The sequence below is a fragment of the Elephas maximus genome, chromosome 12 (genome assembly GCF_024166365.1).
Source record: "Elephas maximus indicus isolate mEleMax1 chromosome 12, mEleMax1 primary haplotype, whole genome shotgun sequence".
In the NCBI taxonomy this organism is placed as follows: Eukaryota; Metazoa; Chordata; class Mammalia; order Proboscidea; family Elephantidae; genus Elephas; species Elephas maximus.
The window spans coordinates 99,159,897-99,272,415 of NC_064830.1; the positions used below are offsets into that span (position 1 = coordinate 99,159,897).

Genomic DNA, 112,519 nt, shown 5'->3' on the forward strand with positions numbered 1-112,519 from the left:
TTTTGTTGTGCTTTAAGTGAAAGTTTATAAATCAAGGCAGTCTTTCATACAAAAATTTATATACACCTTGCTATATATTCTTAGTTGCTCTCCCTCTGATAAGACAGCATACTCCTTCCCTCCACTCTCTATTTTCGTGTCCATTTGGTCAGTTTCTGACCCCCTCTGCCCTCTCATCTCCTCTCCAGACAGGAGCTGCCCACAAAGTCTCATGTGTCTACTTGATCCAAGCTCACTCTTCACCAGTATCATTTTGTATCCCATCCTGGTTATAACTTTTTATAAGCAAATTCCTAGGCATTTCTAAGACAACCTGAGTGGGTTTCACCCACCAACCTTTCAGTTAGTATTCAAGAACTTAACTGTTTACACCACCCAGGGACTGAGTGAATGTTAATTATAGGTATACTGTACCAGGTCATGGGTTGGAAGCCATACCATCCCCTTTCAGGGGAGCAGCCAGTGCAGTGGAGGTAGAGAGTCCCATAGACATGCTCAGATGGAAGCTTAAACATGGTATCTCTTTGCAATCTCTGTAGCAGAGCCCTCCTGAGAGGTAATTAAGAAAGTAGCAGCAGCAAGCTTAAACGCCTACAAAGACAAGATATGGAAGGCTGGGAGTCAATCACCAGGAAAAGTAGGATAGAGAGTGCAGAGAATGCAATATGTTTCTGCCCAATTCATGTGACTTCACTGGGCACTGTTAAATATGGTCAGCTACTATTATTCCCAGTTTACAGATGTGGAAACTAAGGCCCAATGACTACTAAGTACAACAAAATATTATCTATATGAAGAGAGACTTAAAAGCCCTCTCCTGTTTAGGGATGCCAATATCCAATGCTTGCACTCCCTCACAAGGACAACTATGCAAAATGTGAGATCTCAGACTGAAACAGCAAGTTTGTTAAATTTCTGCTTCCTATCTCCATGGCGATTCCCACAGCACCCACCCACAAGTCTTCCAAAAAAGGAACTCCATCTCCTCTCAGCAGAGATAAAGAAAGGTGCAAGTTATGACAGATACTAATGGTATTGTGTGTGATTTCCCTCTCTGTGTTCTCAAAGTGAGTAGTTCACAGAACACATTTAAACAAGGAGAGATTAGATTTTCATCTGAAAATTATTGAAAATTTGATTAGCTCCTCTCATCCCAAAGCCTTTCTAATTCATTTTGGAAACAAAATCCCTGTGGAAACTAAAATGCTTTCCTTTTCCACCATAATACACACTCAGCTAAGATGATTTTATAACTGAGACTCATACCACCCTACTCATCTGCTTTAACTGGTTGGAACCTATACCTATACCAACAGCAAAATGTTAGCCTTTGCTTGGGATGAAATGTAGCCAGTAACACGAGCTAAGCAATGAAAATGGTCTCACTCTGCCCAGACAAATAGTAGAAGGCAGTTCTTTCTGCCACGTAATTCCATAGAAGCTAACACCTAACAAGAATCACGTAACAAGAGAAGTACTGAATGTGAGAAGAAAGACAATACGTGTGGGAAGAACACCCCATATACCATGTATCTCACTTGCTCATTGGTGTATAAGACACTCAACAGGTACTTTTAAAGCTCTGCTCAGGGAGTACAAAACAGTATAGTTCCTTTGAAAGATAGCCTGGCAGTCTCTTACAAAGAAAGCCTTTGTTTATAGGTTTACCACATGATACAGAAATAGTGCTCCTGGATATTTACCCAAATGAGTTGAAAACAAATATCCACACAAAGACATGTATACAAACATTTATAGAGCTTTTATTCATAATTCCAAGGTGTGGGCAGTTTGAAGCCACCAGCCGCTCCTTGGAAACCCTATAGGGCAGTTCTACTCTGTCCAATTTGGTCAATATGAGTTTGTTTGGCTGCACGTCAACAAGTTTTCTTTAAATTTTATTTTTGTTGTTTGTTTGTTTTGTTTCATTTTATTCATAATTGCCAAAAAATGGGAGCAACCAAGAAGTCCTTCGTTAGGTAACTGGGCAAATTGTGGTACATCTATACAATGAATGTGGTGAAATGAGTTCCTTTAGGAGGCCTTTTGCCTTGGTTCTTTGGAAAAAAACAACTTAGGAGATTTTTCTCCTAAGCAATTGATGGCATCTTAGTTGTTACCTTTGTCCTAGTTCTTGAGAAAATCAACTTAGGGAACTTCCCATTTGTTTCCTATCCCAGAGTGTTTATTACTTTGCCCATGAAAGAAGCCTGTCTTAGCCAGTAGAGAATGTTACTTTTGTTAGTTTTGTACAAGACCTGAGTTGACTGACATCTGTACAGTCTTCAGAGTTCTCTGGAACAGCCATTGAAAATAATTTCTCTGCTTCTCTGCCTCTGTATTAGTTATCTATTTCTCTATAACAAAGTAAGCTAAAAGTGAATGGCATCAAACAATTTTATTATTGACATTTCTGTGGGTCAGTAGTTTAGAAGTGGCCTAGCTAAGGGGTTTTGGCTTGAGGTCTCTTGGGAGGTTGAGGTCAAGATGACGGCTGGGGCAGCAATCAACTGAAGGCTTGACTGGGGTATACATAATCCACTTCAGAGGGTGCTAACTCATATACCTGCAAGAAAAGAATGATTATTGCCAAACAGCCCCACTTTTTTGCAATGTGGATATATGAGTATCCTTATAACATGGTGACTGGCTTCCCCAGAATGAGCGATTCAAGAAGGAGCAAGGTGCAAGTCAAATTTTTTTCATGACTCAACCTCAGAAGTCACACGTCATCATTTCCATAACATAATAGTGGCTTCATAGGTCATCCCCATTCTTTTGGGAAGAGACTACACAAGGACATGAATACCAGTAGAAGAAAATCCCTGAGGGCTCTCTTGAAAGCTGGCAATCACAGCCTACAAAAGAAAAGAAATGCTGGGGAGCACGAAGGTTTGGTGCCAAGAGGATCCAGCACATAATACATGCTTAACAGTGTCAGCCCCCTCCTCTTTCTCATTTGTCTCTTTGTACCTAACCACATAAACAAAAGTCACTGCTGCTCAGGCCTCAGCTGTTCAGAATCTAGTGATTCACAGTAACTTAGTACTTCTTCCAGTTTCCCCCAGTTCTCATTTATCTTCTGGATTCTATACATCTTACTGACTTGAAGTGAAGAAGGGTTGTTCCAGTTATCTATTGTGGCATAAAACACCATCCAAAAGCAGTAGATAATAATATTCCTTCGTTTTGCTCATGATTCTGGTGTTGACTGGTCCTAGGTGGGCAGTTCTTGGTTAGGGTCTCTCATGTGGTTGCAACGAGACTGGGGTTGGTGTTATCTGAAAGCTCTCTTACATGTCTGTGCATGAGCTGGAAAGATTCAAATATCGGGGGCTGGAATGCCTGGGGTCCCTCAGGCATTCCTGTCTCTCTAAATAAATAAATAGATGATACATAGATAATATACATAGCTATAAATGATAGAAAAGTGGGTAGGTAGTTAAGTAGATAGGCAGACAGACAGAAAGACAAACAGATAGATATTATATAAGAGCACCAAGTAAGCTGAATTTATACATCTGGTACTCATTTAATGAAGATCTTAATATTACAAAATACTCTATGTGGACACCAAGAAAAAGCTAAATGAGTGGACAGAATACATAATCATTCAGAAAGGGCTATAGGTTGTACCCTTCTTGAATTCAGGGTTTTATTCAGAGAATCAATGGAGATCTCTAGTTATTTGGAAAACAGCTTCCTTGAAAAACAAAGCAAAAATCCTTAGGGAAAGTCAGCCTCCAGTTATGGTTTCATCTCTTGACTCAAACATTATAACAACAGGTAATTCTGGTACAATAAGTGGTTCTTTGTCTAATTTTAAAGGGATTTCCAACAGTGAAACAGGCATCTTGAGAACCAATAAATGAAGTATCAGCATCAACATAGACAAAATAAGAAAAATACTACTTTCCAACATTAAACACTACTTTTGCCATCATATATATTTTTTGTTACACCTATTCTATAAGCTATTCCAGGACTAGACAGTGAAATTATTCATCCATCCATTCATTCAGCAAAATATTAACGAACAAAACCATGTTCATTTGTGTTCTTTTTAACTTAAATTACAAGTAAAACTAAGTTTTTAAAATTTACTCTACATTCTTAGGCATTATTTCAAACTATTCTTGCAAAGCCATAAAAAGTTAATTTTGTGTATGCTGAAACTTGCAAGATAACCCTAAGTAAGTATTACACACTTTAATTGTATGGGCAGGCCCTGACTTCCAGTGAGTTCAGTCACACCTCCTTACTGAACCTAGTTTTATGATGAGAAAGAAGAGGGCTTCAGTAACTTTACACCTTTGTTTTCCAACATCTGCTTGAGTTCCCAAGTGTAGCATAAATGATGAACTTCTGATGATGTACGGTCTTCCACTAAGAGTTGGAGCTACTGGTGCACCATCAGTCCAGAGCTGGCACCACCAACACTGTAAAATTCTGATCATACTTGTGTGAAGGTCAAGCAAATTGTGGTGGAGTGTGAGTAAAACTAATCTTTCACTAGGAGATTTCTAGGGAGGGTACTCCCCCATCCCAGGTGTGCCACAGGCCTATTTTCTCTCAGGTCTGTTTGCACACAGCTATAGGACTGCTAAACAGCTGCCCTAAAGCCACAAATAAGATGGAAACATCTCAAACTCCCCCTACAAGTTATTATTTTAATAGTTATTTTAAAAGCCCAGCTTCTTCAGAACAGAGATGCTGGAAAAGGAGGTCAAGTATCCAGGATGGCCCTGGATTGTGGGAATAAACCACATACGACAGAAAAGCTTTGTTTGAATCAGTGGTTCGCAAACTTGGCCACACAGGAGCATCAATGGGTGAGCTTTTAAAGCCACAGTGAGCTAATGATATTAGAATTTCTGAGATGGCACAGGCATCAGGAATTTTTAAGCTCCCTAGTGATTTTAATGTAAACACGGTGGTTGAGACCACTGTCATGAGGGAGATTCTATAAGTTCTGCTGTAGCCGAGCATCGTTCAAATGCCATGACAGGGCCATCGCTATGCTACATGAATATGCACAACATTTCTTCATGTTTCAAATTGAAATTGACTCTAAAGAGAATTTAAAGCTTTGCTCTAGTTTAAATAGACTGCATGTAATCCTATCACACTTATCTGCATTGGCTCTAAATGAACTTTATAGATTGGTCTTTATGAAGCCACACTTATAGAACTTCAGAACTGACAGGCTATGAAAGTTAATTAAAAAAAAAAAAAAGATGGCTTCAAAAAGATTTTATGGCCAATGGAACGACTTATTAAAACATGAATGAGCACACTTTTTTGATAAAGATCTGTCTTAGTTACCCAGTGCTGCTATAACAGAAATACCATAAGTGGATGGCTTTAACAAAGGGAAGTTTATTTTCTCACAGTACAGTAAGCTAAAAGTCCAAATTCAGGGTGTCAGCTCCAGGGGATGGCTTTCTCTCTCTGTCAGCCTTCTCATCAATCTTCCCCCAGACTAGGAGCCTTTCTGTGCAGGGATCCCGGATCCAAGGGACATGCTCTACTCCCAGCACTGCTTTCTTCATGGTATGAATTTCCCCCTCTCTGCTAGCTTCCCTTTTCTTTTATCTCTTGAGAGATAAAAGGTGGTGCAGGCCACGCCCCAGAAAAACTCCCTTTACATTGGATCAGGGTGGTGACCTGGTAAGGGTGTTACAATCTCACCCTAAACCTCTTTAATATAAAATTACAGTCACAAAATGGAGGACAATCACAAAATACTGGGAATCATGGCCTAACCAAGTTGATACACAAATCTTTGGGAGAACATAATTCAATCCATGACAAGATCATTCAGTTTAAAACATTATTTATGCTGAGAATTTACTGTTTGACTTGTGTTTCTTTAAAAGGTTTGATGGAGAACTCCTGCAGAATTCTGATGACAGCAAGCTTTATGTTCATGACAGCAAGCCTCATGTCGATGCAATTTTGGGCTTCTGTTCCAAAGGGCAGACAAAAGTAAGGATATATGTTGTCCTTGTTCTCCTTACTGAGCCTGGTTCCACAATAGTAGATGAAAACTAGTTAATGAAGCATAAAAACAACAAAAGCTACATTTTGGTGTTCTCAGAACCCTGCCAATAATACACAGAACACTTTTGCACTAGTCATTGAAAACCTACTATGTTTTTTGGTTTTTTGCTATGAGAATTGTAAGTTACACATCCTTCCCATTCCCTTTATGCTATATAAGCTTTCAGTCATATTGCGGAGATGAGAAGAATGCTGTTTAAAAGAAAATGTATCTTTAAACACTACAATTGCACTCAATTTGGTGAGATTTTAACACTATGAAAGAGGCACTTGGGAAATAAGACTCACTAGGTTCCTGACTCAACTCACATTTGTGTTGGTCATATCCTCATTTAAGAAGGAAGCAAGAGAAAATGCCTCCTATTATTTATTGTTTGGAAAACCTGATGGTTAAGAGCTGCAATTGCTAACCAAAAGGTCAGCAGGTCAATTCCACCAGGCAGTTCTTGGAAACCCTATGGAGCCATTCTACTCTATCCTATAGGGTTGCTATGAGCCAAAATTGACTCAACAGCAATGGCAAAATTTGTTATTTTTCCCTTCTCTTCATTTTTTCTCTCCTCTTGTCTTACCTTCTCTCTTCTCTTCTTCTTTATCTATTCTCTTTATTCCTCTTCTTCTTCTCCTCCTCCTGCTCCTTTTCTACTTTTTCTTCCACTCCTCCTCATACTTTTCCCTTTCTTCCTCTTTCTCCTTTTCCTCCTCCTCTGGCTCTTTTTTATCCTTCTTTTTTCTCTCTCTGTCTCTTGCTAATAAAAAAAATTTTTTTTTTCTTGCTAATAGAAAAGTTAAAGTCACATAATTTACACAGGTGTATGATGTCACTCTACTACAGTGTAATCACTAATTTCCTTCTATACCTGCACCACCAGGCTATAAATTCTTTGAAGGTTAGACCGAATTTAATTCAAATTTTATTCCTAAATATTTAATTATATTAAGGAAAATAATATTAATTGGGGAAAATGAAAACGTTATAGTAGTTATAAGTTTTTTCTAGAGACCTTATATTTTAGAAAACATTCTAAAATAGTTACAACTTAAATAAGTAATGCACTTCAAAATAATTCTAGAATAAGGAAGAGGGTAATTGTGGCAAGTGTATAGGGGTAGCATCCATGGATTGATGGTTTGGGGAGCTGCTGATAGGCACATGGATACACATTAATAGAATCTATAGGCTTGGACATATATTAAAAATTCTTCATAATGAACAGGTTTTTTTTTTTTTAATTTGGAGTTCTCACTTTCTGGTCTAGACCATACTGTAATGCATATTGAGCACTTGATATCTGTTTGATTATTGAATGAATCAGAGAGAAGTACACTGAGTGGTCTCTGGTTTTGAGGTCATGAAGCTATAGGAGGATGAACAGTGGAGCTTGGAGGAATCATAGAAGTTCCCTGGTTCAGTAAACAGAGGACTTATTCAAATTAGATTTAATCTTTCTTCTAGTACTTTAGTGATGAGAACTTCTACACTGTCAAAAAAATGGAATGAGTAAATGCTTCCTAAAGTTGAAGGTAAATTCAGAGAGCTAAAGAGAGCATCACAGAAAAAACTAGAAAGAAAGAAAAAAGACTACATAAATAAAATAAGCAAATGGTTAAATGAATTGTGGTATATGTATACAATTGTCTTAGTTATCTAGCACTGCTATAACAGAAATACTACAAGTGGATGGCTTTAACAAAGAGAGATTTATTCTCTCACAGTCTAGGAGGCTAGAAGTCCAAATTCAGGGTGGCAGCTTCAGGAAAAGTCTTTCTTTCTCTGTTGGCACTGAAGAAAGGTCCTTGTCATCAATCTCCCCCTGGGCTGGAAGCTTCTTAGCACAGGTACCCTGTGTCCGAAGAATGCACTCTGCTTCCAGCATTGCTTTCTTGGTGGCAAGAGGTTCCTCTGTCTTTCTGCTCATTTCTCTCTTTTATATCTCAAAAGAGATTGCCACAAGATACAACCTAATCTTGTAGATCGAGTACTGCCACATTAACATAACTGCCACTATTCCTGCTTCATTAACATCATGCAGGCAGGATTTACGGTACGTAAGAAAATCATATCAGATGGCAAAATGGTGGACAGTCACACAATACTGGGGATCATGAGCTAGCCAAGTTGACACATATTTTGGAGGGGACACAATTCAATCCATTAAATTCCACCCTTTGGCCCCCAAGTTTCACGCCCTTGCCACAAGTAAAATACATTTACTCCATCATATCATAACAAAAGTCTTAATTCTACTCCAAGTCCAAATACCAAAAATTCCTCTTCATCTGTGAAATCTACAATACAAGCTATCCACTTCCAAAGTACAGTGGTGTAACAGTCACAGACTAGACATTTCCACTACAAATGGGAATAAATTGAGGGAAAGAAGGGATAGGAGGCACCAAGCAAGTCAGCAGAACACATCCTTTAGCCCTCAAGGCTTGAAAATAATCCTCTGGTCTCCTGAGACCATTTAGGCAATGATCCTACTCTCCAGACTCTGGGTAGCGACCACACTCTCTGGATTCTGGGTGGAGGCCCCTCAGCCTTGGGCTTCAGCTTTACCTTCCAGGTGTACTGGAATGGCAATGCTGCTCCCGTGCAGTTGTGTGGCCCAATTATCCTAGTTCACCTGAGTGGTGACCCTACCCCCCAGCCCTGGCAGTTCCCATTCTTTTACCCCTTGGGCATGGCAGCCCTACCCCCTCAGCTTTGGGCAGGGGATCTGACCCCATCCAGCTGGCACTTGTGAACTGGCCTATACTCCGGAACTGAGTTGGTAAAGGCCTGATCCTTTGAAAGTTAGGAGGCTGTGGTTCAAACCTTGGAACCCTAGAGGCCATGGTTCCACACTTTGAAACCCCAGAGGTTATGACCCTACCGTTTGAGACTGAGACAGCTCTGCTTCCTGTGTTCCTTGTCTCTTCAACTTCTGCTTCCTGATTCCTTGGCCTCTCAGCCCCTCAGGCCTTGCTGCCCATGTCTGCCCAGCTGGGGCAAGTGTTCCAAAGCTCTTTAGTTCCACCAATAAGTGCCAAAATGCACCCCACTCCACCAGGAAGCCTCTTGCCAAAGGCACTCAACTCTTTAGCTCTGTGGGCTGGCTCCAGCACTGTTTCACACTGGTCTTCTCATTCTGTTGCTGCAGTTTCTCTGCTCCTTCTTCTTGACGTCTGTACCATCTCCAGTGTAACAGCTCTTTTCACTTCCTCCTGAGTCCTTACCACAATTGTCTTTGATGTCCATAATTTCACCAAAAGTCTCTTCAAGGCAATCTAGGCTTTTACTATTAGGCACTTTAAAACTCCTCCAGTCTCTATGTGTTCACACTTCCAAAATTTCTTCCACATTTTAGGTACCTGTTAGAGCAGCATCCCACTCTTCTGACGCCAAGCTCTCTCACAGTCTAGGAGGCTAGAAGTCCAAATTCAGGGTGTCAGCTCAGGAAGAGGCTTTCTCTGTCAGCTCTGGGGGAAGGTCTTTGCCATCAATCTTCCCCTGGTGTAAGAACTTCTCAGCTCAGGAACACTGGGTCCAAAGGACACACTCTGCTCCCAGCACTGCTTTCTCAGTGGCATGAGGTTCCTCTGTCAATCCGTAACAGCAATCATCAAAAATATGATATGCTTACGTCTATTTTTTTATAGTAACATAGGATACTTTTTAAAGTTGTTATGGGTTGAATAATGCTCCCTCCAAAAAAAATGTGTGTCAGCTTAGCTAGGCCATGATTCCTGGTATTGTGTGATTGCCTACCATTTCATCATCTGATGTGATTTTTCTATGTGTTATAAATCCTGCCTCTATGATGTTAATGAGGCAGGGTTAGAAGCAGTTATGTTAATGTGGCAGAACTACATCTACAAGATTAGGATGTATCTTGCGGCAATCTCCTTTGAGATATAGAAAAGAGATGCAAACAGAGAGACAGGGGACCTCCTACTATGAAGAATAAAGAACCAGGAGGGGATTCTGTCCTTTGGACCCAGGGTCTCTGTGCTGAGAAGCTCCTAGACCAGGGGAAGATTGATGACAAGGACCTTTCTCCCCAGAGCCAACAAAGAAAGCCTTCCCCTGGAGCTGGCACCCTGAATTCAGACTTTTAGCTTCCTAAACTGTGAGACAACAAATCTCCGTTAAAGCCAACCACTTGTGGTATCTCTGTTATAGCAAGAGTAGATAACTAAAATGATAGTCTTCTGTTAAATAAAGAAAACAACTCAAAACCAAATAAAATAGACTATTCTAATTTTTTTAAATCTATATATGCAGAGAAAAATATCCATAGCACTTACAACTCAATATTAAAAAGAATTATCTTAACATGCTGTGACTATGAATGTGCACAGTTTTCTTTTTTCTAGTATACAGTTTGTAAAATTTCCAAAAAAGGACGATTTTTATAACAAGAACAAATCTACTAGAAATAGAAAAGATACATAAGCAAATGATTGTGCAGTCACAGGTTTATCATCTACACTAAGAGATGTCAGAATGTGCTCGAACAAGCCTGGATCAGAGAAAGTTCCCTTTCCCAGGAGTCCTGTACTTTTCAGGAAGGAACTTCTCAGGCTCTGGCCAGTGTTCTGGGTCTCAGTGAAGACCAAAGTTTGGCACCATCACCACTCTCTCTTTGGGAATGATCACTTCATTGGTTTCAATATCTTTCTTACAGACTTTCTAAAGCTTGACAACAATTGGGAGTAATCTGAGTGTTTCATTCACCATAATGTCAAGAAACTCCATCTGTAACATGACATCATATGTGGGAGGTATCTGGGAAGAAATAAACAGAGTTCAAAAAGTTGAAACTCAACACAGCCTAGGCAGTACTATAGAAGAATTAGAATCTCCAAAGAATATCTGACATTGGTAATGGACCTTAACATCTATAAATCATTTTTACATCTACTACGTTCCTTTGACCTACTTAATGGTCCATTAAGATTGGTGGAGCAGTTATGATATGGGAGACCCTTGGGAAAAACCTCTAAATGGGGCCTGAAATCCCTAGCATTCCATGCGCTACTTTCTTTCTCTTGTCAACAAATGTGACTAACAGACTATGACCATTACTTTTAAGTAATATATGTGCAAGTTACAGTACACATTTAAAACAAAGGTGATGGCTGAGATTGTGTGTCAACTTGCCTGGGGTATGATTCTCAGTGTTTTGACAGTCACGTAATGTTATGATCACTTTCCTGTTGAGATTTGATATGAGATCACCCCCATGATGGGATCTTCTGTGAGTAGGCAATCAGCCAAAAGGGAGTTTCCTTGGGAGTATGGACTGTATCGAATATATTTTTGCTTGTGCTGGATCCTGCAGCTGGCTCCTGTTCTTCTGACCTTCAGTTTTGGGACTTGAGCTAGCAGCTTACCTGCTGTCTTGCCTGCCAATCTTGGGGTTCATTAATCGTCACAGTCTGTGAGCAAAGTCCTGCTCTATGATCTGCTAATCTTGGGTTCCCCAGCCCCTGTGGCTATGTGAATCAGGAGAAGCCTCTATCCTGACCCATGTAATTGGTACCTTCCAGCCTCTACAACCACGTGAAAAATTCCCTTGGTGTAAATCTCTCTCTCTCCATCTGTTATATGTATATATATATACATACATACATACATACGCATATACATATATATTACACTTTACTGATTTTGCTTCTCTAGACAGCCCAAGCTAAGACATGTACCAAGACAAGAGAAAATTTAAACTACCAAATCCCTAATATCGCACAAGCCTTTGTGGTTCAGAAATACTGCTAACTGTTCTGATATATAACAGATAGATAGATAGATAGATAAATAGATGGATAGACAGACAGATAGATAGATGATTGATAGATAAACAGACACATGATAGATAGGCAGAGAAAAAGACAGAGAGAGAAAGAGAGAATATAAAGAGGAACTCAAAATTATACAGGAACAATATAAATAATTTGGGTAGAAACTGGACCTAAGTATCACAAATATGAGAAAAGAAGGCTAGGATTGGGTGGAACCAGGGCACACAATTTCAGCTCTGGGGAAAGTTATAAAGAAAATCAGAACTCTATCCAAGAGACATCCTCTGTTGCTGGGACACTCTCCTAGTTGTTGCTTCAGGATTTAGGTGTGGTCACTCACTGCCAAACAAGTCACTCCAGCCCCACAGACAAGATCTATTCACACCATAAAGAATTCCAACTTTGCAGAGATCTAAAAACAGTGTAGGCTATTTCAGAGGAAAAACACTATAGACTTTAAGACTTTAGCTCAGGCACACCAGAACATATCTTGGCTTCTTCATAACTCACCATATGACCTTGGGAAAGTTATTCTATCTCTCTGCAACTTAATTTCTGATATGGTATGTAGAGATAATTATAGCCACTGTCTCATAGGGTTGCGTGGTAGACATTCACTGCTCACTAAATACCCATTGAGTCTCCCACATTTTCCAGTCATTTGCATTCAGAAGAAGCTGTGAGCTTAAGTGGGGTATGTCAATTTTGGGCCAAACAATTTTGAGAGCCAGTGTGCCACACTATATCTCTTTATTCCAAGCCTTGTTTACCATGAAGTCTTCATGTTCCAGACAGTGCAGCTGCAAGATGACGGTAAAAGAATCAATATGTATGCTTTTTGCAAAATCCCTCCTTAAAAATGTGGGAAGGCATTCTTGCAAAGGCTCATGCATCATTCACTCACCTTACTGGACAAAGCTGCATCAATCTCGTTCTGCAGTTTCTGCTGAATATCAGGGTGGGTGGAGAATAAATACATAAGGAAAGACTAGTGCTAGTGGTCTCGTAGCCAGCAAAAAGATAACTGATTGGGCTACAAGCTCCATATCAGTCAATGCTGAAAGGAGAGGGCATACACTTTAGGTAAAGCTTGTCATTATGAAAATGGTGACAGCTTATGTGAACAGAAACCCAAGTGAAATTACTAAATCCCCAGAGGAACAAATAGAAAAAATATTCCAAGTACACTGGGAGTAGTTTGCATTCTGGCATCCATCTTACAGAGCTGGAAAAAGAAAAAAAAATGTTTTAATCTGATTTTCCCAGAGTTTATGCCACTCTTGACCTTCCGCCCTTGGTTATGCCAGCTTCACTACTAACACAGCTGGGTAACTGCAGGAAATGCACTTAAATGTAATATACAAAGTGTTATCGGTATCACACTTGGAGAATCCTAAAGGTACTTAGTTACAAGTGAAATATTGGGGAGCATTTTACCCTGAGAAAAATTTTAATTATTTAAAGTACGGCATAAATTTTTTAATAGAATTTGCCATACTATACCTCCTTTCTAGGGAAAATTAAAGGGATTTTCATGTGAACAAGTTTTGTGAAAATTAATGGACTAGTACTGTACTACAGATAAATTATTTCTACTCAAATTGTGGTCCATAGACCAGTAGCACCAGCATCATGTGGAAGGTCTTACTAATGCACCATCTCACCACACCTAAAAGCAACTGAATCTAAATCTGCATTTTAACATGCTCCCCAGGTAATTTGTGTGCACAGTGTATCTTAAGAAGCATGGATTAGACCACTGAGAGGCACCAAGTAACAGAAGACCTGAGGTACAAGTCTTCATATTGGATGTTCACAGATATATACAGGAGCTACAGAGATAGACAGGAAGCTAGAAGAGGAAATGAATGGGGAATGACCAGAGCAAGAGGAAATACCCAGGGACCTGAGGTTGACTAGCCTCAGGAGCCATGATCTAATATATCACGGACACATGGGGAGGCCAATAAAATCCTTGAAATGGCCAAGAGGCAACATCATCCTAAATGCAGAGTCTGAAAGCATCCCCCTTGAGAACGGGAATCAGACAAGGATCCCCTTTATCTCCACTCTTATTCAACATTGTGCTGCAGGTCCTAGCCAGAGCAATTTGGCTAGATAAAGAAATAAAGGCATCCAAATTGGAAAAGAAGTAAAAGTATCTCTATTTGCAAATGGCGTGAAGTTATACACAGAAAACCCTAAAAAATCCTCAAGAAAACTACTGAAACTAATAGAAGAGTTCAGCAGAGTATCAAGATACAAGATAAACATACAAAAATCAGTTGGATTCCGGTTGAAAAGTGGAGGAGGAGCCAAGATGGCAGAATAGACAGACGCTTCCATCTAGCCCTCTTTATAACAAAGACCCAAAAAAACAAGTGAAACGAGTATACTTGTGACAAGCTGGGAGCCCTCAGCATCAAAGGCAAGCTTAGACAACGAACTGAGGGGCAGGAGACGGAAGAGAACGTTCAGAAGCAGAGAGGAGTTACCGGACCTGAATCGCGGGGAGACGTCAGGCACCATTCCCGGAGCTGTGGCGGTGGCGGTGGCGGGCTGGTACCAGCGTTCAGCCACAGTTTCCTCAGGGAGAAGCAAACAGCCACGCAGCCCACTCACACCTCTGGAACCTGAGGAGAAGGGCGCTCTCGGCAAAAGCTAAGTACTTGCGTACTTTTTACCAAGCCCCCCCCCCCACCCCCAAGCCAGCTTCAGCGGCTGAATCCCTAGGCCTGAGATAGATCCTGGTGAGCACCTGGAGCCGTCCACTGGCCTTGGGGAAGGAAAAAAATTGCAACTGGAGGGAAAAGATAATTTGCTAGCTCCATTAACCAGGGGAGCTCAGGACGGAAGCTGCTCCTGTCCAGCCATAAACGGTCCATAGACCTTGAGCACCTTTCCCTTCTGCATGGACCTGTGTGGGCCTATTTCAGGAGAATAGGCCTTTGTTGGTAAACTCCAACCATTTCAGCGGTGCAGTGGAGAGGTGGGTGTTTGATGTTTGGCATTGCTTTGCCTATTAAACAAGGTCCTCACCTACACACAACAGGGACCAAAGGACTGGTGGCTCCACTTGGGTCACCCAGCCACCTGTGACAGGGGTCCAGGGATAACTGGTACCTCCCAGTCCTTACAACAAAAAGTTTAGGTGCCCATGGTACCTCTGAAGAGCTCATCCACCAGCACGTTCTAGGGAACAGAGACGTGTTTTCCTCAGAGACACATAGGGGTCAGTTCTCAGCCCCCTGCCTTGTTCAGAGCATGACCCCCTGCTGCAATCAGATACCGGTATATACTCCAATCACTCCTGGCCCTCTAAGACTGTAGGACAGAGCCTGTACCACACACTTGATATCAGCTACCTGGAAACCTGAGCTGAATTCATACAAGAAAACTGAATGGACTCCTAGACTGATATACCTGATAACAGCTCTAGCCAGCTGTGGACAGGACATCAGAGCTCCAAAGGCGAAAATAATCAAGCTAGCTCACTCAAGCAACCCACAGGGGTATGCCAAAATGAAACAAAGCAAGCAGCTATGACACAGTAAGCAAACGTAAAGTAATACAGTAACTTATAGATGGCTCAGAGACAACAGTCAATATCAAGTCACATAAAGAAACAGGCCATGATCACCTCAACAGGCTCTCAAAACAAAGAATCCAGGGATCTTTTAGATGAAAGTGCATTCCTGGAATTACCAGAGGCAGAATACAAAAATTTAATATACAGAACCCTTCAAGACATCAGGAAGAAAATAAGGCAATATGTAGAACAAGCCGGGGAAGACATAGATAAAGCAACTAAAGAAATCAGAAAGATTATTCAGGGACATAATGAAAAGTTTAATAAGCTAGAAAAATCCATAGACAGACAGAAATCAGAAATTCAGAAGATTAACAATAAAATTACAGAATTAGATAACTCATTATAGAAAGTCAGAGTAGCAGAATTGAGCAAGTAGAAGCTAGAATTTCTGAACTCGAAGAGAAATCACTTGGCACTAATATATTTGAAGAAAAATCAGATAAAAGAATTTTTAAAAAATGAAGAAACCTTAAAAATCATGTGGGGCTCTATCAAGAGAAATAACCTACGAGTGATTGGAGTACCAGAACAGAGAGGGATAACAGAAAATACAGAGAAAATCGTTGAAGGTTTGATGGCAGAAAACTTCCCTGATATTGTGAAAGATGAGAAGATATCTATCCAAGATGCTCATCAAACTCCACATAAAGCAGATCTTAAAAGAAAGTCACCAAGACATATTATAATCAAGCTGCCCAAACCAAAGATGAACAGAGAATTATAAGAGCAGTGAGGGATAAATGAAAAGTCACCTACAAAGGAGAGCCAATAAGAATAAGCTCAGACTACTCGGCAGAAACCATGCAGGCAAGAAGGCAATGGGATGACATATTTAAAAAATTGAAGGAAAAAAATTGCCAACCAAGAATCATATATCCATCAAAACTGTCTCTTAAATATGAAGGTGAAATTAAGACATTTCCAGATAAACACGAGTTTAGGAAATTCATAAAAACCAAACCAAAACTACAAGAAATATGAAAGGGAGTTCTTTGGTTAGAAAATCAATAATATCAGGTATCGACCCAAGACAAGAACACTGGGCAGAGCAACCAGAAGTCAACCCAGACAGGGAAATAAAAAAAAGGCCTAACACAGGGTAACAGTGAAGTTATTATATATAAGAAGACAACATTAAAATAATAAAGAGGGACTGACTAAGAAATGTAATCATACACCTTCCATATGGAGAGGAAGATACAGCAATACAAAGAAATAAAAGTTAGTTATAAATTTAGAAAAATAGGGGTAAATAATAAGGTAACCACAAAGGAGACAAACTATCCTACTCATCAAAATAAAATACAAGGGAAAAACACAGACTCAGCAGAAACAAAGCCAACAACAACAAATATGAGGAAAGGACAATATATAAAGATAATCTACTCAGCACATAAAATCAAGTGGGAAAAAGAAGCTGTCAACACACAAAAGAAGACATCAAAACGATAGCACTAAATTCATACCTATACATAGTTACCCTGAATGTAAATGGACTAAATGCACCAATAAAGAGACAGAGAGTGGCAGAATGCATTAAAAAACAAGATCCATCTATATGCTGCCTGCAAGGGACATGCCTTAGATTTAGAGACACAAACAAACTAAAACTCAAAGGATGGAAAGAAATATATCAAGCAAACAACAATCGAAAAAGAGCAGGAGTGGCAATATTAATTTCTGACGAAATAGACTTTAAAGTTAAATCCGTCAGAAAGGATAAGGAAGGACACTATGTAATGATTAAATGGACAATACACCAAGAAGATATAACCATATTAAATATTTATGCACCCATGACAAGGCTGCAAGATACATAAAACAAACTCTATCAGCATTTAAAAATGAGATAGATAGCTCCACAATAATAGTAACAGACTTCAACACACCACTTTTGGTGAAGGACAGGACATCCAGAAAGAAGCTCAGTAAAGACAAGGAAGATCTAAATGCCACAATCAACCAGCTTGACCTCGTAGACATTTACAGAACACTCCACCCAACAGCAGCCAAGTGTACTTTCTTTTCTAGTGCACATGGAACATTCTCTAGAATAGACCACATATTAGGTCATAAAGCAAGCCTTAGCAGAATCCAAAACATTGAAATATTACAAAGCATCTTCTCTGACCATAAAGCTATAAAAGTGGAAATCAATAACAGGAAAAGCAGGGGAAAGAAATCAAACAGCTGGAAACTGGACAATACCTTGCTCAAAAAAGACTTGATTATAGAAGACATTAAGGATGGAATAAAGAAATTCATAGAAGCCAATAAGAACAAAAACACTTCCGATCAGAAGCTTTGGGACACAGCAAAAGCGGTGCTCAGAGGCCAATTTTATCAATAAATGCACACATCCAAAAAGAAGAAAGGGCCAAAATCAAAGAACTATCACTACGACTTGAACAAATAGAAAGAAAGCAACAAAAGAAACACAACAGGCACCAGAAGAAAACAAATAATAAAAATTAGAGCTGAACTAAATGAATTAGAGAACAGAAAACAGTTGAAAGAATTAACAAAGCCAAAAGCTGGTTTTTTGAAAAAATCAACAAAATTGATAAACCATTGGACAAACTGACAAAAGAAAAACTAGGAGAGGAAGCAAATAACCCGAATAAGAAATGAGATGGGCGATATTACAACAGACCCAACTGAAATTAAAAGAATCATATCAGATTACTATGAAAAACTATACTCAAACAAATTCGAAAACCTAGAAGTAATGGATGAATTCCTAGAAACACACTACCTACCTAAACTAACACAAACAGAGGGAGAACAACTAAATAGACCCATAAAAAAAGAAGAGATTGATAAGGTAATCAAAAAACTCCCAACAAAAAAAAGCCCTGGTCTGGACGGCTTCACTGCAGAGTTCTACCAAACTTTCAGAGAAGAGTTAACACCACTACTACTAAAGGTATTTCAGAGCATAGAAAAGGATGGAATACAACCAAACTCATTTTATGAAGCCACCATATCCCTGATACCAAAACCAGGTAAGGACACTACAAGACAAGAAAATTATAGACCTATATCCCTCATGAAGGTAGATGCAAAAATCCTCAACAAAATTCTAGCCAATAGAATTGAACAACATATCAAAAAAATAATCCACCATGACTAAGTGGGATTCATACTAGGTATGCAGGGATGGTTCAACATTAGAAAAACAATTAATGTAATCCACCACATAAATAAAACAAAAGACAAGAATCACATGATTTTATGAATTGATGCAGAAAAGGCATTAGACAAAGTTCAACACCCATTCATGATAAAAACTCTCAGCAAAATAGGAATAGAAGGAAAATTCCTCAACATAATAAAGGGCATTTATACAAAGCCAATGGCCAACATTACACTAAATGGAGAGAGCCTGAAAACATTCCCACTGAGATTGGGAACCAGACAATGATGCCCTTTATCACCACTCTTTTTCAACATTGTGCCGGAAGTCCTAGCCAGAGCAATTAGGCTAGATAAAGAAATAAAGGGCATCCGGACTGGCAAGGAAGAAGTCAAAGTATCTCTATTTGCAGATGACATGATCTTATACACAGAAAACCCTAAGGAATCCTCCAGAAAACTACTGAAAGTAATAGAAGAGTTCAGCAGAGCATCGGGATACAAGATAAACATACAAAAATCAGTTGGATTCCTCTACACCAACAAAAAGAGCATCAAAGAGGAGATCACCAAATCAATGCCATTTACAGTAGCCCCCAAGAAGATAAAATACTTAGGAATAAATCCTACCAGAAATGTAAAAGACTTATACAAAGAAAACTACAGTACACTTCTGCAAGAAACCAAAAGAGACTTACATAAGTGGAAGAACATACCTTGTTCATGGATGGGAAGATTTAACATTATAAAAATGTCTATTCTACCAAAAGTGATCTATACATTTAATGCAATTCCGATCCAGATCCCAAGGACATTCTTTAATGAAATGGAGAAACAAATCACCAATTTCATATGGAAGGGAAAGAGGCCCCAGATAAACAAGGCATTCCTGAAAAAGAAGAACAAAGTGGGAGGCCTTACTTTACCTGATTTTAGAACCCATTATACCGCCACAGTAGTCAAAACAGCCTGGTACTGGTACCGGTACAACAACAGATACATGGACCAATGGAACAGAATTGAGAATCCAGACATAAATCCATCCCCATATGAGCAGTGGATATTTGACAAAGGCCCCAAAACAGTTAAAAGGGGAAAAGACAGTCTTTTTAACAAATGGTGCTAGCATAACTGGACATCCATCAGCAAAAAAAGGAAACAAGACCCATACCTCACTGCATGCGCAAAAACTAACTCAAAATGGATCAAAGGCCTAAATATAAAATCTAAAATGATAAAGTCATGGAAGAAAAAATAGGGACAATGTTAGGAGCCCTAATACATGGTATAAACAGTATAGAAAACATTATAATGTAGAAGAAAAACTAGATAACTGGGAGCTTCTAAAAATCAAACGCTTATGCTCATCTAAAGACTTCACCAAAAGAGTAAAAAGACCACCAACAGACTGGGAAAAAGTTTTTAGCTATGACATTTCTGATAAGCACCTGATCTCTAAAATCTACATGATACGGCAAAAACTCAACTGCAAAAAGACAAATAACCCAATTAAAAAATGGGCAAAAGATATGAATAGACATTTCACTAAAGAAGACATTCAGGTAGCGAATAGATATATCAGGAAATGTTCACGATCATTAGCCATTAGAGAAATGCAGATCAAAACTACAGTGAGATTTCATCTCACTCCAACAAGGATGGCATTAATCCAAAAAACACAAAATAATAAATGTTCGAGAGGCTGTGGGGAGATTGGAACAATTCTACACTGCTGGTGGGAATGTCAAATGGTACAACCACTTTGGAAATCGATTTGGCGCTTCCTTAAAAAGTTAGAAATAGAACTACAATAAGAACTACAATACGATCCAGAAATCCCACCCCTTGGAATATATCCTAGAGAAATAAGAGCCTTTACGCGAACAGATATATGCACACCCATGTTTATTGCTGCACTGTTTACAATAGCAAAAACATGGAAGCAACCAAGCTTCCCATCAACGGATGAATGGATAAATAAATTATGGTATATTCACACAATGGAATACTACGCATTGATAAAGAACAGTGAAGAATCTGTGAAACATTTCATAACATGGAGGAAACTTGAAGGCATTATGCTGAGTGAAATTAGTTGCAAAAGGACAAATATTGTATAAGACCACTATTATAAGAACTTGAGAAATAGTTTAAACTGAGAAGAAAACATTCTTTTGTGGTTACGAGAGGGGGGAGGGAGGGAGGGTGGGAGAGGGGTACTCACTAATTAGATAGTAGATAAGAACTACTTTAGGTGAAGGGAAAGACAGCACACAATACAGGGGAGGTCAGCACAATTGGACTAAACCAAAAGCAAAGAAGTTTCCTGAATAAACTGAATGCTTCAAAGGCCAGCGTAGCAGGGGCAGGGGTCTGGCGACCATGGTTTCAGGGGGCATCTAAGCCAACTGGCATAATAAAATCTATTAAGAAAACATTCTGCATCCCACTTTGAAGAGTGGCGTCTGGGGTCTTAAACACTAGCAAGCAGCCATCTAAGATGCATCATTTGGTCTCAACCCACCTGGACCAAAGAAGAATAAAGAGCACCAAGGACACAAGGTGATTACGAGCCCAAGAGGCAGAAAGGGCCACACGAACCAGTGACTACATCATTCTGAGGCCAGAAGAACTAGATGGTGCCCGGCTACAACCGATGACTGCCCTGAAAGGGATCACAACAGAGAACCCCTGAGGGAGCAGGAGAACAGTGGGATGCAGACCCCAAATTCTCATAAGACCAGACTTAATGGTCTGACTGAGACTAGAAGGACCCCGGTGGTCATGGCCCCCAGACCTTCTGTTGGCCCAGGACAGGAAACATTCCCGAAGCCAACTCTTCAGACATGGATTGGACTAGACAATGGGTTGGAGAGGGATGCTGGTGAGGAGTGAGCTTCTTGGATCAGGTGGACACTTGAGGCTATGTTGTCATCTCCTGCCTGGAGGGGAGAAGAGAGGGTGGAGGGGGTTAGAAGCTGGCGAAAAGGACACGAAAAGAGAGAGTGGAGGGAGAGAGTGGGCTGTCTCATTAGGGGGAGAGTAATTGGGAGTGTGTAGCAAGGTGTATATGGGTTTTTGTGTGAGAGACTGACTTGATTTGTAAACTTTCACTTACAGCACAATAAAAATTATTTTTAAAAAATTAGTTGGATTCCTCTACACCAACAAAGAGAACGTTGAAGAGGAAATCACCAAATGAATACCATTTACAATGGCCCCCAAGAAGTTAAAATATTTAGGAATAAATCTAACCAGATAGGTAAGAGACCTGTACAAAGCGAACTACAAGACATTACTGCCAGAAACCAAATAAGACCTACATAAGTGGAAAAACATACTTTGCTCGTGGATAGGAAGACTCAACATTGTGAAAATGTCGATTCTACCTAAAGCCATCTATAGATACAATGCGATCTTGATCCAAATACCAATGACATTTTTTAATGAGATAGAGAAACAAATCACCAACTTCATATGGAAAGGAAAGGGGCCCCAGACAAATAAAGCATTACTGGAAAAGAAGAACAAAGTGGGAGGCCTCACACTACCTAATTTTAGAACATATTATACCACACAGTAGTCAAAACAGACTGGTACTGGTACAACAAGAGATACATAGACCAATGAAACAGAATTGAGAATCCAAACATATATCCATCCACACATGAGCAGCTGATATTTGACAAAATCCAAAAGTATGTCAATGGGGGAAAGACAGTCTCTTTAACAAAAGGTGCTGGTATAACTGGATATCTATCTCCCAAAAAATGAAACGAGAACCAGACCTCACACCATGCACAAAAGCTAACTCAAAATGAATCAAAGACATAAATATGAAATCATAAATGATAAAGACCATAGAAGAAAAAATAGGGACAATGCTAGGAGCCCTAATACATGGCATAAACAGTATACAAAACATTACTAACAATGCACAAACACCGGAAGAGAAACTATATAACTGGGAGCTTCTAAAAATCAAATACTTAAGCTTATCCAAGGACTTCATCAAAAGAGTAAAAAGATTACCTACAGACTGGGAAAAAGTTTTTGGCTACAACAAATCCAATCAGCGTCTGATCTCTAAAATCTACACGATACTACAAAAACTCAACAACAAAAAGACAAGTAACCCAGTTAAAAAATGGGCAAAGGATACGAAGAGGTACTTCACCAAAGAAGACATTCCAGTGGGTAACAGATACATGAGGAAATGCTCACGATCATTAGCCATTAGAGAAATGCAAATCAAAACTACAATGAAGTACCATCTCATCCCAACAAGGCTGGCATTAATCAAAAAAACACAAAATAATAAATGTTGGAGAGGTTGTAGAGAGACTGGAACACTTACACTCTGCTGGTGGGAATGTAAAGTGGTATGACCAATTTGGCAATCAGTTTGGTGCTTCCTTATAAAGCTAGAAATAAAATTACCATATGATCCAGCGATCCCACTCCTTGGAATATATCCTAGAGAAATAAGAGCCTTCACAAAGGATATATGCACAGCCATGTTCCTTGCAGCACTGTTTACAATAGCAAAAAGATGGAAGCAACCAAGGTGCTCATCAACGGATGAATGGATGAATAAATTATGGTATATTCACATAATGGAATACTATGCAATGATTAAGAACAGCAATGAACCCATGAAACATCTCATAACATGGAGGAATCTGGAAAGCATTATGCTGAGTGAAATTAGCTGCAAAAGGACAAATATTATATGAGACTACTATTAAAAGAACTCAAGAAAAATTTTAAACACAGAAGAAAACATTCTTTGATGATTACAAGGGTGGGGAGGGAGAGAGGGGGTATTCACTAATTAGACAGTAGAACCATTTTAGGTGAAGGGAAAGACAACGCACAATACAGGGAAATTCAACAAAACTGGACTAAAACAAAAGCAAAGAAGTTTCCTGGATACAACCAAATGCTTCAAAGGCCAGAGTAGTAGGGACAGGAGTCTGGGGACCATGGTTTCAGGGGACATCTGGGTCAATTGGCATAACAAAGTGTATTAAGAAAACATTCTGCATCCCACTTTGAGGAGTGGCATCTGGGGCCTTAAAGCTGGCAAGCAGCTATCTAAGATGCACCAAATGGTCTCAACCCACCTGGGGCTAAGGAGAATGAAGAACACCAAAGATACAAGGAAAATATGAACCCAAGAGACAGAAAGTGCCACATAAACCAGACTCCATCAGCCTGAGACCAGAAGAACTGGATGGTGCCCGGCCACCACCAATGACTACCCTGACAGGAAACACAACAGAGAATCCCTGATGGAGCAGGGTAACAGTGGGATGGAGACCTCAAATTCTCCTAAAAAGACCAGACTTAATGGTCTGACTGAGACTAGAGGGACCCTGGGAATCATGGTCCCTGGACCCTCTGTTAACCCAAGGCTGTAACCATTCCTGAAGCCAACTCTTCAGACAGGGATTGGACTGGAGTATAAAAGAATATGATACGGTTGAGGAATGAGCTTCTTGGTGCTAGTAGACACATGAGACTATGTAGACAGCTCCTGTCTGGAGGCGAGAAGAGAAGGCAGAGGGGGACAGGAGCTGGTTGAATGGACACAGGGAATACTGAGTGGAGAGGAGTGTGCTGTCTCATTAGAGGAAGAGCAGCTAGAAGTACATAGCAAGGTGTGTATAAGTTTTTGTATGAGAGACTGGCTTGATTTGTAAACTTTCGCATAAAGCACAATAAATAAAGTTAAAAGTACAGTTCTTCAGTGGCACTAGCCACATTTCAAGTACTCACAAGACACGCTCAACAATACAGATAGAGAATAGTTCCTTCATCATTGAACTTAAATTTTAATTAATTAAAATAAATAAAGTAAAAAAATCAGTTCATTATTGAAAGTTCTTTTGGACCATGTAGATAAAAAAAATAGATAGATAGAAATAGAAACAGATATAGAGAAGTAAAGAGATACCATATAGATAGATGATCTATATAGGCAACAGCTAGATATAGGTTGTGATAGTTACTGTTATTTGTCAATTTGGCTAGGCCATGTTCTCAGTATTATGTAATTATCTTCCATTTTGTGAACTGATGTAATTATCCCCCATGTTGTGACATAATGTAATCACCTCATAGATGTGATATGCAGTGATTTGCTAATCATTTATAAGGGGAATTTCACCAGGAGTGTAACCTCCACCCAATATATGTATGGTTGTTCTGGCAAAGCTTGCTTTCTTGCTGTGGACTCTGTTTCCAGTTGTCATCATCTGACTTTTGGTTTTTGAGTCTTGAGCCAGCAGCATGACACATGATCTGTCAATTCTGGATTCATCAGCCTCTGAATATACGTGAGTGAGGAGAAGCCTCCAGCTAATACCTGATGCACCATCTTTGGGACTTGCCAGTCTCCACGACAGTATGAGCCATTTCCTTATATATATATATGTATATATGTAGTGTATACACCACACTGGTTTTGCTTCTCTAGAGAACCCAGCCTAAGACATAGATGATAGATAAATGATAGATAGATAGATTCAGATGTAGACATAAAAAAAAAAAAAGATGTAGTTTTATTTACAGTGATGTGCTTAACTCAGCTCATCCTTGTTCTGTAGACCCACTTGCTAAATATTCAGGAATTTTGTGAACTGATTGTTAAACAATTGGCTATTTGTAATTGAACCTGATGGAACTCTTTGTGTCATGGAAATGGGCTACAAAACAGGGCTTTTTTCTTTTTCTTTTTATAGAGATCCACTTTATAACACTGGAAATGGGTATATATATTTGTTTCTCAGTTTTGTGTCAATATATTCACTTTCTTAATTTTGTCCATAAGAGGATCTAAGGGGAAAGAAACCCCAGTAGCAATGAGCACACATAACTCCCAGGTTTTGGTATCTAAATACCATTTTCTACTAAACAAAACTAGGGCTATATGAAGAAATGACTGATTTCAGGGTTGAACAGGTAAAAGAGAAGAGAAACCCGAAATAACTTATCCAGAAAGCAAGGAAGTACTCAGAAAATGAATGTCATATGAAAATGACACACAGCAGTCACTTTGAAAGAGCTCCACTGAACAAACCTGAGACAGTTTGAGCATCAAAATAAATCATGACAGTGTCAGAGTAAAGTAATAGTTATGAGCCCATACAGATGTAAATAAATAAATGGGAGATAATGTAAAGATTTCCAGTACAGTAGAATAAAAAAAAAAATTATTTTATTTTATTTCTTTTTAGAATACCAACTCATAAATGTGGAGGAAAGGGTAGAAATAGAAAAACCACTCTTTTGCAACCATCATACAAATAATTGCTTCATTCAATAATCAGTGGATAACAAAAAAAAGTACTTGAAAATTTGAAGAGAAACAAGATAATTACATAGTCTTAAAGTCTCCCCTGACAAATGAATTATTAACGACAAATACAACTTTGCACTAGATTAAGCTATTGAACACAACCTTAACCAAGAGTTCCCAGTTAGCATCCCCAACATTAGGACAATGCGCTTCCTGATGTGATGGCTTGATGTAAATTTCCAAGCAGGAGTTCTGACTTCAGGTTCTAGAAGCAGCCTGGAAATCTACATTTGAAACAAGATCCCTGGGGTTCTGGTGTGGGTGATCCACAGAACACTGGCTGACTTTTGAGCACAAAACGCTTATTTCATGGTTATCCTTCAATCTTTAAACAAAGTTGTCTGCCTACTTCTAGATAATACCTCTGGCTATAATTCAAAATTTCTGAATGTGTCTCCTTCTTTAATTGGGCAGAAATTCTCACGTGCCTGGAAATCTTCTTGCACATTTTCAGAACAACTCCTTTCCTCTGAGCAACTCCATCAGCAGCCCTTCCAGTCACTCTCATGGTTACCTTTATTGGAGGAAGTTTGTTTGGAATTCTGGAAGTCAGTCATCAGCTGAAGAAAATCCACTTGGTGCTGGAAACAAAAAGAAAAATTCCAGTGACACGAAGTGCAGTGCTTGACCTCTTTCCTGAGAATATGGCACCTTTACATCCATGAAGTCAGACTGGAGTTGCCTGATTCACCAATGAACATAAACATCGATTTGCAAATCTTAAAAAGCAAGATGTTTCCCTGGGAGAAATCCAGCTACCATATCCCACTGCTTCTGGGACCTTATCCTCCCTAATTATTGGCTTCCTTGGCTTTTGAACACAGCTTCCTAGTCATAGAGTTGAATGCTGTTTCTCCTACCATACCTTTTTGCTCAGGAAAAAAACGCTGACTTCAGTCTTTTTATTTTTCAGTTTAATATTCATACCCTTGCTTAAACTTGCTTTTCTTCTTCATAACCAATGATCACACAGATTAAGCTCTTACATTTACAGAGCTCTTCTGCTGCTTTCTGTGAGCACCTTCCAGTACCTCACATTCCAAAACTCTACACAATCTACAATTACACCCTGGGTTACCCAGACCTACTTCCTTTATCTGCACTAATTCTTGTGCTGCTCCCTGAACCTCACGAAGGCAAAACTAGGTTAGCCATCTTGCAACCTTAACATCCAGAGAAGACCCCTGCCCTCTTCAGATTATGAGATGGCTGGAATTTAACATGGGTGATACTCCGCTAGGTAACCTGAGGTGCCTTCCATTGGAGAATGTGTAAAATATGAGGCTTGGAACTGAAATGATTTTTTACCAATTAAGCTATGGAGAAATTATAGCTATAAATGTCTATATTAAAAATGAGAAATATCTCAAATCTATAACCTAATCTTCCACCATCAGACACTGGAAGAGCAGCAAAGTATACATTAAAAAATAGAAGAAAGCACATACTACAGTTTTGGCAAAAAATTAATGAAATAAAGAAGAGATAACAATAGAGAAAATCAGTGGAATCAAAACCTGATTCTTTAAAAAGACCATCAAGTTTGGGAAACCTTTAGAAAACTGATCCAGAAAAAATAGAGAAGACTCAAATTATTAGCATCAGATATGAAAGAGGAGAGATTACTACCAACGTTACAAAGATTAAGAGATCTATAAAGGCATACTATGAACTTTTTGAAGGCCATTAAATTGGATAACAAAAGTAAAGTGACAAATTCATAGTATGCCAAAGCCTGAACAATTAATAAATAGTCAATTGAACAGATTTACAAGTAAAATCATTGAATCCATAATTAAAAAAAAAAAAAACTCACCAAGAGAAGCCCAGGACCAGATACCTTCTGTGGTGAATTCTACCACATATTTAAATAAGAATCAATAACAATTCTTTTGTCTGTTTGTTTTACCGTGCTTTAGGTGAAAGTTTACTGCTCAAGTTAATTTCTCATACAAAAATGTACACACATATTGTTTTGTGACATTAGTTGGAATACCCACAATGTGACAGCACACTCCCCAATCCCCTGGGTTCCTTGTGTCAGCCAGTTCCTGTCCCTTCCTGCCTTTCATCATGCCTCCGACAGGAGCTGCCCATTTGGTCTCGTATAACTCATTGAACAAGCACATTCCTCAAGTGTATTATTTTTTGTTTTATAGTCCTTTCTAATCTTTAAAGAGTGGGCTTGGGGAATGGTTTAAGTTCTGGGTTAACAGCGTGTCTCAGGGCCATAGTTTCGTGGGGTTCTTCCAGTCTCTGTCAGATCATTAAGTCTGGTCTTTTTATGTGAATTTGACTTCTGCTATAAATTTTTCTCCTGCTCTGTCCAGGATTCTCTGTTGTGTTCCCTGTCAGGGCAGTCATTGGTAGTAGCCAGCACCATCTATTTCTTCTGGTCTCAGGCTGGTGGAGTCTCTGGTTCACGTGGTTCTTCAGGACTCTAGGCTGATATTTTCCTTGTGTCTTTGGTTTTCTTCATTTTCCTTTGCTCCAAGTGGGATGGGACCTGTTGATGTATAGAAGAGGATGGAGTATTTCCTAAGTCGTTCTATGGGGCCAGAATTACCCTGATATCAAAACCATAAAACCATATGACAAGAAAGAAAAAATACAAACTCCCACCATTTCAACTCAGCATTGATTGCATTGTGGTTTCTAGCCAGACCAATTACACAAGAAATAAAACACAGCCAGACTGGAAAGAAACAAACAAAACTATCTCTGTTCTCAGTTGGCATGATCTTGTACATAAAAATATTAAGGAATCCACTAAAAATTAAGAGAACTAATAAATATTCAGGAAGATTAGAATATATAAGATTAATCTAAAAATCAATTCTATTTCAATACACTGTGATGAACAATATGAAAATGAAATTTGAAAAGCATTTCCATTTTCAATACTATCAAAGACAATAAAATAATAATACATTTTTTAAAACAGGAAAACTTATGCCTTTAAAAAACTATAAAACACTGTTAAAAGAAATTGAAGGTAAAAAAAAAAAAGTGAAAATATCCCATGTTAGTAGATCAAGAGATTTAATATAGTTAAGATGACAATGCTCCCCAAGTTGATTTACAGATACAAAGCATATTCTATCAGAATCCTAGCTGGGTTTTTTTGTAGGAATTGCCAAGCTAATTTAAAATTCATATGGAATTGGAAGGGACCCAAAATAGTTGAAACAATCTTGAAAAGAAACAAAAATCAAGAACTCACAGTTCCTTATTTTAAAACTTGTTACAAATTTACTATATCTAACTTTCCCACGTGTCTGTGAGTTTGCCGTACTGTGGGGGCTTGTGTGTTGCTGTGATGCTGGAAGCTATGCCACCGGTATTCAGACACCAGCAGAGTCACCCATGGAGGACAGGTTTCAGCTGAGCTTCCAGACTAAGACAGACGAGAAAGAAGGACCTGGCAGTTTACTTTTGAAAAATATTAGCCAGTGAAAACCTTATGAATAGCAGCAGAACATTGTCTGATATAGTGCTGGAAAATGAGCCCCCCAGGTTGGAAAACACTCAAAACATGACTGGGAAAGAGCTGCCTCCTCAAAGTAGAGTCAACCTTAATGATGTGGATGGAGTAAAGCTTTCGGGACCGTCATTCACTGATGTGGCATGACTCAAAATGAGAAGAAACAGCTGCAAACATCCATTAATAATCGGAACCTGGAATGTACGAAGTATGAAACTAGGAAAATTAGAAATAATCAAAAATGAAGTAGAATGCATAAACATAGGTATCCTAGGCACAAGTGAGCTGAAATGGACTGGTATTGGCCATTTTGAATCAGACAATCATATACTCTACTACGCTGGAAATGACAACTTGAAGAGGAATGGTGTTGCATTCATCATCAAAAAGAATATTTCAAGATCTATCCTGAAGAATAACACTGTCAGTAATAGGATAATATTCATACCCCTACAAGGAAGACCAGTTAATACGACTATTTATGTACCAACCACTAGGGCCAAAGATGAAGAAATAGAAGATTTTTATCAGCTGCTGCAGACTAAAATTGATCGAAGATGCAATCAAGATGCATTGATAATTGCTGATGATTGGAAGGCGAAAGTCGGAAACAAAGAAGAAGGATTAATAGTTGGAAAATACAGCCTTGGTGTTAGAAATAATGCTGGAGATCGAATGATAGAATTTTCCAAGACCAACGACTTCTTCATTGCAAATACCTTCTTTCACCAACATAAACAGTGACTATACACATGGACCTCACCAGATGGAACACACAGAAATCAAATTGACTACATCTGTGGAAAAAGACAATGGAAAAGCTCAATATCATCAGTCAGAACAAGGCCAGAGGCCGACTATAGAACAGACCATCAATTGCTCGTATGCAAGTTCAAGCTGAAACTGAAGAAAACCAGAGCAAACCCACAAGAACCAAAATATGAATTTGAGTATATCCCACCTGAATTTAGAGACCAGCTAAAGAATAGATTTGATGCATTGAACACTGGTGACCGAAGACCAGACGAGTTGTGCAAGGACATCATACAAGAAGAAAGCAAGAGGTCACTGAAAAGACAGGAAAGAAAGAAAAGACCAAGATGGGTGTTGGAGGAGTCTCTGAAACTTGCTCTTGAATGTCAAGCAGCTAAAGCAAAGGGAAGAATTGATGAAATAAAAGAACTGAACAGAAGACTTCAAAGGGCGGCTCGAGAAGACAAAGTAAAGTATTATAATGACATGTGCAAAGAGCTGGAAATGGAAAACCAAAAGGGAAGAACACGCTCAGTGTTTTTCAAGCTGAAAGAACTGAAGAAAAAATTCAAGCCTCGAGTTGCAATCGTAAAGGGTTCTATACGGGAAAAATATTAAATGACACAAGAAGCATCAAAAGAAGATGGAAGGAATACACAGAGTCATTATACAAAAAAGAATTAGTGTTCAACCATTTCAAGAGGTAGCATATGATCAGGAACTGATGGTACTGAAGGAAGAAGCCCAAGTTGCTCTGAAGGCATTGGCAAAAAACAAGGATCCTGGAATTGATGGAATATCAATTGAGATGTTTCAACAAACAGATGCAGCGCTGGAGGTGCTCACTCGTCTATGCCAAGAAATATGGAAGACAGCTTCATGGCCAACTGACTGGAAGAGATCCATATTTATGCCTATTCCCAAGAAAGGTGATCCAACTGAATGTGGAAATTATAGAACAATATCATTAATATCACACGCAAGCAAAATTTTGCTGAAGATCATTCAAAAACGGCTGTAGCAGTATATCAACAGGGAACTGCCAGAAATTCAGGCCAGTTTCAGAAGAGGACATGGAACCAGGGATATCATTGCTGGTGTTGGATGGATCCTGGCTGAAAGCAGAGAATACCAGAAGGATGTTTACCTGTGTTTTATTGACTATGCAAAGACATTCGGCTGTGTGGATCATACAAATTATGGATAACATTGCGAAGAATGGGAATTCCAGAACACTTAATTGTGCTCATGAGGAACCTTTACATAGATCAAGAGGCAGTTGTTTGGACAGAACAAGGCGCTACTGATTGGTTTAAAGTGAGGAAAGTTGTGTGCCAGGGTGGTATTCTTTCACCATACCTATTCAGTCTGTATGCTGAGCAGATAATATGCGAAGCTGGACTATATGAGGAAGAACGGGGCATTGGGATTGGAGGAAGAGTCATTAACAACCTGCATTATGCAGATGACACAACCTTGCTTGCTGAAAGTGAAGAGGACTTGAAGCACTTACTAATGAAGATCAAAGACCACAGCCTTCAGTATGGATTGCACCTCAACATAAAGAAAGCAAAAATCTTCATAAATGGACCAATCAGCAACATCATGATAAATGGAGAAAAGATTGAAGATGTCAAGGATTTCATTTTACTTGGATCCACAATCAACAGCCATGGAAGCAGCAGTCAAGAAATCAAAACATGCATTGCGTTGTGTAAATCTGCTGCAAAGGACCTCTTTAAAGTGTCGAAGAGCAAAGATGTCACCTTGAAGACCAAGGTGCGCCTGACCCAAGCCATAGTATTTTCAATCGCAGCATATGCATGTGAAAGCTGAACAATGAATAAGGAAGACCGAAGAAGAATTTATGCCTTTGAATTGTGGCGTTGGTGAAGAATATTGAATATACCATGGACTACTAGAAGAACGAACAAATCTGTCTTGGAAGAAGTATAACCAGAATGCTCTTTAGAAGCAAGGATAGTGAGACTGCGTCTTACATAGTTTGGATATGTCGTCAGGAGGGATCAGTCTCTGGAGAAGGATATCATGCTTGACAGAATACAGGGTCAGCGGAAAGGAGGAAGACCCTCAACAAGGTGGATTGACACAGTGGCTGCAACAATGGGCTCAAGCATAACAACGATTGTAAGGATGGCACAGGACCGGGCAGTGTTTCGTTCCATTGTGCATAGGGTCGCTATGAGTTAGAACCGACTCGACAGCACCTAAAAACAACAACTTTCTTAGCTAAAATATTCAAAGCAATGTGGTGTAGGAATAAAGATACACAGAGATCAAAGGAATATAACAGGAAGTCCAGACATAAATTCATGTGCCTATGGTGGCTGGCAAGTGTGCCAAGATCATTCAGTAGGGAGAAAAGACTCTTTCATTAAATGGTGCAGGGGCAACAGGATAACCATGTGCAAAAGAATGAAATTGGACCCATACCTCACACCATATTAAAAAAAAAAAAAACCTCAAAATGGATCAAAGAAGTAAATATAAGGGTTTGAATTCTTAGAAGAAACTAGAGATGATTTTTTTTTTTTACCTCTGCTTTGGCAATGGAATCACATATTGCACACAAAATATCAAGTGACAAAAGAAAAAATAGATAAATTGGGCTTCATCAAAATTAAAAACTACTTTTGTGCTTCAAAAGATACTACCAAGAGAACAAAATGATAACGTACAAATGGCATCAGAAAATTTGCAACTCATGTCTCTGATAAGGACTTCTACCAAGACTATGTAAAAAAAAAAGTCTTAAAAATCAACAACAAAAAGACAAATAACCCACTTAGCAAGTGGTCAAAGGACATGAATAGATTTTTTAACAAAGGTATACGAGTGGCCAATAAACACATAAAAAGTGTCCAACATCATTTTTCATTGCTGAAATACAAGTCAAAACCACATGAGATACCAGTTAATATTCACTGGAGTAGTTATAACCAAAAACAGAAGAATAAGAATAAATAACAAGTGTTGGGGAGGGTGTGGGAAAATTGGAACTTGTATACTCTGCTGATGGCAGTGTAAAATGGGTCAACCTCCTTGGAAAACATTCTGGCAGTTCCTGAATAAGCTAAATATTGAATTACTGTATGACCCAGAAATTCCACTCTTGGATATACACTCAAAAGAAAATAAAACATATATCCACACAAAAACTTATAAATGAATATTTAAAGTGGCAATATTTACAATAGTCAAAGGCAGAAAAACACACAAAATGTCCACCAACTGAAGAACTGATTAACAAAATGTAGTATGTCTATACAATGGAAAATTATTTGGCTATATAAGGGAATGAACTATCCATACATGTTACATCATGGATGAACCTTGTAAACATTATGCTAAGTGAAAGAAATCAGGCACAAAAGGCCACAAATTGTATGACTCCATCTATATAAATGTCCAGAGTAGGGAAACCTAGACAGATAGATTAGTGTTTGCTTAGAGGTGTAGGAATGAGAGGAATTGGGAACTAGGGCGGTGATAGCTAAAGGGTACGGGGTTTCTCCTTGAGTTGAGGACACTCTAAATGTGACTATGGTGACAGTTGTACACAGCTGAAAATACTAAAAACCACTCAACTGCACACTTTAAAAGGGTGCATTGTATGATATGTGAATTATAGCTCAATTAAAGAAAAAATAGCAGCCCATATACTTATTAAGAAAAGTAATGAGTCCAAGATATCAAATTTTATGAGCTTCCCAATGTTTTGCACAAAACATTTTTGCACAATGTTTTTGCTTGTTTGTTGTTGAGGGAATCAATGTTCACTCCAAATGACATGTTTGTGATCACATCCATGCTGTAAGTCCTGAAGATGCTAAGTAGAGAAAGGAAAACAAAATCAGCACCTCTTCACTATCCCTCTGCTACATATTTAGCAAGAAGTGCATGTTAATTCATATGCCAAGGGAAAGAGCCACACACTTTCAAAATCATCTGCTGAGGGTCTATGTGTCACACTCACTCATGAGGAATTTATCAGGTGACAATGACTAAGAAGCTGTCCTTTTGGTAGGGGTGATGGGGACACGAAGGTGCCTTAAAACCACCTCTGACCTCTAGGAACTCGGCCATAGAATGACACACCCACAGATAAACTGTTGCAGTGAGTGTTGAGTGTGCAAGATGACGGATGGGTTAAGAGCAGTGCTGGAGCAGTACAAAGGATATGAAGAATTCTTCCTAGAAGATTCACAAAGGTGGCAATGCATCTACATATTACCTCCCCATAATGTCTACGACCACAATAAAATAATACATAGCATTTTGCTGATAGTCTCAGCAAAAGCATGAACTTGTTTTAGTTGTTCCAAGTAGTACTTTTTAAATTTCTTGCTTCAACCAATGTCAGCCAATAAGGAACAAATGCATTTCCACTCCCACCATTCCAAACTCCTTACACTCAACACCTCTGTACTGTCAACCATGTTTCTTCTTTCTAAACGGTTCTTTTTTTTTTTTTTCTCTCTCTCTCTCTTCTAGAAAATACAAGTTGACAATTAAGCAGATCAATCCAGGCCCGTGTACACAGTGGAGAAGACCCTTTCTCTTCTGGCTGCCCTACCATCCAGTGTGAACCATCTTTCTTGGGTAGCTCATTGAAATTTTAACACCACATACCTGTGTTTATTTGATCACTAGAAAAACTCAACTTTGGGAATTTCTGCCCTGTGGCAGGCTGCCGGAGGGCCTTGTGACAGAGCTCAGAATTCCAGTCACCACACTCCTACTTACCTTTTCAATGCAACAGGCTTGCCTTCCTGTGCTTTGTCTCTCAGATACTTCACCACCACGCCTCCACACTGACCAAAGATGAGGAACATCTAAATACACAACACAAACCACCCATTGGTAAATATGGAGACTCAAGACATAGGAAGACCTGGCTTTCAGGCAAGGACCAATAAGTGATATTTCGTCATGAATCTCATAATATCTCTCCTATTACATAAAGATAAAAAGCCATCTTAAGGAAGTTTAAACTCAGATAACTCCCCTGTGTAAAGTGATCTCACTTTCTACCTCTCCCCAGATTGGTTCCCTGAGATCCTAATTTGCAGTCCTCTTATTTTCTAAGCAACTTGAGTTCTGCATTGGTGAAGGTTGAAGACAGGAATGTTTGTATTCTCTTTCACTCTTCTCCCTTGAACAAGTAAAACGCAGATTTCATAAATCCCATTCAACCTATACTCTAGAATTCAAAGCAAAAGACATTTGCCCTACATAATGTCCAGAGGACTTCAGTTGTAGATAATTAGTTGTACAGGCATCATTTACTCAATAAATGATTGAAGACAGTCTACTAGGTAGCAGACGCTAGGCTAGATGTTCAATTAGTATTTTTCCCAAATGCTGCCTGTGAAAGCAGACACCAGCCACCAGTGTGGTTTCCAACCTTTACTGGCCAATTCTCTTTTAAATGTAAATGTCTGCAATGAAGGGAATTTTCCCCCCACAGGAATAGAAAGGAACAAGGCCTAGTACATCCTCCAAGCCTGTAAAAAGTAGAAATGAAATGTTGGCATAGCCAGATGGCTTTGGCTCAGACCAGTTCTGTCTTTACATATTTCTATAGCATAAGCAACTTGAATAAGAGATGTCTGGTTAATCGCAATTTTTAAAAAAATAGTGGTTAATACTTCAAAAATTAGGAATATTTGCTAAGTGAAATCATGTCATATGTGGCCTTTTGTGACTGGTTTCCAGAATAGCAAATATTTATTTGCTTTCCTGGAAAAAAAAAAAAAAAAAGAAATTACCCCATATTTGTTCCCATATGAATAGAAGGAAAAAGAAGAAGATAATTCTATTTCCCAGCTTCAGGCTGGGCTATCAAGAAAATCTATTTGGATTTTTTTTCCATATTCAAAAATTATACTTTGTTTTGAAATAGGTACCTAAAATACCTCTTCATGATAACAACTCTCAGCAACTAGGAGGCCAAGAAAACTTCCTCAACTTGACAAAGAACATCTTTAAAACATATATATATATATATATATATATATATATATATATATATATATATATATAGCTAACATCATACTTTGTGGTGAAAGGCTGAAAGCTTTCATCCAAAGATCAGGAACAAGGAAAAATTTTCCACTCTCATAACTCTTACTCAGAATGTTTCTGGAAGTACTAGCTAGTGCATTAAGACCAGAACAAGAAATGAAAGACATACAGACTGGAAAGGAAGAAATAGAACTGTCTCTGTTTTCAGATGATATATAGTGGACATAAACGATCTCAAGAGTATGCAAAAACAACAAAAAAACTAAAAACTTAACTCCCAGAACTAATACGTGAGTTCAGCAAAGTTGCAGGATACAAGATCAATACATGAAAATGAAACATACATTTATATACTAACAATGAACATGTGGAAATTGAAATGAAAACATCACCATTAACAATCACTCCAAAGAAAATTAAACGCTTAGCTATAAATCTAAAATCCTTGGTTGCTAACCAAAAGTTTGGAGGTTCAAGTACACCCAGGGGCAGTTCAGAAGAATGGCCTGATGATGTGCATCTGAAAAATCATCCATTGAAAACCTTATGGATCCCAATTCTACTGTGATACACTTGGGGCTGCCATGAGTTAGAGTCAATTCAGTGGCAACTCATTCATTATAAATCTAGCAAAACATGTATAGGGTATGTATACTGAAAATTGCAAAATGCTGATGAAAAGAATCAAAGAAAACCTTAATTAACAAAGAGATTTACCATGTTCATGGATTGGAAGACTCAATACAGTAAAGATGTTGATTGACTCCAAATTGTTCTCTAGCAAGGATGTCACTTTGAGAATGAAGCCAAGCCGTGTTATTTTCAATCGTCTCATATGCATGCAAAAGCTGGACAATGAATAAGGGAAACTAAAGAATTGATGCTTTTGAATTATGATGCTGGCTAAGAATATTGAGTATACTATGGGCTGCCAGAAGAATGAACAAATCTGTCTTGGAAGAAGTAGAGCCAGAATGCTCTTTAGAAGCAAGGATGGTGAGACCCTGTCTCACCTACTTTGGACATGCTAGAAGGAAGGACCACTCCCTGGAGAAGTACATCATGCTTGGTAAAGTAGAGGCTCAGTGAAAAAGAGGAACACCCTCAAAGAGATGGATTGACATCATGGCTACAACAATGGGCTCAAGCATAGCAACGATCGTGAGGACAGCACAGGACAGGGAAGTGCTATGTTCTGTTGCACAATGCTCCTTATGAGTCAGAACTGACTTGACGGTGCCTAACAACAACAACAACAACAACAAAAGAGTTTGAAAGACCCCCGGTGGAGCAACAGTTATGGGGTCTGCTGCTAACCAAAAGGTTGGTGGTTCGAACTCACCCAGTTTCTGTGTGGAAGTAAGACCTGGTGATCTGCTCTTGAAAAGATTATATCCTAGAAAACACTATAAGGCAGTTCTACTCTGCCACCAAGGGTCACTATGAGTCATAATCAACTCAACCACACACAACAACAACAGAAGGACTGGAAAAATTGGACTAATGCTCGCAGTCTCTGGAGAAAAGTGATTATCTGCAACTTTCTAGGCCTCATTCAAACTGTAGACTTTGACATCTGGATAAGTATGGGATTCTAAGCACGATATGTCTCCAAGATCTTTACAAGAGATAGTTCATTCTATGAGGCTCTGGGTTGTGATTGTCCTTCACACAACTCAGTGCCTCATCACAACAAGTTTATCCAATGTAAATTTCCAGAATACTGACCCCATACTTATCCATATTTTTTAGAATATTTCATGTCAAAACCCCACATACCTTGCAAAGAGAAACAAAATAAAATTAGATTATTCACTTAAACGTACTCAATCCTACCTCCTTCTGGGTCAAAAAAAAAAAATCAAATTAGATGAAATCAAGCATACTCTGTATTATGGATTGAATCATGTCACTCAAACGATATGCTAAATTCCAAAAATTCAGTACCAGTGAATAAAAACTTGTGGGAAAATAGGGTCTCATCAATGAGCTCAAACATATCAAAAATCATGGAGATGGTACAGGAACAGGTAAGGATTCATCCTGTTATACATGAGATCTCCATGAGTGGCAGCTGACTCTACTGCCACTAACAACAACAAAGATGTTATAAGTCAACTTCAAATGAGGTTATACTAGAGTAGGATGGGCTCTAATCCAACATGACTGCTGTTCTATTCAACACAGAGAGACACAAGGCGAATGTGGTCATGTGAAGACTAAGGCCGAGATGTGAGTGATGTATCTACAAACCAAAGAATGTGAAGGATTGCCAGGAACCACCAGTAGCTAGGAGGAGGCAAAGATGCACCTTTACCCAGAGCCTTCACAGAAAGCACAGCCCCGTCAATACCTTGATTCAGACTTCTGGCCTCCAGAACTGTGAGGCAATAAATTTCTATTGCTTTAGGCCACAGACTTTGTGGTACTTTGTGATGGCAGCCCTGGGAAACTACTACACTATCTTTCCACTGGCAGATAAAGGGGAGTTCTTATTCGGAGAAATCTTAGGGGTAAAGACGAAAAATAGAGGAGATATTCTAAACGGAGATTTAAAATAACTCTGAATTTTCTCCAAGTATTGTAAATACTGAATGATGTGACCTTATCTATGAATAATAAGTAACTCCTTGTCTTTCTAAAGTGTTTTTGTTTGTGTATATGTTGTCTCTAAAATCTCATAACCCTCTGAATAATTACCTCCATGGGCATGCAAGAAAACTGAAGCTTGGATACAAAGAGTAAATGTTCCATGGGGCAGTTCTACTCTGTCACATCGGGCTGCTATGAGTCAAAAGCAAATGAACAGCACCTAAGAACAATGACATGCTTTTGTTTAAAAAAAATAATAATTTAGCTAAATATCTGAAGTTGATAGACAAGCACCACATTGTCTCAACTGATACATCCCGCTCAGACTTACTCATAGAAGTGGCTCCTTTAATGGAAATGTAAAAAGCTTTTGCTCTAGCTCTCAAGTGCCAAAAAGATGGCGTGGGTAGCAAGAGCTGGGTAAAACCATGGAAATAACCACATGGTGTTTAGCAGTTCTTGAGAGAATGCACTATGTGCAGATTAATAGATGGTGTGTACTTGCCTAGCAATCTGAAGTTCAAAATCTATCCAGGAGGATATACATATATTTCTAAACAATCAATCCAGGAAGGAGACCATAAAAAGTCTACACAGAGCTCATTCTAGAAGCAGGAGAGTTTGAATCTAGCCCACACAGCTAAATAAGGCTCCCTTTGTTTGTTTCTCCTAAAGCTAAGGACTGCTATGCCTTCTTAGGAGGAAGCACCTGGCAAAAGATGTTCCTCCTCACGATGTTCACAAGGATAGAACATCAAGCCTTCTGCTTAATTGGCCAGGGAACTGGACTGTCAGACTGGGGTAAAAACCTCAACATTTGACAATAGAGCCCTAAGGGAATCCAGACCAGTGTGCTGGATGGGGTATACACAGTATCTAGAAAGTTCTAGAAGCTTTTTCTTGAGGAAGGGCATTTGTATCAATGGAACTGAGCAGACATTTGATGCAACCATAAGAAGCAAAAGAAGGAGCTACAACACTCACCTTGTGATAGGCCAGATCATTCCCCACAAAAGGCCCAGGAATCCTGAGCTTCTTTAGAACATTATGTGAATAGTTTCCATATCCATAAAGTGAGAGGCAAGCCAGGTCATCAGAATTGTGGTATAAATGCCAGTGTTAGGGAGGTAACATGTAAGTGATAAATGACAATGACAATGCCAACAGCAATAATCTCACTTCATCACCATCTCCTCTCCCACCTCCACTGTGAGACCCACGAAAAGTAATGATGATTAGTGAAAAGCAGTTAAAACCATCTTGATACCAATCCTAGGGTGAATACTTGAAAAGGTTCCCAAATTTGGGTTCCTGGGGGGTTCAAGCTGGAACTTTTCCAGGGTCTTTGCTTGTGTCTATTGCATAAGTGGACTCTTGCAGGATTTGGGGGCTCCCACTCTACTTAGAGGGAGCTCTGGTGGCGCACTGGTTAAGAGCTCAGGCTGCTAACCAAAAGGTTGGCAGTTTGAATCCACCACCCGCTCCTTGGAAACTCTATGGGGCAGTTCTACTCTGTCATATAGGGTCATTATCAGTCAGAATCAACTGGACAGCAGAATTCTAGTTAGGGATTTTAGTTAAGGAGGTCCCTGATGGCAAAACAGTTTTCCCTCAGCTGGTCACCACAAGATTGACAGAATCTGGCCAGTGGCACTGCAGAAGACATGTTATCTGCTTCTATACGGATTACTGCCAAGAAAACCCAACGAAACAGTTCCACTCACAGGGTCGCCATTAGTCAGAATTGACTGGATGGCACAAGACAGCAATTGTAGGTAGAAAGGAGAAAAAAATCCTTCTGTTTGATAAGGTTTTGTGTAACTGCATCCAATTCATCACAGAAGGTTAACAATTCAATTCATCATAGAGGACTAATTTACACACCAATCACTAAGACCAAAGATGAAGAAACTGAAGATTTTTATCAACTTCTGCTGTTTGAAATTGGTCAAACATGCAACCAGGATGTATTGACAATCACTGGTGATTGGAATGAGAAAGTTGGAAAGAAGGATCAGTAGTTGGAAAATATGGCCTTGGTGATAGAAATGATGCTGGAGATCGAATGATAGAATTTTCTAAGACCAACGACTTCTTCATTGCAAATACCTTTTTTCACCAACATAAATGGTGACTATACATGTGGACCTTGCCAGATGGAATACACGGGAATCAAATTGACTACATCTGTGGGAAGAAATGATGGAAAAACTACAGCCCAATGTTCATTGCAGCTTTATTCATACTTGCCAAAAAATGAATTTATGTTAATGAAGGGGAAAAAATTCAGAAAAGGAAGGTGAGAATGGTTGCTTAACTAGAAGAATGTAATCAATATCACTGAATTATACAATTGAAATTGTTGAATGAGTATATGTTCTACTGTGTATATTTTCAACAACAACAAAAAATAAATTACACATGTTGAATTGTTAAATGGGCATATGTTCTGCTCAGTATATTTTCAACAGCAAAAAATAAATTAATTAAATTGTTATTTTTTTAATCCCATCAGTTAACTCAAAATTTGCTCTAAATGAAAAGACCATCGTTGCTGGTTTTGGTAGGAATCTGCTTGTGGATCTCAGTGTGAACTGGGGGAAAGTTCAGATGTCACTGAAAAATGTCTATATGTTCCAGGCTACTTGAACTGACAGATTTCAAGAATAGGAAGGAAAGAGAAAGCTGGCTAAGATCACCTGCGTTTGCAAGCCATGGTTCTTGAACTTTAATTGGGATAATCTGATGAAAGTAATAAACCCTCTCTCCAGAAAATAAACCAACACCCAGCATTTTTCCTTGTAATTCCAAAGGACTCTCAAGAAGTCATGTCATTATAGTGACTTCTTTCAGGGGCCCTTCCTAACCTAGTTCAGCCCACCCCTAAACTCCAGTTCATAAGGCCCTATTCTGAATGGATACATTGTTATCCCTAGGGCAAGGGTGTCTCTTTACCAGTCTGAAGTGGGTCTTCACTCTGCTTGGTGCTATGGTGTACAAAACGGGGCTTACACTGGGGGCTTACACAGAAACACTAAGTGAGGTCATTTCCAAAGGGAGCTTGGGGAAGTCAGAAATAAATGAGATGTGAAGCCATTCAGGGAGGCTTCCCAGAGGAGACGGCACTCACTTGCACAACGCTGGACATAGAAGTGTGTGGAAACAAGACGAGGAGAAAGGGCATTATGGTGAGAGAATGACCCACATTTACCAAGGTTATCATCGCTGACTTTTGTCAAAGTACGGTGACTGAGTGGGACTACTTATCATCAGGGCTAATGAGACAGTAAGAAGATCACAGGTCAGGCTAGGGATCCTCTGCCTTTGGGGTAAAGACTGAGCCTTGGACTAGTCAGCAGGAGGCTCAAGGCTGAGCAGGGCCCCTGGGAAAAGTCACTGAGCTTGGTGGGTACCATAGTGACATGGCTCCTTGGGAGCCTCTTGGAATTGCATGCAAAAATGTGGTCTACTCATACATCAATGCTCATTGCAGCCCCTTTCACAATAGCCAAAATGTGGAAAAAAATCCCAGTGTCCATCAAGAGTTGAAAGGATAAACAAAATGTGGTACTTACAAACCATGGAATACTACTCAACCATAAAGAGAAATGAAGTTCTGATACATGCTACAACATGGATGAAAATTAAAGACATCATGCTAAATGAAAGAAACCACACACAAAGGGGCAAATATTATATGATCCCACTTGTAAATTTAAAAAAATAGGTGGCACTAACAATTAAGTGCTTGACCACTAGCTGAAAGGTTGGCAGTTCAAATCCATCCAGAGACACCTTGGAAAACAGAGCTGGTGATCTGCTTCTAAAAGGTTACAGCCTTGAAAACTCTATGGAAGAATTCTACTCTGCACACATGGGATTGTCATGAGTTGGAATCAACTCAATGGCAACTAACGACAACAATAACAACATAGAAATTGAAGTTTATTAATGGTTGCCAGGGATGGAAGGGAGAGTCTTAGCTTAGGAGACACTGAGTTTCCATTAATGGTGGTGGAATAATTTGGAAGTGAACAGTAATGATGGTTGTACACATGGTGAATGTAACCAATATCACTGAATTGTCATGTAAAAAAATGTTGAATTGGCAAATATTTTGGTATATATACTTTTACCACAATAAAACAATTTTTAAAAATGTTATCTCACAACCAGGTAACTGGGAGCTCCTAAAAATCAAGCACCTATGCTCATCTAAAGGCTTCACCAAAAGAGTAAAAAGACCACCTACAGACTGGGAAAGAATTTTCAGCTATGACATCTCCGACCAGCACCTGATCTCTAAAATCTATATGATTCTGTTAAAACTCAACCACAAAAAGACAAACAACCCAATCAAAAAGTGGGCAAAGTATATGAACACGCACTTCACTAAAGAAGATATTCAGGCAGCTAACAGATACATGAGAAAATGCTCTCGATCATTAGCCGTTAGAGAAATGCAAATTAAAACTACGATGAGATTCCATCTCACTCCAACAAGGCTGGCATTAATCCAAAAAACACAAAATAATAAATGTTGGAGAGGCTGCGGAGAGATTGGAACTCTTATACACTGCTGGTGGGAATGTAAAATGGTACAACCACTTTGGAAATCTATCTGGCGTTTTCTTAAAAAGTTAGAAATAGAACTACCATAAAAAAAAAAAAAAAACCTACCATACAACCCAGAAATCCCACTCCTCGGAATATACCCTAGAGATACAAGAGCCTTCACACAAACAGATATATGCACACCCATGTTTATTGCAGCTCTGTTTACAATAGCAAAAAGCTGGAAGAAACCAAGGTGTCCATCAATAGATGAATGGTTAAATAAATTATGGTACATTCACACAATGGAATACTACGCATCGATAAAGAACAGTGACGAATCTGTGAAACATGTCACAACATGGAGGAACTTGGAAGGCATTATGCTGAGTGAAATGAGTCAGATGCAAAAGGACAAATACTGTATAAGACCACTATTATAAGTTCTTGAGAAGTAGTATAAACTGAGAAGAACACATTCTTTTGTGGTTACGAGAGGGGGGGGAGGGAGGGGGGGTGGCAGAGGGTTATTTACTGATTAGTTAGTAGATAAGAACTACTTTAGGTGAAGGGAAGAACAATACTGAATACAGGGAAGGTCAGCTCAACTGGAGTGGACCAAAAGCAAAGAAGTTTAGGGGATAAACTGAATGCTTCAAAGGTCAGCGGAGCAAGGGTGAGGGTTTGGGGACTATGGCTTAAGGGGACTTCTAAGTCAATTGGCATAATAAACTCTATTATGAAAACATTCTGCATCCCACTTTGAAGTGTGGCATCTGGGGTCTGAAATGCTAACAAGTGGTCATCTAAGATGCATCAATTGGTCTCAACCTACCTAGATCAAAGGAGAATGAAGAACACCAAGGTCACATGATAACTATGAGCCCGAGACAGAAACGGCCACATGAATTAGAGACTTACATCATCCTGAGACCAGAAGAACTAGATGGTGCCTGACCACAACCGATGACTGCCCTGACAGGGAGCACAACAGAGAACCCCTGAGGGAGCAGGAGAACAGTGGGATGCAGACCCCAAATTCTCATAAAAAGACCAGACTTAATGGTCTGACTGAGACTAGAGGAATTCCAGCAGTCATGGTCCCCAAACCTTCTGTTGGCCCAGGACAGGAACCATACCCAAAGACTACTCATCAGACATGGAAGGGACTAGACAATGGGTAGGAGAGAGATGCTGATGAAGAGTGCGCTACTTGTATCAGGTGGACACTTGAGACTGTGTTGTCATCTCCTGTCTGGAGGGGAGATGGGAGGGTAGAGAAGGTTAGAAACTGGCAAAATTGTCATGAAAGGAGAGACTGAAAGGGCTGACTCATTAGAGGGAGAGTAAATGGGAGTATGTAATAAGGCGTATATAAGCTTATATGTGACAGACTGACTTGATTTGTAACTTTCACTTAAAGCACAATAAAAATTATTTTAAAAACAATGTTATCTCATACTTGTTGGGCTAAATTTCTCAGATTTTCACTTTGTGCAACCACAAATGGTTAAGAGTTTGTGAGAAGGGGCTAGGGTGTGCCTGAGAGCCTGGCCCAGATGGCCCCTGGGCTTCCTATGGAGTTTAGAGAATCTATTCCTTCTGTTTGTAGGCAGCTGGCAAGTAAGTAGAGATTCTCAGAATTCAACCGACTTACAGGCCTTGGGTGAGTCACTGGAGCTCCCTCTGTCTTTATAGTTGCCTAAAAATGGCGGTAAGTCATTATTCTTTCCTTTGCCAAAGGAGGCCGCATACTAGACAAGGGTTGTAGTGGAGTTGGGATCGAGATCTGCAAGTTGGAAGTGAGGCACAGGTTGGTGGCTTTGACTGATGATATTGTTGTTAGTTGCTATCCAGTTGTCTCTGACTCCTGGCATCCCCGTGTACAACAGAAAGAAATGTTGCCCATTTCTGTTCCATCTTCACAATCATTGGTATGTTTGAGTCCATTGTTGTGGCCACTGTGTATTTTGAAGGGCTTCCGACCCTGGGGCCTATCTTTCAACACTATATTGGACAATATTCTGTTGAGATCCATAGAGTTTTCGTTGACTGATTTTCGCAAGTAAATCTCAAAGCCTTTCTTCCTGATGTGTCTCATTCTCGAAACTCCACCGAAACCCGTCCTCTGTGGGTGACCCTGCTGGCATTTGAAACACCAGTGGAGTAGCTTTCAGCATCACAATGACACACAAGCACCCAGAGTACAACAAACAGATGGTTGGTGGTTTGACTGATGAGAATGCGGGTTATTGCCCAGCCTGGTTCCTCCACAAATGTTTGCTCAATATGAACCCCTAGAAGGCAGTCAGTTCAAATGACCTGCTGAGAGAGGACAAGAGCTGTAGAGTAACCTAACATTGCGTAATGTATTTTCTTTTAGCAAGAAGTTTTGATTGAAAAAATAATTAAAAGGTTGGTAGTTCACTGACCTTGGTATGTTCTCCCTTCTCTATCTTATCACTTGCTTTAATTTTTTTTTTTACCACTTGCTGTCTGCTGATTAAGTCCTTAATCTCCATTTCCTGGATTCTAATTGGGGCTGGAAGTCACCATGCAGTGTACACAAAGGGACCCAGGTAGGACCACCGTGTCCCCCCTTTCCCCACTCCCTTTGGGGCCTCTGAGTCCCCACCCAGTGAAACTCCAACCACTCCCCATGTGGCCTGGAGCTGGAGGACTCCTGTGTCCCTGCAACGCCATGTGATAGCAGAAGGTGCCTAGGGCAAGGTGGGGCAGCCTAGGCTTTCTGCCAAATATACCTTGCCTGCCCAGTACCTCTTTAGCATCTCCATGCTGCCTTGGTCTCACCCTGCACCTCTATCCCCTCCCACACAAGAAGTCTAGATGAGGAATAGGCTGCAAAAGGCCCTAAACTTTCCACCTTTTCTTCAGTCTGCATAACTCTCCCTCCAAGATATATAGCCAGAAGGTAAAGTCCTATTGCCACCTCATAACACCTCATACACCCATGACATCTTATTGGGAGGAGAAGGGAAATGTGGAGAAATCAGAAAGACTGAACTCTAAAAAGTTCAAGTTCCCCAAAGGAGACTGAGAATATGTCTCATAAATCAAGAAGATTTGACATGGACAACCCAGTTTTTACTATCTGTCTTCTAGATCATTTTCTCTGGGTTTTGACCTCACTACTGAGTCCTGGGGACATCAAAAGAGGTCAGACCTGCAAAAGTAAAAGATGGACAGTATGAACAGAACAAGCATGAAGAAAATCTGAAGCCGTGGCTTGCTCTGCTCACATTCACTCCTACCTTCTATCCATCATCAAGGCCAGCCCATTTCTACTACAAAGTACATCTCTGATTTGCCTGGCTCTAACTATCACTACTGCTGTGATGGGTTGAATTGTGTCACTCAAAGAGATATGTTGAATTCCTAACCCTTGTGCCTGTGAACATGACCTATTTTGAAAACAGTCTTTGAAGATGTTATCTTAAATTAACATGGGGAATCCCTGGGTGCTGCATATGGTTAGGTGTTGGACTACTAACTGAAAGGCTGGCAGTTCAAACCCACCCAGAAGCACCTTGGAAGAAAGGCCTGGTAATCTGCCTTCAAAAACACTATAGAGTAATTTTACTCTGCACATTTGGGGTTGCCATGAGTTGGAATCAACTTCATGGAAACTAAAGACAAGAAGTTAACATGCCATAAGATCATACTGGGGTAGGGTGGGTCCTAATCCTAATCCCTGCTGACTGGTGTCCTATAAAAGAAAAGAACAAACCCAGAGACAGAGTCACACAGGGGGTTGGCGTCATGTGAAGATGCAACAAAGGAACAACAGAGGAAGAAGAAGAGTAAATAACAGGAGGAGAATATGGAATTATTGCCTCCAGGAACAACTGCCTCCTTTTTAATGAAATCAGAAGATCTAGATGGTGCCTGGCTACTATTATTGAACATTTTGATCAAAGGTTCCATAGAAGAATCCTGATCAAACAGGGGAAAATGCAGAACAGAATTTTGAATTCTCTTGGACTCCAGGCTTCCTGGAACCACGAAGGCTGGGTGAAACCCCTGAAATCATCTTTAAACCTTAAACCAAAAATATCCCCTGAAGTCTTCTCAAAATCAAACAACGGTTTAGCTTAACTAGTAAAAAATGGCAGCCTTGAGCATCATGCTCTTTTAAGGGCTATCTATATGGGATCAGATTGATAACAGCAACTTCAGCGGTTAGAAGGGAACTTTAAGGGACAGCGAATTTATGTAAATGGGAAAGAACAACTCAGAAGCAGAGGGTGAGAACTGTTAAGCAACTTGAAGAATGTAATCAGTGTCACTAAATGGTACATATAGGAACTGTTGAATCGGTATTTGTTTTGCTGTGAGCTTCCCTGGTTGGAAATATGCTGTACATGATTATCTTATATCATTGCTGGAAGAATTAAATGCTATCTGTACAATTCCACTGGAAAAGAACAACTGGAAGCTTAGTCCTGGTGTTTCCTAGACCTTTGCCTATATACCTTTTATATTTATTGATTTTAATCTGTACCCTTTTGCTTTAATAAATCATCACCATGAGTGTAACAGCTTTTCTGAGTTCTGTGAGGCCTTCTAGTGATCACTGAGCCTGATGGTGGTCTTCAGGACCTCCAACACAGGCGGAAACTTGAGGAAGAATATTCCATGTAAAGAGAACAGCATAGCATTTCAGGGAACACAACTTAACCAGTAATACAGGTATGAAAGACAGAGCTGGAAGGAACAGTACAGCAGCTAGAGTGAGCACTTCAAGGGGAGAGAAAGAGTCTAGTCTGATCCTCTGGATGTGCTCTTTTCAAACAGAGGCCACTACCAGAGGTGGTAAGTGGAAGTTCGAAGAAGGCAACACCAAGTGGACAAGGCCCAGGCACCTCATCTGCTTCGCTCAGAACACCTTTGTAAATTGAGACTCAGCATTTATTTGAAGAATGTAGTCAAGGGTCTCTGAGCCACAGAGTGACCACTGAAGCGGTCATTGGAAAAAGCAGAGAGTAGCAGCCAGGGAAGAGCTAGATAAGACCAGATGTGAGATTATGGAGGAAATGAAGGGACAACTGGAAAAGAATTATCAGGTTGAGGTCATCATGGAGGCCTTGATCCCCCAGGTTACATTCCATTCCTCCCACTCATTCACTTGACTTTGGGCAAGTCCCTTCCACTCTCAGTTTCACCATCTGACACATAGGCAGGTTGTACTAAATGTTCTCAATGCTCCTATACTAGGATACCATGAACTAAGTTCAAAATTTCCAAGGCTGTCAACCTGGAAAACAGGGATAGAGGGCAGGGCTGGGAGCTGAGATCAACAGCAAGCTGGAAAATGTTGCAATTCAATGCTGACACACATCTGATGTTTTTCTACAGCTCTGCCTTGCTGGTATAATCCTTGATTAATATTAAACAATGACCTCAGTTGGAAAGATGAACCTTATGAATTTCAGTTCATAATCAGGCCACTTCAAGCAGGTTGAGAATATGAACTCAACTCGCCCCAGAGATACACTAATATGGGACAACTCCAGCACTTGTCACTAACAAAAAGTCAAGGTTTTTTGACAGTTTCAACTCTCCCAGGATATATATAAAAGTAGAACCTAACAGGTACTTATTTGAATGCCCAGAAATTGTATTTGCCAAAGAAAAGGCCCTACAGAAGCTGTCTGAAACATCATAGGTTGATGCCCATTAAATTATCTGGGGACTTTAATAAATAAAGCCCAATGTTAGTGAAGTTAGCAATAACAAACACCAGGATTTTTCAAATAATTCCCAGAAAGGAGGCAAAGACTGTGTAGCATTCTCTTAGCACTCTGATGGGTCAGTAGACAGGAATTCTCCATTTTTAAAACCTGTCACAACTCAAGAGTCTAAGGAAACAAATTACGCTCATAAACACTAAGGAGACCCTCAAAGTATAGAGGGAAGCTTTGGAAGAAAAAGAGGCTAACACAAAATCAGGTCTGTTGAGGCTCGGCCAAGACAACTAACTTAATTCACAGCTATGAAAGGAAGGAAGAAGACCAGAAAGGACCAGAAAACAGGTCAAGGAGAATCCATGTCAGACTAGAAATGGCCTGCCAGTGGAAACCATCATCAAGGAAATTATTTAAGATGAAATTTCTGACTAAAAGATAATCCACAATAGATTTATAAAGAAATGTCAAGTTTTAAAGCTCTAAAGACAAAGGATTTTTTACCAGTTTCAAAAAAGAAAAAAAAAGAAGGAGGAAGATTTATAGACATGAGGATAATTATGTCTTCTGTTGTAAGCTAGGCTTTGCAAGAGAGAAATGCTTAGAGGAATAAAATGACCACATCAACTTAAGAGAATGGAGCTTATTCCACAGAATTCCTTGAAGGCAAAGGGAGCCCATTTTAATGATTGGGTGATCTGAAACATTTTGTCCACAAAGTTCCAGAGCTGCAAGAAGATCACAGAAATATGGAAACCAGGAAAATTGAGAACCAAGAGAATGAATAAAAAAAGGGAAAGGAATCTGTAGAGATTTAATAAGCAGAAGATAATTGTTAATTTGAAGGTAAGCAAAAGCCCATATTGGTGTTCTAGAAAATAATCAGTCAGAAAATTAAACAACACATTGCCAGAAATACAAGGGGCAGACGAAGAATTTCAAAAAGGCTTTAGGATGATGTTACGGGTTGGAGTGTGTCCCCAGAAAAGATATGTTGAAGTCCTCACCCAGGGCACCTGTGAATGAGACCTTGTTTAGAAATAGGGTCTTTGCAGATGTAATTAGCTAACATGAAGTCATACTGGAATAGGGTGGGCCCTAATCCTTATAAAAGAGAAGAAGAAACATAAAAACAGACACAGAGGGAATACATGCATTTGTAAATGGAGGTAGGGCTTGGAATGATGCATCTACAAGTCAAGAAACTCCAAGGATCACTGGCAGTCACCAGAAGCTAGGAGAGAGGCGTGGAACAAATTCTCCCTCAGAGCCCTCAGAGGAATCAACATGGCAGACACCCCGATTTCAGTCTTCCGGTCTCCAGACTGTGAGAGGATCTATTTCTGTCTTTTTAAGCCACTCAGTTTGTGATCCTTTGTTACAGCAGCCATGGGACACTAACACAGGTGATAAAGATACAGGGGCAGCCCTCTGGTGTCATGTATAATGCATTCTTGGAATATACGTGTACATCAAACAAGCAGAAGGTGAACCACCAACTCACTGTCATCAGGGAGGATTCCACTCTGAGATAGCCCAACAACAATGTAAGATACCTAATTAAAACCCCTTTAGAGACAATCTTCAATGACACATTCTAACAGTTGCACATGTTCTTTCACTTCCTTCCTGGTTGTATTCACCTGAGTTAAGATCCACCGTGGACAACACTGGTAGTTCAGTTGTAGGATTTTCACCTTCCATGCAGGAGGCCTGGGTTCGATTCCCAGCCAATACGCCTCATGTGCAGCCACCACCCGTCTGTCAGTGGAGGCTTGGGTGTTGCTATGATGCTGAACAGATTCCAGCATAACTTACAGACTAAGACGGGCTACTTTGAAAAATCAGCCAATGGAAACCCTATGGATCACAATGGTCTAATCTGCAACCAATCATGGGACGGTGCAGGACTGGACAGCGATTCATTCCTTGGTGTGTGGGGTCACCGTGAGTCAGGGGCCTACTCAAAGACAGATAACAACCACCACCACAGAGATTCAGGTTCACCATTTTCCACACACATAGTGATTTTCATCTTCATCTCAATTTGGATTGCTTCTGTGCTCAAAATTTCTTAGTGTTGCCAAACCCTAAAAGGTGGGTTCTGTCCAGCATGCTCAGACCTGCCGGTAGTCTGGACACCAGCCTTCTATAAAGAGAAATTAACTTTACTGCAATGCACAGAGCAAGCTACTGGGAAGAAGTTCCTCAGATCTGACTTCCCAAGCTATGGGGAAGCAGGACTTACATGTGATTTGGGCACATACTTATGAAGATCAAAGACCACAGCCTTCAGTATGGATTACACCTCAAAAAAAAGGAAACAAAAATTCTCACAACTAGACCAATAAGCAACATCATGATAAATGGAGAAAAGATTGAGGTCGTCAAGGATTTCATTTTACTTGAATCCACAATCAACACCCATGGAAACAGCAGTGAAGAAATCAAAAGACACATTGCATTGGGCAAATTGGCTGCAGGAGATCTCTTCAAAGTGTTAAAAAGAAAAGATGTCACGTTGAGGACTAAGGTGTGCCTGACCCAAGCCATGGTGTTTTCAATTACCTCATATGCATGCGAAAACTGGGCAATGAATAAGGTAGACCGAAGAAGGATTGACACCTTTGAATTGTGATGTTGGGGAAGAATATTGAACATACCACGGACTTCCAAAAAACAAAACAAGTCTCTCTTGGAAGAAGTACCACCAGAATGCTCCTTAGAAGCAAGGATGGTGAGACTACGTATCACATAATTTGGACATGTTATCAGGAGGGATCAGTCCCTGGAGAAGGACATTATGGGTCAGCGATAAAGAGGAAGGCCCCCAATGAGATGGATTGACACTGTGGCTGCTGCCATGGGCTCACACATAGCAATAATTGTGGGAATGTTGCAGGACCAGACAGTGTTTCATTCTGTTGTGCGTAGGGTCACTATGAGTCAGAACTGACTCGATGGCACCTAACAACAACATGCAGGCTATGACTACCTGTCCAGTGGTTTAAAGACTAGATATTGACTCTTCATCCCCCACCAGCTCAGGCTATGTTGAGTCTGGGATACTGGGGTGAATTATAATTGTTTGCTTCCTTACATGGTTGCTGACTAAAACCGGCAGGATTCCACTAGAATTTGAAGGTTTCTGGAGTTAACTCAAGCATCCCTTTGACTCTGTGGAGGCAGGCTCAACTCCTAGGAAATATTTATCTCCAACTATGGCAGGAATGTCAATCAAAATCTTCCATATTCATACGAGCCCACGTGAGTTTCTGTGATGTGTCCACACATTCAGCAAATGTTTTCCTATAGTCTCCTGAACTCTTGATGCTCTCTCTATTAGACACCACGAGGGGGTCACAAAAGATTGTTGTTGTTGTTGTTAGGTGCCGTTTAGTCAGTTCCCACTCAGAATGACCCTATGTACAACAGAATGAAACAATGCCCTGTCCTGCACCATCCCACAATCCTTGCTATGTTTGAGCCCATCGTGGCAGGCACTGTGTCAATCCGTCTCATTGACGGTCTTCCTCTTTTTCCCTGACCATTTACTCTACCAAGCATCATGTCCTTCTCCAAGGACTGATCCCTTCTAATAAAATGTCCAAAGTACACGAGACAAAGTCTTGCCATCCTCACTTCTAAGAATTCTGGCTGTATATCTTCCAAGACAGACTTGTTCGTTCTTCTGACAGTCCAAGGTATATTCAATATTGTTTGCCAACACCATAATTAAAAAAAAAAAAAAAACAAAAACCACTGCCGTCGAGTCAATTCAGACTCATAGTGACCCTACAGGACAGAGTAGAACTGCCCCATAGGGTTTCCAAGGACAGCCTGGGGAATTCGAACTGCAGACCTTTGGGTTAGCAGTCATAGCTCTTAACCACTAAGCCATTCAAATGCATCAATTACTCTTCTGTCTTTCTTATTCATTGTCCAGCTTTTGCATGCATATGAGACAATTGGAAATAAAATGGCTTAGGTCAGGTTTTCCCCGGCCAATTTTTTTTTAGAAGTAGACTGCCAAGTCCTTCTTCCTAGTCTGTCTTAGTCTGGAGGCACACCTGAAATTTGTCCACCATGGGTCTCCCTGCTGGTATTTGAAATACTGGTGGCATAGCTCCCAGCATCACAGCAACACGTAAGCCACCACAGTATGACAGACTGACAGACAAGTGGTGACACCAAATATTAGAGAAGCAGAATGGCAGAAAGGTATGATACATTCTCAAACTCAAACCAAAGAGCATAGACTTTGAAGATTTAAAATATTGATATAATTCATTCATGTTTTCAATTAGCAGTTATTTATTGAGTAGCAAGCATCATATTAAAAGTTGGACCTACCGGGTGGAAGAAAAGAAGCAAATCTCCTGCCCTCACAGAACTTGCATAGAACTAATAATTAAAAAAAAAGAAAACAGTTGCCATTGAATTGATCCCAACTCATGGTAACCCCATGTGTTGCAGCGTAGAACAACGCTCCGTCGAGTTTTCAATGTCTGTGATCTTATGGAAGCAGACAGCCAGGCCTTTCTTATAGGCGCCTCTGGATGGATCTGAAGCTCCAACCTTCAGGTTAGTAGCCAACTGTTCAATTATTTTTGCCACCCAAGGACTCCTATATAAATAATAGGTAAATTAATAATAATAATTACAAAAATAACCTCAAAACTTACATTTACTGAGTGGGGTGTTAACTTTATTCCATTACATCCTCATTGAGATAGGTGATCTTTACTGAGACTTACGAAGAAACTAAAACACAAAGAATTTTAATAGCTGGGACTCCCAGAAATGTTTTTGGTCTGCGATTTTTTTTTTTTTTTTTTTAACATTTGGAACCGTTTCAGAATCTTATGACTTCTGATGACCCTCTTTCTTCTTGGATGTTTCTTGGCTGTATTTGACATTTCCTCAAGTTAAGGTTCATAAGACATTAAAGGTTAAATGTGGAATATTGGATAATATTCACATGTTTCCCCATGCGCTGCTGATAATAAATTGTTTTTGTTTGTTTGTTTTGTTTTAATTCGACATCTTGCCAAGGTTACATAATGGTTAAGTGGCAGAGTTGGGCCTCTGAACCGAGTTAGTCTGATCCACGCCCATTTTCATGACCATGACATTTGTTAAATTAACCACAAAAAGTCCATTTGCCTCAGCCAGAAACCTGAGCTCACTCCAATTAGCTAGGAAAGAATTAAAGGTGTTCATTTCATCCTCTCCGCTGGGGTCTTAGATTATGCTGCAATGCAGCATGATTATGTTTTTAAATTATTAACTGATGCCTCTTTTTTTTTTCTTTCTTTTTTTATTGAACTTCAGATGAAGGTTTACAGAACAAACTAGTTTCTCATTAAACAGTTAGTACACACTTTGTTGTATGACACTGGTTAACAGCCCCATGACATGTCAACACTCTCTCTTCTCAACCCTGGGTTCCCTATTACCAGTTTTCTTATTCCCTCCTGCCTTTCAGTCCCTGTCCCAGGGCTGGTACACCCCTTTAGTCTTGCTTTGTTCCATGGGCCTGTTCAATCTTTGGCTGAATGGTGAACCTCAGGAGTGACCGCATTACTAAGCTGAAAGGGTCTCCAGGGGCCATACTCTCAGGGCTTCTCCAGTCTCTGTCAGGGGAGCAAGTCTGGTCTTTCTTTTTGAGTTAGAATTTTGTTCTACATTTTTCTCCAGCTCTGTCCGGGACCTGCCATTATGATCCCTGTCAGAGCAGTCAGTGGTGATAGCTGGGCACCATCTCATTGTACTGGCCTCAGTCTGGTAGAAGCCATGGTAGACGTGGTCCATAAGTTCTTTGGACTAATCTTTCCTTTGTGTCTTTAGTTTTCTTCATTATTCCTTGCTCCCGAGGGGATGAGGCCAGTGGAGTATCCTAGATGGCTGCTCACAGGCTTTTAAGACCCCAGATGCCACTCGCCAAATTAGAATGTAGAACATTTTTTTTTATAAACTATGTTATGACAAATGAGCTAGACATTCCCCGAGACCGTGGTCCCCACAGCCCTCAGCCCAGAAATTCAGTCCCTCAGGGAGTTTGAATGTCTCTATGGAGCTTCCATGACTTTGCCTTGTACAGGTTGTGCTGGCTTCCCCAGTATTGTGTACAGTCTTACGCTTCATCAAAGTTACCACTTCTCTATTATCTGTTAAGTGTTTTTCCATCCCCACCCCTCCTCTCCCTCATACCCACCAAAGATTGTTCCTTTTTGTGTGTAAAACTTTTCATGAGTTTTTACAGTAGTGGTTTCATACAATATTTGTCCCTTTCTGACTGACTTATTTCACTCAGCATAATGCTCTCCAAATTCATCCATGTTATGAGATGCTTCACAGGTTCACCATTGTTCTTTATCGTTGTGTAATACTCCATTGTGTGTATGTACCACAGTTTGATTATCCGTTCATCTCTTGATGGGCATCTAGATTGTTTCCATGTTTTTGCTATTGTGAATGATGCTGCAATGAACATGGGCGTACACATGTCTATTTGTGTGACCACTCTTATTTCTCTAGGATATATTCCTAGGAGTGGGATTGCTGGATCATATGGTATTTCTATTTCTAGCTTTCTAAGGAAGCACCATATCATTTTCCAAAATGATTTTATCATTTTGCATTCCCACCAGCAGTGCGTAAGAGTTCTGATCTCCCTGCAGCCTCTCCAACATTTGTTATTATCTGTTTTATTGATTTGTATCAGTAATGCTGGGGTGAGATACTAGCTCATTGTGGTTTTGATTTGCATTTCTCTCATGGCTAGAGATCATGAGCATTTTCCTCGCGTGTCTGTTGGCTGCTTGAATGTCTTCTTTGGTGAAGTGTCAGTTCATTTCCTTTGCCCATTTTTTAATTGGATTATTTGTCATTTTGTTGTAGAGATGCTGGGTTTTCTTCCAGATTTTAGAGATTAGGCGTTTGTCTGATTTGTAATAGCGAAAATTTTTTTCTCAGTCTGCAGGTTCTCTTTTTACTCTTTTGGTGAAGTCTTTTGACTAGCATAGTGTTTAATTTTTAGACGATCCCAGTTATCTAGCTTATTCTCTGCACCTTGTGTGTTGTTGGTTGTGGTTTGTATTCTGTTAATACCCTAGCATTGGTCCTATATTTTCTTCTATGAACTTCATAGTTTTGGGCTTTATATATAGGTCTTTGATCCATTTTCACTTAGTTTTCCTATATGGTGTGAGGTATGGATCCTCTTTCATTTTTTTGCAGATGGACATCCAGTTTTGCCAGCACCATTTGTTAAAAACAGTCTTTTCCCCATTTGTTCGATTTTGGGTCTTGTCAAAGATCAGGTGGCCATAGGTGGATAGATTTACATCTTGGTTCTCAATTCTGTTCCCTTGGTCAATGTATCTGTCGTTGTATCAGTACCAGGCTGTTTTGACTACGGTAGCTGTATAGTAGGTTCTGAGGTCAGGTCCTGTGAGTCGCCCTACTTTATTCTTCTTCTTCAGTAGTGCTTTACTTATCAAGGGCTTCTTCCCTTTCCATATAAAGTTAATGATATGTTTTTCCATCTCTTTAAAGAATGTTGTTGGTGTTTGGATCAGTATTGCTTTGTATTTGTAAATCGCTTTGGGTAGAAGTGACATTTTCACACTGTTGAGTCTACCTATCCATGAGCATGGTATGTTTTTCCATTTAAGTATATTTCTTTTGGTTTCTTGCAGTAGTGTTTTGTAGTTTCCTTTGTATGGGTCTTTTACATCCCTGGTTAGATTTATTCCTAAGTATTTTATTTTTTTAGGGGCTATTATAAATGGTATTGTTTTCGTGATTCTCTTTTTGTCATTCTCTTTACTGGTGTATAAGAATGCAATTGACTTTTGTATGTTTATCTTGTATCCTGCTCCTTTGCTGAATCTTTCTATTAGTTCCAGTAGTTTTCTCATGGAGTCTTTTGGGTTTTCTATGTATAGTATCATATCATCTGCAAATAGGGACAGTTTAACTTCTTCATTACCAATTTGGATGTCCTTTCTTTCTGTTTCTTGCCTTATTGCTCTAGCTAGGACTTCCAACACAATGTTAAGTAGGAGTGAAGATAAAGGGTAACCTTGTCTTGTTCCTGTTCTCAAGGGGAATGTTTTCAGCCTCTCTCCATTAAGAATGATGTTGGCCTTTGATTTTGCATTTGCATAGATGCTCTTTATTATGCTGAGAAATTTTCCTTCTATTCCTATTTTATTGAGAGTTTTTATCAGGAATGGGTGTTGGGCTTTGTTGAATGCCTTTTCTGCATCGATTGAGATGATCATGTGATTCTTTTCTTTCTTTTTATTTATGTGATGGATTACGTTGATTGATTTTCTAATGTTGAACCATCCTTGCATACCTGATATGAATCCTACTTGGTTATGGTGTATTATTTTTTTGATATGATGCTGAATTCTATTGGCTAGAAATTTGTTGAGAATTTTTGCGCCTATATTCATGGGAGATGTTGCTCTGTAATTTTCTTTTTTGTGGTATCTTTGCCTGGTTTTGGTATCAGGGTTATGCTGACTTCAGAGAATGAATTTGGAAGTATCATTTCCTTTTCTATGTTTTGAAATAGTTTGAGTAGTACTGGTGTAAGCTCTTCTCTGAATGTCTGGTAGAATTCTCCAGTAAAGCCATCTGGGCCAGGGAAGTTTTTTTTTTTTTTTTTTTTTTTACCATTTCAATCTCTTCTCTTATTATGGGTCTGTTCAGATTTTCAACATCATTTTGTATTAGTTTGGGTAGGTAGTGTGTTTCTAGAAATTTGTCCCTTTCCTCTAGGTGTTCAGACTTGTTGGACTATAGTTTTCCATACTATTCCATTATGATCCTTTTTATTTCAGTGGGCCGGTTGTCATGTCCCCCATTTCATTTCTTATTTGGGTTATTTGTGTCCTCTCCTGTTTTTCTTTTGTCAGTTTGGCCAGTGGTTTTATCAACTTTGTTGACCCTTTCAAATAACTAACTTTTGGTTTTGTTGATTCTTTCTATTGTTTTCCTGTTCTCTAATTCATTTATTTCTGCTCTGATCTTTATTATTTCCTTTCTTATGGTGGCTGTGGGCTTCTTTTTCTATTCTCTTTCTATTTGTTCAAGTTGTGTAGCTAATGTCTTGATTTTGTCAGTTTCTTCTTTTTTGGGGTGTGCATCTATTGCTGTAAATTGACCTCTGAGGACTGCCTTTGCTGTGTCCCAAAGGTTTTGGTATGATGTGTTTTCATTCTCATTTGATTCTAGGAATTTTTTTTATTCCATCTTTGATTTCTTCTATTACCCAGTGGGTTTTAAGCAGGGTGTTATGCAGTTTGCATGTAATCCTTTTTTTTTTTTTCTTTTTTTCCTTACTCTTCCTGTTGTTAATTTCTACTTTGATGGCATTGTGATCAGAGAAGTTACTTTGTATCATCTCAGTGTTTTGGATTTTGTTGAGGGTTGCTCTGTGTCCTAAGATGTGGTCTATTCTGGAGAATGTTCCATGTGCTTTGTAAAAGAATGTGTACTTTGCAGCTGTTGGATGGAGTGTTCTATATATGTCTACTAGGTCGAGTTAGCTGTTTGTGCCCTTTACCTCTTCTGTATCTTCGCTGAGTTTCTTTCTAGGTGTTCTGTCCTTTACCGAGAGTGGTGTGTTTGAAATCTCCTACTATTATTGTGGAACTGTCAAATTCTGTTTTCACTGCTGTTAGAGTTTGTTTTATGTATTTTGGAACCCTGTCATTGGGTGTGTAGATGTTTATTATGGTTAAGTCTTCATGATGCATTGTCCCTTTAATCATTATATAGTGGCCTTCTTTGTCTTTTATGGTGGATTTTGTTTTAAAGTCTGTTTTATCTGAATTAGTATTGCCGCTCCTGCTCTTTTTGGGTAGTTATTTGCTTGATATATCCTTTTCCACCCTTTGATTTTTAATAAATTTACATCTTTATTTCTAAGGTGTGTCTCTTATGGACAGATTGATGGATTTTTTTTTTTTTAATCCATTCTGTCAGTCTGTGTCTCTTTAAAGTTGGTGGTTCAGCTCACCCAGCACCTCAGAAGGAGAAAGAACTGGTGACTTGTTCATCTAAAAAAAATCCTAGAAAACACTATAAGGCAGCTCTACTCTGTCACCAAGGGTCACACTATGAGTCAGAATCAACTCAGCCGAACACAACAACAAAAAGCTTTGAAATAATGCATTTTTACAGAAGGAAAAAAAGGACATTGCTAGCAGTCTATGGAGAAAAGTAATTGTCTGCAGCTTTCTAAGCCTCATTCAGGCTATAAACTTTGACACCTAGAGACTCACGATATCGTAGGTATGACAAGTCTCCAAGAGCTTTACAAGAGAAAGTTTATCCTACAAGGCTCCTGGCTGCAATTGTCCTCCACACAGCTGAATGCCTCGCCACAAGTTTATCCAATGGGAGTTTCCAGAATACTCACCCTCATAATTTCCCATGCTTTTTAGAACATTCCATGTCAAAATCCCACACAGCCTGCAAGGAGAAACAAAATCAAATTAGATTCATTTAAATGTACTCAATCATACCACTTTCTGGGGCAAAAAAAAAAAATTCAAATCAGATGAAGTCAAGCTAAATCTCTATTGTGAATAGAATTGTGTCCCCCAAGAGGATATGTTAAAATCTGAACCCTCTGTACCAGCAAATGTAAACTTGTGGGGAACAAAGGGCTCAAACCTACAAAAACTCATGGAGATGGTGCAGGATCAAGAAACAATTCATTCTGTTATACACAAGGTCACCATGAGTCACAACTGACTCTACTACAACTCACAACAAGAAAGAAGTTGTCAGTTAACTTAAAATGAGATCATATTAGAGCACGGTGGGCTCCAATCCAATATGATTACTGTCCTTATAAGAAGAGAAGAGATACACACAGAGAGACACAGGGGGAATGTGGTTACGTGAAGACTAAGGCAGAGATGGGAGTGAGGCATCTACAAACCAAGAAATGAAAAGAATTGCCAAGAACCACCAGTAGCTAGGAAGAGGCAAGGATACATCTGTCCTGAGAGTCTTCACTGAGAGCATGGTCTGTCAACAATTTGATTCGGGCTTCTGGCCTCCAAAACTGTGAGGCAATGAATTTCTGTTGTTTTAGACCATCAACTTTGTAGTATTTTGTGATGGCAGCCCTAGAAAATTACTACACTATTTTTTCACTGGCAGATAAAGGGAAGTTCTTATTCCAAGATATCTTAGGGATAAAGAGGGAAAATAGAGAACTCTAAATGGAGAATTTAAAATAACTTTTAAATTTTCTCCAAGTATTGTAGATGCTGAATGATATAACCTTGTTAATGAATAAGTAACTCTTTGTCTTTCTGAAATGTTTGTGCATATGTTGTCTCTAAAAACTCACAACCTCTGAATAGTTACCTCCATGGGCATGCAAGAAAAATGAAGTTTGGAGAAAATGAGTAACTGTCCCATAGGTCAGTTTTACTTTGTTACATGGGGTCACTATAAGTTGAAAGTGATTCAACAGCACCCAACAACATGTTTTTGCTTAAAAAAAAAAAAAACCCATTTAGAAGTTGATAGACAGCCACCACCTTGTCTCAGCAATACTCACTCCCTTCTCAGACTCACTCATAGAGGTGGCTCCTTTGATGGAAAAGAAGAAAGGCAGAAAGCTCTTGTTGTAGTTCTCAAATCCTTAAACGATGGCAGGAGTATTAATAGCTGGGTAAAGCCATGGAAATAACCACAGGAGCTTTAGCAGTTCTTCAGAGACGACAGTATGGGCAAATTACTAGATGGTGAATACTTCAGCTGCCTAGTAATCTGCAGTTCAAAATCTATCCGGGAAGAAGAACGACAACAAAATTAATTAAAAATTTTTAAACAATCTATCCAGGAAGGAAAACAAAAAAAATGCTACCCAGAGCTCATGCTAGAAGCAGAAGAGTTTGAATCTAGCACACACAGCTTAATGAGCCACTACCAAGACTTCCTTTGTTCGTTTCTCCTAAGACTGAGGACCACCATGCTTTCTTAGAAAGAAGCACCTAGCAGGAAGATATTCCTCCTCAAGATATTCACATTAGAACCTCAAGTCTTGTGCTGAATCAGCCAGGGAGCTGGACTATAAAAAAAAAAAATTTTTTTTTTTACTATAAGACGGGTAAAAACCCCAACATTTGACAATAGAGCCCTTGAGGAATCCAGGCCAATTTGCTGCATGGAGTATACACAGTATCTAGAAAGTTCTAGAAACTTTTTCCTGAGGAAATGAATTTGTATTGATGGAACTGAGCAGGCACATGCAACCATGAGAAGCAAAAGAGGGAGCTACAACACTCACCTTGCGGTAGGCCAGAAGAGCTCCCACAAAAGGCAGAGGCTTGGGCCCAGGAATCCCGAGCTTCTTTAGAACATTATGTGAATAGGTTCCATATCTATAAAGTGAGAGATAAGACAGGTCACCAGAATTTTAGTATAGATGTCAGTGTTAGGGAGGTAACATGTAAGTGATAGATAATAACAACTTCACAGCAATAGTCACATCCTATCACCATCTCCTTTCCCACTTCCACTGTGAGACCCACAAAAAGTAATGATTAGTGAAAAGCAGCTAAAAGCATCCTGATACTAACCCTAGAGTGAATACTTGAAAAGGTTCCCAAACTTTGGGCTCCTGGGAGGTTCATGCTGGAACTTCTCCAGAGACTTTGCTTGTGTTCCCTTCATAAGTGAACTCTTACAGGATCTGGGAGTTAGGCATTATAATTAGAGAGACCCCTAGGTGGCGCAAACAGTTTGTACTCAGCTGATCACTGAAAGATTGGCAGTTAGAACTCCCCCAGTGGCACCACGGAAGAAAAGAGCTGGTATCTCCTTCCATATAGTTTATAGCCAAGAAAACCTATGAAGCAGTTTCACTCCATAACACATGGAGTCGTCATGAGTCAGAATCAACAGAACAGCACAAGACAATTCTAGGTAGAAAGGAGAAAAAAAATCTTGTTCACATGATAAGGTTTTGCGTAACTGCATCAAATTGATCATAGAAGATGAACAAGAGCCTAAAGGGATGGCTTTCTTACAATTTACTCTGAGGTGTTTCTTATGATTTTCCTTCACTGTATGCTCAGGCCCACATTTTAGGATCTGGTTCTTTTTAAACGTGCTTTCACAGAGAGGTCTCAGAGCAGCCATAGTTTCTGATGTCTATGTCTATATCTATAGACAAGACTTGCCACTCTGGTGTTATTAAGAGGTGGCTGACTAGAGGAAGAAGAGAGGCTGAGGGAGGAGCTATAGATAACCATTCAAAGCTGCTTGTCCTACAGGGTTAGCACCACGGAAGCAACTTAGGAATACATACCTGAAAAGTATGAATGTTTTAACACGCTCTACAAATGTATTCAGTTAAAAGAGAAGGGACCTCCTAAAATCCAGGCAACTTACTGTTGTCATCCAACATAAAATAACCTGTTGCTGTGGAGTTCATTCCAGCTCATATCAACCCTATAGGACAGAGTAGAAGTGCCCCATAGAATTTCCAAGGAGCAGCTGGTAGATTCAAACTTCCGACCTTTTGGTTAGCATACAAGAGCTTAACCACCGCACCACCAGGGATCCAACATAAAAAAAAAAAAAAAACCTGTTGCTGAAGGGGCAATTTCGACTCATAGCAACTGTATACGACAGAGTAGAACTGCCTATACGGTTTCCAAGGAGTGCCTCGTGGATTCAAACTGCCAACCCTTTGGTTATCAGCTGAAGTTCTTAACCACTATATCACCAGGGTTTCCAGCACAAAATAAGCCACCATAAAATGTGATGAACAGAGGAAATGAGACCTTGTTTTCCTCTGGAGATAAGCTTTTAATTCAGTATCAGTTCCAAATATTTTGTACAAATCCAATCAATCTTTTAAAATACAATAAAATAAAACTTTAAGAGGCCACAAAGTTCAGCGATAAAAACAAATGAGCTATTAAGCCACAAAAAGGTATGGGAGAAACTGAAAAGCATATTGCTAAGTGAAAGGTCTACTTTGCTCTTAACCTTAACCATTTGATTGGCCATTTTTTTTCAAACCTTCCTCTGCTGGATTCTTGTTGACTCATCTAGGTCCAAATTGGTAGTCAATTCCCAGGAACAAAGAATGTCACTGAACACTCCTTGCCACAGAAATTGAGATTTGGGAGACGGGGTAGGGATTGTTTATGAAGCAGTAACTTCACAGGATCTGCATAGTATGACTAATACCCACTTATGGTTTTGTAGCAGCCAACACTTATGCAACTTCCCCTCCTCTACCTCTTTATTTTCAAAACAGCCAGGGAATAGTGGTTGTACAAGCATGATAACCCCAATTCCAACGTCACAGAGGCAGGGGGAAGGTATTCACAGGTAGAGGAGCACCAGGCTGGTGGCCAGGAGAATCCAAGTCTCTGTGGAAAGGCTTGGGATCAGGTTCATCATCACTTTCCTTGCCTGAGAGTCTTCTCTGAGTTTCCCTTTGATCTGTGTGTGCTGAGGTCCACCAGCCCTGCACAGCCTCCTTCCCACCCCAGCTGTGAGTCAGGGAAAGGCTGCTGGCAGGTTTCTATACTGCAAAGAGGGTGGGTCCAAGCAGCAGCCGGTGAAAGGGCCATCTGAGTTCCATCCGCAGCCTGGGGAGTTCAAGTTACACTTTGAACTAGGCATTGGTTGAAAGCAAAGCATCTACTCTGACCTCCCTCGAGTTCATACTTTGTGGAAAATCAATAACTAAACAGATCATTCTTACCAGTAAACCGAAATGGTATTGGTTCTTATTAGAAATTCCAAGTGAACCTAATGGAACCGTTAGCTGTATATGTTACCTAGGGAATATTGCTATAATTTGGGTTTAAAAAATGTTGTTAGTTGCTATCGAATCACCTCCAATTCATGGCGACCTTATGTATAACAGAACAAACATTGCCCTGTTCTATGCCGTCCTCATTACTGCTGATATGTTTGAGGCCATTGTTTCAGCTACTGTTTAAAAAAAAAAGATTATAAATTTAAGAATTAAAAAAAAAAGGAATTTCAGGTGTAGCCACTGACCTTAAAACTATTATGACCTTCATTTTCTCAATCCAAAATTCTTGAAATTCCTACAAACAGCTAGAGGAAACTCATGCAATTTCCTCTACCTCAAGTGTTTTTGTGTCCCTGGAAGGCTCCTATTTGTCTTTCAAAGCCCAGCTCAGATAGAACCCCCATGGTTAGGGTCCTAACTCCCTAACCACCTCAAACAGATCTAACCCCTTTTTCCTCTGCACAGATTCTAACCCCTTACATATTTCTACTGCTGTGTTGACCACCCTCCAGCACCGTTGTTTATTTCCCTTTTCAGATCCTGACCACTAGAGGGCACAGTCAGGGTATTAGTATTTATTAGTCATGGTCACTGCCCTAGTATCTTCCAGAGTGCCTTACACGAGTGGACATCCAGAAAGTTCAGAGGGGTTGAACTGGACGATGTGGGACTCCTGTGTGTCCTTTCCCTGTGACTCTGCAATGACCACTACATCATCCCGTATTGTTGATGCAGCAAGAGGCCCTGAGCCAGGAGGCCCTGAAAGAGAGATGCGGCATGGAGGAGATGAAGCTGATGGTTGTCCTAGGCAATATCAATTTGCGTTGCTTCCTATCCATCCCCTCAGGAGGTCTTGCAGTAGACAGCAAGTTGGGCAATTTCTTGGACAAGAATGGCCCCTCTCTCAGCGAAGACAGCACCTCCGGGAATAACAGGATTCCAGAGAATCCTAATACATTTCTTCTCCCTTTTGGTGGCTTCACTTAAACCAAAAAAAAAAAAAAAAGCCAAACTCATTGCCATTGAGTCGATTCTTACTCATAGTGACCCTACAGGATGGAGTAGCCCCATAGGGTTTTCAAGGAGTGGCTGGTGGATTGGAACTGCCAATCTTTTTGGCTAGCAGCCATAGCACACTATAGCTCTTAAATCCCTGCACCACCAGGGCTTCACTTAGCACTGCTAAACAGGGTCAGCTGCAATTATGTCCACCTCACAGATGTAGAAACTGAGGCCCAGTGACTGCAAATGGCTTCCCAATGGCTACTGCCTGCACCAAAATATTACATATAAACTTTATGATGACAGACTGGAAAGCCTCCTGCTGTTCAGGGATGTTAATATTCAGTGCTTACTGATCCCTGATAAGGGCCACTATGAAAACACAGAGAACCCAGACCAAAAGAGCAAAATTGTTAAAATTCTGGCTCCTATCTCTATGGGTGCTCCTACGACAGTTTCCCCAGGGCTTTTCCAAATAAAGGACTCCCTCCCATCTCAGCAGACACAAACACACACAAAAAAGATGCAAGTTATGGCAGATACTAAGGGTATGGTGTGCGATCTCCCTCTCTGTGTTCCCAAATCTAGTGGTTCATGGAACACATTCAAACAAGGAGAGATTACAGTGTCATCTGATAATTATTGACAACTTAATTTTCTCCCCTCAATCCATAGCCTTTCATATACTTTTTGGAAACAAAACCCCGGTGGAAACTAAAATGCTTTCTTCTTTCTCCAAAACATATACTCAACTAAGATGATTTTATAACTAAGCCTCACATGTTCAACCACCCACCCTACTTACTTGGTTCAACTGGTTGGAATCTATACCAACAATTGGCTAGCTTTGCTCGGGACAGAAATGTAGCCAGCACCATGCCCTAACAAATGTGCAAATAGTCTTGCTCTGCTAGAACAAATAGCAGAAGGCATGTCTTTTGTGCCATTTAAATTTATAAAAGGTAACACCTAACACGAAGACTTGAGTAACAAGAGTTGTGCTGAATGTGTAAAGGAAGGTACTATGCGTGGAAGAATACCCTGTACACCCATGTCTCTCACTTGTTCATTGATGTACTAATGCACTTGCCGGGTACTTTTAAAACTGTGCTCTGGGAATGCAAAATGGTACAGCCACTTCAGAAGACAGTCTGGCAGTTTCTTAGAAAGCCTATGTTTATAGGTTTACTGTATGATCCAGCAATTGTGCTTCTAGGTATCTACCCAAATGAGTTGAAAACGTGTGCTCCCATAAAAACCTGCACACCAATGTTTATAGCAGCTTTATTCATAATTGCCAGAAATTGAGAGCAGTCAAGAAGTCTTTCATTAGGTGAATAAACAAACAATGGGATACTATTTCAGTGATCAAAATAAATGAGCTATCTGGCTATGAAAAGACATGGAGAAAACTTAAATACATATTGCTAAGCAAAGGAAGCCAGTATGAAAAAGCTACATACTGTATGATTCCAACTTGATAACATTCCGGAAAAGGCAAAACCACAGAGACAGTGAAAAGATCAGTGGTTGCCAGTGGTTCAGGAGAAAGATGGAGGGATGAATAGGTGGAGCGCAGGGAATTTTAGGGCTGTGAAACTATTCTATATGACAATATGCATTTGTCAAAACCATGTACAACACAAAGAGTGAACCCTACTGTAAACTACAGAAATTAGTTAATTGAACTTAATTAAAGGCATTGACCAAAAACAAACAAATCAAGCTCCCTGCCACTGGGTCTATTCTAACTCATAGCAGCCCTACAGGACAGAGTAGAACTGCCCCGTAGGGGCAAAAGACATCTTTGAAGTATTAAAAAGCAAAGAAGTCACTTTGAGGACCAAGGTGCATCTGATCCAGGCCATAGTATTTCCAATTGCCACATATGCATGTGAAATCTGAAAAGCGAATAAGGGAGACCAAATAAGAATTGATGCCTTTGAATTACGGTGTTGGCAAAGAATATTGACTATACCATGGACTGCCAGGGGAACGAACAAATCTGTCCTGGAGAATTTTAGCCAGAATGGTCCTTAAATATGAGAATGGCAAGACTTCATCTCACATACTTTGGACATGTCATCACGAGGGACCAGTCCCTGGAAGACATCATGCCTGGAAAAAAAGAGAGTTAGCAAAAAAGAGTAAGACCCTCAGTGAGATGGATCGACACCGTGGCTGCAATGCTGGGCTCAAACAGCAGTGATGGTGAGGATGGCACAGGACCTGGCAGCATTTTGTTCTGCTGTACACAGGGTCACTGTGGGTCGAAGCCAACTTGATGACACCTAACATGCACACACACACACAATGTATCAATATTGGTTCATCAATGGTAACAAATGTGCCACAAAAATGCAAGATGTTAAAAATAGGGGAAACAGTGTGCAGGGTGGAGAGAGGGTATAGAACTCTCTACTTTCTGCACAACTGTTCAGTAAACTTAAAACTGCTCTAAAAAATAAAGTCTACTTTCTGAGTTGGAACCGACTCGACAGCAATGGGTTCAATGGGTTTACTTAAAAAAAAAAAAACCTCACTCCAAATGCTTGGGTACAAAGGTGACTAAGACCCAGACACTATTCAGATTGAAGATAGAGATAAACAGATTACTATAGTACAACCAAGTAATAAGTAAATATACACATATGAAAAATGTTGGGTCCTTATCCATATAGGAGCTTATCTTCCTTCTCAGACTTCTCGGCAGTTGGCCAAAGTTGAATCTCAAATAATATTCAAAGAATCATTCAAACTCTCATCCCAGCATAAGTGGACAAGTTGTCCAGAGACTCTGGGGCTCAAGAAGCACCATGTTTGATGTTTTCATCCTCTCATACTGTCAGTCTAAAAAGCACATCTTCTGGGAAGCATTCCCAACTCCCACTGCCCAGGCAAGTGCTCACAATATGGGGAAGCACTGTTGCTCTGGAAGGGCTTGGGTATCAGATGCACATTTCACAGCTTACAATATTGAGTGTCCAAAAAAAGAATGTAAGATGATTTGTCTACAACTCAGCTCTCAAGTCTCCATTCTTCTTGGTAGGGGAAAATTTAATCTTGCCAAATTAGATCAACCAGGTAGAATCTAAGTTTTGGAGGCTAGGGGAAAGGAGTAGCCAAGCCCTATGTCCCTCATCCTGGGGGTGAGGGGAGGCAGGTCCTTGGCCATTCTCTGTCCTCTGCTTACAGGAGGTGTGCACCTCACCTCAATGGCATTGTGTGTTGGGTAGGCTCTCTCCTCGCTCAGTTCAGGCACTAAATATAAGAGACAGAATCCTTACCCTCACATAACTTTCCTCTAATGGGGGGAGAGAGACATTAAACCAATAACCACACAAATAACTATTGCATTAAAAATTGGAAAAAATGCTACCAAGTAAAAGAAACTCTGTACTTAGGCCCCCAGCAGTATTTGATACAGTTGGCCCTTCTCTGTTTCCTGAAACTCTCTCCTTCTCTGAAAGCCATGAAGACAACAGAATCAACAGGACAGGACTTGATGGATTGGAAGTGTGACATTGGACATGCCTGGGCCTGTTTCTAGATCCTCCATTGAGGGACGTTTATCAGAATTGACCTGACAGGATCAAAGTTCTCTTTATCCCAACCTTCAGGTCCCTTCACATCCACCTGCCTCTCTAAGCCTCTGTGTCCCTCTTGGAATTTCTCCCCCTGCACCGTAGTGTGGGGAACCCCAACCTCTGGCATCTCCCTCCAGCAACCCCCAACACCACGCTGGAAAAAGGACTACCCTCAGAAGTTTCCAGAACACGTTCTGGAAGATCTAGGGCAATTATTCTCTACTCTGATATTCCCTAGCCTTTCATGGATTTTCAATAATTCATCTCCACTCCCCTACCCTTAGGTCCCAAGACAAATAAGAATGTTTATCCTCTTTCCCTGAGACATGGAAAACTATTTCTTATGCTTTAAATATCCACTTAGGAACGCAGACATTGAGCATTGGCTAGTTTTCTCTCTCTGTGTGCTTCTTCTATAATAATACAAATCTTCTCCGGGACAAAGGATGCTTCCTACTAAATTCAGAAAGGCTGATGTTCAAGAAATTGTGATGAATGGGGAAAACTGTAGTCCCATCTTCAAATTCATCTTACTACTTTTGTTTATGTGCCTGTCTCCACCCTCGAACCATCAGTTCCTATAGGAAATAAGGTTTTTGCCCTACCCTACAGAAACAGCCTTTGTCAAGTTCACCATACTCATTCTAAATACTGAATCCAGTGGTTGTTTGCAAACACTGTCATTCACTCATTCATTCATTCATCTAGGCAATGAGTCAAGCACTAAACATAAAGTAAAGGACAAAAGAGACAGAACCCTTGTCTCCACAAACCACAATGCTTACACTCTATGGGATGGAGAGAGGCACTAAATGAACAACCATACAAATAAGTATCACATCACAAATTGGAATCTGTGCTATGAAGTAAAAGAACCCCCTTTCTTAGGCTACCAGCTGTATTTGATACAGTTGGCCCTTCTCTGTTTCCCAAAACACTTTCCTCCTCTGAAAGCTATGAGGACAGCAAAATCAACAGGACTTGATGGATTGGAAGTGTGACGTTGGGCATGCCTGGGCATGTTGCTTCATCTGCCCATGAGAGAAGTAGAGTAGAATTGACCTGAGAGAACTAAGGTTCTCCTTATTCTAACTTCAATACCCCTTCAGAACCACCTGCCTCTCAGCCTCTCTGTCCTTCTGAGGTTTTCTAAGGTCCCATTTCTCTTCTTCCTTTATTCTCCTTCCCTTATATTGAAACCAGACCAGGGGACCCGTACACAGAATGCAAGAATCCAAACTCTCAGATGCTGTCTTTGAGAGGAAGAGTTTATTTCACAGGCTAGCAAGCAGGAACTCAGAGGTATCGACCTCAGATTGAGTTCCCCGATCTGCGTGAGCAATTTACAATTTATACTTATACACATTCTTTTAAGGGTGGAGGAAGGTGGTAGGCAAGATCAGAAGGTTTTAACTATTCATGGCTTCTACTGATTATTCATTACAAGGCAGGGCTAAGACTTGGCACGGAAGTGGCTGATGGACCTTTTGCTTTTGAAATGGGCTCGACTGCTGCCAGTGATGTATATCTGGTGATTTTGGCTCCTTGGCATGAGTCTTTTGTTTCCTTGACATAAGTTCTCTTGCGTTATTGAGCATGCATGGCAGCCCAGCGTCATTTGTTGATCATCGTGGTCTGTTCTGCACATGTCTGGCTACTCTGAGCCAGTTAGATCTGAACTCTTCTGGGGCTCCCTGGAGGGTCTGCAAAAACAACTTAGAAGTGAGTGATGTGGTGGGGGGTGACTGGGAGTGGCCTCATAACTAGTGGAGTACTAATTAATTTGGTGTCTTTTGTCTCTAGGGTCCCCTAACAGTATGTCATTTGAAGTCCCTCAGGTCCTGAAGCTGAGTGAGGAATCAAAAGCTTCAGAGGGTGAAATGCAGAGCAAAGATGATATATCATGACTATGTTGGATTTAGTCTTATAAGTCATGTACAGTTAGCACAGAAAAAATATAAATATCATTTATCATGTTGACAGATGAGGGGGAAAAGGTTGTATGATCATCTCAATAGTTTCAGGAAAAGCACTTGATAATATTCAACTCCATTTATGACATTTTTTAAATCTGAACAAACTACTTATGAAGCTGAAAATTAATAGGTTCTTACCCAGCAGACTAGCAAATTGAAGTCAGCCAGACTCGGGGTTGGAAGAACAGCAAGGTTTATTCACAGTTTGCAAACTGTGAGGCAGTCAGGGTCTCATGACTTAAGGCTGCCAGCTCCCTGAACTAAGGCAGATTTGCTTCTTATATAGGGAGTGACATACATATTCATGAACAGCAAGGGAAGGATCTTCAGTCCTGTGATGCATGCACAGTCTGCATAATTTTTATGAATAAGTTTTTGCACACGGCTCTAAAAATACTTTGTACAGCCCTAAAAAAATGGTGGCAGCTCACTACTGCCACCCCAGGAAGGTCATATAGCAGGTGAATTTGCAGTTGCTGCACCTGCTCCTCAGCCTCCTGCCAGGAGAAGAGAGGAAACCTGGTGAATCAACCAGTCATGGTGAGGTGTTGTAAAAGTTGCAACAAAAATATAACAAGAATAGACTTTTCTGAAAAACAACTATTATGATATGGTCAATAACCCTCTGCCCACTTCGTTCCCTCCTGTAATACTGGTCCCTTTAATCTTAAAGGGAAATAGGGGTGAAAGTCATTCTTCTGAAACTTCTTCAAGCTGAATAGGGGTGTTAGTCTGGGTCTATAGGGCCTTCATACAATCGACTCACAGCTTCATCTGGAGGGATAGATTGAAAGCCTTGTAGGAGCATCATTTGCTAATGGAATTTTTCAGTCCTAGAAGACACAAATCTAACAAGAAGCTTGGATATACAGGGACCAAAGAGTAATAAGAGGAAAAGCAACCAGGGGACCCAACAGGGGAAGAAACCAAGTGAGTGAGGGCAGTGCACTCTTTGCAGGCTGCCATATATCCTGGGCATTTGATGCTTGGTTAAAATTATGGAGCCACAGGGCCTGATTATCTATCTTTTTCACATTGATCTCAACCTGGCCAGAGTAATTTATATATGTGCAGCAAGAGGTGTTTGCTACCGCACACACTCCTCTTTGTTCTGCCAACAGGTAATCCAGTGCAATCCAGTGGTCCAAGACCACTTTTTGACCAGGAAGTCTAAGGATTGTTGTTGAGCTCCTATTGCCCTGCCTGTGGACCATGCTTTGGTCTCAATCCTCTGGGTTAAATTTTTTAAGGTTGCCTCATGATGGGCAAATCCTCCCCAGGGGATGAGCATTCCTATAGCAGCTCCAATTCCTGCCAGAATCAGTCCTGTAGCCTGTTTGTTTCGGGCGCTGTTTGGGGGAATGAAGATCTATGAGGAAATCTGGGTGGGTGTTAAGAAGCCAAAGTACATTGTCCCCCATGAATCACACGTTCTAGGCACTCAAGGACCCACCCATCAGGATGATAATTAGTCAGGTAGGAACTGCTAGGTAATGGGGAGTAACCACACACCCAGGCATATCCTTGCGGGGCAGAGAGAGAGGTTTGAAAGCATAGTGGTCAGATTATCTCAGGCCTCCCTGAGCCACCTGTTCTCAGAAAGATTTCATCCTAACAGGCCAAAATAGCTGGGGCCAGGTGAAAAAGGGGGTGTGTGTCCCCAACAATCCCACTGGAATGAATTACAGGATTGTTTTGCCTTTTCTCTTTGGATGGAGGTGTTGAAGCCGAGAGCCCAGCTCACCTCCTCCCAAACACTAGACAAACTCCCTTGCCCTTTTGTACCTTGCTCATGGAACAATACATTCAAGTAGTGCTGTTGGCAATTTTTAAGGAGATTTCACAATCCTTGAGGTGGAAGATATTCCAATTATCCATTAAAGTGAAGTTTTCTATCTGGGCTTGGGCCATGATGTAAGTCTCATTTAGTTCCCCTTTGAGCCATATGTCGAAAGGCACACCTGCTGGGTAGGTCTTGTTGAGAACTCCAGTACAGTTAAAACAACCACAGGAGGTTTAATGAAAGGGAGGATCAAGGGGTCTCTGGGGGGGAAGCTGGCACAGTGGCAGGTGGCACCTGGGAGTAGTTAGTTGCAGGGAGAATTTGGAGGCTCCCTGACATTCTCATGGGAGGAGAAAAACATATCCAACACAAATGACGTGGCTGACCTTCACTGATAGCTTTTGAAATTCGGTAAAAGTGATTATTTTCCCAGTTTCCGGAGCCCTGTGCTGAAGGGGATAGTATAAAGAAACTGAGGAGGACTGTAAGAAGGGTCTTCATCTTAAGAATCTTCTACACACAGAAGTAATTAATTCTTGAGAATTAAACCTTTAACACCAAGGGAAGTAAGTGTATCCAAAAATGGGCAGCTGACAAGCAAAGGCCAAACAGAATATTAGGCAAAGAGCTATAGCCAAGGCAATTCCTAAAATCTCTACTATGTTCATTATTAGCAGAAAGCTTTACTTATCAGGTCTGGGCCTTCAGAGCAAAAGCTTGAGTACTTCTCGTGGCTCTACTGTCCAGTCAGGCTCTGTGATCTTGTTGTCTGGTTCTCTCGTACCAGGACTTGATGGAGCAGCTGTCGGTTTTACTTGGGAATAGTGGACCCACAGTTTTACTCCTTCAAGCTTCAGAGAAGAATATGTGGTTGGTAACACCAAGTAAGGATCCCTCCCATATTGGCTGGAAGTCTCAATCCTCCTTCCAATGTTTTAACAAGACCCAATCACCTGGTAAGAAGGGGTGTAAGGGCCCATCAGGTGGGTCTGGCAGCCTCCAGGCCGTACAGTCTTTTATTTAAGTTAGGGAGGCTTGAATTTGTGAGAGAAAAGTCCTAATATGACCTTGAGGATCTAATTCACTGTTAGGAAACTGAGCATGGTCTATTTGGAATGGTCTCACATATATCATTTTATAGGAGCTTAAATTAAGCCGGCTTCTAGGGGCCCTCTGAATCCTCAAGAAAGCCAGTGGTAGGGCCTTTATCCATTTTAGTCCAGTTTCTTAACATATTTTTGCTATAGTTTTCTTCAGGGTATGATTCATTTTTTTCTATCTTTCCAGAAGACTGTAGTCTCCAGACAGCACGTACGTAGCCTCCAAGGAATGTTGAGTGCCTTTGATACCTGTCGAGTCACTTCAGAGACAAAAGCTGGCCCATTGTCTGACTGAAGTGTGATGGGAATGCCGAACCTTGGAACAATTTGTTCTAACAGAACCTTTGATCCTTCAAAAGCTTTGTCTGTCCGAGTTGGAAATGCCTCTATCCAATTGGAAAAAGTCTCTACAAATAATACTAGGAGGTACCTAAGGTTTCCAGGTGCCTTGGGCATGGTTGTAAAATCTACATGCCAGTCTTCAGCTGGATCCTTTCTTGTAAACTGGACACCAGGGTGCAGAAGAGGCCAGTTTTTAGGGTTATCTTGGATGCAAGTATGGCATTGTCTGTGAATTCTTTTTATGATCTGAAGGACCTTTCTCCCCGCAAAGTGCCTTTTAATCCATCTGGCTGTGGCCTCCTATCCCCAATGGGCAGTTTCTTCTAAGGCCCTCAAAATGTTCCATGCTGTGAGTCGTGGTAAGCAGGTAATTCCTGCAGGGTTTTTATACCACTCATGTGACTGATTGGGGTCTAGGGAAAATCCCCATTCTTTTATTAACTCATAATCCACCTTTGTGTATGTTGGATTAAAGTGTTCCTCAGGATGCTGAATGATCACACCCTGTACTGATGGTGGTTCTTCAGTCTGGGATATCCTTCTAGCTGCTTGTTTTGCTGTGAAGTCAGCCAGGGCATTACCACTCGCCTCCGGAGTGTTTTCCTTTTGGTGTCCCTTACAGTGAACTACTGCTACCTGTTGAGGCATTTGAACAACTTTCGACAGTGCCAAAATCTGTTCCTCATGTTTTATCTCCTTATTTGCTGATGTTAAAAGGCCTCTCTTTTTCCATTTTGCTGCGTGTGCACGGATTATCCTAAAGACATAATGAAAATCAGTCCAGATTATCACAATCTTACCTTCTGCCAAGGTTAGGGCTCGGGTTATAGCAACAAGTTTGGCCTCGTGGGCAGAAGTCCCTACAGGCACGGGTTCAGCATCGACAACCTGTGGGGGCTCGAGGGAAACAACAGTATATCCAGCCCTTCTCTTTCCTTCTTCTACAAAGCTACTCCCATCAACATACCATTGGAGACCTTCCTTGAAAGGAGTATCTCGAAGGCCTGGTCTACTGGAGTATGTTTCTTCTGTCGTCTGCAAACAATCATGAATTAGAGGAGGATTTTCGAGGAGTGGCAATAGTGTGGCTGGGTTCAACTGGGTTCCAGTGACCAGAGTTACAGCTGGGTTGCCTAGTAGGACAGCTTGGTATTTACCCAGTCAGCCTATGGTCAGCCATAGCCCTCCTTCTTGCTCCAGAAGGGCAATCACTGTGTGAGAGGTATGCACAGTCAGAGGCAGGCCTAGAGATAGTTTTCCGATCTCTAGAATTAGTTCACAGGCAGCTGCTACTACCCTCAGGCAGGGAGGCCATCCCTGTGTGGGCAAATCCAATTGCTTGGAGAAGTATCCTACAGGTCTCTGGTGAGGCCCCAGTCTCTGGTTAAGGACTCCAGGGCTACCCCTATGCATTCATGGGTGTAAAGCGGGGGGCCTAAAGCAGGGGCCTTTAATAATGCAGCCTTTATTTCCTTAAAGGCCTGTTAACAGCTAGGAGACCAGACAAATGAGTCTCCATGCCCTCCCTTCACAGCTTCATAAAGGGGTTTTGCTATCAGTCCAAAGTTTGGGATCCATATTCTACAAAACCCAGCCATGCCCAAAAATACTCCGAGCTCCCATCTATTTGATGGTTCTCGAGTGGCACAAATGGCCTCCTTGCATGCAGGAGACAGGGTTCGCGTTTCTTGTGAGATGAGGAACCCCAAATATTGGACCCGTACCTGGGATATCTGGGCTTTTTCTTTTGAGACTTTATAGCCCAGCTGGGCCAGAAGATTTAAAGCCTTAATGATATTTTGGTCAGAGGCCTTATGCCTTTTACTGGCGATGAGAAGATCGTCAACACATTGGAGCAGGACGCCCTGTTCTAATTTGAGGCCCTGGAGATCTTGACTGAGTGTTTCCCCAAAGATGGCTGGGCTGTTTTTAAATCCCTGAGGAATTACAGTCCACGTTAATTGGGACTTGTGTCCTGTGTTGTAGTCTTCCCACTCAAAGGCGAACAGTGTCTGAGATTCTTGGGCAACAGGGATGCAGAAGAATGCATCTTTTATTTTATTTTTTTAATCATTTGCTCATTTATTCATGAATATGTTGTCAAATTCAGTTTTCTATACACTATGCTATGCTGTTTATTCCACTTTCTGTACTACTAGATATACATATTTCAAAAATACTTCACTTATTTTTGTGAAGAAATTATTTTCTGAAAAAAGAATTAACAAACCTGAAATAAGTCTCACCCAACTCAACTAATTTAAATACTTTTGCTCAGTGGCTTCTTCTCTAGAGATCTAGTTTACACAATTCTATTATAGTTAACAGTGCTTTACCCTGGTACATAGTACATAAAGAACAGTTTTGAAATAAACATGTTTCTCTTTGGTATGATACAGAACAATTTTTTCACACTTCCCAGCAGTCACTCAAATTTATTGAAAATGTATTCTTTAAAAGGCACACACATTTACAGGTTCAAATCTTTATTGTTTTAAAATTCTACATGTCTTTTACAATACAATGTTTTGTAATTTAAATGACCTCTATATGGTTAATGTACAATGAATATCTTTTTTCTGAAACTCAACCATGAATTACGATTTCATCAATATGATTATTCTAAACAGAGTAATAAAGAAGATGGAAGATCTGAGTGCTTCATTTGAAACTGTCAATGGCACAGACTCTTCCCTTTAGAATCCAGGTGGCCAATCACTGAAAAGCGCTTTTAAAGATTGCTGATAATTTATGGCTGATCTTAAAAATCAGTCAATCAAATTACCGAGTTCCTTTTTCCTTGAAACATCAAAGGGCATTTAAAAAAATTAATGAAACAATTTGCTTTAGTAATCTACTGAGGCAAACTCAAAAGTATGATTATTTGCATGCAATAATACTCCTCTTTAAATAGTTTGGAGAATTTACACATTTTATAAAGAATGCATTAAACAGTGCAAGTATCTGATACTGATTTCACAAAAGGACAAATGCTGGTGATAATAACTAACATTTAACACCTAAGTTTAAGCTAATGTATACTTAACAGGCAATTAATATGGCTAATTATAAGCCACAATGCACAGGGTATGGTATGCCCTTTCAGAAAATGAACTCGTTTGGTCCTCATTTCTAGAGTTATCTGGGTAAAAAAACAAAAACAAAACCATTTTAATTCAGCCAACTGTTTCAATAAAACTATTGTTCCTAAAATGAAGCCAGTTAAAAAGTCAATATTGTACACCAATGGAGAGTACTGTCACACTGACTCTGTATAAAAAGATGGCCTGCTGTTTTTGGAGTGATGAGTGAGCACTGTAGGACAGATGAGAAAAATGTCACAGAAGGTTATTACTGTCTTCTATAAAATTATACTTTCTTATTCCAGGACACTGCTTTCACTCTATAGAATTTTGTCCCCAAAGGAACTTTTAATCTGTTTTGTGCCTTCTTGGCTTGATAGTATTCATTTTCCATTACTTTTCCAAGTACCCAGGGTCTTCTAGATGCACCTGAAGAACCCTCACCTGGTTTGAGGTCCAGGCCAGGCAGAGATTCTGAAAGCAGAAAGTATAAGGTAGGACTAACAGTGAATAACACATAATTGTCATGGCGTTCATCTAGGATGATGAGTACCAAACCTCCCACCTGAAAATCTCGAATAGCTATTTTTTCAGAATGCCTTGAAGATACTGAAGACATGCTCTGAGACATAAGTCTTTGATTTAACCGCTTATTTTCTTCTTCTTTCGATTGCAATGTCCGTTCTAACAGCATTATCCGCTGTTTTTCTTTAGACAACATGTGGATATTTTCTTGTACAGACATCATGCTCATCTCCATTGCTGAACCCAATCTCCCTTCCTCTGCGGTTTCCATGGCAGATCTCTCTGTTTCACCAGGTAGTTCAGGTGCACAAGCTCCATAAAGTTCTGGGGCTGCAGCTACATGAGGTGAAGGAAGACAGCTGCTACTACACAACTTACTGCCTTCTTCAAGTTTTTTCTTTTCCTCAAGCAAACGAGCTCGATCTTCAGAAAGTGACTCTATCAAATCTTTATCTAGCTCTTGTTGCTGCATCTTAAATGCATCTTTTAAATCAAGCACAGAAAAGTAGTTACAGTCTCCAGGTATTACAGCCAGCAAGGTATAAGAGTTTGGGACAACTGGGTTGCTATCACTTACCGTTTGGTTGACTGCTCTCGGGTCCGTACCATCTTGTATTCTCCATTGGGTTTCTTTACTGGCAGGATGGGTGTGTTGTGTTCCGACTGGCATGGTCGAAGCAGTCCAGTTTTCAAGAATCAGGTTACCAGTTTCTGAAGTCCCTCTCAAGCCTCTCTTCTCATGGGATGTTGCTTTAGATTGAGAGTCCCCATCTCTTCCTTTAGTTTGATTACCACTGGGGCTGCAGATACTGCTCTCCCAGGCTTTCCACTAGCCCATACAGTGGGGTCTACTGTTTGTAGGAAGTGTTCCAGTATTTGGGATGAGTCTTCTACCCTCTGGGGCAGGAGAACTGCTTGTAACCACCAGCCCTCCTCCGCTGAAGCCCAGATTTGGATAACTGTGTTTTTAGTCCCATGAAAGGAGATATTGGCCCCTAATTTGGAGAGCAAATCCCATCTCAATAAAGAGGTTGGGCATTCTGGTAGGTACAGGAATTGATGAGTGAGAGTGGAGCTCCCAGTCGTGCATATGGCTGGCTTTAAAAAGTTTTTATACTTTACTTTTCCTGACACTCTGACAATGGGAGTCCTTTTGACGCTCAAGGGAAGGGTAAGTGGATCATTTAAAATCAAGTGGGTGGCCCCTGTGTCTAAGAGGAAGTGGATTGGCCTCCCATCTATTGTTAAGTTAACCTGGGGCTCTTCAGGGGAGATGGTGACCATCTCCTGCTCGGAGCCAGTCTGTGGGCAGCCCCAGGCCCCTTCACGATTGGGGGTCACTCACCATATCCTTGACCGGCCGGCCTCGTTCAAGGCATTCATTTTTCCAGAGTCCCTCTTTACGACAGTAGGAGCACTGATCCCTTTTCAGGGAGCCAGAGTTCCGCTGGTGGGATTTTCTCCATTCTCTTGATTCTAGTTGATGTGGTGAGAAGAATGGTTTCCCAGTTAAGGCTGCCGCCAGCAGGGTGGCCCGTTGTATGGCTCGGGAGTCTCCTTCTGCTCTTGTTCCTGGTCCCTATTATTAAAAACTTTGAAGGTTACTTCAACTAATTGAGAGATATGCATACCTGGTCCTCCACCCAATTTCTGGAGTTTTTTGCAGATATCTGTAGAGCTTTGTCCTCTGAAGATGATATTAACCATTCATTGATTCTCAGTGGCTTCAGGATCCATGTCAGTGTGTCTCCAGAAGGCCTGAAAAATTCTTTCCAGAAACTCAGAGGGGCTTCCTTTAGGTCCCTGAATTACTTCATACATTTTTGAGAGGTTTTTGTTTTTGTACCCCAGTTTTAAGGCCTTCTAGTAAGCACTTTCTATAATGCCTCAGCCTACTCATGCCCTCCTTTGAATTGTAATCCCACTCTGGATCAACTCCAGGGACTGCATCATTGGCTGGCAATTTATCAGGGTTTTGGGGGTCTTCATTATGTTCTTCATCAGCGAACTGTCTAGCCTTTTCCAAAACTATTCTCCTTTCTTCAGAAGAGAGAAGAACTTCCACCAGGGACTGGCAATCTGCCCAGTGGGCTGATGGGTATTAAAGATGGACAAAACATGTCATGCATCTTTTGATGATCCTGATGGTATGTTGGGAGATTATTTTTCCAATTAAACAAATCTGAAGTGGTGAATGGGACATGCACCAAAGTGTTCCTAATTCTCCCATCCAATCCTGTTTCAGCCGGTGCCTCTCTTAAAGGGAATTGGCTTACTTCTAGATCACCCTCTTTGTCAATACTCTGGCTAGTTGAGGAAATGGACTGTCCCTGGCCAAATGTAGCACCACTGTGGGTGTGAGGTGGGAAGACCATCCCTGTTCCTGGGGTTCTGGATCAGCAGGGGCTGGCCCTGAGGCCCTGGGGCCAGGGTGGCAGGAGCCCCCTGGGGAATCTGAAGGTAAAAAAAAGGTGGTGGCAGTCCCACCACAATTTCAGACTCTTCTGCCTTGAGAACACATTTAGACTTCTGATTAACCTGAACCACCAAGTTACATTGCTGTTGTAATCCCTGATTATAATACAGAGTCATGAACATTTGAACATAAGGTATATCATCTCACTTATGGATTCTCTTACAAAACAAATCTAACTTCAAAATGGTATTGTAGTGCAAACTTCCCTCAGCTGGCCACTTTTCCTGATATGACACAAAGGAAGCTTCCTCCTGGTGTCATCAGTTTTAAAAAATCCCAATGAGTCAAGATGCACTTTAAAAGGGCTGGTTTAGGGGTGGGCTGACCTGCGCCCATCTTGCTTATAGATCTTATCCCTTCTAACTAGCTGGCCAGGTGAAGGATGTATTCGAGGAGCTCTGCCTATATGGAGGCGCAGAACTCAGTTACCATGATAAATAATCACAGAGGGCGCAATTCAAGTACCACAACTTCCAGAGCCAATGTTGGTGAGGAGTGTATTTTTCTCCAACTAAGTTAGTGTCCTATAGAAGACTCAGTTTCTGAAATTTCAATGTCTCAGTATACTCCTTAGAAGAGAGAGAGAGAGCCATCCTGCGCAGGTAGGGTCCTGGACTCCAGCCAATCAAGTCTTCCTAGCTAACCCACGGGACAAATGGGGGCGGGGGGCGGGGGTCAAGACACACGGACAATATTCCTTATCAGATCCCGTAGCCAGATCCTGACCAAAAAAAAAAAAACCCACACAGGGGTCAAGACGAAAGACCAGATGGACACCTGTGCCCTCATGCAGGTGGAGATTCAGCCCCAGGACACGGCTACAGTCTCCCCAGGTGTCCTCCAGGTGCGGGGGTCAAGGGCTATGCCCTCATGCAGGTGGGGACACAGCCCCAGGACACAGTGAGATCACCGCAAGGCCTAATAACACCTGTTACCGAGGACACAATCCACCCCTTAGTAGCTACTCAAAATGAAACTTAAAATAGGTACCTGCTTCATGGTGCGGCTTAAACGTTTTCTGTTTTCCAACGGGGGCCTCGCCGGTTGTCCGGTCCACGGTTGCTGCTGCCCAGAAAGTCCTCCCGACCCAATGGAGAGTGCTTTTCGGAGGAGGTCTCAGGACGTAACTTACACCCCAGCGGGAGCCTCCGCCACGCCCCATCTAGACCAAATGAAGCCAACAATTAATTGGTTCTTGTCCAGCAGACTATCAAGTTGAAGATAGCCACACTCGGGGTTGGAAACGTTTATCCACAGTTTGCGAAGTGGGAGGCAGGCGGAATCTTAGGACCTAAGGCTGTCAATTCCTTATATAGGGAGTGACATACATATTCATAAACAGCGAGGGGAGGATATTCAGTCCTGCGATGCATGCACAGTCTGCATAATTTATCTGATTTTTTGCGCACTGCTCAAAAAATACTGTGCACAGCCCTAAAAAAATGGCAACGGCTCACTACTGCCACCCCAGGAAGGTCCTACAGTGGGTGAATCTGCAGTTAGTGCACCTGCACCTCGGCCTCCTGCCAGAAGAAGAGAGGGAACCTGGTGAATCAAATAATCATGGTGCGGAAATCATGGTGCAGTGTTGCAAAATTTGCAACAAAAATGTAACAAGTAGACTTTTTTGAAAAACAACTGTTATGGGATGGACAATAACCCTCTGCCCACTTCACTTATAGCAGGAAATTTTCTTAATCCCATCAAAGTATTGTCTCAGGCCAGGTTCTCTAGAGAAACAAAATCAGTAAAGTGTATAATTATATAGAGAGATTTATATCAAGCAAATGACTCACACAGTTGTAGAGGCTGAGACGTCCCAAGTTCGTGGGTAAGGCTTGGGTCTTCTGATTCACAGAGCCACAGGGCCTGTCAAACTCAAGATAGCCAGGTCACACAGCAGGGCTGTTGCTCACAGGCTTCAAAGATTGGCAGGCAAGACCGCAGGTAAGCTGCTAGCTCAAGTCCAAAGAACCAGAAGTCAGACAAGCTACAGGATCCTGAGTGACAAAAAGCCTGTGAGCCGTGCCAGAAAGCCCACTTATATTTGATGCAGACCACATCCTCGAGGAAACTCCCTTCCAACTGCTTGGCTACTCTAAGCAGATCCCACCATGGAAGTGATTACGTTATATCAAATCTCATCATGGGAGTGGTCACATCATCATACGACTGCCAGACTACATCATAACTGCCAAACCACTGAGAATCATGTCCCAGCCAAGCTGACACACAACCTTAATGATCACAAATATCTACCAAAAGAATTAAAGGAAAAAAACTCAGAAACGGTAATCAATGTTGCTGAATTGTCCATGTAGAAATGGCTGAATTGGTGTGTGTTTTGCTGCGTGTATTCTAAACAACAACAAAATTAATTAAAAAAACTAAAAACATCATTTTTAATAGTATAAAATCATTAGGCTTTTATACTATTTTAATGTTTTACCATGTGTATGCATTACCTTTCCAAAAATAGAAACTTCATTTTAAATCCAGAAAACCCCATTAGATATCCCAGTTAATTGGCCTAATATCATGTTTTGTGCTTCTGTTCTACCTCCTAGTTCACTGTGTAGTGCCTGTGGGGTCATAAAATCCTGCAGGTGGTCATCCAAGGTGTCAATTGGTCTCTATTCTCTTGGTACAACAGAGGAAGAAGAATTGTCAGGAATAGGAGGAAGAAATGAAATGCATTGTTAATTGCCTCAAGGAACAATTGCTTCCTTTGCCATAAGACCAGAAGAGCTGGATGGTGGCCGGCTACCATTACTGAACATTTTAATCAAAGATTCTGTTGAAGAATCCTGATTAAAAGGGGAAATATGTGGCAGAGAATTTAAAATTCTCATGGAATCCAGACTTCCTGAAGCCATTAAAGCTGGATGAACCCCCAAAACTATTACCCTGAGATAATCTACGAACTTAAGCCAAAAAATCCCCTGAAGTCTCCTTTAAACCAAACAACAGTTTAGCTTAATTAGGAAAGAATATCTGCCTTCAGCATTGTGCTCTTTTAAAGTGCTGTCCATATGGAATCAAACTGACAACAGCAACTCAAAAGGTTAGATAGGAAACTTATTGGCCAGTGAGTTTATGTTAATGGTGGAGGAAGAATTCAGAAAAGGAGGGTGAGAATTGTTGCTAAATTCAAAGAATGTAATCAATATCACTGAATTGTACAAGTTAAAATTGTTGAACGGGTGTATGTTCTGCTGTGTATATTTTCAAAAACAACAAAAAAATTAAATAAATTATTTTTTAAATCCCATTGATTACCATAAATTTTGCTCTAAATGGGAAGACCATTATTGCTCTTTTTGGCAGGAATTCAGCTTGTGGATCTTAACGTGACCGGGGTGGGGCGGGGGGGAGATAAAAAGTAATTGAAGAAAAGTAAATATGTTTCACCTTGACACTGCTTGAACTGACAGATTTCAAGAACAGGAGGGAAAGAGAAGCCAGCTGAGCTTGGCTGGGTTTGCAAACTGTGGTTCTTGAACTTTAAATGGGATAATCTGGTGAAAGTAATGAACCATCTCCCCAGAAAATAAACCAACACCCAGCATTTTTGCTTGTAACTCCAAGGGATTCCCAAGGAGTCATGTCACTTTAGGGACTTCTTCCAGGGACCCTGCCTAACCTAGTTCAGCCTATCCCTAAACTCCAACTCATAAAGCCCTATTCTGAATGGTTACATGGTTATCCCTTTGGCAAGGGGCCTCTCTACAAGTTTGAACTGGGTCTGCACTCTACCTGGTGCTATGGTACACCATAGACAGGTAGTGAACAAGATCCTTGCAAAGGGGGCTTACACAGAAACACTAAGTGAAGTTGTCTTCAAAGAGAGCTTGGGAAAATCAAAGATAAGTGGTATACGGAGCCATCTATAGAGTCTCCCAGAAGAAATGGCACTCATTTCCACAATCCTGGACAGAGAAGTGTTTGGAAACAAGAAGAGGAAGGGAGAGAGGGCATTACAGAGGAAAGAGAGTGGTCTACCCTTACCAACATTATCATTGCTGACTCTTTTGTCACCTCTTGGTTGCAAAGTACAGTGACTGGGTGGGACCATTTATCATCAGGGCTAATGAGGCAGTAAGAAGGTTACAGGTCAGGCCAGATGTCCTCTGCCTTTGGGGCAAAACATCAGCCTTGGACCAGTCAGCAGGGGGCTCAATGCCAGGCAGGGCCCCTGGAAAAAGTTACTGGGCTTGATGAGCACAATAGTGACATGGCTCCTTGGAAGCCCCTTGGAATTGCATACAAAAACGTTGTCTCCTTGTACACCAGTGTTCATTGCAGCAGCTTTCACAATAGCCAAAAGGTGGAAACAATCCAAGTGTCCATCAACAGATAAATGGATAAGCAAAATGTGTTGCATACAAACAATGGAATACTACTCAGCCATAAAGAGAAATGAAGTTCTGATACATGCTACAACATGGATGAACCTTAAAGACGTAATAAGTGAATGAAACCAGGCACAAAAGGGCAAATACTATTATGATCCCATTTATATGAAATAGGTGGGGCAAATAGTGAAGCACTTGACTACTAGTTGAAAGGCTGGCAATTCTAACCCCCTCAGAGGCACCTTGGAAGATAGGCCTGGCAATCTGCTTCTGAAAGGTCACAGCCTTGGAAATCCTATGGAAGACTTCTACTCTGTACACGTGGGATTGCCATGAGTCAGAATCGACTCAATAGCAACTAACGACAACAATAACAACATAGAAACCAAAGTTTATTAATAGTTGCCATGGATGGGAGGCAGAGAGGAAGAGAGGGACTTACCTTAGGGTATACTGAGTTTCTCTTAATGGTGTTGGAATAATCTGGAAAAGAACAGTAGTGAAGCTTGCACAACATAATGAATATAACCAGTGTCACTGAACTGTACATGTAAAAAAGTACTGAAATGGCAAATGTTTTGTTATATATACTTTTACCACAAGAAAACAATTTTTTTTTAAAGTTGTTTCATACTTGTTGGGGAACATTTCTGGGATTTTGACTTTGTGCAACCACAAATGGTTAAGAGTTTGTGAGAAGCACTCAGAGGTGAGGAGGCATGAAACAGGTAAGGCTGAGAATCTGGCCCAAGGGCCCCAGAGCCTTTTATGGAGTCCAGGGGATCAATTCTGTCTGTCCTGTAGGCAGCTGGCAAGTAGCAACCCTCAGAATTTGACTGATTCACAGGTACTGGGTGAGTCCTTGGAACATCCTCTGCCTTTGCAGTTGCCTATCTATAAAATAAGGGTTGATCATTATGCCTTCTTTTCCCAAAGGAGGCCACAGACCAGACAAGGGCTACAGAGGGGTCAGGACCTAAATCTGCAAGTTGGAAGTGAGGAGCAGAATGGCAGCTTTGACTAGAGATGTTGCTGTTAGTTGCTGTCCAGTGAGTGCCGATTCCTGGTGACCCCATGTACAACAGAGAGAAATGTTGCCCAGTCCTGTGCCATCTTCACAATCGTTGGTATGTTTGAGTCCATTGTTGTAGCCACTCTGCGTTGTGAGGACCCTTCAGTTTCGGGCCCCAACTTCCAGCACTATATTGGACAATGCTCTGTTGTGATCCATAGAGTTTTCATTGGCAGATTTTCCCAAGTAGGTCTCAAGGCCTTTTTTCCTACTGTGTCTCAGTCTGGAAACTCCACTGAAGCCAATCCATTATCGATGGCCCTACTGATATTTGAAACACCAGTGGCATAGCTACCAGAGCCACAGCAACATGTAACCCCCCACAGTACAGCACACAGATGGGTGGTGGTTGACCAGAGAGAACATGGGGTATTGCCCAGCCCAGTGCTTGACCCTTAGCAGTCCCTCCATAAACGTTTGCTCGATATGAACCCCTAGATAGCAGTCAGTTCAAATGGCCTCCTGAGAGAGAACAAGAAGTCTTCACTACAAAACAATTAAAAGTTTGAGAGCCCACTGAGTGTAGCATATTTGTCACTCTTTATCTTATCAGTTGCTTTTAAATTGTTTTACCACTTGCTGTCTGCTAATTAAGTCCCTAAGCTCCATTTTCTGGAATCTAGTAGGGTCCAGCAGTCGATACGTAGTGTGGGCAAAGGGACTCGGAAGGGACCACCATGTCCCACCTTTCGCCATGCTCTGTAGGGTCTCTGAGTACCAACCCTCTGAAACTCTATCCACTTCCCACCTGGCCTGAGGCTGGAGGACTTCTTGGTCCCTGTCACCCTACCAGGAAGCAGAGGGTGCTTGGGCAAAGCGGGGCAGCCTGGGCTTTCTGCCAAATATGCCTGGTCCCAATTCAGCATCTCCATGCTGCCTTGTGTTCACCCTGCACCACTGTCCCCTCCTACAAGAGAAGTCTAGATGAGGAATGGGAACCAAAAAGGCCCTCAACTTTCAACTTTCCCTTCAACCTGCATAACCCTCCTTCCAGGGTATATAGCCAGATGGCAAAGTCCTATTGCCACCTCATAACACCTCATAAACCTACAACATCTTCTTGAGAGGAGCAGAGAAAGGGGGAGAAAATCAGAAAGGCTAAACTCAAAAAAGTTCAAGTTCCCCAAAGGAGGCTTAGAAGCTGTCAAATAAATCAAGAAGTTCTGACATGGACACCCCAGTTCCTACTGTCTGGCATCTAGCTCAGCTTCTCTGGGTTTTGACCTTACTAGTGAGCCCCGGGGGCATCCAAAGAGGTCAGACCTGAGCAACTGAAAGATGAAAAGTATGAACAGAACAGGCAGGAAGCAAAGTCTTTTTGAGTAAAGACCCATCTCTGAAGCCTGAAACCCTGGGCTGCCCTCTTGCACTCAATCCCACCTTCACTCCATCATCAAGGCCAGTCCACTTCTTCTGCAAAATATCTCTCTGGTTTGCCTGGCTGTAACTATCTCTACTGCTGTGATGGGTTTAATTGTGTCCCCCAAAGAGATATGTTGAATTCCTAACCCTTGTACCTCTGACTGTGACCTTGTTTGAAAATAAGGTATTCGAAGATGTTAAATTAACAAGGGAAGTCCCTGGGTGGTGCATATGGTTAGGCACTACACTACTAACCAAAAGGGTAGCAGTTCAAACTCACCCAGAGGTGCCTCAGAGAAGAAAGGCCTGGCAATTTGCTTTCAAAAACCCAATGGAACAATCCTACTCTGCACAAAAGGGATCACCACAAGTTGGAATTGACTCGACGGCAACTAACAAGAAGTTAACATGACATGGGGTCATATTGGAGTAGGGTGTGTCCTAATCCTAATCCCTTCTGACTCATGTCCTATAAAAGAAAAGAACAAACACAGAGACAGTCACACAGGAGGAAGGTGTCACATGAAGATGCAGCAATGGAGCAATAGAGGAAGAAGAGAAGTCAGCAATAGGAGGAGTATACGGGATGTGTGGTTAATTGCCTCCATGAACAACTTCCTCCTTTGCTTTGAGACTAGAAGAACTAGATGGGGACTGGCTACCATTATTGAACATTTTCATTAAAGACCCCATAGATGAATCCTGATCAAAAGCAGGAAAATAGAGAACAGAATTTCAAATTCTTGTGGAATCCAGACTTCCTGGAGCCATGAGGGTTGGATGAAACCCCTGAGAGGATCTTTAAACCTTAAACCAAAAATATCTCCTAAAGTCTTCTTAAAACCAAAAACATTTTAGCTTAACCAATAAAAAATGTCTGCCTTGAGGATTATGCTCTTTTAAGAACCATGTATATGGGATCACACTGAAAACAACAATTCAAAAAATTAGATAGGAACCTTAGGGGGCAATGAATTTATGTTAACGGAGAGGAACAACCCAGAAAAAGAGAGTGAGAATGGTTACACAACCCAAAGAATGTAATCACTGTCTCTAAATGGTATATATAGAAATTGTTGAATTGGTGTGTGTTTTGCTGTGTATATTTTCAACAGCAAGAACAAAATTAATTAAATTAAATTAAATTAAAAAAATATTATCACCTAGGAAACCCTATACGGCAGTTCTACTGTACTTGGAATTAGACTTGACGGCACCTAAGGAAACTGAGGTTGAAAATGAAGTCACTAAACAGTTACGTACAAATGAACAGGAAAATATGTGATGGTCAGAAGAGGGATGATGAAAGTAAATCAAGGTAAAGTGGCAGGGAGTGACGGAGGATCGTTCAGGCTGGTTGGTCAACAATGGCCTCTCTGAGGAGGTCATGTTCATTCTGAATCTTGAATGACAAGAAAGGACTATAAGAGTACACAGTAAAGTACTAACTCAGCAGGCCTGGGTTGTCCAAATCATGCACATTCCAAAGACAGAACTGAGGGCCTTTGGCAACACCAGATAGTTTAACTATGTGATTTATAGTGGGCATCTTCAGCTACACTGAAAAGAATGCCAGGTAGGCAAGGCCCAGGTACCTGATCTGCTATACCTAGAACAGCTCTGTAAATTGAGACTCAGCATTCATTTGAAGAATGTAATCAAGGATTTCCTAGCCACGGAGTGACCATTGTAGAGGGCACTGGACAAAGCAGGGAGCAGGAGCCAGGAAACAGCTAGATCATTGCAGACATGGGATTACAGAAGAAATGAAGGGACAACTGGAACAGAATTGTCAGGAGGGAGTCATCATCGGGGTCTGGATTCCCAGAGTTCCAGTCCATTTCTGCCACTCACTCATTTGACCTTGGGCTTGTCCCTTCCACAGTCAGTTTCCCCATCTGGCACATAGGGAGATGGTACTAAATGTTCTCAGTGCTCCAGTACTTGGATATCGTGAACCAAGTTCAAAACTTTAAAGGTTGCAAAACAAGAAGACAGGGATAGAGGGCAGGATGGGGGCTGAGATCAACAGCAAGCTGGAAAGTGTTGCAATTCGATGATGACGCAAAGCTGATGCTTTCCTACAACTCTGCCTCCCTGGCATAATTATTGTTGAGTATTAAGTAAAAAAAAAAATTTTTTTTTTTTTTTATTAAGTAAGGAATGCAGTGGGATAGATGAACCCCAGGAAGTTCCGCTCATAATCAGACTACTTCAGGCAGGTTGAGAATATGAACTCGACTCACCCCAGAAATACACTAGTATGGGACAATTCTAGTGCCTGTCACTAAAAGTCAAGATTTATTTGACAGTTTCAACTCCCCCAGAATATGTACGCTGAACTAGAACATAACAAGCAGTTGCTTGAATGGGCAGCAATTATATTTGCCAAAGAAAAGGCCCTACAGAAGTTGGCTGAAACTTCATGGGTTCATACTTACTAAATTATTTGAGGACTTCAATAAATAAAGTCCAATGCCAATGAAGTTACTTTAGTGACAACAAACACCAGGATCTTTCAAATACTTCCCAGGAAGGAAGTGGGGGCTTTGTGTACTCTCTCAGCACTACTGGTGGGTCAGTAGACATGGATTCTCCATTTGTAAAACCTGTCACAAATAAGAGCCTGAGGAAACGAGGATTACACTCACGAACACTAAGGAGACCCTCAAAGTATAGACGGAAGCTTTGGAAGAAAAAGGGACAGACACAAAATCAGGTCAGTTGAGGCTGGGCCAAGACAACTAACTTAATTCAAGGTATTAAAGAAAGGAAGCAGAGCAGGAAGAACTAGAAAACAGGTCAAGGAGAATCTATGTCAGATTAGAAACAGCCTGCCAGTGGAAACCATCATCAGAGAAGTTATTAATTATGAACTGTCTGAACTAAAAGAAAATACACAATAGATTTATAAAGAACCCCCACCCCCAGACAAATAAATGTCAAGTTTTAAAGCTTTAAAGGCAAAGATGGAATTTTTTACTGGCTTCCAAAAAAAAAAAAAAGAAAGAAAGGGGAAGATTGACAACATGAGGATAATTATGACTTCTGTCAGGAGCTAAGCTCTGCAGGAGAGAAAGGCTTAAGGGGAAAAATGTCCACATAAACTTAAGAGAATAGAATTTACCCCCCACAGAATTCCTTGAAGACACAGGGGGCCCATTTTAAAGGCCGGATGATCTGAAACATTTTGTCCACAAAGCTCCAGAGCTGCAAGATGATTGCAGAAAAATGGAAACCAAGAAAATCTGAAAACCAAGAAAATGAAGAAAAAAGGAAGGGAATCTATACAAATTTAAGAAGCAGACCATAATTGTTAATTTGAAGTTTAGCAAAGGCCCATATTGATGTTTTAGAAAATAATCAATCAGAAAATTAAGCAACGTATTGCCAGAAATGCAAGAGGCAGATGAAGAATTTCGAAAAGGCTTTAGGATGATGGTATGGACTGGATTGTGTTCCCCAAAAAGGTATGCCGAAGTCCTTATCCAGGCTACCTGTGAATATGACCTAATTTGGAAATAAGGTCTTTGCAGGTGTTATTAGCTAACATGAGGCCACACGGGAGTAGGGTGGGCCCTAATTCAACATTAATGGTATCCTTTTAAAGGAGGACAAGAAACATAAAGACAGACTCAGAGGCAAGAGAGTCTTGAGTAGATGGAGGTGGGTATTTGAATGATGCATCTACAAGTTAAGGACTCCAAGGATCACCAGCAATCACCAGAAGCTAGGAGAGAGGCATGGAACAAATTCTCCCTCAGAGCCTTCAGAGGAATCAACATGGCCAACACCCTGATTTCAGACTTCTGGTCTCCAGAACTGTAAAAGAATCGACTTCTGCTGTTTTAAGCCACTCGGTTTGTGGTCCTTTGTTACAGAAGCCACAGGTCACTAACACAGGTGATAAAGACACAGGGACAGCCTTCTAATGTCACGTATAATGCATTCCTGGAAATATACGTGTACGTCAGACAAGCAAAATGCAAACCACCAACTCACAGTCATCAGGAAGAATTCCACACTCAGAGAGCCTAACATCAATGTAAAATCTCTGACAAAAGGCCCTTCAGAGACAATATTCAACAATATATTTCGATAGGTTCCATTTGTTCTTTCATTTCCTTCATGGGTGAATTCACCTGAGTGAAGATTCACCACGGAGAACATTGGCAACTCAGTGGTATATTTCTTGCCTTCCATGCAAGAGTCCAAAGTTTGATTTCCGGCCAATGCACCTCATGCGTAGCCACCACCAGTCTTTCAGTGAAGGCTTGCATGTTGCTACAATGCTGGACAGGTTCAGTGGAGCCTGTAGACTAAGATGGACTACTTCCAAAAATCAGCCAGTAAAACCCTATGGATCACAATGGTCTGATCTGCAACCTATCGTGGGGACCGTGCAGGACTGGGCAGTGATTCATTCCATCGTGCATGGGATCGCCATGAGTCAGGAGCTGACTCTAAGGCAGATAACAATAACCATCACAAAAACTCACCATTTTCCATGCACATGGTGATTTCTATCTTCATCTCAATTTGGATTGCTTCTGCATTCAACACTTCTTATCACTAGTTTTCACACTAGGAAGTTTATCTTATTATTTATGAAATAATGAGGTAAAATGCAATAAAGCATTCAAATAATGGTGCAAACATGCCCTGCTGGTCAGAAAACAAAAGTGGCGCTTCTCTACTGATCTGACAGAGAGTACCACCACGCAGTAGGTCAAAACACACTTCTATCAAGCGCCAGATGGAAGTTGGGACCCAGTATAAGAGAGGCAAGTCCATTAGAGGTGTCTTTGAGCAGTGTAAAAAAGTGTGGGTGAAACAAGGTCAAATCTACAGAAATAAGTGGGAAGAATGGGAGGTGGAGGGTCACCAAAAGATGTCAGCCACCATTGGCTGCTCCCTGCTCTGGTCCCTTTATGTCTCCTGCTTTACCTTCTTTGGAAGGATCTCTGACCACAGATGCTCATACCCATGATCCCTGGGTGACACGACCAGTTAAGCCCTCAGCTGCTAACCTAAAGGTTGGCGGTTCAAACCAATCTAGAGGTACCTCACAAGGGAGGCCTGGCAATCTGCTTCTGAAATGTCGTAGCCTTGACTTTTAGCAGTTTTACTCTGCAATACATGGAGTTGCCATGAGTCGAGATCAACTGAATGGCAACTGGTTTGGTTTTTTTTGTTTGGGTGGTGCAAACTGCTAATTTTCTGGCTGCTAACTGAATGGTTCTAGGTTCAACTCCAGAGGCACCTCAGAAGAAAGACTTGGTGATGTACTTCTGAAAAATCAACCACTGAAAACCCTATGGAGCACAATTTTACTTTGACACACATGGGGTCTCTATGAGTCAGGGTTGAGTTGACAACAGCCAGTATGTTTGTTTCTTTGTTTGTTGTTTGAGCCACACACATGGTCCATGCCAGCCTCTTGGAATTCTACGGCCCCAGTGGACCATCTAGTCAGCAGTAACTGCTTACCACATGGAGGCTGAACTTTCTGGCCAACACCTCAATTTCTGGCAGGATTCCACATTCAAGGATTTGCCCATGCTCTGCAGGCTATGATGACCTGTTTAATGGATTAAACACTAGATATTGGCTCTTCATCCCCACTGGCTCAGGCTGCCTTGGGTATGGGACATCGGGGTGAGCTAGAATGGTTTGCTTCCTTACATAGCTACAAAAACCCTGTGGTGTACTTTTTAAGAGCTATGGCTGCTAACCAAAAGGTGAGCAGTTCAAATCCACCAGGCGCTCCTTGGAAACTCTATGGGGCAGTTCTACTCTGTACTATAGAACCCATATGAGTTGGAATCGACTCAGCGGCAGTGGTTTTTTTTTTTTTTAAATGGCTGCTGACTAAAACTGTCAGGATTCCACTTGAATTTAAACATTTCTACAGTTAACCCAAGCATCCTCTTGGCTCCATAGAGCCAGGCTCGGCTCCCAGGAAATATTTAACTCTAACTATTGCAATAACATCCATCAAAATCTTCCATATTCATATAAGCCCAGATGAATTTCTGTGACGTGTCTGTGCATTCAGTGAACGTTTTCCCAGAGTCTCCTGGGCTCTGGCTGCTCTATTGGACACCATGAAGGAATCACAAAGGATTGTTGTTGTTGCTGTTGTTACATGCCTTTGAGATAGTTTCAACTCAGAGTGACCCTATGTACAACAGAACGAAACAATGCCCAGTCTTGCACCACAATTGTTACTGTATTTGAGCTCACTGTTCCAGCCGTTGTATCAGTCCACCTCATTGAGGGTCATCCCCTTTTTGCTGACCCTTTACTTTACCAAGCATCATGTCCTTCTACAGAGACTGGTCCTTCCTGATAACATCTCCAAAGTACGTGAGACAGAGTCACTTCTAAGGAGAATTCCATCTGGACATCTTTTAAGACAGATTTGTTCATTCTTCTGGCAGTCCATGGTATAGTCAATATTCTTCACCTTCACCATAATTCAAAGGCATCAATTCTTCTTCAGTCTTTCTTACACATTGTCCAGCTTTAGCATGCATATAAGGCAATTGAAAATACCATGGCTTGGGTCAGGTTTCCACCGGTCAGTTTTTTTTAGAAGTAGATTGCCAGGTCCTTCTTCCTAGTCTGTCTTAGTCTGCAAACTCCACTGAAAACTTGTCCACCATGGGTGATCCTGCTGGTATTTGAAACACTGGTGGCATAGCTCTCAGAATCACAGCAACATGCAAGCCACCACAGTACAACAAACTGACACACCAATGGTAGCGCGAAGGATTAGAGAAATAGAATGGCAGAAAAGTATGATATATTCTCATACTCAAACCAAAGAGCACACATTTTTGGAGTTTTAAATATTGAAATAATTCATTCATGCATTCATTTAACAGCTATTTATTGAGTGGCAAGCGTTATATTAAAAGTTTGACCTACTGGGTGGAAGAAAACAAGCAAATTTCTTGCCCTCACAGAACTTGCATAGAACTAAAACAAACAAAAAAATTTTTTTTAAAAAGCTGCCATTGAGTTGACCCCACCTTATGGTGGCCCCATGTGTTGCAGAGTAAAACAATGCTCCATAGAGTTCTCAATGCCAAAGATCTTTCAGAAATAAACCATCAGGCCTTTCTTACAAGGCATCTCTGAGTGGATTTGAACCTCCAACCTTTAGGTTAGTAGCCGAGTGCTTAACTGTTTTTGCCACCCAAGAACCCTTATAGAACTAATAGGTAAATTAATAATTACAACAACAACCATAAAGCTTGTATTGACTGAGTAAAGTGTTAAACACATTTATCCCATTACATCCTCATTCAGATAGGTGATCTCCATTGAAACTTGCAGTTAAAGACACTAAAACACAAACAATTTAAATAGCTGCAACTCCCAGAAGTGTTTCTGGTGAGCGATCATTTTTTTATCATTTGGAACCACTTTGGAATTTTATGGCTTCTAACGGCCCTCTTTCCTCTTGGATGTTTCTTGGCTATATTTGACATTTCCTCAGGTGAAGGTTCATAAGACATTTAAGGTTAAATGTAGAATATTAGATAATATTCACATGTTTCCCCGTGAGCTGTGGATAATAAATTAGCTTTTTTTTTTTTTTTTTTAATTCAACATCTTGCCAAGGTCACATAATGCTGAAGTGGCAAGTCAGGCCTCAGAACTGAGTCAGTCTGATCCGTCAACCATTTTCTTTATCATGACACTGGCTAATCACAAAAGTCCATTTGTGAGGAGGGGCCAAGATGGTGGACTACGTAGACGTTACCCTGGATCCCTCTTGCAACAAAGACTCGGAAAAACAAGTGAATCAATCACATACATAACAACCTACGAACCCTGAACAACAAATACAGATTTAGAGACAGAAAACGAACAAATATGGGGAAGCAGCAGCTGTTTTCGGAGCCTGGAGCCAGCATCCCAGGCAGTGGAATTTCTGGAAAAACAAGTTTCCCAGTGATGGCTCAGAGACAGCAGTCCATATCAAACCACATAAAGAAGCAGACCATGACAGCTTCTCCAACCCCCCAAACAAAAGAATCAAAATCTTTCCCAAATGAAGATACAATCCTGGAATTATCAGATACAGAATATAAAAAACTAATTTACAGAATGCTTCAAGACATCACAAACGAAATAAGGCAAACTGCAGAAAAAGCCAAGGAACACACTGATAAAATGGTTGAAGAACTCAAAAAGATTATTCAAGAACATAGTGCAAAAATTAATAAGTTGCAAAAATCCATAGAGAGACAGCATGTAGAAATCTAAAAGATTAACAATAAAATTACAGAATTAGACAACGCAATAGGAAGCCAGAGGAGCAGACTCGAGCAATTAGAATGCAGACTGGGAAATCTGGAGGACCAGGTAATTAACACCAACATAGCTGAAAAAAAATCAGATAAAAGAATTAAAAAAAATGAAGAAACCCTAAGAATCATGTGGGACTCTATCAAGAAGGATAACTTGCGAGTGATTGGAGTCCCAGAACAGGGAGGGAGGACAGAAAACACAGAGAAAATAGTTGAAGATCTCCTGACACAAAACTTCCCTGACATCATGAAAGACGAAAGGATATCTATCCAAGATGCTCATCGAACCCCATTTAAGATTGATCCAAAAAGAAAAACACCAAGACATCTTATCATCAAACTTGCCAAAACCAAAGATAAACAGAAAATTTTAAAAGCAGGCAGGGAGAAAAGAAAGATCACCTTCAAGGGAGAATCAATAAGAATAAGTTCAGACTACTCAGCAGAAACCATGCAGGCAAAAAGGGAATGGGACGACATATACAGAGCACTGAAGGAGAAAAACTGCCAGCCAAGGATCATACATCCAGCAAAACTATCTCTGAAATATAAAGGCGAAATTAAGATATTTACAGGTAAACACAAGTTTAGAGAATTTGCAAAAACCAAACCGAAGCTACAAGAAATACTAAAGGATATTGTTTGGTCAGAAAACCAATAATATCAGATACCAGCACAAGAGGTCACAAAACGGAACATCCTGATATCAACTCAAATAGGGAAATCACAAAAACAAATGAACATTAATTAAAAAAATGCGCATAACAGGGAATCACTGAAGTCAAAATGTAAAAGACCACAATAATCAAAAAGAGGGACTAAATACAGGTGGCATAGTACTGCCATATGGAGAGTGATACAAGGCAATATAGAACATTACAAGTTAGCTTTTTAATTAGAAAAATAGGAGTAAATATTAAGGTAACCACAAAGACGTATAACAACTCCATAACTCAAGAGAAAAGCCAAGAAAAACATAACAACTCAACTAACATAAAGTCAAACACTACGAAAATGAGGATTTCACAATTTACTAAGAAAAACGTCTCAGCACAAAAAAGTATGTGGAAAAACGAAATTGTCAACAACACACACAAAAAGGCATCAAAATGACAACACTAAAAACTTATTTATCTATAATTACCCTGAATGTAAATGGACTAAATGCACCAATAAAGAGACAGAGAGTCTCGGACTGGACAAAGAAACATGATCCGTCTATATGCTGCCTACAAGAGACACACCTTAGACTTAGAGACACAAACAAACTAAAACTCAAAGGATGGGAAAAAACATATCAAGCAAACAACAAGCAAAAAAGAAGAGGAGTAGCAATATTAATTTCTGCCAAAATAGACTTTAGACTTAAATCCACCACAAAGGATAAAGAAGGACACTACATAATGATAAAAGGGACAATTGATCAGGAAGACATAACCATATTAAATATTTATGCACCCAATGACAGGGCTGCAAGATACATAAATCAAATTTTAACAGAACTGAAAAGTGAGATAGACACCTCCACAATTAGAGTAGGAGACTTCAACACACCACTTTCGGAGAAGGACAAGACATCCAGCAAGAAGCTCAGTAGAGACATGGAAGACCTAATTACAACCATCAACCAACTTGACCTCATTGACTTATACAGAACTCTCCACCAACTGCTACAAAGTATACTTTTTTTTTCTAGCGCACATGGAACACTCTCTAGAATAGACCCCATATTAGGTCATAAAACAAACCTTTCCAGAATCCAAAACTTCGAAATATTACAAAGCATCTTCTCAGACCACAAGGCAATAAAACTAGACATCAATAACAGAAAAACTAGGGAAAAGAAATCAAATACTTGGAAAATGAACAATACCCTCCTGCAAAAAGACTGGGTTATAGAAGACATCAAGGAGGGAATAAGGAAATTCACAGAATGCAATGAGAATGAAAATACTTCCTATCAAAACCTCTGGGACACAGCAAAAGCAGTGCTCAGAGGCCAATTTATATCGATAAATGCACACATACAAAAAGAAGAAAGAGCCAAAAGCAGAGAACTGTCCCTACAACTTGAACAAAGAGAAAGTGAGCAACAAAAGAATCCATCAGGCACCAGAAGAAAACAAATAATAAAAATTAGAGCTGAACTAAATGAATTAGAGAATAGAAAAACAAGTGAAAGAATTAACAAAGCCAAAAGCTGGTTCTTTGAAAAAATTAACAAAATTGATAAACCATTGGCTAGACTGACTAAAGAAATACAGGAAAGGAAACAAATAACCCGAATAAGAAACGAGAAGGGCCACATCACAACAGACCCAACTGAAATTAAAAGAATCATATCAGATTATTATGAAAAACTGTACTCTAACAAATTTGCAAACCTAGAAGAAATGGATGAATTCCTGGAAAAACACTACCTACCTAAACTAACACATTCAGAAGTAGAACTAAATAGACCCATAACAAAAAAAGAGATTGAAACGGTAATCAAAAAACTCCCAAAAACAAAAAGCCCTGGCCCGGACGGCTTCACTGCAGAGTTCTACCAAACTTTCAGAGAAGAGTTAACACCACTATTACTAAAGGTATTTCAAAGCATAGAAAATGACGGAATACTACCCAACTCATTCTATGAAGCCACCATCTCCCTGATACCAAAACCAGGTAAAGACATCACAAAAAAAGAAAATTACAGACCTATATCCCTCATGAACACAGATGCAAAAATCCTCAACAAAATTCTAGCCAATAGAATTCAACAACATATCAAAAAAATAATTCACCACGATCAAGTGGGATTTATACCAGGTATGCAAGGCTGGTTTAATATCAGAAAAACCATTAATGTAATCCACCACATAAATAAAACAAAGACAAAAACCACATGATCTTATCAATTGATGCAGAAAAGGCATTTGACAAAGTCCAACACCCATTTATGATAAAAACTCTCACCAAAATAGGAATTGAAGGAAAATTTCTCAACATAATAAAGGGCATCTATGCAAAGCCAACAGCCAACATCACTCTAAATGGAGAGAACCTGAAAGCATTTCCCTTGAGAAGGGGAACCAGACAAGGATGCCCTTTATCACCACTCTTATTCAACATCGTGCTAGAAGTCCTAGCCAGGGCAATTAGGCTAGACAAAAAATAAAGGGCATCCAGATTGGCAAGGGGGAAGTAAAATTATCTCTATTTGCAGATGACATGATCTTATACACAGAAAACCCTAAGGAATCCTCCAGAATTCTACTGAAACTAATAGAAGAGTTTGGCAGAGTCTCAGGTTATAAGATAAACATACAAAAATCACTTGGATTCCTCTACATCAACAAAAAGAACATCAAAGAGGAAATAACCAAATCAATACCATTCACAGCAGCCCCCAAGAAGATAAAATACTTAGGAATAAATCTTACCAAGGATGTAAAAGACCTATACAAAGAAAACTACAAAGCTCTACTACAAGAAATTCAAAAGGACATACTTAAGTGGAAAAACATGCCTTGCTCATGGATAGGAAGACTTAACATAGTAAAAATGTCTATTCTACCAAAAGCCATCTATACATACAATGCACTTCCGATCCAAATTCCAATGTCATTTTTGAAGCGGATAGAGAAACAAATCACCAACTTCATATGGAAGGGAAAGAAGCCTCGCATAAGCAAAGCATTACTGAAAAAGAAGAAGAAAGTGGGAGGCCTCACTCTACCTGATTTCAGAACCTATTATACAGCCACAGTAGTCAAAACAGCCTGGTATTGGTACAACAACAGGCACATAGACCAGTGGAACAGAATTGAGAACCCAGATATAAATCCAACCACATATGAACAGCTGATATTTGACAAAGGCCCAGTGTCAGTTAATTGGGGAAAAGATAGTCTTTTTAACAAATGGTGCTGGCATAACTGGATATCCATTTGCAAAAAAATGAAACAGGACCCATACCTCACACCAAGCACAAAAACTAACTCCAAGTGGATCAAAGGCCTAAACATAAAGACTAAAACGATAAAGATCATGGAAGAAAAAATAGGGACAACCTTAGGAGCCCTAATACAAGGCATAAACAGAATACAAAACATTACCAAAAATGACGAAGAGAAACCCGATAACTGGGAGCTCCTAAAAATCAAACACCTATGCTCATCTAAAGACTTCATCAAAAGAGTAAAAAGACCACCTACAGACTGGGAAAGAATTTTCAGCTATGACATCTCAGACCAGCGCCTGATCTCTAAAATCTACATGAAACTGTCAAAACTCAACCACAAAAAGACAAACAACCCAATCAAGAAGTGGGCAAAGGATATGAACACACACTTCACTAAAGAAGATATTCAGGCAGCTAACAGACACATGAGAAAATGTTCTCGATCATTAGCCATTAAAAAAAAATGGCTAATGAAGCCATTAGAGAAATGCAAATTAAAACTATGATGAGATTCCATCTCACTCCAACAAGGCTGGCATTAATCCAAAAAACACAAAATAATAAATGTTGGAGAGGCTGCGGAGAGATTGGAACTCTCATACACTGCTGGTGGGAATGTAAAATGGTACAACCACCTTGGAAATCTATCTGGCGTTATCTTAAACAGTTAGAAAAAGAACTACCATACAACCCAGAAATCCCACTCCTCGGAATATACCCTAGAGAAACAAGAGCCTTCACACAAACAGATATATGCACACCCATGTTTATTGCCGCTCTGTTTACAATAGCAAAAAGCTGGAAGCAACCAAGGTGTCCATCAACAGATGGATGGGTAAATAAATTGTGGTATATTCACACAATGGAATACTACGCATCGATAAAGAACAGTGACGAATCTGTGAAACATTTCATAACATGGAGGAACCTGGAAGGCATTATGCTGAGCAAAATCAGTCAGAGGCAAAAGAACAAATATTGTATAAGACCACTATTATAAGATCTTGAGAAATAGAATAAACTGAGAAGAACACATACTTTTGTGGTTACGAGGGGGGGGAGGGGGGAGGAAGGGAGGGAGGGAGAGGATTTTTTAGTGATTAATTAGTAGATAAGAACTGCTTTAGGTGAAGGGAAGGACAACACTCAATACGTGGAAGGTCAGCCCAATTGGACTGGACCAGAAGCAAAGAGGTTTCCGGGATAAAATGAATGCTTCAAGGGTCAGCGGAGCAGGTGCGGGGGTTTGTGAACCATGCTCTAAGGGGACTTCTAAGTCAATGGCAGAATAATTCTGTTATGAAAACATTCTGCATCCCACTTTGAAATGTGGCGTCTGGGGTCTTAAATGCTAACAAGCGGCCATCTAAGATGCATCAATTGTTCTCAACCCACCTGGAGCAAAGGAGAATGAAGAACACCAAGGTCACATGACAGCTAAGAGCCCAAGAGACAGAAAGGGCCACATGAACCAGAGACCTACATCATCCTGAGACCAGAAGAACTAGTTGGTGCCCGGCCACAATCGATGACTGCCCTGACAGGGAGCACAACAGAGAACCCCTGAGGGAGCAGGAGATCAGTGGGATGCCGACCCCAAATTCTCATAAAAATACCATACTTAATGGTCTGACTGTGACTAGAGGAATCCCAGCGGGCATGGTCCCCAAACCTTCTGTTGGCCCAGGACAGGAACCATTCCCGAAGACAACTCATCAGACATGAAACGGACTGGATAATGGGTAGGAGAGAGATGCTGAAGAAGTGTGAGCTACTTGTATCAGGTGGACACTTGAGACTGTGTTGGCATCTCCGGTCTGGAGGGGGGATGGGAGGATAGAGAGAGTTGGAAGCTGGCAAAATTGTCACGAAAGGAGAGACTGGAAGGGCTGACTAATTAGGGGGAGAGCAAGTGGGAGTACGGAGTAAGGTGTATGTAAACTTATATGTGACCGACTGACTTGATTTGTAAACGTTCACTTGAAGCTCAATAAAAGTTAATGAAAAAAAAAGTCCATTTGTCTCAGCCAGAAACCTGAGCTCACTCCAGTTAGCTGGGACAGAATTAAGGGTACTGAGTTCATTCTCTTCCCCTGCAATTAGATTATGCTGCAATGCAGCATGGTCGTGTTTTTGAATTATTAACTGATGCCTCTTTTTTGTCTTTTTTTTTCTTTTAATTGAGCTGAGATTCATGTAACAACAGGAAATCAACCATTTTAAAGTGAACAATCCAGCGGCATTTCACACATTTACAATGTTGTGTAACCACCACCACTCACTAGTTCCAAGCCGGAGCTGACGGCTTTTTCATTCCTGATACTTCCTTCAACCTTGTTTTGAATGCCTCCATGAAATCCTGGTGGCGTAGTGGTTAAGAGCTACCAGTTCAAATCCACCAGGCGCTCCTTGGAAACTCTATGGGGGCAGTTCTACTCTGTCCTGTAGGGTCACTCTAAGTCTGAATCGACTCGACGGCAACAGGTTTGGTTTATGAACCAATGACAATGTAGAAATGCAGAAAGAACCTGTTTGTTCAACCTCTGTCTGACAAAGCCTGGTATGCCACCGGCCCTCTAGGGCTCAGTGTTATATTTCATTCCTCCTATCAGTTTACTTTGCTTTTCAGATCAATTTCCTTAAGTTTTTAATTAAGGATCTCTCAGTACAAAAACAAATAAAGGTTCAACTTAATAAAATTAAGCTGTTTATAGACATGGTCCTTAAGTGCTCCCTGCTCCCAAAGAAGGCAGGGGGAAGAGGTGGGTCTGCACTGGGGAGAACAAAGGGACAGGGTCTCATGAGCCTGGAAACAAGAAGAAAGGTATCCCAGGAGGCTCGGGGCCCTCAAAACCAAGAAAGGTAAGAGACCATTTTAGAATGGTCTTCAGTTCTAGGAATCTGGAATGTGGACAGGGCTCAGCAGGAATTGTTTCTCACTATGTTACCATATCTGGGGCCTCAATTGGAGGATGGGGAGGGAAGCATCCAGAGGCATCTTTGCTCACATGTCTCATGGTTGATGGTGGCTGTTGGCTCAGACCTCAGCATGGCTGTCAGCGGGAACACCTACAGTTAACTTCCCCAAGTGGTCTCTCTAAATGGGCTAGCTTAGGCTTCCTCACAACATGACGGCTGTATTTCAAGAGCATGTGTCCCATGAAAATGAGGCAAAACTGAGTCACATGTTTATGACCTTGTCAGAAATCACACAGCATCACTGTTGCTGTGCCCTGTTGGTTGAGGCTGTTGCAAAGGTCTACCCAGGTTCAAGGACAGGGGACCCTGATGGAGGGAGACAAGATGCTAGAACAACACAAAGGGACAAGAGATATCGTTGCAGCCATATTTCGAAAATATAATCTTCCACCCCAGTTGATCTACTAAAGGGCTGGTCACTTCCTTTACCTCAGCAACCCGAAAGAAGCCCCTCAAAAGAGCCATCTCCTCACAACGGAACTAATGGTGACTCCAGAAGGCTAAAACTCAGGACTTGCTTCTGACCTGCAATCATCTGTGAAATAATATCATTGTAGTAAGCTGTCAAGACCTTGAGGTTTATGTTGTAACAGCTAGTGGTGCTTACTCTGAGGAATAAAACCATCTTAAACTGGAAGCCATGCTGGCTCTGGCTTTCTCACAAGGCTGTAGAACAAACACACATTCCTGCAAGGTTCATAACCCTAACTCTCACAATAACCAGTGAGTGTCCAGTTTTGCTACGTGCAATGTGCTTTCTTCACCCGCTCTCTCTTAATCCAGGGACCCATACTCAACTAGAGACCTGTCAACTTCACCTCCCAAATATCTCCTGAATCTTCCACCTCTCTCCACCCCCACAGTCACTTCCTAGACCAGGCTATCATACTCTCCATCATCCTCTCTCACCTGGACCACTGCAGGAGGTTTCTAATAGGTCTACACACATATGTCCTTGTTCTGAGTTGAATTGTATCCCAAAAAACATGTGTTATAAATCTTAACCACTATATATTTATGGAGCCCTGGTGGTGCAGTGGTTTAGAGCTACACTGAGCTATGGCTGCTGACCAAAATGTCGGCAGTTCGAATCCACCAGCCACTCCTTGGAAGCTCTATGGGGCAATCCTATTCTGTCCTATAGTGTCGCTATGAGTTGGAATCAACTTGATGGCAACGGGTTTATATATTTATAGTTCTGTTTGGGAAGGAATTTTCTTTGTTATGTTAATGAGACAGGATTACCGTAGGGTATGTCTTAATCGATTTTGAGATATAAAAGAGATTAAACAAGCAAGTGAGCAAGCAGAGATGGAGGAAGTAAGATGCCAAGCCACATGAAGATTGCCAAGGAGCAGAAGCTCAAAAGAGACAAAGACCTTCCTCCAGAGACAACAGAGAGAAAAACCCTTCCCCTAGAGCCAGCACCCTGAATTTGGACCTCTAGCCTCCTAACTGTGAGTAAATGATTTTCTGTTTGTTAAAGCCATCCACTGGTAGTATTTCTGTTATAGCAGCACTAGATAACTAAGACAGTTCTGTACCCTATTCTTCTGACTCCCGGCTTACAACCATCAGTGGCTTCTGTTTTTGTAAGACAAAAACCAAAATCTTAACCATGGCTACCAGGCCCAAACTGGTCTGAGCACTGCCAAGTTCTCCAGCTTAATTCCCTCTTCCCTACCCCCTCACTCTCAGGAACCCAGCCCCTGCGACCTTCTTTCTGTTCCTCTGAGTCTCCTCAGTTAAACCAGCCACATTTCAAGGGCTCAGTAGCCACTTGTGGCCATTGGCTACCACAGTGGACAGAGCTGCTCCCGTCCACATCACATGGGGAAGCTCTTATACCAGGGGGTTCATAAAGACAGGACACAGAGTGGTTTTTGGTGAGGAGCGGAGAATGTGGACAAACTGCTTAATGGGTTGTTGCATTGTTAAGTGCCATCGAGTCAGATCCAACTCATAGTGACCCTATGTATATAACAGAATGAAATGTTGTCCCATCCTGTGCCGTTACCATGATCAGTTGTGGGTCAGAACATTGCAATCCATGTTGTTGTTGTTGTTGTTAGGTGCTACTGAATCAGTTCCAATTCATAGTAACCTCTACATAAAAGAACAACACGTTGCCTGGTCCTGCGCCATCCTCACAATTGTTGCTATGTTTGAGCCCATTGTTGAAGCCACTGTGTCAATCCATCTCATTGAGGGTCTTCCTTTTTCACTGACCCCTCTACTTTAACAAGCATGATGTCCTTTTCCAGGTCTCCCCTGACAACCTGTCCAAAGTAATTGAGACGAATTATGACCATCCTTGCTTCCTAGGAGCATTCTGACTGTACTGCTTCCAAGACAGCTTTTTTCGTTCTTCTGGCAATTCATGGTATATTCAGTATATTCTGCACCAGCTTAATGCGTGTGGAGTGATAAACCACTTAATGGGTATGAGATGTTAGTTTAGGGTGGTGAAACCTTCTAGAACTAGATAGAAGTGGTTGTCACACAACATCGTGAATGTACTGAATACCACTGAATTGTTCACTATAAAATGGTTCATTTATGTTGTGCCAATTTCACCTCAAAAAAAAAAGCTTTTAAAAAATTTAAATTAATAATTCAGTTCCTCAGCTCCACCAGCCACAATCCACGTTTGGCTCAGATACAGAACATTTCTACTGTGACAAAAAGATCTACTAGGTGTGGCCACTCTAAACCATTTCCCTGTTTTATTTTTCTTCATAGTAAGCATCACTGCCTGTACCTGTAAGAGTTCTATTTATTTGTTGTCTCCCTCACCAGAATAGAAGCCCCTTGAAGGCAAGAACCTTGTCCACCTTGTTTGCAGCTGTCTCCAAAGGGTACGTTTGTTGAATGAAAGAATATTTTTAAATCAGTTGCCTGTTGTGTGCCTTCGAGTAGATTCCAACTCATAGGAACCCCATGTAACAGAGTAAACTTCCCCATAGCATCTCCTAGGCTGCAATCTTTAGAGGAACAGATTGCCAGTTCTTTCTCCCTTGGAGTAGCTGCATGGTTTCAAACTCTAACCTTTCAGTTAGCAGCCACTAGGAAGTCAATAAATGACAGATTATGTTACTATTGTGAAACAGATGAGAGATTAGTATACCAGCAACACAGGAAGGTGGCAAGGGTCCTTAGAGACCATGAGACTGTGACTCCAGAACTCCCGTTACACCATAACATCCAAGGTCCCAGCTGCTCAGCTATGAAATCTATTCTGTGTTTGTGCTGAGACTACATCTCCCTCCAGTGATGAGTGCAGCGGGATGCTAAGACAGACACATTCCTGGGAGAAGTGGGTCTCTTTCTTCATCTGACTGTGGCTCCAGGACTCTCAGGGAGCTCTGCTGGTCCTTCTTAGATATCGAAGAGTCTAGGATGTTTCCACCATCACTCGTCTGTCAGTTTGTTGTACTGTGGTGGCTTGTGTGTTGCTGTGATGCTGGAAACTATGCCACTAGTATTTTAAAAAACAGCAGGGTCACTCACGGTGGACAGGTTTCAGTGGACCTTCTAGACTAAGACAGACTAGGAAGGAGGACCTGGTGGTCTACTTCTGAAAAAAATAGACTGGTGAAAATATTATGAATAGCAGCGGAACATTGTCTGATATACTGTCAAAACATGAGCCCCTCGAGTTGGAAGCCACTGGGAAAGTGCTGCCTCCTCAAAGTAGAGTTGACCTTAATGACCCAGATGGAGTAAGGCTTTTGAGAACATTATTTGCTGATGTGGCATGACCCAAAATGAGGAGGAACGGCTAAAACATCAATTAATAATCAGAACGTAGACTGTACAAAGTATGAATCAAGAAAAATAGGAAGTCTTTAAAAATGAAATGGAATACTTGAAGATCGAGTGAGCTGAAATGGACTGGTTTTGGCCATTTTGAATCAGACAATCATGTGGCCTTCTATGCCAGTAATGACGCATTGAAAGAGCATTTCAAAAATCTATTCTGAAGTACAATGCTGTCAAATTATGCTTACAAAGAAGACCAGTTAATACGACTATTATTCAAATTTAAGCACCAATCACTAAAGCCAAAAATGAAGAAATTAAAAATTTTTACCAATTTCTGCAGTCTGAAATTGGTCAAATTTGCAATCAAGATACATTGGTAATTATTGGTGATTGGAAAGAAAAAGTTGGAAACAAAAAAAGAAGAGTTAGTAGTTGGTAAATAATATTGCCTTTGTGATAGAAAAGTCATGGGAAATCACATGAGAGAATTTTGCAAGACCAATGACTTATTCATTGCAATTTTTTTCAACCACATAAATGGGGACTATACACATAGAACTTTCCAGATGAAATTAACAGTAATCAAATTGATTACATCTATGGAAAGAGACGATGGAAAAGCCCAATGTCATCAGTCAGAGCAAAGCCAGGGGCCTACTGCAGAACAGATCATCAATTGCTCATTTTCAAGCTCAATTTGAAGCTAAAGAAAATTAAAACAAGTCCCGGAGAGCCAAGTACAACCTTGAGTATATCCCACCTAAATTTAGAGACCATATGAAGAAGAGATTTGATGCATTGAATACTAATGACCAAAGGCCAGATGAGTTGTGGGATGACATCAGGATATCATACATGAAAAAAGGAAAAAAAAAGTCATTAAAAAGACAGGAAAGAAAGAAAAAACACAAATGAATGTCAGAAGAGACCTATAGGGTCCCTATGAGTCGGAATGGACTTGAGGGCAACAGGTTTGGTTTTTTATTTTTTAAATGGGCAAAATATTGAATGACCCAGGAAGCACCAAGAGAAGATAGAAACTTGTTCTTGAACTTAGAGCAGCTAAAGTGAATGGAAGAAACGATAAAGTAAAAGAGCTGAACAGAAAATTTAAAGGGTGGTTCAAGAAGACAAAGTATTATAATGAAATGTGCAAAGGCCTTAAGTTAGAAAACAAAAGAGAAGAACATGCTTGGATTTCTCGAGCTGAAAGAAATGAAGAAAAAATTCAAGCCTCAAGTTGCAAAATTGAAGGATTCAAATATGGGAAACCCTGGTGGCTTAGTGGTTAAGAACCATGGGTGCTAACCAAAAGATCGACAGTTCAAATCCACCAGGTGCTCCTTAGAAACCCCATGTGGCAGTTCTACTCTGTCCTATAGGGTTGCTATGAGTGGAAACCCTGGTGGCACAGTGGTTAAGAGCTACAGCTGCTAATCAAAAAGCTCGGCAGTTCAAATCCACCAGCCGCTCCTTGGAAACCCTATGGGGCAGTGCTACTCTGTCCTATACGGTCACTATGAGTCGGAATCGACTTGACATCAACAGGTTTGGTTTTTTTTTTTTTAATTTTTTTTAAATGGGAAAAATATCGAACGACCCAGGAAGCACCAAAAGAAGATGGAAGGAATACACAGAATCACAACTCCAAAAAGAATTGGTCGATGTTCAGCCATTTCAGGATGTAGCATATGATCAAGAACCATTGGTATTGAAGGAAGAAGTCCAAGCTGTACTGAAGTCATTGGAGAAAAACAAGGCTTCAGGAATTGACAGAACACCAATTGAGATGTTACAACAAATGGATGCAGAGTTGGAGGTCCTTACTCATCTATGTCAAGAAATATTGAAGAAAGCTAACTGGTCAACCTACTAGAAGAGAGCCATTATTTGTGCCCATTCCAAAGAAAGGGAATCCAACACAATGTGGAAATTATTGAACAATATCATTAATATCACAAGCAAGTAAAATTTTCCTGAAAACAATTCAAAAGCCGTTGCATCAGTACATCAACAAGGAACTGCCAGAAATTCAAGCCAGATTCAGAAGAAGTCATTGAATGAGAATGTCATTGCTGATGTTGGATGAATCTTGACTGAAAGCAGAGATTACCAGAAAGATGTTTACCTGTGTTTTATTGACTATGCAAAGGCATTTAACTCTGTAGATTATAACGAATTATGGATAACATTGCAAAGAATGGGAATTCCAGAACAATTACTTGTGTTCATGCAGAACCTGTACATAGACCAAGAGGCAGTCGTTTGAACAGAAGAAGGGGATACTTCGTGGTTTAAAATCAGGAGAGGTGTGTGTCAGGGTTGTATCACTGCACCGTACTTACTCAATTTGCAGGCTGAGCAAATAATCTGAGCTGAACTATACGAAGAAGAATGTGGCATCAGGATTTGAGAAAGACTTTTTTTTTTTTTTTGCAATATGCAGATAACACAACCTCACTTGCTGAAAGTGAGGAGGGCATGAAGCACTTACTGATGAAGATCAAAGACTACATACAGCCTTCAGTATGGATCACATCTCAACAAAAAGAAAGCTAAAATCTTTGCAACTGGACCAACAAGCAACATAATGATAAATGGAGAAAAGGTTGAAGTTGTCCAGGATTTCATTTTAATTGGATCCACAATCAATAGTCATGGAAGCAGCAATCAAGAAATCCAATGATATATTTCATTGGGCTAATCTGCTCTAAAAGGTATCTCTAAAGCACTGAAAAGCAAAGGTGCACCTGACCCAAGCCATGGTATTTTCAATAGCTTCCTATGCACACCAAAGCTGGACAATAAATAATGAAGACTGAAGAAGAATGGACGTGTTTGAATTATGGTGTTGGTGAAGAATATTGGATATATACCATGCACTGCCTGAAGAATGAACAAATCTGTCTTGGAAGAAGTACAACCAGAATGTTCCTTAGAAGCAAGGAGGGCAAGATTCAGTTACTTTGGACATGATATTAGGATGGACCAGTCCCTGGAGAATGTCATCACGCTTGGTAGAGGGTCAGCCAAAGAAAGGAAGACTCTCAATAAGATGGATTGACACAGTGGCTGCAAGGATAGGCTCAAGCATAGCAACAATTGTGAGGACGGCACAGGAACAGGCATTGTTTCATTTTGTCTCATAAGGGGTCGCTATGGGTCCAAACAACAACAAGATGCTGCCAAGAATCCCTGCTGCCACAGTAGTTAATCACACAACTGCTAACTGAAAGGTCGGTGTCTTCATTATCAAATGAGGCTATAACAGAAACACCACAAGTATATGGCTTTATCACAGAGAAATTTATTCTCTCACAGTCTTCTTCTTGTTGTTACTGTTAGGTGCCGTTGAGTCGGTTCTGACTCACAGCGATCCTATGCACAACAGAACAAAACACTGCCTGGTATGGCACCATCCTCACAATTGTTGCTATGCTTGAGCCCATTGTTGCAGCCACTATCAGTCCGTCTTGTTGAGGGTCTTTCTCTTTCTCACTGACCCTCTACTTTACCAAGCGTGATGTCCTTCTCCAGGGACTGATCCTTCCTGATAACATGTTCAAAGTATGTGAGACGCGGTCTCACCATCCTTGCTTCCAAGGAACATTCTGGTTGTACTTCTTATAGAATACATTTGTTCATTCTTTTGGCAGTCCATGGTATATTCAATATTCTTCGCCAACACCACAATTCAAAGGCATCAATTCTTCCGTCTTGCTTATTCATTGTCCACCTTTCACACGCATATGAGGCAACTGAAAACACCATGGCTTGGGTCAGGCACACTTTAGTCCTCAAGGTGACATCTTTGCTTTTTAACACTTTAAATAGATCTCTTGCAGACGATTTGCCCAATGCAATGCATCTTTTGATTTCTTAACTGCTGCTTCCGTGGCTGTTGATTGTGGATCCAAGCAAAACAAAATCTTTGACCACCTCAATCTTTTCTCCGCTTATCATGATGTTGCTTTTTGGTCCAGTTGTGAGGATTTTTATTTTCTTCATGTTGAGGTGTAAGCTTTACTCAAGGCTGTGGTCTTTGATCTTCATCAGTAAATGCTTCAAGTCCTTTTCACTTTCAGCAACCAAGGTTATGTCATCTGCATAATGCAGTCTAGTAAGCTAAAAGTCTGAATTCAGGGTGTCAGCTCCAGGGGAAGGGTTTCTCTCTCTGTTGGCTTGTGGGAAGGTCCTTGTCATCTCTTCCCCTTGTGTAGGAGCTCCTCAGCGCAGGGACCTCCCGGGTCCAAAAGACATGCTCCCCTCTTGGTTCTTCATTCTTGGTGGTAGGGGATCCCTCTTTTCTAGGCTTGATTCTAACTTTTATATCTCAAAAGAGATCGACTCAAGATACAACCTGTAGATCAAGTGCTGCCTCGTTAACATAACCGCCTCTAATCCTGCCTCATTAACATCACAGAGGTTAGGATTTACAACACAAAAAATAATCATATCAGATCACAAAATAGTGGATAACACACAACACTGGGAATCATGGCCTGGTCAATTGATACACATTTTGGGGGAACTTAATTTGATCCATAACTTTCCACCGTTTGGCCCCCTGAAATTCATGTCCTTGCTACATGTGAAACACATTCACCCATCATATCATACCAAAAGTTTTAAATCAACTCCAGCTCCAAATTCCAATAATCCCTCTTCATCTGTGAAATCTAGAATACAAGCTGTCTGCTTCCAAAGTACAATGGTAGAACAGGCACAAGGTAGAACATTTCCATTACAGATGGGAGAAATTGGAGGGAAAGAAGGGATAATAAGCACCAAGGAAGTTGGTAGAACACATTACATTAGATCTCAAAGCTTGAAAATAATCCACTGTTCTCTGAGACCATTTTAGGCAACGGCCCTGCCCTCCAGACTCTGGGTGTTGGCCACACTCTCTGGATTCTGGGTAAAAGCCCCTCAGCCCTGAGCTTCAGCTCCACTTTTCAGGCCCGGTGGAACAGAAACTCTGCTCCTTCACATTTGGGTGGCCCCATTCTACTAGTCCATCCTGTCAAGTCGATTCCGACACAGAGTGGCAACAATACCTCCTCAGCCCCAGCAGGCCCCATTCTTCTGCCCCTTGGGCATAGCAGCCCTGTACCCTTGGCTTTGGGCAGATCTGGCCTCATCCCACTGGCACTCATGAAAGATAGCCCCACACTCCAGAAATAAGTTGGTGAAGATCCTAGTCTTTGAACCCTAGCAACCTGTGGCCCCATCCTTGGAAGCCCCAGAGGCCATGGCCCCACCCTTTGAGACCCCAGAGGTCATGGCCCTACCATTTGAGACTGCAGTAGCTCTGCTTCCTATGTTCCTTGTGTCTTCAGCTTCTGCTTCCTGGTTCCATGGCCTCTCAGTTCCTTGGGCCTTTGGGCCAGCCAGCATCTGCCCTAGTCCAGCAAGTGTTCCAAAGCTTTTTAGCTCTACTGATAAGTGCTTAGAGGCACCCCCCACTCCACCAGTAAACTTCAGCCAGAAGGCATTCAGCTCTTTTGCTCTGTGGGTCAGCAAGCTAGCTCCACCAATAAGTGCCCAGAGGCACCCCACTCCACCAGAAAGCCTCCTGGGCAAAGGCACTCAGCTCCGTCACACTGTGGGCTGACTCCAGCACCATCTCGAGCTGGTGTTCTGGCTCTGCTGCTGCTGCTTCTCTGCTGCTACTTCTCGCCATCTCAGCCATCTCCATTGTTACAGCTCTCATTTCCTTCTGAGTCCTCACCAGAATTGTCTTTGATGTCCATAATTCCACCTACAGTCTCTACAATGCGGTCTAGGCTTTGATTATTAGGCCCTTTAAAACTCTTCCAAATTACTCATTTCCAAAACTGCTTCCACATTGTAGGTATCTGTTAGAGCAGCACCCTACTCTCTTGATGCCAGTCGGCAACTCAAACCCACCAGCCGCTTCATGGGAGAAAAACCTGGTGGTCTGCTGCCGTAAAGATTACAGCCAAAAAAAAAAAAAACCCATGGGGCAGTTCTACTCTGCCACATGGGTTGCTAAGAGTTGGAATCCACTGGATGGCACAAGGGGATTAAATTAGGACACCTCCACCCACCTCCTCTCCTTCTCTGTCCCCTGACAGCTCTCCACACTTGCCCAGCTCACTCCCTATTTCCTTCCACAGGGTACTTTTCCTAATAAAATCCTTGCACATTTCATCTCATCTTGGGTCTCCTTCTCAGAGGAGCCAGAGCTACACAGGTTCATATAGACACATGGTCCATGGGTGGCACATACAATTTGCACTCATCAGTAACCTAAAGGAGCCCTGGTGGAACCATGATTAAGCACATGGCTGCTAATCAAAAGGTTGGCAGTTCGAATCCACCAGCTGCTCCTTGGAAACCCTACAAGGCAGTTCTACTCTGTCCTATAGGGTCACTATGAGTCAGAATCGACTCAACAGCAACAAATTTGGTTTTTTTATTTTTTCTTTTTAATTTTTTTAACTTTTATTGAGCTTCAACTGAACATTTACAAATCAAGTCAGACTGTCACATATAAGTTTATATACACCTTACTCCGTACTCCCAATTTTTCTCCCCCTAATGAGTCAGCCCTTCCAGTCTCTCCTTTAGTGACAATTTTGCCAGCTTCCAACTCTCTCTATCCTCCCATCCCCCCTCCAGACTGGAGATGGCAACACAGTCTCAAGTGTCCACCTGATGTAATTAGCTCACTCTTCATCAGCATCTCTCTCCTACCCACTGACCAGTCCCTTTCATGTCTGATGAGTTGTCTTTGGGAATGGTTCCTGTCCTGGGCCAACAGAAGGCTTGGGGACCATGCCCGCTGGGATTCCTCTAGTCTCAGTCAGACCATTAAGTATGGTCTTTTTGTGAGAATTTGGGGTCGGCATCCCACTGATCTCCTGCTCCCTTAGGGGTTCTCTGTTGTGCTCCCTGTCAGGGCAGTCATCGGATGTG

The 112,519-nt window shown here is 40.8% G+C and overlaps 1 pseudogene; it reads right to left on the reverse strand.

Annotated features, from left to right (window-relative positions):
• Positions 1-5,850: 5,850 nt before the first annotated feature.
• On the reverse strand, positions 5,851-63,533 carry LOC126087539 (cytochrome P450 3A8-like; annotated as a pseudogene).
• Positions 63,534-112,519: the final 48,986 nt, after the last annotated feature.